Here is a 117,498-nt window from a genome sequence, read left to right on the forward strand (position 1 = left end):
TGAGCCTCTCTTCTCATCCGTAAGATGGGGCTGGGTCTTTCCTTTCAAGAGGTTATTTTTAGGGAAGAAAAAAGGCAAATGTAAAACACCTAGGTTGGTTTCTGGTACCTAGTAGATAGATAACAAAACTTTTGCTAAGTTTCAATTTTTAGTTAGCCTTATTCCTCTTCTGGGTATGTACCCAAAGGAAATGACATCAGTACCTTCAAGAGATATCTGTACTCTCATGTTCACTGCAGCGCTATTCACAACAGCCAAGATGCGGAACAACCTGTGTCCATCGACAGACGAATAAATTGTGATATAGGTGTGTATATATAAAACGTGTGTGTGTGTGTACACATAGATACAATGGAATATTTTTCATCCTGAAAAAAAGGAGATCCTGACATTTACAACAACATGGACGAACCTGGAGGGCATTATGCTAAGAATAATCCAGACACAGAGAAGAAAAAACTGCATTTCACTTATATGTGGAACTAAGAGAGTCAAATACATAAAAAGCAGAGAGCAGACTGCTGGTTACCAGGGGCAGGGTCGGGGAAATAGGGGAGACATTGGTTAAAGTGTACAAACTTCATTATAAGATGAATAAATCTCATGATCTAATGTACAACATAATGACTATAGTTAATAATACTGCATTGAATACCAGAAGTTTGCTAAGAGTTTAGGTGCTCTCATCACACACACACACACACACACACACACACACACACACAAAGGTAGCTATGTGAATGATACATTAACTAGCTTGACTATAGTAATCATTTTACTATGTATATGTATATCAAATCACCATATTGTAAACCTTAAGTATGTACAGTTCTTATTAAAAATAAAATAGTTCAACCAGTCTTGGTACTGTTTGTTGGACAGCTGGAACGGGCTGGGGTAAGGACCTGCAGGAGCCGATTCCTCCCCACTTTTTCTTGGCTAAGTGTGATATGTATCTAGAGTTCAGAACATGCTATTTAGAAGGCTGTAGTAGACTATTTTGTATGCCAAAGACTTCCTTGTAATAAAATATATGTATGCATACACTTTTTAAGTCATTCCACAAATTGAGATTCTCTATATTTCTTAAATTAAGGTCACATATCTATTCCATTTCTTAGTAAGTTTGACACCCACCTAACAATATGCAGTTCTTTGGATTTTTCTAACAAATTAAAAACAATTGGAAACCTAAAGTGTATGAAAGTGTGAAACCTGAAGTGTTTCAAATACTATAGTTTTCCATTTATATAGTAGCTACTTGGCTCATCTCAGGAAAGAGAGACATTATGCTTGAAGAACAAAGTCAATTTACAACGTTAACTCAAACCATTTGGCAAATGAAAATTTTAGCAATTATTTGCTGTGAATTGCTTAGAAGCACTAAATATCAATGCCCATGTGCATTACTGGTCCAAGAAAAGCCCAGACTTACCTTTTGCAAGGTTTATGATAGCTGAATGCAAAACCAGTTTGCTTCTAGATGAACTTCACTTTTGGTTCTGGTTATCAACTGACTTGGGAAAAAGTCTGTCCACACATACAGACACATTCACACATGTATATGTACACATGTATCTCTGCTTAAAATACAAGCATATAATTCTTCATGTTTAAAGGAAGTTAATATTTAAACTGATATTTCTCCAATATTCATCATTTTACTGTGACAGAAAAATTGGCTTTTAAGGCATTATAGTTTCAGGTTTTCTATCAACTATACTTAATCATCATTGATAAGAAAAATTCAGCTAAATTTTGATTATTACCAACAGTGGTTTGCTGTTAAGTATTAAAAAGATGGTTTGTTGTTAAGTATTAAATGGCAAAAATAATTATCACAGATTTTTTGTTCAACATATAGTACACTAAGGACTGTTTGGACACAAGTTAAAGTAATTGTTTTTTTTTTTTTTTTAATAAACAGCGTGATGTTACAGACTGCAAAGTTAAAGCAGACATTGACAGTTTCTGATGAGCACAAACAGTAAGTGCAGTCACAGGCCAAACTTCTTGCCAGGAAGAGCACGACTGGGACGAGGTCTTAAATTTAGTGACACTGTTATTGTTCTATATTCTCAGTACAGTAACACATGCACTTGCTGTGTCAAATACTTTATAGGGCCATCACTGAAAGAACACTTAAAGACATTTTCCTCCTAACGAATGTGGTATACTACAGGACTCTTAACTCAATGAAAGACAAATATAGATAAATAGATTTGTGACAATAAATGGGGCTAAAGAGGGTGATGGGAGCTCCTTTTTGAAGCTTCCAAAGTCAACACTGGAGGTGTCAGTAGTCTATGGTAGTGTCACATTCCCAAGATACTGAAGTGTTATGTTCTAAAAGGATACATTCTTTTAGATTTTATTCAACTGAAATAAAGTCTTAGGACTGAACCACACTGAAAACATTAACTGCATTTGAAACTTTGGTTCCATAGCCAAAAACATTTCTAGAAATCATGAAGGCCAAGCTTTCCAATAGGAATATAAATCTGATAAGAGTTTTTATCTTATGAAATCAATGGCTAGTGACCACATTTGGAAATCTGCACTAGAATTAAAGAGGTTAGTCTTATTAAAGATTCTGAGAAAATAATAGAACAGTGAAGGTTCTGCCTCCTTGCTATCTTAGAAGGATTAACAAAAGAAAGAATCACCAGAAATATACATGGCTCTTAGCATAACCACAGAATTATTATAGTGAGAGATTAAATAATATTTTAGATAGATTCATAAACTTAATGCTTACAAAATGCATTATCCTTCCCATACGTACCAACAGGAGGACTGGAGTCAACTGTTGGTAGTAAAAACCAGCTACCCACCTATGCTAATATGTACAGTGGACTGATCTTTTTTCTTTGTTGCTAAAACTCTTAAATGTAGTTGTAAAAATTAAGTCATAAGATTTTCTTATGGCTCATAACTATCTCTTTATGCTAACTAGCATGGCTGAAATATAAACATAACTAAAACCAAGCAAAAGGAATGGCGCTGCATTGACAGAAAGTGCAAACCCTTACTCAAGTGAAGTCCTTGGACGAAATAAGCTTGTAAAAACTAACATCCCAACTTGGGAAACTCCTAATCGATTCTAAACTCTTCTGAATTTTAGAACCTTGATGTTTACACCTTTTATAAATGATGTCTCTTGACTAGGGTTAGCAAGTACTGTGTATACAAATATAAATGTCTGCAAATATACACACATCAATTTCAATAACAATAAAAAAAATTTTAAATGCTAAATTCAGGAATCTAGTACCATGAACCTCCTAGCACTACTGCCTTTTCCAAATGGCTGGAGCAATGATTAAATTTTAACCCAAATTTTTTCTAAATGTATCCAATGCCATTAAAATCAAGACATGCCAACTCTGACTTTATAAATCTAAAATACAGTGCTCTGCAAATTTCTGTAATATCAGAGCCAAAAGTATTGAATTGTGACTCATCTACTTTTTTTCCTTGTTAACCTTCTGAGGTAGAATTACCCATCCAATTTTATCAGGACCATAGTTATCTTGAGCTGAACCCTATATTCTTTTCAGAAAGTGAAAATAACTCATAAGAGAAAAGAAAAAAGGCTTCCCAGGCCATGATACATAAGATACATTTACAATTTTTAATGTGATAATTAAAAAATAAAAATGGTCTTTATATTTTAAAAAACAGCCCAGCTGCATTTTTCTCTATCACCAAGAATTATTATCTGAAGATTCTGTCAGTGCCGATTTGTATAGTTCAGCCTTCACAATCCCATCCTTGATGAAGAATTAACTCCCTCATGGTGTGCACAATATATTCTCACAGCTTTCAGCCTTCTCTTAGTGCCCGATCCGAGCAGGACGGATATGAAGAATGTAACTCATTCAAGCAACTCCTCCCTGTTCTGCCCCCTCCCTTCACATTCCCCTCTTCTCAAAAATATCTGAAGTATGAAAGTTGTTTTTAAATAGTAGAAGCACCACAATCCATTAACACCACATACAGTCTTTAAACTGAAATATTTTAGTGATGTCTTGGACATCAAAATCAATTTTTAAGATGGATTCTGAATGTGTGGGTCCAGCCCAGGTCTGCAGTTTGTGCAGATATAGAAACAAAAGGAATTTATAATGTTCAGAAAAAGTTAACTTGCTATGTTTAAAATAATGCTAGAAACTATATTTCTTCAAAAGGTGGCAAACATGAACTACTGATCAGGATATGAATTAAATGGATTTACAAATCATTAAGAAACAAATCCAAGTTTATGTACTGTGAAATTTCCATGGTGCCTTTAAAATAGATAAGCTGCTCGTAAATTTTTTTTAATAAATGCCAAATCACTAGATTTTTGATGGAAAAAGAATACAGATGGACTGTGTTTTACCTATGTGAAAATCACCAATCCATTTAAAATAAAATCCAAGAGGATATATACATTCTAATCAAGTATTTGATTATTTTCCTGATTAATAAGAACTACACTTTACACAAAATACTTTATCAGCAGCTGTTTTCTTCAAAAAAACCAATAGTCATAGTTTCACAGTTGAAAAAGTTACACATTAAAATATTTTACAATTCATTATATATTCACCAGGTTCCCATTTCCTAAAGGGCTTATAATATAAAGCAGATTAGAAGGGAAAACCTCAAAAGTTGATTACTTTGACACTAAGTTTTACAGAGGACACTAAGAACCACAAAAAGCTTAGGTTCTATCATAAAATAGTGACCAAATTCCATTCCTCTTTAAAAAATCCAATTAGAAACATCTTTTTTAAAAAACCAAATTCTACAACATGATTAACAGATTTCAAATTAACAGCATTCTGAAAGTCTTCAAAATAAATGATTTTATATAGCTGAAAATATGATAAAAAGTTAAAGCATGATTTTCAAATAGTTGATTATTTCTTGCGAGAATGTGTTTAAATTAAGTTTTATTTTCTTTAAACCTATTTTTCTTTTCTCCAAAATAGTCATTAAAGGAAATATTGCTCAAGTGACCAAATGAACCTGTCAAGTCAATAGTCAGTTAGTTATACCACATTCAATGACAAGGACCGTTGGTCACAGGAACTGGCCAATAGGAACTGATCTCTGATACTGAAGTACCTGGAAGTAGTTATATTATCACTGACTTACTTGAAACATATCCTAGTCATCCCATGTAGCATTTAATTCAATTTTTGGTTCCTTGCTTTCTGAGTACTACTTGTCCCCCTTTTCCTTGTTTTTAATGTTGTTTGCATAAACTCTGCTTGGATATGTTTGAAATATACTTTGTTTTTAGCTAGTTCACTTAATCTATAGTCTTTATGGAATCTGTCTACATTTCATCCAATGGAATTAACTTGGTTGTAATAACTCTTAAAATCTGGGATAAAATAAGCTATGTGGCTTGTCTTTTAGTGGCAGAGAGGTCCTAGGGGAAGGGACTATCTGGACTGATGTGAAAAATGCAAAAATTATATTAACTTTGTACAAGGAAGCTCAAAGCTTTTTTGGCACTCAGTAAAACACAGTTAGTTCTCTGTTAAAATCTCAGTTTCCACCATCAAAACTTCTTTCGAAGTTGCACTATTTCACTGAGCTTTCCTGTAATTAATCCCTAAATCAGAAAATACTGGGATGTTAGTATGTATTAACTGAATAAATCTAAAAGACAAAAAACATTAATCACAAAGTTTTAATAAGCTTGAAATTTCCAATATCTGCAAAAGAATCTATCTGGTCTCCTGCTTAAATCAGTTTAAATTCTCCTTAACTATTCCAAGACAGTTTAGAGAAGTTTCCCTAATTTTCAAATTAATCTTTCTTATTGGCAATATTATGTACACACTTTAGTGAGGTACCTAAGTCTCCAATAATTATGCCCTTTAAGGGTTCTAAAATAGCCAAATATTAAGAGTATCTGTATTAGAGTCCCTGTTTACTATCCAAGACTTCTATATAGGTAACTGATTTCATAAGTGGATATTTTTAAGTGATGCTGTATACAATATGCACTCTTCATAGAGTTGTACTCCAATAATAAACCTAGTCTAGAAAACTGTCAGTAAATTATTGCACTTTTTCTGGTGTGGCACCTGGACATTTGCTAAAGCTATTTTCTAGGGCATTAACCATTCATTTCAAATACTCAGTAAAATATCAGATTGTAGAGTGATGACTAGCTTGAGCCCCTACATCCAGGGTTAACATTTTTCAAAATGTTTAAGGATGTATCTTGTGGTCAAATGCTATTTAATAAAGTTGGAAAGTGAGCCCTGATGTCTCGGAAATGGGACATGATCTTAAAATGGTTTAAGGTCCTAATTTTATCAGGGAGATATTGAGTAAATAGCCTAAAAAGGTAAAATATTCATGATTTCTATTGCCCTTATTATAAAGTATTATTCATGAGCATACCTGGGTAGAGGGGTGAAGCTATTAGGAAGATAGTCTAGACTGTGTTAATTTGGCAACTAATTTCATATGACTGAGGCATTCTCAGCTATAAAAGAGGATGGAAGATGGGCGATTCAAGTGAAAACAGAAGAAAATAAAAGGAAAGAGGAGAACTTTTAAATCTGTTTTCTTTAAGTAGTTATATACTAGTCATTGGTATGAGATAGTGCCTGAACCTTACCCACAGATCAAGAAAAAAGCTGACCATGCTGCTACAAACAATAAAAAATTTGGGGTGCAAAACAATGCATGACTATGGGACAGATCATGTAAATAAAGAATATATATTAATGATAGTTTCTATAATATAAATAGCCTTTAATAAAAAAAATAATCTTTTTAATAACATTAATACTCACTTCTATTTTCTGGAAAACATGCATGAAAAATGTATTCAATTCATTGCAAAAGGAGAAAAAAAGTCAATCTAAGGTGAATACTGTACAATTCTGGAGCAAGAATTATTCCTGCTCATTCTTTCTCTACGATGATTACTTTACTTTATGGGAGCCCAGAATTTCCCTGGGAAATAAGAATCAGATTCTTGTAAATACTGTCCAGGAAAAAAAAAAACAAAATACCACCTTATAACAGGTCTCATTTGTGACTGCTTCCCAAACTTTGCAGATAAGACCCCAAATCATCAAAAGATTTGATTTATTAAAAAAGAAAAGTCTCTGTTGAAATCTCAAGAGTCCCTTACACCCCAAGCATTTGTCTTCATCAAACAAGGAGTCAAAAACCCACTTCAAACTATAAATTGAACAGCAATGGAAAAAGAAGAAATTTTCATTATTTTCCAATCTTAAAAGTAATTTAACATCAAACTCCAGTTTACTTGGACCTAATGCAATGATAAACTTTGTTGTGTCCACATTTCAAAACAGAAAACATTTGCAAGACAAAAAGAGAACATCATCCTTTTTCCTTCTCCATCATTTCTATATATTTTGGGGGTTTTTTTGTTTTGTTTTTTTAAAAAAGATACAAACAATCTTTAAAGTTTACCTTTTTGGACTTAAGGCATAACATGAAATTGCGCATTATTCTAAAGCTTAATTTTGAAATGAACTAGTTTAGTGCTATCAAACCCTGTTTGCGTTTACATTATTTAAATTATATAGTATTTTATTTCTGTTCTTGCTGTAAATTCTAATGCTGTTCATGGATTGTGCAATTCCTATGCAATCAGTCTTTGCCTGTTGACAGTTATTAACAGTGCAGTATAGAATCCAGATACTGAGCTTTTAGTTTCTTAGTTATCATTTCAGTTCAAAGCATGCTGCTTAATTGTGTGGAAGATCCAATCCATTTTTGTTGTCCAGCCACCATGGTGTGCATCATTCATTTGTTTCATGAAATATTCCAAAGCCTCTTGCTCAGTTTTATCTAAAGCTAGGGTCTTTCGAATGTATGCAATATCATCAAAAGATTGTAGTTCTGGCATTCCAGAGCCAAGCATCATTGAGAAAAGATTTATGAAGAGATTGGCATGCTGCCGAATAGCTAGATAAGCCTTGTAACACATCTCCTGAAACCTACAAGTAATAAGAACAGTTTGGTCAGTATGGAGTAAATCCTGTTAATACCTTCAGGTCTCTGCTCAAATGTCACATAGTTATAGAGGCCTTCTTAGACAAAACTATAACATATAGCATTCTTCTCCCTATTCCTCTTAACAACACTTTATATTCCCTGACCTGACACGAGAATGTGAACTCTATGAGTCCATAAGGAGTTTGTTTACTGCTGTCATCAACCCCCAAAATAATGCCTAGCACATTAGGAATAGAATAAGGATTTATTAAATGTATGAACTGGTCTATACTAAAGCCTTTAGGGTTAGGTTAGGGCCAGGACTAAGCTACAGATAAAAGAGAATTTTAGAAAAGGTTTTTAAAAGTACATTAAGGTTTTCAGATAGACTAATGATACTCCCTAAGGTGGTAAGAAAAATTATGAACATGGCATTCATGGCTCACTGAATTCCTCACACTGTATGACTAAAAAGTATTGTATGTAGCACACTATCCATGATTTGTTAATACAGAGAAGGTGGACTCCAATTTTTAAGCAGCGGTAAAGAAAAACTTTTACTGTACAAAAAGTTTAAAGATCACTTCCTTTTTAGGCCTTAACTAATTCAATAAGTTAAACTGGTTTTTCTTTCCATTTCCTTCACAGCATTACACAATAAACACATAAAATATTCAGTTTATACTACAATGTTAATATAACATCTATTATTTTAAATTGCTTGAAAAATATCAATTGCATACTAGCAAGAATTCTTTAGCTTGTGCTTTTGATTTCTTCTGCTTACCTCTCAAATTCTCTTGTCTTTGTGCATTCTTGGGCTCCTTTACTAATCACTATTAAGAAATCTTGTGTCAAAACAAATGGCACACGCTCTCGTTTATAACCAAATTTTTTCTTCTTGTGATCCAAAAAGTGTCCAAAATCTATATGAAACAGCTATCAAAAGTAAGAAATTATGTTAGTTTGACAAATGCAGAAATACAATGTCCGGAATTAGTAAATTTAAGAATGTCAACATATTTAAAAAGAGGAAACTATTACTTGTCCATCATCTTTAACCATGATATTACTATTGTGACGATCTCCAATTCCCAAAATGAAGGTGGCAACACAATATCCAGCACATGATCGTGTAAACAGATCGATGGCTGCATCATATCTACAAAGAAATAAGCATGTGTTAGTATGGAAGTACAGAATGATCCAGTCCAAACTGGAAAACATGGTCAGAGTCGCTAGTGAAGTCTGTATTAAAACAATGAAAACAATCACTGACATTAGGGCAAGGAAGTAATTATGTTAAAAAAATCTGATGAACTTTAGGATTCTGAAGTTATCAAAGGTATCTAAGAAAACTTCTAGATATTCTCTGACCAAAGCATAATTCTTACAGTGAAAAAATACTTAGCGTATCATTAAAATAAAATTTTTTAATCATTTTAACAATGAATAGGGAGTAAAATTTTTCATTTTAATTTTTTTCAATTTAATGTTGATTTAACACTAACTTCTAAAAAAAGAATAAGCATTAAGAAAAACAGATTTTAGATTCCTGGATTTCACCAAATTATAAGCAATTCTGATCATTTAAATGCAGTAACCTCAAACATTTCAAAGGCTGAACATATCTTTTTCCAAAGTAAATACAATTTTTTCTTCTGGTCTAACTCTAAATATACACAACCATTAAAAAACTTATCTGTCAGAAAGTTATATTAACACAGAAGCAAAGGATAATAAGCGCACATTTCTCCCTTGTTCTTGTCTTTGAGCCACTGATGGAGGGTGTGGCTGTTGAACTGCAGAGCACCTTTCAGGCCCCCTTTACACTGAATCTGCATTATAGTGTGAGAATTCCTCACCACCTCAATCAGTCCCACACAGTCACCAATGGACAGACATCCGTAAGGTAACATTCTGAAAAAGGATCAAGACATTTGCAATTAGTTGATGAGATTTTAAAACAGCAAATATTTTATCTTTTTTTTTTAATGTGAAGATCTAATTGGATTCTAATTGGATTCATTAGGAGATTCATGAATCAAGTGGCATTCCATCTAGCAAAGAGTGCTCCCCAAAATAGCAAATATTTTAATGGGCTAATGAAGGAATATTCTATGTGCAAATTTGTTAATTGGGACCTTTACTCCTTTAATCTAGTTTTAATCTTCTTTTATTACAGAAATGACAAACATTCCTAGAAAAATCCTCAAATTATCTGCCATCATTTATTATAACCTTCAACTGTGAAAGCATTTAACTTTACTTGAGAAAAGCATGAAGATCACTGTGCCAACTCAAAGTTTATAAACATTTATGACTTTAAAAATATGGGTGAACTTAAAGGTGTTTAATTGACATCTAAATGATACCTTAAGGTATCAGTTCTTAGGTTTTTAGTTTCAGGACTCCTTTACTCTTAAAAATCATCAAGGATACCAAAGAGCTTTTATTTATGTGGGTTATATCTACTGACACTAGAAATTAAAATTTAAAAATTTCACTATTTGTTAATTCATCTAAAGTAATATTTATATTTCTTTACATAAAAACTTTTACAAAATCTTTTACAAAAGAAAAACCTTAAAAACCAAAAGAAACAAACAAAAAACCCTTAGAAGAGTGATATTGTTTCTCATTTTTTCAAATTTCTTTAATGTCTGACTTAATAGCACCAAGCTGGCTTCTCATGTATGCTTTTGTATTCAATATTATGCAAAGTTTTAACTGAAGCATATGAAGAAAATCTGGCCTCACACAGGTATGTAGTTGGAAAAAGGAGTATCATAGTAGCCTTTTCAGATAATTGTACAGATTTTTCCTTTACACTGTTCCAAAACTTGGTAAGAGAGTTTCTCAAGTTGCAGTATGGAAAGTGAAACCATATCAGTAAACTTTTCATACTCTGTTACATGAAGACCCACCCATTTGTTCATCTTGCCTCTGAATGGAACATACATGACTTAATAATATCCTACATTGGTCATTTGGAAGATATTAGCTCACTCAGATATGGAGATCTTTCAAATTATGGTACTTTTTTTTCATTTTATCAACTAAAAAAAAAAATCACAGTTGCTAACATTACCATTGATCTCATCAGAAAAATCTTTAATTTGGGGGAAGTTTACAGCAGTAGATACAAGGTTCTCAAAATTCTAATTTTTGCTTGAAAGCTCAAATTTGATCCTTGACAACAAATGCTGTCAGTTTTTCTCTCTGAAGAGTCTCATATTGCTCATGCTCAAGAAATTGTTCATGTTCAAGAAAATGTATGCCAAACATCCATGTCTGAATAACCATATTCTGTCTATTAGTTGTTCCTTAGGTCAAAATGATGTTCCAGGATAAAAGCAGTTAGTTTAGCTCACAGCTCAAATAACCAACCAGTGCTTTTTCCTTGATGTAAGCATACTTCGGTGTGAAGCAGAAGTGCTTTAGGGCTACTTCCCATTCACCACACAGAACATAAAAAAGGACAGGGAGTCTCAATGGGGAAGGCGATGGCCCCCCACTCCAGTACTCTTGCCTGGAAAATCCCATGGACAGAGGAGCCTGGTAGGCTACAGTCCATGGGGTCGCAAAGAGTCAAGACACGACTAAGCGACTTCACTTTCACTTTTCACCCTCATGCATTGGAGAAGGAAATGGCAACCCACTTCAGTGTTCTTGCCTGGAGAATCTCAGGGACAGAGGATCCTGGTGGGCTGCCGTCTATGGGGTCACACAGAGTCGGACACGACTGAAGTGACTTAGCAGCAGCAGCATGTAGTCTCAAGCACAGAGATGTGAGGATTTAAAGAGACAATGAAAAAAGTATCTAATATGCCAATTGGCACATAAGTACTAAAGTACGGTTTTTATTGCTCTGTTGTTCTCATAGGCTACTTTTCGTCTTTCCTTTACTTCTTAAATTCCTAAAAAAGTAATAGTTTAAACTTATTTTCACTTTCTCACTTAATTCCTTGTAGCCTAATTTCTGTGACTACCATTTTACTGACTCTTCTTAAAACTAACCATGAATCATCAAATCCAAAAGCTTTTTCACAGTCCTTATGTTCTTAAACTCCTGAAGCAACTGATACTGTAAATTGTTTGTAACTCTCTCCCCTCTCCTAGGATCTGTGAACTACTTACTCTGGTCTTCCTACACTTTTGATCATTTTTCTTTTGTGATCCTTCCTTCCATCTGTTCTGGTAAATGCAGGAATTTCTTAAGGTGGTACTCCTGACCATTTTTCCTTATTTTAATTTTATTATTATTATTGAACATGCTGTTACATAATGGGTTACATAATCCAATAAGGATTTTCTAAAGGGCTACATAATCCTATAAGGCTTATTATTAAAAAATTAAACTTTAAATTTAAATTTACTTAAGTTAAAAGACATAACAACTTTCCAAAGATCCATCTTACTTTTCAATAATATAGCTAGCTTAACTTCAGATGCTTTTTTGCACAGTCACTAATTTGCAACTTGACTCAAGATTAGAGAGTTTATAAAGTTTTAGAATTAGAAAACTAATATCATGAAAGAAATTTTCATTTAAATTCTTAACTTCTGAATGAAAACTGGGCCTTTTGTGTCTCATGTCTCCTATGCACTGTTCCTAAATACAGCTGGCCCTCCACAACTGTGGGTTCTGGATACTTGGCTTCAGCCAACTGCAGATGGAAAATATTTGGGGGGAAAAAAAAATCCAAAAAATTCCAAAAAGTAGAACTTGAATTTGCTGCACACAGGCAACTAAATTTACACAGCCTTTAATGATACTAGGTATGTAAGTAAGCTAGAGATGACAAAGTATACAGGAGGATGTGCATAGCCTTTATGCAAATACTATGCTATTTTATACAGGGAACTGAGCATCTATGGACTCTGAAATCAGTAGGGGTCTGGGAACCAATCCACTGCAGACACCAAGGGAAGACTGTTAGTGACAGTCTGAAGGCAACTGCAGAGTCTTTACCAGCTTAATTGAGACAGTTCTTCCAACCTAGCTGAATCTCATTAGCCATTCTGAGCCAAGGAAGAAGAGGACAAATGGAAAGTACCACAGTGTAATCAACTGGTGTTAGTTATTACTCTATACATTTATTTATAGATATATGACTATATTCTTTCTAATTAATATACCTTACAATTAATATTTACTAATGGTTTACTTTTTCAGGATAACTTTCAACATACATGTCACCTTACTGGTTACCTACCGAAGATCAAGACCTTGATTTTGCCAGATATTTTCCATAATGCGAATAATCTGAAGGGTTAGCATATCTTGCCGTAAATCTGAAATTCAAATAATATGTACAGCACCACTTAATGCCACAAGCACAAATTTGAGTATCACATCATCACAATGTTTTTAAACAGAAAATATATAGAACTATATTTGCTCTTCAAAATAATCTATAAGGAAGCAATAATCTGAGGGTTTTTTTTTCCATTTATTTTTATTAATTGGAGGCTAAAAATCTGAGTTTTTAAACCATTTCTAAAGTATCTGCTTAAACACATCTGTATAACAATGTAGGGTAAGTGGGCATGTATTTCATAAAAAAATTAAACTATATAAATTACTTATTTTTCTGAAACCTTAAATTTGAACATGTTTATATTAAAATATTTGGATTAACAGAATTCAGGGCTGAAAGGTTCATTTCCTAATGAAAACCCATCTAAGATATATTTGTTTAGAATATAAAAATATATTCCCCCACAGCCTATTCTCTAAATGAATTAAGACCATCTTTCATGACTCCTTAGCAGACTACATCTACCAGGTTGTAGTTTTGTTTATGAAGTTATTTGTTCAATGTCTCTCTTTTCCCTGCTAGACTATAAATTCTAAGGCGGCATGGATGAATTCCATTCTGTGTATTCTTACAACCTCAGGGCCTGGCATGTCAAATATTTATGGAGTGAATGGATATACATTTAAGCAAAATGATTTTCAGGCCTTCTGATTCTAAACCTAATACATCTTTTCATTTCAAAAATTATAAATACATATTCTAAAGGTTAAGACATCTGCTTAATATCACATATTTTACCACATGCATATTCCTTAAATGGCTTTCAATAATCTTCATGGTTCATAAATATCCTGTGTATAAAAATATAGCTAAGTTCATGTATCATAAGTCCATTAATACTCTTACCATCCCCATTTTTAAAGATGATCTCATTGTTCTGAAAGAGTAATTCTGACATGATGTCTGGGTTCTCCCAATTCAACCACAGTGGCCTTTTTGCAGAAGACATAATTCGACACTCTTCAAGCCTTTAACAGAGTTGAAAATTTTACTCAGCACCTTAGCTTTGTTATTCTTTATAGTCTCAATTTATTTCAAAATTCATATACTATATAGCTTTTTGAACTGTTATAGCAATTTTAAACTTTCTCCTCAGTTTTATGTATGAAATAATTTCTAAGGGCATATAAAGAAAAAATACATAATAAAAAGCTTAAAAAGTTCTTCTGCACAGAATATGAATTTTCCACAAATACAGGTATATATCATTAGTTTTACAGATATTACATTGTTTTTTATTCAATGATATCACAAATTCTGGCCATAGAAAGTTTTTTTTTTTTTTTTTTCCCCACCCCCCACCCTTATAGAAAGTTTTAAATTCTATTGTTGAAGCAGTAAAAACTCATTCTGAATAAATGCACTCCTGAACTTAGGAAAATATTATTACTCTTATTTTGCAGGGTAGGAAAAGGAAAGAGATGCATATATTATTGAATACAATTATTATGGACATTTTTACTTTTTTCAAGATTTTCTCCAAAGAAAGTATGTGTTTAAATATATGAATAAAACTGCCAATAAAGTTCCTTACCTGAGGTTTCCCAGCTGATGAGCAGGGTTTAGAGGAGACAGAAAGCCCTGGAGAGCATCCATGAAATCTGGTCGCCGCATTTGCTCAACTAAAAACTTCATCTGTACCTGATAGATAAGCATAATCACAGTTAGAAATTGACTTGATAAAAGGTAACACTAATTGCTAGTATCTTTTACCCATTGGAACCTCATTAGTGTGTAGTTTTTGAATCCATATCCTGGACTGGCTGCATTCTAAGTAGAAGGGTCTCTATGACATTCTACAACACAGAGCACACAGCTCAGGCAGAGAGGTGAGAGTTACAGTACTCTCACCTCCTGTAAGAAGGTACTGTATCCTGACAGAGACTATGCTTTGGCTCTAGATCAAGGCACAGTCAACTATGGCTTGTTAGTCAGCTGCCAGTTTTTGTATCAAACTGCATTGGATCATAGTCACATCTATTCACTTTGATAGTTGCTTTTACAGTAGGATAGCAGAGCTGAGTAGTTACAACAGACTGTGTGGCCTGCCAAGTCTAAAATATTTACTATCTAACTTTTTAAGAAAAAGTCTGCAGACCTTTCTTCTAGAGGAAAAACTATGGAGACATCATGTTAGCTTAGCTTAATAGTCTGACTTTTAAGCTTTTCAGAAAACACCACATTCTTTGTTCAGTAAAGAAGGTCTGGGAAAAGTCTCATGCTACTAAGTTCTAGTACATAGCTGGAAAGAAACATCCTTTTTAAATCACTTTTTTAGTCTACTGTAGTAGACTTAGTCTACTTAGTTACGCTAAGTGAGACTGCAGATGACTTGAATGTGTGAACTACTCAATGTGTCACTGAGTCCATTTTAAGCTTAGAAATACAGAAACTAAATTTCTTTTCACTCATTTTCAGGGTCATTACTAATAGAAAAGAAATGACACAGAGCAAGGAAAAATCAATTTCAACACTTAGGGCTAAACAACAAGGTCCTAATGTATAGCATGGGGAACTATATTCAGTATGTTGTGATGAACCATAATGGAAAAGAATATTAAAAAGGGCTATATAAAGGAGAAAGGAATGTAAAGAGGAAGGAACTATATTTACTGGGCACGTTCCATGTTCTAGGGACTATGACAGGTACTTGGTGTATCTGGTTTGATTTAATTCTCACATCAACCTCATGAGGAAAGTATTAGTCCCATTTTATAGATGAGGGAAACGAATCTCAAGAGACTAAATTATGTGTTCAACATTACACTGCTTGGATCAAAATCTAAATCTGCCTAATTCTAAGGCATATATACTGGGCTCTCAAATAACCGTGCTCCACTGCAATGAAGGAGTCTCAAAAACACACTAAAGAGTCACTTACCTTTTGTGTTTCATCCTTCTTCTCTTGTTTGAGAATGTCAGTCAAGTTAATGAGCTTTTCCATAGCCTCAACTTGCCTATTAAGGTGCTTCAGATACATTCCACATGCACGGCAATAGGATTCCAAAAGCAGGCCAAACCTCTGACTAACCGTTTTATTGTGCATCTCAGATCTAAAAGACCAGTGCAAGCGAAGGAGAGAGCAAGAGAGGGAGGGAGGGAGGGAAAGAAGCAGAAAGGCAGGGAGAGAGAACTGTAAATGTACACACAGAACCTTTTGTAGGAAAATAAGAAAACCCGTTTTCTAAATTCAAAACATGTTATAATCATACTAATATTAACTAATATAATCATACTAACTATTATAAAACCTATCATTTAGGAGCAAAACAAAGAGTTTCAGGTAGTTCCTCAAAATATAAATTTAAAAAAATCTAGAATTTTAGATTTATTTCAACTACCTTTCATTTACTAGTCTTAGCACAAAATATATAAACATGAAAAAAGGAAATCAGGCAGAAAAATAATAAAACAAACAGGGAGGGAACGAAGAGCTCAGTGAGTACTATTTGACCCTTCTGACATATATGTCCCTTTTCTGTACTGTGCCTGAATTTAAGTTATTTTAAACCTAGCTTCCAGATTCAATTTTTGATTTAACATTTAAAAAAAACCATGTTAATTATAAATCTGTATCTGAATTTATAAAAACATCATGGTTTATGACCTCTAACTTTGTGTATTACATATATCAATTCTGCAAAATATTTTTGTTGTTAATTATCTTATTTTCTAGTAAGGTTTCATCATTATTGTTCTGAATTCCAAGGGAAGATTTTTTGGGGGGTTAAGGAATATCTTAATCCACACATACAGTGAAATCAATTGCAACATTAATCTAGACCTAGCAAATATTACTTTTCTTAAAGTAGAATCAAAGTCTTTAAAAATATTTCAGCTCTCATTCCTGTATAAAATTTAGTTTTGATTTTACTGCTTATTTAATGTTAAAGAGAAAAAGCTGAGAAAGTTCACTGGTACAATATACTTTCAGTATGGAAACCTCTTCTAGACAAACAAAAATAATAATAGATAAGTAATACAGAAGTATACACTAATACATGTATACATTATACATTAGAATACAAGTAACATTTATGTAAAGAATTAAATGGAAAAATAATTTGACTTACTTTAAATGCCAAAAGAAAAAGTGACCGATCCTTTGATTAGTTAATGCTTTTTTGAGTAAAAATCTCACAAGCAGGTTATCCAAATACTGTTCATATTTTAGTACCTATGTCAGTAAAAACAAACATACATAAAAACAAAGCCACATCAATCAGTATAAGTTTCTTCATGGCCGAATTTAAAGAAAAAATTTCTTAGGAAGAAAATAGATACTCCTGATAATAAAACTGATTTTTACAAAAGTATAAAACCAGCTAATACAGCATTTTCTGGAAATTGCATGGATTTAAAATAAAACATTATTTTTCTATTTTACATTATTTTACCTGTACTAGCTGAATTAGGTACTGAGAAAGTTTGTCATCTGTTAAATATTTTTCTAAGCACCGAACAGCAAAACCTCGAACCATAGGATCTGGGTAATTGCAGTCCAGAAGCTCCATAGCCTGTTCAGGCTTGATTGGAGGCCAATCTTTTACCAAGCAGTACATCTGTGTATGAGTGAGATAATAAATTATATTCAAAAAGCAAAAATAGTTGTGAATGAACCCTCTCAGACATTCTTAATTTCTCGCTGTAAAATTAGATAAAAGCCCCCCTTATGAATTCAGTGCTTAAAATGTTTAATTCTAATTAATTTTATCAGTGAAAGTTATGTAAATGGTATTTTTCTTTACTACCAGATCTTCCTTGACTTACAATGGGTTTATGTCTTGATAAGCTTATCATATGTTGAAAACAGCTCAATGCATTTAGCACATAATCTACTGAACATCATAGCTTAACTCAGACTACCTTAAACATTCTCAGAACACTTATATTAACCCACAGTTGGGCAAAACCATCTAACACAAAGCCTATTTTATAATGGCTGTATGGGTACAGACTAGTTGTAAGGATACTGGTCGTTCACCCTCATGATCACCTGGCTGACTGAAACTGGGGCTCACTGCTGCTGCCCAGTATCAGGAGAGACTATTTTACCACATATTGCTAATCTGAGGAAAGATCAAAATACAAAATTTGAAATAGTTTCCACTGAATGCATATCACTTTCTCACTACTGTAAAGTCAAAAAATCTTAAGTTGAACTAAGTTGAGGACCATCTGTATTATCATTATTAGTTAATTTAAAACACACAGTCTATTTCATCTCTTACACATATGCAGATTTTCTGAGAGAAAACAATTTGTACGACATACCAAATTTGTGCAACAGTTATTCAGTAATTTCAAATATGCATTTACCTGAGCTACTTCATCTCTAGAGTTCCATTTAACAGACAGAAGCAATTTGGGTAGAATTTCGGGGATAGTTACACAATAGTGTCTATGTGGAAAAGACAAAACAAAATAAAAAACCATTCTTACATGTTATCCAAAAGACCTAAATGTCTAAATTTTCAACTATGCAATCTCTAAGAAGTTCCAAACATTTTAAAAATTTCTTACCATGACTAGCCTTCCTTAAAATCAAAACAAATATTTAACACTATAGCTGCACATATATATATTTAGAGACAGTTATAAATGGCATGGAAGACAAAAGGAAAATCCAAATGGAGGACAACTACTTAGGAAAAATTATGAACTTATAACATTCTTTACATAGTTTCTATTATTAATCATGAACCATGCTAAGATTCCCACTTCTACTGTGGTCAGTGGACAAAACTTACATTTAAATGGATTTTCTGCAGAAATGCACTGCAACTGTATTTAAATAAACCAGTGCACACATAACAAGCTGTAGAGTAATTTCTTTAAAAGTAAAAATAGGGCATTGCATTGTTACTTTCAGGAAGCATAAGGAAAAATGAAAAATGAAAGGAACTCTTAAAAATGGAAAATATCTAGCCCAACTAAATCACAATTAAATGGGTCTAAAACTACAGGTATTTTTTGGGGGGTGGATCTTAAATTTTATTTGAAAACAAATAAAAAAACCAATTCTAAGAAAAGGTCATGTTAAGGATTTAGAATTTTAAAAAAGCCTTCCACCTGTAAGCTTAGTACCAATGCATCATGATTTTCTAGAAATACTGATCTACATCCATAGTTTAAAAAAGGATAATGCTTATAATAAAAAATCATGTAAATTATGCTTTATTTACTCTAATAGATAATGGCAGTAACATGGCAAGATCAAGCCAAAGTCAGTTCTTTCTTGTGAAATAGGAGAAACAGAGACTCTATCTTAACACCTACCTGTGGCTCCACAGAAAATCTTTCTCTTGCTCAGTGATTTCAGATAGAGGATCTCGTGTACAAATTGCTCGGAGCTGTTCTTTATCATTTTCTCTTAATTCGTTGTCTCTAGCTAGTCTGTTACTCTGTAAAATAAAGTAGTACCTTATATAATTTTTTCTTTGTCATATTTCCTAACCCTCTCCCTCGATTTATGAGTGATCTGCAAAAAAAGATTAACTTTCAATAAACTTTACATTGTATTAACTGTTGAAAAACAGTTTATTGTCATTATAAGACTTTATTTTCAGCGATAGGGGAGAACAAGTTTAAATTCTTTCATAATCCTTGCCTGAATATATCCTTATAATCACTGCAAGGCTTTCCAATTTCAAAAGTAAAAATAAGGGGAAAACAGGAAAACAAACAAACACAACAACCCACTTTAAAATACTGCATGCTGAATTTTGGAAACTAAAATGAAAATACCATAACTTTTGGTATAATTCCAAGACTCTAAGTAATGTATTTATTCCTTTTAAATATAAATATATTAACCATATAATGAATAACTATGAACACATTAACATATGATGAAAAACACATGCCATTTAGGATGGGTTATACTTATTCCTAATGGCTAAAGATGAAAGCAGACATCCATGCTACTTGGTTTTTATTTAAAAAGTCAAAGTGTCAGTCACTCAGTTGTGTCTGACTCTTTGGATCCTGTGGACTGTAGCCTTCCAGGCTCATCTGTCCACAGAATTCCCCAGGCAAGAATACTGGAGTAGGTAGCCATTTGTTTCTCCAGGGAACCTTCCTGACCCATGGATTAAACCGGGGTCTTGTCTCTTGCACTGCAGGCAGATTCTTTTAGCATCTGAGCCACCAGGGGAGCCCCTGGTTTTTATATATTTAAATAGTTAATTTATCCAGCAGCATAACAAAATATTACTGGCATATATTCACTCAACAAATCTTTAATACATGTATTGTGTAATTTGGTCCTATTCTTACTGCTGGGCTCAGAAAATAGTAAAACACCCTGTATTAACAGAGACTCTATTATAGTGGAAAATTAAAAGAACAAATAAAGCTATTGGAGAGTCAGCACAGACAGATGCTGTGAGTGATGTGACAGAGAAGGACGGGGTGGTTATCTTAGACTGAGTGTTCAGAAATGGCCTCTGAGAACATATTAATTTGTGATCCAAATGCCAAGAAAGAACCATCCACACTAAGACCAGGGAAAAATTACCACAGATGAAGGAAACAGTGAAAAGTGCCCACAGACAGAGTTTGGTGAAGTTCAGTGGCATCTGAAGCCCAGTAGGTGAGGGAGAGGACAGACAGCAGGTCATAGTCACCGCATGTAAAATTTGTAGGTAAGGGTAAAAGGTTTGGGTTTTACTTTTAGTGAAAGTTATGTACAGGATGAATACTGTTATTAATACTTGATTTATCTTTTATAATTTTGTTATTCTGGCTGCTCTGGGATAAGTGGAAGACCAGGTAGGGAGCTACTGTAATAGTCCAGGTAAAAGAATAAAAAAAAAAAAAAAAAAAAAAAAGTAATCATTATCATTAATCATTTGGGTTCCAATGGACTCTTAGTTCTTTTACTTATTTTTGTTTTTAATACAAAATAATTTAGAGAATAAAAAATGGTAAACACAATTTAATAGACATCTTAATAAGAATTTAAACATAGTAAAACCAAATTTATAATCCAAAATGGGCAACATATGTTGAAAGCAACAAACTTGCTAATCAACTGTCCTGTGTGAGCCTGAAACATATCCATCTTGTGAATACTGATTCCAGATTTCAAATACATATCTCATAAGTTCTAGCTTATCATTACTTTTGGTTTTTCTTCTCATACTTGCATTTTCAAAATACAATACTTTTGAAAATTTTGATGACTCATAATTTTGTTGAAGAGAGGATAACCATCTTCTTTGCTTCCTAAGTACAAAACATTTCTACTTTTTATACTTACAGATATCAATCAGAATAATCAATCCAAGGAGTTAAGACTTTTCTACATTATTTTTTTCCTTCCAGTTATTTTTATACACAACTGTCTGTAGCATTTAGCCACTTAAAAAGTATATTTTGGTGCACAACATCATAAAAGATAAAAATAATACTGGAAAAGATGTGGTGTCCAGGTTTTTAATATTTAAAAAACTTTTTTTGTGGTCCAGGTTTTTACTAAGACATATTGTGTGATAAAGTCATTCCTGCAGAATGACTAACTTGTGTTAGTCATTTTTTGTCCTCGGAGATACATTGTTCACTCACTGTCTCTTGAGTTTGAGAAAATTCATCTAGGATAGTGTCATCTGATGTTTCACTTAATATGATCAATTTTAACATCATCATTTAAGTCTGGAGCCATGGCACCCCACTCCAGTACTCTTGTCTGGAAAGTCCCATGGACGGAGGAGCCTGGTAGGCTACAGTCCATAGGGTTGCTAAAAGTCAGACACGACTGAGCGGCTTCACTTTCACTTTTCACTCTCATGCATTAGAGAAGGAAATGGCACCCCACTCCAGTGTTCTTGTCTGGAGAATCCCAGGGACGGGGGAGCCTGGTGGGCTGCCGTCTATGGGGTTGCACAGAGTCGGACACGACTGAGCGACTTAGCAGCAGCAGCAGCAGCAGCAGCAGCAGCAGCGGTTCTCAACTGGGGTGACTTTGCCCCATCTGCCTCCCAGGAACCACTGATGGTGCTGAGACACAGTTTCGATGGTGGTGGTATTACTGGCATCTAGCGTGTAGAGGCCAGGGATGCTGCTAAACATCCTGTAATGAATAGGACAGCCCCTACAGCAAAGGAATTTTTGGCCCCAAATGTCATCAGTGTTAAGGTTGAGAAACTTTGCTTTAAAGCACTATTATCCATTTCTTTGCATTCATACTCTGATTTAATACTTGTGAAATATTTTTCTCTGTCAAGTTTTCTTCTCTTTGTCACTGTGGGTGGAAAGGGAAAAATTCTAAATTATTAACAGTGTTCAATGAAAGCCTAAAAACTAACAAAACAAAAAACTATAAAGATGGTGTTTGCAGACTTCTTTATACATCTGGAAAGATGATGGAAAACATTGAGCATTTAAATAAGACTGAAGGATGATGTAAAAGTGATGATTTACCTCACTATTGTATCATCCTTCTAGTTGTTCTACCCTTCTATGTTTCCATATTATATTAGTCTTTTTTTTTAGCATAGTTGGAATTAATTAATGAATAATGATTAAATAGTAAAATGTCTTAAGATACAAGAAAATTAAGTATCCCATTGTTGTATCTTAGATTTATGAAAGTTTTCAATAGATCCGATGGTAACTGAAAGACAGAATCAGTTTTATTCTATTACAAAAATAAACAGTTTTTCTTTGAAATATAAGAAATTCTTCTAGGAAGAAAATGTCATAAAATATCAATCCTAAAAAACTTAGAACTGCTCAAAAAGGAAACTCAAAAGCTAAAATGGGCTGTGGCAAACTGAGTTCAGTGACTAAAATATGAATAAAATAGGAAATAAATGAGTTGTCAAGTATGTAATCTAATTCTGGTAATTCAGTTAATTTATAGGTATAACTAATTAGATAGAGTTATGGACATTTTACAGAAATGCTTAATTTCAAAATTAAGGAATCAAGGTTTTTATCCTGTTTATCTAAGTTAGAATGGTTAAGAGTAAAAGACTTAATACTTATTTAACAGTGACACTGGATAACTTATTTAAACTCCTTAAACCTTTTCTTTTCTGGTAAAATAGGAGTTAAAATAGCACCCACCCTCATTGAGACTACTTTTAAGATTAAATGAGGTAATATGTGAAAAGTAATTGGCATGGCATTTATAGTACATAGTAAGCACTTAACACATGTTAAATATATTCAAGGAATTAAACTTACAAAGTAGTGGTTACATTTTTCAAGCAAAAGAATCCCTTTTTTAATGTCAAAAAAGCTAATTGTACTTTTAGTAAATGACAGAATTCAGAAATGATTTTAAACTAATTTCTACTTAACAAAACATTTTGTACATAGTTCTGAAAGCACACAGGCAGGAAGATTACTATCACTATTATTATTATTATTCCGTTTACAAAAGTTTGGTAAACTCCTTACTGAGAACACAACTATTAATAATAAAGTTAAACTAATAAAATTTCTAAATGTAGGATTCCAGACTGCCCCTGGGTGCCACTATTACTGGGGGTAGGCATGTTTCAGAACCCACATTCATTGAATGGTCTATCTATAATCTTTAATTAGGCCAAAGAAAAAGGTGAGAAATTAGGAACCTGGGAAAAGAGACAGCAAAGAACAAAAATACTCTCTTCTCTCAGTACTGACACTTCTGCCTTGAAAAATAAGGGAGAGTTTACGATCCTTGAACCCAGTTACACTGTGGTTCTAAAACTACAGCCAAGATCAAACAAACAGATCAATATTTAAACTCCATTTTATATATACTCTTTTCTAGCATAGACTATGTTGTTATTGTTGTTGTTTAGTTGCTAAGTCATGTCCAGCTCCTTTGCAACCCCATGGACTATAGCCCACCAGGCTCCTCTGTCCATGTGATTTCCAAGGCAAGAAAACTGGAGTGAGTTGCCATTTCCTTCTCCAGGGATCTTCCCAACCCAGAGATTGAACCTGCATCTCCTGCATTAGCATTTAAGTGCTTTACCACTGAGCAACCAGGGAAGTCCAGCATAGACTACTGTGATATGCTATTTCCTCTGCTTCCAGGCCCAGTTAACAACACACGTACACCTTGCTTTCAAGTTCAAAGTTATCCCAGAGAGGTCTCTCCTGTGCCAAGACACACTATTCTTTCTCCCCAAACAGTTCATTATTCTTGACACACTACTATTTCCTTCATGGCACTCAGCATAATTTGTAATCTTATATTTCTGCTTTTACCAGTCTCAGGCCTATTTTCACCAGCACACTGAATAAACAGTAGAGGTCTCTTCAGGTCACAACTTTATTACCTGGTACCTATTGTGTCAAGATCAAGTAGAGATGGAAAGAATACATGGAAGAACTGTACAAGAAAGATCTTAATGAACTGGATAAGTACAATGGTGTGATCTGTCCCCCATAGTCAGACATTCTGGAGTGTGAAGTCAAATGGACCTTATGAAGCACTGTGGTCAATAAAACTAGTGAATGCGATGGCCTTACAAATAGCTGTGAAAAGAAGAGAAGCAGAAGGCAAAGGAGAAAAGGAAAGATACAGAGTTCTTTGAATGCAGAGTTCCAAAGAATAGCAAGGAGAGATAAGAAAGCTTTCCTCAGTGATCAGTGCAAAGAAATAGGGGAAAACAACAGAACAGGAAAGACTAGAGATCTCTTCAAGAAAATTAGAGATACCAAAGCAACATGTCATGCAAAGATGGGCACAATAAAGGACAGAAATGGTATGGACCTAACAGAAGCAGAAGATATTAAGAAGAGATGGCAAGAATACACAGAAGAACTATACATAAAAGATCCTCACAGATAATCCAGATAATCACGATGGTGTCATCACTCACCTAGAGCCAGACATCCTGGAATGTGAAGTAAGTGGGCCTTAGGAAGCATTACTACAAACAAAGCTAGTGGAGGTGATGGAATTCCAGTTGAGCTATTTCAAGTCCTAAAAGATGATGCTGTGAAAGTGCTGGAGTCAGTATGCCAGCAAATTTGGAAAACTCATCAGTAGCCACAGGACTGGAAAAGGTCAGTTTTCATTCCAATCCCAAAGAAAGGCAATGACAAAAATGCTCAAACTACTGCACAATTGCACTCATCTCAAACACTAGTAAAACTAAAAGCTCAAAATTCTCCACGCCAGGCTTCAACAGTATGTGAACTGTGAACTTCCAGATGTTCAAGCTGGTTTTAGAAGAGGCAGAGGAACCAGAGATCAAATTGCCAACATCCGTTGGATCAACGAAAAAACAAGAGAGTTCCAGAAAAACATCTACTTCTGCTTTATTGACTATGCCAAAGCCTTTGACTGTGTGGATAACAATAAACTGAAAAATTCTTCAAGAGACGGGAATACCAGACCACCTGACCCACCTCTTGAGAAATCTGTATGCAGGTCAGGAAGCAACAGAAGAACTGGATATGAACAACAAAATGGTTCCAAATAGGGAAAGGAGTATGTCACCTAGTATATTGTCACCCTTTTTATTTAATTTATATGCAGAGTACATCATGAGAAACACTGGGCTGGATGAAGCACAAGCTAGAATCAAGATTGCTGGGAGAAATATCAATAACCTCAGATATCCAGGTGACACCACCCTTATGGCAGAAAGTGAAGAAGAACTAAAGAGACTCTTCATAAAAGTGAAAGAGGAGAGTGAAAAAGTTGGCTTAAAGCTCAACATTCAGAAAACTAAGATCATGGCATCTGGTCCCATCACTTTATGGCAAATAGATAGGGCAACAATAGAAACAGTGACAGATATTATTTTTTTGGGCTCTAAAATCACTGCAGATGGTGACTGCAGCCATGAAACTAAGATGCTTGCTCCTTGGAAGAAAAGTTATGACAAACTTAGACAGTGTGTTGAAAAGCGGAGACATCACTCTGCCGACAAAGTTCGTCTAGTCAAGGCTATGGTCTTCCTAGTGGGCATGTACAGTTGTGAGAGCTGGACCGTAAAGAAGGCAGAGCACCAAAGAACTATGCCTTCAAACTGTGGTTCTGGAAAAGACTCCTGAGAGTCTCTTGGACAGCAAGGTGATCAAACCAGTCAATCTTAAGGAAATCAACCCTGAAAACTCATTGGAAGGACTGATGCTGAAGCTGAAGCTCTAGCATTTTGGTCACCTGATGTGACGCTCCGACTAACTGGAAAAATCCCTGATGATGGGAAAGATTGAGGGCAGAAGAAGAGGGCATCAGAGGATAACATAGCTGGACAGCATCACCGATGCAAGGGACTTCAACTTGGGCAAGCTTCAGGAGAAGGTGAGGGACAGGGAGACCTGGCATGCTGCAGTCTATGAAGTCACAAAGAGTTGGACGTGGTTAGGTGACTGAACAACAACCTATTGTATAGTAAATATATATGTGTAGTCAGTATTAAATAAAATATTTGTTAAATGAGGCAGGCTAAACTAAGAAGCAGACTGCAGAAAAAATATTAGCATACAGAATTTTATTCTATTGTAATACTGTTCTAGAGCCTGTAATATTGATGCCAGTGTAAATAAAACACATGAAACCTTTTCCATTCAAAGAGTAAAAGTAGGTATGCAAATGCACTGATTATGACTGATACTTAAGGAAAACTCTGTGATTTGCCTTACCAGTCCTGCATGGGAATAACTAAATCCTGCTTCACGGGATACAGACCAATTGGCATGCTCTTCAATCACTGACATATCTGGAAACTTTACCACACTGCTGAACCAGTCAAACTCCAACTCTAAACATGGAGTTTCCTAAGAGATGGAACAAAAGTTATTATACATATTATACTTGACTGTCACACACACAAAAAATAAAAAAAAATCTAATTTATGATAATAAAAAGCTTACTTTATTTGGATTTGATCCAGTAACACCAATAGGGTTCAGCAAATCTTCTAGTCCATGAGGTACTGGCCAAAGATTCAAAGCCATTTTTCCAGATACTAGAGTATCTGTGTAATCAAACAAGTTTATATTTCCCCAGGCCAATGGACAGTGTTCCTTAAGAAACAGAAAAATGTTCACTATTCTCTAGATTAAATTATAAAACGCATTTCAAAATACTTATCTTTGCCAGAAAGGAGAATTCAACAACTGCCTTTTAAACTGTATCTATAACAAGTCACATTAATTTTTTTCCAAGTGTAGTTTCATTTTCCCCATTTGAAAGTACACATATTTTTAAAATTATAAATGGGAAATATGAACCAAAGCAAGCAAGACATATTTACGTGTAGTCACTGTGTACATTAAAAGTTTTATCAGTATGAACTGAGGACACATTCATCATAAAATAAATTCTGGAAGCTCTACTAAGTTATTCGTCTTTAAATAAATATATTATTTTAAAATGTTTGATTTACTAATTTTTAAGTAAGGGAAAAAATACCCATTTCTTGAAAAATTCAATCAGCAGTATATTCAGGGGTTTTTAGGAGTGAATATTACTATTCTTTCTGATACTTTACCTCTTTAGCACCCTTTCGGCCTTTAACAGAACAAATGGAAAGGCAAAGTCGAGCAGCACGAGGAAGATCAGGAATGTATATATCATAATTCAGCCATTCATTCCACCTGTGAAAAATTTTAAAGAAAAAAAGAATTTACCAAAAAAGACTTTATCCAGACTATATAAATGATTCCTATAAATCACTAAGAGAAAGATAAATGAAAACCAGGTCAGAGACTGACTGGAACAGAAACTTTACAAGATCAAATCTAAATGTCTAATAGACATGAAAGAGTAGTCAATATCATCTGTCATCCAGAAAATGCAAAAATAAAAAGATAACACTATAAAAGAGAATGGCTAAAATGATAAAGACTGATGATACTAAGGGGTGGTAAAGAGATGCATTAACAGGAAATCTCATACATGCTAGGGGAGGTGTAATTTGTACAACCAATTTGGAAACCATAATCTACTAAAACTGATCACAACTTGGCTCCATTTCTAGGTATATGCAATCCTGAACAGATTTTCATTAATTATAATCAATTCAGAAGGTTTTCTGAACAAAATGTATGCAATCCTGAACAGAATGCTAACAGAATTATATACAGTATCTCTAAACTTCAAAGTAAATAGATAAATGGTAATATGGTCATATAATGGCATACTGTATATCAACGGAAATGAACACTAGTTATTTACAAATAGATGAAATCTTATAAACATAATATTGACTGTAAGAAGCTAGGAACAAAAGAATATCAACTCCTTGAGTCCATTTATATAAAATTTAGAAACAACCGAAACTAATAGCATTAGAACAGCTATCTTTGGGGAGGAGAGGAGATAAATGGATTGGGAAGGAGTATGAGGAGGGGTTTTCAGAATGCCTGTAAACGTTCTAATTCTTGACCAGCATAGTGGTTATATAGGTGGTTATACAGGTATTCATTTTGCGATAATTCACTGAACTATACGATCATGATTTGTATAATTTTATGCATTTGTGCTATACTTTGGTAAAAATAAAAAACAAATTCACTTATAGAAGATGGAATAGAAAAAGGAACCTAAAGATAAAATTAATTTCCTATTATGATTAAAATTATATTTAATTACTCTTATGTATGATGTAGTTTCACTCAGAAGAGCCTGTTAATTTAAATAAGTCACTAGATAAATAAAATAAAAGATACATAAGGAGAAAGTATTCAAATTTCAGAGTAACTACTTCACAGGAAGTAATAAAATGACATAATGAGAGGAAAAAAGTTACTACAAAAACTGATAAAAATTATTCAAATTTTCCTAAGTTCTCTTTAACTTATTGGTTGTTACATGTGAAATTATGTCTATATTTGGTATACAGACTTATAAAGAACCAAATACAATAAGTAATTCTTTTTTTTTTAATTAAAAAACATAGTAATGGCTAAGAATATGAACTTAGGAGTCAGACTGTCTGGAGTAAAATCTTGTTTCTACTATTTTACTAAATGTGTAACCCTTGCTTTGTCTGTTTTCTCATCTGTGAAATGGGACTAATAACAGCACCAACTCTCATACAGTTGTGAAAATTAAATGAGATAGCATACATAAAGAAATTAGAACAGTAACTAGTCCCTATTAAAAGCTCAAGTGTCCATTTATACAGAGAAGACTTACATTTAAAGTGGGGAAACTCAGCTAGAAGGAAATCTAAAGGGAAAGCAAACAACAAATGCAGGAGAAAGAAATACTGTAAGCTTTGTTAAGTGCATAGTAATTCAGGAAAAATTAGATGGTGTACCTCAAATGTACCTAGTACTTTTTACCACATTGAAACCTTCTGAATTCATCATAATTAATGAAAAATTTTCTACACACTTTTTAAGAGAGCTATGTCTTATTAACGCATTATAGTTGTTCAGTACTGTGCTAACCAACTAAAGCGTGTTCTTTTCTTCTTTTAAAGTCCACAAAACACACACACACAAACACGTACAACCCAATTAAGTTCTTTAGTTTTAAGCAATGGTTTTATATATATATTCCAAATTTATTCTGATTTTGGGAGATAACTGGTAACATTTATATGGAAATCATAAAGTATCTAATTTATTTAGCATATAGAAAGCACAGATTTGGAAAAATCATTTAATCTCAGTAAGAATTTTTAAGATTCTATCTTTCTAATAACTTCATATACTTTTATCTCTGATTTTTAAGTACAGAAAAGCTTAAAAATTTACTTAAGTCTTTATACTACTTCCATAGGGATTTTACCTTACAGATATTCTTAAATAAATGATAATAAAACAGAAATCCTTTTTAAATAGTTACTTTAATATATTACATTTTGACATTTTGATCTTATATCATTAAATAAATTTACCTTTTACTTTTCTAAAGTCTGTTTATTTTTGTTACTTGAAAGAACTAGGATAAATCTATCTAACATTATTTTGGGGTCTTTCCTTAAGCTTGTTGAACTCCTTAGGATGTTGGTCTTATAGTTTTCACCAAAATGTGGAAATTTCTGGCTATTATTTCCTCAAATATTGTTTTTATGCTCCTTGCAAAAGCACCCACTTAACCTGTGACAGATATGCTCTAAGAATGGGAAACAAAACTTTCGTTGGTCTAACAAAAATTTTAAACGATTCTGGTGGTGTTTACTGCTGCAGCGTAACTTCTAACCTGAATGATGTGCTTTCTGACCTACAGTGGTTCAGGTAGGATGACAATTATATTCCTTCTTCCTGGCAGAGAAGGCTACCATCTCTCTGAACTTTACCTGTAGCACTTACAAGACCAGAACTTTTTCCTGACTTTTCTAGAACTCAGTCTGAATTCATTATAAAACTTTCTTCTGGAGGATCCATTAGTTAGCTCTACTACTAGTCTAAAAAGTCTACTTTAACATTTAAAACCAATTTGAGTTCTCTTAAGATACTACTATATTCATCAGGAATAAACTTTTATTTCCAAATGATTCTATAAAGAAAGGCAAAGAAATGGCAAGATGGAAAGTTGCTGAATTATACTACCTTTTTTATTTCTTTATTTTATCTAGGCAGTAATCATTTTTAAACATTTCCAGTAACTCCCCCTCCCACTAAGAAATTGGTTTGTTCCCAAAGATTCTTTACTTGAAAGTCATAAACATGTATTCTTGGGAGTGTTGTAAAGGAAACTGCCTCAGAGTAGTACAGCTCTAAAGTTATTCGCCAACTCTCACTTCTTAATGGAAATGGAGTTTAAAAAGGAATACAATGCAAGGCTTTTAGATCTACTGTAAGGAATCATCAGCACAAAACTATAACCACATTCTGTTTTCTCCTAGATACAATGAAAGAGAGAATCAGAAAAACTGTTCCAATAACATTTTAGAGAAAATAAATAAAGTGATCCCAGAATGAGGTACTTATTTGATGGGATGTCCTTATGTTCCATATTAAATGTCTGGGAATTATATATGACTTGCATAAAACTAATAATGTAAAATATGCTACTTTTATTTATTACACTGTTAAATACTAATATGACTTTTGAAACTATAAATTCATATACTTCCTTACCTGGGATTGGAACAAGGTACTCTTTGAGTGTTCACATTATCACATAAGGGTTCTCCTCCATGATAGATACCTGTTCGAACATAAATCTAAGGGAAAAAAAAGTTATGTGTATACACATACATATACGCATGCACACATACATACTAGACAAGGCCAATATTAAACATTATCAAAACAATTTAACTGACATGAATGAGAAAATCAACTAAAAGTTTTTGTTCAGATGTAGTTTTTCTGGTCTCTTTTTCTTGTCATATATAGTAAATTAATAAATGATGTAGATTTTTCACCAATAGGTTGCTGCCTTCAACACTGGCCCACATCCCTTTTTAGGCCAGTTATGTAATTCAGTTTTACAAATTTTAGAATGATAAATTGGTACATATACTAAATATTACTTAGTACTCTTAGCAGTTAGAGCAGCACTTCATAGAGAAATTATTAATATTTCTACAACAAAACATATGGATATTTACACTAAGTGGGATAAATAAAGACTATAAAAAATCTTGCTTCAGATTAGGTCAGGTTTTCCTGCCAAATGAATTCTATAAAAGTTTGGTTTTAAGAGCTTAGTATTATGGATATTAGAATTATTAGAATTACAGAGGACTATAAACTGAAGTAGATGTTTTCTAGCCAACTGAAAACATACTGCAGGTCAACAGATTATGACATAGTTCAATAAAAAAGATTTATATAAAATAATTTATATCAATTATAAACAGCAACACCTGACCTTACCTTGTCAATGTCTCGAATATTTACATTCACATAGGTTGCACAAAGAATTTTTATTCTGAGTGCACTATTTATAACCCAAAGGGATTTTGTAGATGTTTCTCCATTCATATATGGCGTAGCTGTGGAGATGCGTCTGGAATATGATGGCATTGTAAAACAGTCCATTGGCAGTTGAGAGTAGAGGCTTTCTTTAGCCATCAGCATCAAATTGGGCATCCTCCCAAGCATTATACAGCTTCTTATATACTGTAAGAGATTAAGGTGGGAGGGGAGAAGCCATTTCTTGTAAGGTTTTCCTTTTAAAAGCAAAATGCAAGAGTATTATGAGAGAATTTACATACTAATCTGCAAAGGTGATTAAACAAATCAAACATTATAGATTTTTTTTTTTAGCAGTTGCTATATTTTCAACAGTTAAAATACTAACATTTGGGAGTTAGGTTATAGCACAGATAAGCCAAGACCTCCTGGCATATAAATTGTATAAAAGAAAAGAAAAATCAAGGTCAGCTTGTGAGACTATAGTTCTACCCTCAACTGGAATAAAAAAGAAAGAAAGAATTAAAAATAAGGATCAGGACATACTCATTATGAAAACACTGTACTTGTTAAAGGAAAAAGCAAGATATTTAGAAAGCCTATGTCATTCAACATATTAAGTCATACTGATGTAAAATCTAAGAGCTGCTGCCCACTTGTTCTTTCGTCCCAACATTTCTTGAGAAACATTTCTTAAAAAAAATCACACACACACACACACCCAGAGGAGACTAATAATTATGAAATATGTTCTTAAAAATATTAAAATGCATTGGTTTGAACTTTAAAATGATAATCAGGATAGAGATTTTTAATATAAATGCTACTGTACACCCCTAATTGCTCAGTGGGTGAAGAATTTGCCTGCCAATGCAGGAGACACAAGTTTGATCCCCAGGTCTGGAAGATCCCCTGGAGAAGGAAATGAAAACTCACTCCAGTATTCTTGCCTGGGAAATTCCATGGACAGAGGAGCCTGGTGGGGGTCACAGTCCATGGGGTCACACAGAGTTGGACACAACTGAGCGACTAAGTCCATATACACACAGCACTGCTGTACACATATTACAAAAATCTGTTTTCTTACCCACAAGCTCTAGTAGAATGGAAGCAAACTAAAAGCCAAGACCATGTCTTACTCGGTAAATCAGTATTTGACATATACTTGGTACAAATATGGTTGCTTCTTATAGGTATTTATTTAATGAATAGAAAAACAGAATAGAGAAGTATTAACAGTACATCTTAATTAACTGTAGATCATGGATTTTGAAATGTTTAATTCCTTCTGGTGCCACTGTTTGCAAAGGGATGAAAATCATCAAATGCCCCATATTTGGATGTTAGTATAACTGCCAATTTTTTTTTTTTTGACAAAGAACATTTACTTTATTGCTAACACTGCCTATTCAAATACAACAAGCCCTTTTTTGAAAAGTATGGCACATGAAAAGCCTTTTGGGCAAGTTTCAATTTATTTAAAATTCCTATTGGCTGTAAGTATTTCCACTACAGAACTGGAGCTATCCAGAAAAAGCACATAATGCATTTTTTGTAAAACACCTGAAACATTATTATATCTTACCTCATGGCACAATTAAATCTTCACCAAATCAAATGTTTGTATCTGAATAATGACATAACTATTGTTACAACTGTAACCTGTTACTCAGCTTACCCATATACATGGGTCAGGTCCCCAAATATTAATTATATAAAATAAAAAAGAACAGTATTGGTCCTCTCAAATTTGTCTCTCAAATTAAATATAGTGTAAAAAAAACTTAATGCTATTTATTAATACTAATTATTTAGTTTTGGGACTTCCCTGGCAGTTCAGTAATTAGGACTTGGCGTTTTCACTGCCAAAACCAGGGCTCAATCTCTGGTCAAGAAACTAAGATTCTGGAAGTCAAGTAGTGTGGCCAAAAAAAACTAAATTTTCAAAAACTACATCCTAAATACAGATATCAGTTCCCAATGTTATTACCTTTTAAATTTAAAAGTAATATCTTTAAAACTTGTTACTCACCTTATACTGACTCAGAGGATATTTTTCTAGGAAGTATTCATCACATCCACACACTTTTAAAATATACTTGCCCTGATATTCTAAAACACAGAGTTTTAGTTGTTCAGATGATAGCAACATACTTCGAGTTTTTTTCCTGATTGCTTCAGCAATTACTTGTTCTGGCACACAGTCATGGTTGATTTTCAGAGTATACTTCTGTTTGTCATTATTTGGAGAAACTATTACCCAAATCACCACTATTATTTGCCCTATAATAGAAAAATAATATTAGATGCAGTCACCACATATATTTCATTTTTCAAGAGAGAAGTTTCAAAAAGTATGCAGTACCATTACTCTAACCACAAACAGAAACGACTTATAATCAACCATAATTAAATACAGGTAAATGTCAGGTAGAAAGAGCAAATCTTCAAATCGGATAGGGCTGACAAACCATGCCCCAACCTCGTGTTTTAAGGCAAGCATACAAAACTGCGACTACTGTGTGTTGCAAGTATCTGAGACTAAGCTAATTTCTATTCTGAACTGCATGACATGCTTCATAGATACAATCCCTGTGAAGAGTGACTCATGATGGCATCAAAAGTTCAACAGTACTCTAAGTACAACCGTGTCTCGTAACTATGGGAAAGAACCATGGAGACTTAAAGAAAGATGCTGAATCAGAATGAGAGAAAAGATGGGGGAGGGATGGGGAAGAAAATAAATTTTCTATTTCTTTCCTTTTAAGATTAATGAAGTGTAAAGCTAGGGGACCAAGAAAAAGAGGATGAAAATGAAAAGATTAAAACTATGTTGGAGTGGCCAAGGTATACACAGTAAAATTCTTTCAGCTTTTCTATTTGTTGGAAAATTTTCATAAAGAGTATTAGGAAAAAATGAAAAGATCATTCCATTTTAAAAACCATGCTAACGTATAAATGAATTTTAAATGAAGATCTTATGTTATATTAAACTACTTTGAATAATATAGCTGAAACAGTAATAAGATGCCTTAATTTATTCTACTGACAGAATACTATGTTTAATAAGTAAACCTATTCTATAAGTTTCCATTAAAAACCTCACTGTTACCTTGAAAAACACAAATATTTATCTGATAAAATGATATTTTCATTTCTAAAACAACACAGTTTAAATACTCTCATATTCACTTAATTCTAGAAACTGATATACTGTCAATAGTCAAGTCATTATTATCACTCATTATGATCAGAGTTAAACACTGCATCTAACATTTACTTTTTCTCTGTATACAGTAAGAATGTGTTAACCCTCTCCATAATTTCATAAAATATTTCTATTTATAGTTGTTTTTATTTGTAAAAATATAATTAGCTGTAATTCTGTTAACAGTGAATTTGAAATTCAATGTTTTCTTTTCAGTTTTATTCTAAGATGAACAATTCACCAAGGGATCAGCACCACATGCACACATTCATTCACTCAATCAATACTAATTGCATACAAGTTGTGTACGTGGCGGTCAATTATATCAATCAGTTTAAGCAGTCCCTGTTTTCAAGAAACTTATCATTTAGCTAGGGCAAAAAGACTATATAATGACATAGGTACAGACAGAAGTTTTCATTACAGTGGCCATTTAAATAATTTTCTTACCTTTATCCAATTTATTATATATGTGCTTTGGCAGCTCTGGTGAAGATTCCACATTTGGAGGATAAACATACATTGCTCTACTATGAGGTGAATTAAGGTCCCTAAGATCCACAGCTTCTTTACAAACATTGAGAATATTTCTTCGGAAGTCCTGTACTTCTGGATCTTTAACCATATCGAATTCACACACTGGCATGCCAATAGCAAAACCTTAAAGGATATAACATTCTGTTAAACACACAGTAAGACCATGCTTGTTATAAACAAGGAATTTGGCAGCTATAGATGATCACAATAAAGAATTTTCTGTGTTAATAAAATTTTTGATGAATACATATAGTAAGAATTGACAAAATCTCAAATATGTTTAATATATAAAATATGATATGCTCAGTAATTTGGAGCAAAAGTAGCAAAAATTATTCATTATCAATTATTTTTTAGAAAACAAAACAAGACTGGGATATAAAAAATATAAATCATCCCTCATTCCTTCATATGATACTTCTTAAAGAAAAGTTTACAGAATAATACCAAGGTGTTAAAAATAGTCCCTTAGCCTAACAGTCAAAAAATACTTTCAAATTATAATGATTTTTATTTTGAAATCTATTTAATCAGTTCAGACAAAATATTGTATTAATGAGAAAACAGTTAAGCTTCATAGTTATTTGCATTTAGAATGGGATGACAATGCCATTTCAAAATTTTATCATACCAATTTCTCGATTGAGGATCTTTTCTTCACGGTTGCCTACTGGTTCAATTACTTTTAAAAAGGGTTGAAAAAGCCGAAGGTCACAAAGTCGTCTTGTTTCATCAAAAAATTCTTCCCTTTCTGCTTCTTGGGTAACACTTACGAAAATGTAAGAAGATTCATCTTGAAGAAGTTGATGGAGAGGGTATTTTCTTGCTTCTTTAAATAGTTCATGCTTTATAGTTATTAACGTAGCCTCACGGAGGCATTCTAAAGTCACTATCATCCCATTTGGTAATAAACATTCTACTAGGATTCTCGGGGGCATCAAGTGGATGCCCCACAGTTCACCTGATGATGGTCTTGGAGGCATTGTTCTGATCCTTTACAAGTTTTACATATAAAAGTACTTTAAGGAGTTAGATGTGTGGCTGTCCCAAAGCAGAAATCTAAATCAAAGAAAGAAAAAGTACGTTAAAGGAGGAACCATCAAAGAATACACTTATGGCATTACTAAATGTAAAATTTCATTTTCTGTAGTTTGAAATGATTAGAGTAAGTAATTATAGTTCATCTTAGATTATTGTTCCTAATTAAGCTAAAAGATGGCTTCCCTGGTAGCCCAGACAGTAAAGAATCTGTCTGCAATGCAGGAGAGACCTGGGTTTGATCCCTGGTTTGGGAAGATGCCCTGGAGGAGGACATGGAAACCCACTCCAGTGTTCTTGCCTGGAGAATCCCCATGGACAGAAGAGCCTGGTGGGCTACAGTCCATGGGTCGCAAAGAGTCAGACACAACTGAGCGACTAAGCACAGGCTAAAAGAATTGATTCCAAACCAGAAATTAAAAAAAACAATTACTTGCATTTAATCACATTTAATAAATTCATTCAACAAAAAATTCTTATTTGAATGGATTTTTAAGGTCAGATCTTAACAAGACAGAGCTGGAGCTATGGAGAGAATAAATAGTAAGCTGCAATTGAAATAAAAAATCCCATTATATACCATTCTTTTCTATTTTACTCCAACAACAGAATTTGGTTTGGAAAGAACCTTTTAGACCATGGTTCCACTGTTCTTAAAGATGAGTAAAGTAAAGGCTTTTAGGTAAGAATAATGAAATGGCAACCCACTCCAGCATTCTTGCCTGGAAAATCCCATGGACAGAGGAGCCGGGCAGGCTACAGTCCAAGGGGTTGCAAGAGTCAGACATGACTTAGCAACTAAACCAGCACCAGTGGTTTTATTTTAAAGATGAGTAAAGTAAAGGCTAGAGAAGTCAAATCCTTTTCCTTTTACACTACTACCTCTACTCTGTGGTAACTAGAATTTACACAGTTTAGTACTTTTTTCTTTCTTAAGAAAGAAAAATCTTTGTAATTTCCTTTTTTTTTTTTTTGTATTTGTATTGTTTAAGTGATACCTTGATGATTCTCTTTAAGTATAATGTAGTTATATATTAAGTATAATAAAAAGTGTCATCAATGCATTTTCCTTGAGATAGGATGATTAATTTGCAAGGATCCATCCCTTTCACCAAAAAGTAGGAGTGTTAGTTGATCAGTCGTGTCCAACTCTTTGTGACCCCATGGACAGGAGCCTGGAAGGGTCCATGGGATTCTCCAGGCAAGAATACTGGAGTGGGCTGCCATTCCCTTCTCCAGAGCATCTTTCCAACCCAGGGATCAAACCTGAGTCTCCCGCATTGCAGGCATAGTCTTTACTGTATGAACTACAGGAGGTCCCACGTAGCACAAATTTATTTCTTGTGGGTTATATTGTTATTCAGTAAGCTAAACTATAAAACTATAAGAAAAAAAAGTCAGAGATATTAAGAAAATAAAAAAGAAATAAAAGTTAAGCCAGAGGTATGATTCAAAAAACCCCAGACAACCTACTGTATTCAATTACTCTATCAGGCACTATAGACAATAGCTATAAATGACACTATTCACCAACAATGTATTGGTGCTGTCCCCAGGACCATGTTAGGGACCGGGAATATGATGGTAGGACAGGCATGGCCTCTGCCCTCACAAGACAACATCAAGAGTGTGAAGGTTATGTGTATGCTGGTGTGGGGTAAAAAATTCACATGTATAAAACAGGAAAAAAAAAAAAGCTCCCATGAAGAAGTACCAGGTGCTTATAAAAGCACATACAGTGGTCACCTAACTTAATGGAAGTTGGAATGAGACAGTTTTCCATAGAAGGTAACATATAAACTAAATTCTTTAAGGATAAGCAGGAGTGGAACGAACACAGTGAGAAAGAGGTGAAGAGCAGGATATACCTAATCCAGAAACTGTCTCTGACTCCTTTATTTCGTACAAGCCAGTATCTAATTCATCAACAAATTGCATTAATTCTATATCTTGAATTTCTTAATGTCTTGGGTCAGTCCACTACTATTTCCTGTCTGGACCACTGCAAAGGCCTAAATTGTCTTACTACATCTACATTTGCCCCCTACGATTCCTCTTTCTCCACACAGCCTATGAAACCTAGAGAGAGCAAAAGGATCTATTTTGATTAGATGTTTTTGCAGTACCCATTCTCAGTTGTAAATAAGTGTTTATGGTATGCTTCAGTTTTAACACAAGAAGAAGGAGATGAGGAGTAAAACAGCAGGAATTTCAAGCCCTCTCCCTACCTCTGGAAATACAGAGATCAGCTGAAAGACAATAAGGAATGTACAATTTTTTTTAAATACTTGAAAATATCTTCTTCAAATTTATAAGAGACTCACCGAGGTTATAGGATTTAAAATACAATTATCCTACTCTCTATACTTTTAAAAGAAAATTCACTGGCTAGTAAAAACAACCAGATGGATCAATCTGAGAGCATAATTATAGAAATGAGTTAGGCTACACTTTTAAAAAACATACAAAAAAATTTGAAGAATGCAATGGCAAATGCCAAATGATTACTTTTAAGTGATGATCTGCCTGCAGAAAAAAGTTCAAATAAAAACAAAACCAAACCACAAACCATACCAAAACAGCAGCTGTGTTTATAGTTTTCTTTGTTGAATGGCACTAACAGGTCTATGTTATGGAATCATGAGGGCAACTATTTTATATAACAAATAACAACTCCCAAAGTCTCACATATTTCCTAAGAATTAGCAAAAGAGAAGTCTAGTACCCAAGAGATCACTGATTCTAATCCTTACTCTACTTTAGTATATTTATGGGCAATTAACAACTATGAAATACTTAAGACACACCCTTCTCATTAAGAGAATAAATGTGATCATAGCCATAAAATACTGGGAGATCCTGGAAAGCAGGCACTGGTTCACACTGGTAGTACTCTACACGTGGGAGAGGAAGCTAACTTTCTCATTTGTCCTCCTACCCCAGGCTTTATTCTGTTCAAACCATCACCTCAGATCTCACAAGAACAGAAGTGCAGAAGAGACAAATGGTGCTAACACTTACTCTTTAGTATATATCTTGCACTTAGGCGTGCAATAACCCTTTTGGGGTAAGTAATAAACATTTTACATATGAGAAAACTGAAGGTCAGAGAAGTAAAGTTATTTGCCACCAGTAAATATTAAATATTTTGAATCCAGGTTTACATGACTTCAAAGTGTACACTGTAACCATACTGTTATTTGGACTTCAGTTATGGCAGGAATATTCACTGGTGGTGAATAATGGTGAATAAAACAACAGGCTCTGAAGTTACACTGGATTCAGATTCTGTCTGCCTTAGTTAATAGTTGTATGGCCTTAAGCAGTTCACTTCATCTCACCAAACCTTATATCACCACCACCACCCTGGCCCCCGGCCCCAATTTGTTAAGTTGGGATAATAGCATATACTTCATCAGACCATGGTATTGATGAGGTAACATATGAAAAACATGTAACCAAAGAGACTGGCACGCTGTAAGCACTCAAAAAATGTTACATATAATTAACAACCTGTCAAGTATACCCACAGTATCTTTTCAAGGTTTTATGAATTATTCAGGGTTGGCATCAGTTAGTGATAGGAAAAAGAGGACTGGGTTCTTTTACAGAGCGGGGCAAGTAAACAAGGAGTTTCAGCTTCACAAAGCAGTACGAATCAAGTGCTGAAGCCTGAAGGCAGAGCCGGAACTGCAAGATTCAAAGACAAATTTGGAACAGTACTGAGTGGCTCAGATGCTGGGAGTTTTGCAACTGTGGCTTGTTCCCCAGACCCCGTGTGTCCCTATTTAATTGGTACAACTATTTACGGCTTAGGTGTGAGGAATCCCTGGTTGAATTGCCCTTTTTGGAGAAATACTTGTTTATGCCAGGTTCTAGGTTAAACAGTATGAAAACAATGGTAAATAGATGCTTTATCTTTGGTTGTTGAGTTTGTTGGGGAAAGACAAGACCCAGGAACAACTTTAACAATGGAAAATTGTTATAAGGCGAATAGGAACTTTGGAAAAGTCACAAGAAATCTCCAACTGCCTGAGGAGGCTAGGGAAGGCATCAGGGAAGTTTATGTACAGCATTACAGATTAATAGGGATTTTGCAGAGAAGTGGCTTGGACGTGGGACAACTAGGTGAAGAGGGAGCTATAAAAATGTGTGCACAAAGACCATGAAAAAAATGCAGCCTTTACCAGCAATATAAGTTTGATTTTTTTTACTACTTGAGTATGAAATGCATGGGAATAGGTAGAATATGTGATAATGAGAGAGGATTGAGAAATACACAGGGGCAAGAAAAGTGGACAGACTCCATGTTAAGGAGTTTGAATTCTACGTAGTATATACTCTAAGTAAAAGGGAGTCTCTAAGTATTTTGGACAAAAGAATAACATGACATTTTTTCATGATTTTTAAATTCAGATTTCTTATAAGTTTTGTTTTCAAATAAATGATATAATCAAATAAACAGTAAACCAAGGTGTAAAAACACAACTTTAAGGACAAAATATACAGCAGAAATGAACAGCAGATAATAGTCTCAGACTCTCCATTGTCACTTGACTTTTATAGCAAAAGGTTTCTTAATTCAATGGGCAATTCAGTATTTGGAACACCAGACGTGCACTCTTCCAGCCAAAAAGACAATGACATTTTGACAATTTGGTTTTTAACTCCTTAACTGAAAGCCTTTCTCCATTTATATTAGAATGGTATTTCCAGATTTTATCATTTAAGGCAAGAGTTGTCCAACTATGGCTCACAGGCTAAACCCAGCTAACCATCTGCTTTTGTAAATAAAGTTCAACTGAAACACAGCCAAGAAACCATGTTTACGTACCATCAACGATGCTTTCGCACAAAAACAGTAGAGTTGAGCAGGTGCTACAGAGACCATGTGGCCTGCAAAATCTAAAATATTTACTATCTGGCCTTTTACAGAAAAAGTCTGCTACCTCTGAAAACATGTCAGAATTACTTGATATCAACTAGAGAATTTTCTAAATATACACTGGCTAATAAGTCATCCGAACCCTGCCTTTGCAACCTCAATCCCACACTTTCAAGCTAAATATTTTGAAAACAAAGAGATTAATGTTAAGCCAGTCAAGTTAAAATCTTAAAACACTAAAGTACCTTATAAGTCACCTAATTTAAAAAGTTCAGTAGCAATTTTCAGTGTTAGGAGCTAGCTCACCCATCTGATATAGAAGTTTTTGTGAAGTACTTCTAAAGTTAATCCTAAAGGTTGTCATTCTTACACCTCTTTATTCCAACAGTCTGCCTTTTATCTCTTCACATATTGACAAAGACTAAAAATTTTCCCTAGTTCTTTTAACCCCAGTTCCTTTAACCATAATTCAAGAGAGACAGCTTGTTGTCTTCTTTGCCATCACTGGATGTATTCTTTTGCTGATAATATTCACCTCAAAATGCAGCAACTAACATCTAGTACAATACTCTATAGTTAATATCATTAAGGCAGAGTACAGAAAGATGTTAGCTGACTGTGGATTATAAGTCTATCTACACTGGCTGATATAGCAGAGACTTTCTAACCTAAAATATACATAAAGCATATCTTATATATTTTAAATTTTAATTTCAAAAGTATATTATGTTTAAAAATTATTTGTTTCTAAAATATCAATGTTACATCTGCATCAGAAAATCACTAAAAATAAGAAAGCTATTTTGCTGGTAGAGTAACTATGGAGAACAGTATAGAGGTTCCTTAAGAAACTAAAGATAGAGGTACCATATGACCCTGCACTCCCACTCCAGGGCATATATCCGGAGAAAAGCATGATATAAAAGGATACATGCACCCCAATGTTCACTGGAGTGCTGTTAACAATAGCCAATAGCCAAGGCATGGAAGCAACCTAAATGTCCACTGACAGAGAAACGGATAAAGAAGATGTGGTACATATATACAATGGAATATCACTCAGACGTTAAAAAGAATGAAATAATGCCATTCGCAGCAAGATGGATGGGCCGAGAGAGTGTCATACTGCGTGAAGTTAAGTCAGAGAAGGAGAAATATTGTGTGACATCCCTTATATGTGGGATTGAAAAAGAAATGATACAAATGAACTTACAAAACTGAAAGAGACAGACTTCAAGAACAAAATTCTGCTTGCCAGCGGGAAGAGATAGGGATTTTGGGATGGACATGTACACACTGCTATATTTTAAATGGATAACCAACAAGGATCCATAGTATAGCACATGGAACTCTATTCAATGTTATGTGGCCAGCCTAGATGGGAGAAGGGTTTGGGGGAGAATGGACACATGTGTATGTATGGCTGAGTCCCTCTGCTGTTCACCTGAAACTATCCCAACACTGTTAATTGTCTACACCCCAATACAAAATAAAAAGTTCAAAAAAAAAAAAAAAAAAAAGAAAGCTATCTTGAAGTATACACTAGCAAATTTAGGGGATATCTACACTGACTGATTTTCTGGGCTCCAAAATCACTGCAGATGGTGACTGAAGCCATGAAATTAAAAGATGCTTACTCCTTGGAAGAAAAGTTATAACCAACCTAGACAGCATATTAAAAAGCAGAGACATTACTTTGCCAACAAAGGTCTGTCTAGTCAGGGCTATGGTTTTTCCAGTAGTCATGTATGGATGTGAGAGTTGGACCATAAAGAAAGCTGAGTGCTGAAGAATTGATGCTTTTGAACTGTGATGTTGGAGAAGACTCTTGAGAGTCCTTTGGACTTATGGAGAGCCAACCAGTCCATCCTAAAGGAGATCAGTCCTGGGTGTTCATTGGAAGGACTGATGTTGAAGCTGAAACTCCAATACTCTGGCCACCTGATGCAAAGAGCTGACTCATTTGAAAAGACCCTGATGCTGGGAAAGATTGAGGGCAGGAGGAGACGGGGACAGAGAATGAGATGGTTGGATGGCATCACCGACTGAATGGACATGAGTTTGAGTAAACTCCAGGAGTTGGTGATGGGCAGGGAAGCCTGGCGTGCTGCAGTTCATGGGGTCACAAAAAGTCGGACACAACTGAGCGACTGAACTGAACTGAACCTGACTCTACTGTAGCTTAATCACCTTTTGTTTGCTCGGTCGCTCAGTTGTGTCTGATTCTTTGTAACCCCCTGGATTGTGGCCTGCCAGGCTCCTCTGTCCATGGGATTTCCCAGGCAAGAATACTGGAGTGGGTTGCCATTTTCTTCTTCAGGTGATCTTTCTGACCCAGGGACTGAACCCACATCTCCTGTGGCTCCGGCAGATTGGCAGGTGGATTCTTTAGCACTGATCCACTTGATAAGCCCAAACACCCACAATTTGCTACAACAGGCACCTTGTATTTTACAGATACATATACATGTGCCACAAATACAGAAGCTCCATAAATGCTGAATGACCAAAGGTTTTACATTTTTTATAACTGATACATTTAACATGTTATCTGATTTAACTAACACATTAACAAATGTGTATCTACTCAGACATATACTGACAATATATTTTCCACCCCATTCTCAGACAAGTTGACAGAAAAACATTAGTTTCGTGGCTAACTCAGTTGCCAAAGTTGCATCTCAGCTGCATCTATTTGTCCATAAACTGGAAAATAAGCTTTTCTGTTTTTAAAAAATTACAAATGAATCTTTAATTAATTTAGAACAAGAGAACAAAAACTTGCCTCTACACTTGCTACAGAAACAACATGACTAAAATCTCAATAATTCCATGGTCTGATTACTCTCTTTAATATTTACTTCCAGAGTTAACTACTTCCTTTCTTAATGTTAGTCAGCTCTTTACATGTATTTCTGTAATTGTACCTTAATATGTTATTATTAAAATTATCTACATCCATGTTAGACTTCAGACCGTGAACTTTTCCAGGATAAGGTTTTTATTTGGGTCACTATAATCCTAGAGCATAAATGAGTAAGTAGGAAAACTAATATGTTGAAATTATCCCAGGGAAAGTGTAACAAGGGCCTGAACAAAAAAGTGGTAGCAATTAGTAAAAAGCAAGAAAGAGATAAATGAAGATACCTTGTAAAGGAAAATCAAAGAGAACAATTGGATTTGAGGGATAAGAAGAGTAATTTTAAAGATTTCACTGCAGAGACTACACAGGCATGGGAGGCAAGAATCTTTTAGTACAATTATTCTGAGTCCCAGCTAGGGCCTCTAAAATTCTCTTCCTCTAAGAGTCACTGAACTGTTGTTGAAGTGAGTCCAAAGGCAGAGCTGTAATATACACTAGCTCTGGAAAGATGCATATAATTCATTTCTTTCAAAATGCTGTCCTTCATTGATCTTTATATGCAGATCATGAGAAAACAGATCTAACATTCTTTTAGTGATTAAGAGAAAATCAGGTTGGAAAATCAAGTGCTCATGACTAGGATACAGAAAATTTAAATTCCTTTAGAAGAGAATGCAATTTATTTTCACTATTAAATGTGTAGTGCTTTAAAAAGGTGCTATAACACTACATTTCAGAGATTTAATGCATTATATAAGATGTGCTTAGTCGCTCAGTTGTGTCCAACTCTGTGACCCCATGGACTGCAGCCTGCTAGGCTCCTCTGTCCATGGGCATTCTCCAGGCCAGAATACTGGAGTGGGTTGCCATGCCCTTCTCCAGGGTATCTTCTCAATCCAGGGATTGAACCCAGGTCTCCTACATTGCAGGTGGATTTTTTACTGTCTGAGCTACCAGGGAATTCTCCAGGCCAGTATACTGGAGTGGTATCTGTTTCCTTCTCCAGGGGGATCTTTCCAACCCGGGGGGAAGATCCCAGGTCTTCCTGGGATCGAACCTAGGTCTCCCACACTGCAGGTAAATTCCTTACCGACTGAGCCACCAGGGGAGTCCATTATATAAGATAAGCATTCCCTAACATGAGGTCCACAAACAGGTTTAGGAAGGGTTTTGCTAATGAATTTTTAAAATAATGACAAAATCTAGGTCAAGAATATCTATACTGATATAGACTTTTGATTATCAATAAAAATGAACAAGAACTTTAAAGTAGTTAAAAGAATCCAGTGTGAGAGGCAGAATAAAATGTGATAAACAAACATAAAAGACATTTATAAGATGAAATATAGATTAATAAATCTTGAAGTCTAATAACTTGATCTCAGATTATTGAATTATGAATTTTCAAATTTTATATAGATAAATGAAGAAAACATAACAAATCTCAAAATACAGTACTAATTTCCCTAATCTGAACTTATAAAAATTCAAATTTTAGTGTAACAGGATAAATTTAAATTGTTTAAAATTTAAGCTCAAAAGGAGCTAAATATTAACTAACTGAGGTGAATATCAGGACAAGATTATGAAGTAAACATAGTTAAATAATGTGGAAAATACAATAAGAGATATTTCATAGTAACACACAGTTTAATAGAACAAATGATTCCATAGTGACGTAGCTTTCCAGGAAATATTTTTCTTATCTTTGTGAGGGAGTCAAAACAGATTATCATAGCTTCACATAGAACAAGCAGCAGACAGTCAGAAGTAAACTGCAAATCAGGTAACTCTATAAATCCCACTTACATTTCAGATGGAGATAGCCGTATTTGGTTAAATTACGATTTTGAAATATAGAACTAAAAGAATGACTAATATTTAAAATAAAAAATACATTAATAGTTTGCCTAGTTATTCTAGTCGTAGAAAATAGTAAATTCGAATTCGTTGATTCCTCTTTATTAACCAGGTTACCTTGTGACTAACAGCAAGACTGGTAAGACCAGTGGACAGTGTTAAGGGTACCTCCTTCTGCCCAAAGGCAAGAGCAAAGCTAACCCTTCCATAGAGAGAATCTAACCAGGACTTAAGCCTTAACGTCTTAACACCTGTAGCAAATGAGTAACGAAGGGACCAGAAACGTTTTAGAAACCTCTACATTTTTTCAATTATGCTATTATTCAGTATTTAGTAGCAAAGAGAACATATATGAAACCAGTCTTGTTCTAACAGCAGAGCAGAAATGGTCTAAACTGAGGGTTTTGCTTTGGTTCAGATCACTACTCCATCACCCTCAGCATTACTGACCTTATGGAGAACTCTGCAATTACTAAGACTTCCTCAGGAAATTTTGGGCAGTACCTTATTAGCACCAAGTGAAAAAAAAATGGTTACTACCTCATAGTGATGTTGTAATAATTAAATAAGATAATACATATTAAAAAATCCTTAGCGTAGTGCTTGGAACACAAAAATTCAATAAAGTTCCCCTCTCTCTTATCTATAAGATCAATGCTATCTAGGTCCATATCCAGAAAGGGACAGAACTTTATTGTGTTAGGACTAGTGTAACAAGATGATAGATATTTTGAAAAATATTTTTTGATGCAGAATAATTTTATTGATATATTTGATATCTGAACAGATGTCTCTGTCCCCATCTTTATATTTGTCTCTGTATTCTTATTCAAACATGAAATCCCTAAAGGATGAAACCTATATCTGTTTAACTCAGTCTGTACACTCTCAGCAGCGCATAAGCATCAAGTGGTCATTCGATACATTCCAACAATAATAAAACACAAGAGATTATTCTAAAAAAGCAGGTGGAAATAGAAAAAACTGTTATTTTAGAATTATGCTATACATTATTTATAAAATCTATTTCTTTAAGTTTATACATGAAGTTACATTGGTTTTGTTATATAAAGAAAAGGGAAAATTTGCAATGAGTAATAGAAATAAAAATGCAAACTCATGGTAACAAATATTTTTGGCTTTTTGGACTGAAAAAAAATAATGACCAGTGAGGAAAAGCAAGTAGTAAAGAGGAATGAAATAGACTATATATATCAAATTTCTCTTCATGCTAAAATAAATGCCTTTCAATCATAACTGAATTGACTGGAAATACTACTAGTGGTAGTATATGACTATATATATATATAAACCACAAAGGACGAACAAAGCATATATTTATATATCATTGCTATAACTGGCTGTTGCAAGGACAATATTTTCAAAATCAAATGACGAGGTCTAGCATGCACTGCAACGATCATGGTGGTGATTCTCGAGTACTCACAGGCTAAGGAGAAAGTACAAATGGACTCTGCCAATTTCCTTTATGGCAGGAAAAGAGACTGCTGGTAAGTGAATCAAATAAAAACATTAACGTAAAACTATGGAGTATTTCTTGAATATGTGTATCAATCTTACACAGGGATTAGGACTAGTCTTCTGCGGTCATTTTAGTTTTAGTATACTGTGGAAATAAGTATAATTTAATGAACTTTTACTAAAAATACTAGGAAGACCTTACCTTTAGCTTCATTCATCTCAAGGCATACTCCCCAATGTCTGTATTACAAAATTAAGCATCAGTACAACCCAGTGTCATGAAAACGTATTTTAGTTTTTAATTTAGATTTAATTTAGATTACACTGGGAAAATCTGAGGAAGATGTACTGCACAATCTTGGTTGTCATATCAGTACACAGGTCCCTGCCATTTTTGTCTAGCTATTTATCTATGCTAGCTATTATCCTTTTGTTCCAGTATCACAATCCCACCCTTTGTCCTTGAACTGATTACCTTTCCTGGAGGCCACTACTACAATCTCTTCAAGTATTCTTACTTTTATACCATACTTATTGATATATTACTGGCATTCTTACAAATAGATACAGAGCATAGAATGCAAAGGGCACTGACTTTTATTTCCTTAAATCTCACTTAAGATGATCATATAATGTCTAGTTTTAATCTGCTTATTCCACATGCCAAATTTATTGGCCAAAATAAAAAGTCCCTCATTTTACCAAACTTAATCAAATAAATCCAGAGAGAGCTACTTGCAAATATGTTCCATTTTCTTTAAAGTAAACTCTAAAAAAACATAAAGTGAAGTGAAGTTGCTCAGTCATGTCCGACTCTTTGCGACCCCATGGACACCAGGCTATTCTGTCCGTGGGATTTTCTAGGCAAGAGTACTGGAGTGGGTTGCCATTTCCTTCTCCAGGGAATCTTCCCCACCCAGGGATCGAACCCAGGTCTCCCGCATTGTAGATAGACGCTTTACCATCTGAGCCACCAGGGAAGTCCAAAAAAAAAAAAAAAGTAAGATAGGTATTATTTGTTTAGTGAATACTACCCGTCTATCTACAGATAACAATACAGTTCAAGAGATGCTACAGCACTGGATGGAAGACATGAAATACAGTAGAAACTTGATTTAAAAAATGTCCTTTTTCAATGATAAAGACCAAACAATAATACTATACTCTGGTGTAACTGCTTGCCATCTGGTCCATTTTCTGGCAATAACAGAATACTTCAGTGTTACACTAGTAATGCAGAGAAACTCCCCTGCAAGCAATTATTAACTAAGTTAGTAGTGATTTATCAGACTTCAGTATTTGCTCTCTAGCATAAATGTTACTTCACGAAAGCAAGATTTGGAGTAATGCAGGAGAGCTGTCTGGCAAGCAAAGGAATACAGATCTTTCAGAGTGCAATCAGAGAGAAAGTAGCTTAATTTCAGCACAAGCATCCCCTAGTCAAGATGGAAAGACAAGCAGTCTTATGAATGACAGCAACAACAATGTGGAGTCAGGTAAGCACAGATTCGCTTTTTAAAACCTCGATTTTTCAGCCAATACAATATAGGTAAGATATCTTAGAATTCATTTGATGATGGATTATATTAGTAGACACGTTTCATTTTGCTCTTTCAAACGTATACTATTCACTTATACTTGGTACAATACAATGTACTAAGTAGCTGGAGATCATAGTTACTATACTTTAAAATGAGAGCAATGAGAATGACGAACTGAAGTGGGTGTGACTGTATAAACGGCAACCTAAGGGATCAGTAAGTAGAATATTTTCATTTTATTCATTGCTGCTTAGTTTGTCACCAGTCAACTGCCTGACACATAAAGTTAAACAATAAATTATCATATAATTCAAAAAGTTAAAGCACTTTTAAAATCTGTATCAACTGACGAAACCTTTAAAACTATTTCACCTAAGTCATTAAACTACTATCAAACAACTGCTTCCCACCTTATGATTCATTAGTTAATTTTGCTGAAATTAAAATAAAAGCAGAGAGGGAGATAAAAGAAAGTTTGAACAAGGGAACTTAGCTAAAATTCTAAACCTTCACTACTACTATCTCAAGAAAAGGAATGATTGCAAAGTTTACAGTGAAGCAATAAGGGAAAGTTCCCAGGTGAAAGAGAGCCACTACAGGAGATGTTAACAGAGACTTAAGCATTTGTGCCCATAACACTTATTAGAATGGATACACTGATGGAGAATCCTGATGTGGGGAAAATTCAGCATAACAGCATCTATTATGGAACATAAATAGCACATTTAAACCTCTATTTCTTAAACTGCAAGATTAAGGTTAAACTGGAACATAAACTTTAACTTCATCTTGTTGTTGTTCAGTTGCTAGTTCAGTTTAGTTCAGTTCAGCCACTCAGTCATGTCTGACTCTTTGCAACCCCATGGACTGCAGCACGCCAGGCTTTCTGGTCCGTCACCGACTCCTGGAGTTTTCTCAAATTCATGCCCACTGAGTCGGTGATGCCATCCAATCATCTCATCCTCTGTCGTTCCCTTCTCTCCCGCCTTCAATCTTTCCCAGCATCAGGGTCTTTTCAAATGAGTCAGTTCTTCGAATCAGGTGGCCAAAATATTGGAGTTTCAGCTTCAACAATCAATCTTTCCAATGAATATTCAGGACTGATTTCCTTTAGGATGGACTGGTTGGATCTCCTTGCAATTCAAGGGACTCTCAAGAGTCTTCTCCAAAAACACAGTTCAAAAGCATCAATTCTTCAGTGCTCAGCTTTCTTTATAGTCCACTCTCACATCCATACATGACTACTGGAAAAACCATAGCCCTGACTAGACAGACCTTTGTTGGCAAAGTAATGTCTCTGCTTTTTAATATGCTGTCTAGGTTGGTCATAACTTTTCTTCCAAGGAGCAAGTGTCTTTTAATTTCATGGCTGCAGTCACCATCTGCAGTGATTTTGGAGCCCCAAAAAATAAAGTCTGTCACTGTTTCCCAATCTATTTGCCATGAAGTGATGGGACCAGATGCCATGATCTTAATTTTCTGAATGATGAGCTTTAAGCCAACTTTTTCACTCTCCTCTTTCACTTTTGTCAAGAGGCTCTTTAGTTCTTCTTCGCTTTCTGCCATAAAGGTGGTGTCATCTGCATATCTGAAGTTACTGTTATTTCTCACGGCAATCTTGATTCCAGCTCGTGCTTCTTCCAGCCCAGCGTTTCTCATGATGTACTCTGCATATAAGTTAAATAAGCAGGGTGACAATATACAGCCTTGACATACTCCTTTTCCAATTTGGAACCATTCCCAATTTGGAACCATTCTGTTATTCCACGTCCAGTTCTAACTGTTGCTTCCTGACCTGCATACAGGTTTCTCAAGAGGCAGGTCAGGTGGTCTGGTATTCCCATCTCTTGAAGAATTTTCCACAGTTTATTGTGATCCACATAGTCAAAGGCTTTGGCATAGTCAATAAAGCAGAAATAGATGTTTTTCTGGAACTCTCTTGCTTTTTCAGTGATCCAGTGGATGTTGGCAATTTGATCTCTGGTTCCTCTGCCTTTTCTAAAACCAGCTTGAACATCTGGAAGTTCACGGTTCACGTATTGTTGAAGCCTGGTTTGGAGAATTTACTAAAATTTACACTTTACTAGTGTGTGAGGTGAGTGCAATTGTGTGGTAGTTTGAGGATTCTTTGACATTGCCTTTCTTTGGGATTGGAATGAAAACTGACCTTTTCCAGTCTTGCGGCCACTGCTGAGTTTCCCAAATTTGCTGCCATATTGAGTCCAGCACTTTCATAGCATCATCTTTTAGGATCTGAAATAGCTCAACTGGAATTCCATCACCTCCACTAGCTTTGTTCATAGTGATGCTTCCTAAGGGCCACTTGACTTCTCACTTCAGGAGGTCTGGTTCTAGGTGAGTGATCACATCATCGTGATTTCTGTGTCGTGAAGATCTTTTTTGTATAGTTCTTCTGTGTATTGTTGCCACCTCTTCTTAATATCTTCTGCTTCTGTTAGGTCCATACCATTTCTGCCCTTATTGTGCCCATCTTTACATGAAATGTCCCCTTGGTATCTCTAATTTTCTTGAAGAGATCTCTATTCTTTCCCATTCTATTGTTTTCCTCTATTTCTTTGCATTGATCACTGAGGAAGGCTCTCTTATCTCTCCTTGCTATTCTCTGGAACTTTGAATTCAAATGGGTATATCTTTCCTTTTCTCCTTTGCTTTTTGCTTCTCTTCTTTTCACAGCTATTTGTAAGGCCTCCTGAGACAGTCATTTTGCTTTTTTGCATTTCCTTTTCTTGGGGATGGTCTTGATCCCTGTCACCTGTACAATGTCACGAACCTCCATCCATAGTTCATCAGGCACTCTGTTCATCAGGCACTCAGATCTAATTCCTTGAATCTATTTCTCACTTCCACTGTATAATTGTAAGGGATTTGATTTAGGTCATACCTGAATGGTCTAGTGGTTTTCCCTACTTTCTTCAATTTAAGTCTGAATTTGGCAATTGCTAAGTCGTGTCCAACTCTTTGTGACACCATGGACTGCATCTAGTCAGGCTCTCCTGTCTTTCAGTATCTCCCGTAGTGTGCTCAAACTCACGTCCAATGAATCAGGGATGCCATCCAACCATCTGATCCTCTGTTGCCCCCTTCTTGTGCCCTTAATTTTTCCCAGCATCAAAGTCTTTTCCAATGAGTTGGCCATTTGCATCAGGTAGCCAAAGTATTAGAGCGTCAGATTCAGCATCAGTCGTTCCAATGAATATTCAGGATTGATTTCCTTTAGGACTGACTAGTTTGGTCTCCTTGCTGTCCAAGGGATTCTCAAGTGTCATCTCCAGCAACACCAAGAATCTCTATTATTGGAGAGTTGCTTTATGGTCTATATGATTATAACTTGATAGTCTCATATCAATTTTGAGTGGTATACGAAAAAATGCACAGAAAAAAATTCTTGAAAGTATCTCTACTGTCACTATTGGAAGTCAAAAATTTACTTGTCTGTCACAAAGTCCTCAAAACAATGAAGTACTTTAAAAAAAAGAAAAAGATAAATGTATGTTCTATTTTTATAGCATAATCAACAAAATCACAGTAACTATCTTATCAGTTTTTTAAAAAATATCTAAATACTTTTGTATCTCTAGGAATCAGCTAATTAAAACCTGTCTGTGGTTCCTTTGTTACAATCAACCTTACAATACTAGTATTCTCACCCATCACTAGTCTACTCACAATAGTATCATTAGCACTAAGATCCAAATAACAGTGCTATATTTATGACTGCACTTCAGTTTCCACAAAAGCAAAATTCTGAGCAGAGGATGAGTCATTATCCCCAGGGTAAAAAAAATAATGTTTCTTTGGTCACAATATGAAACTTATTACTGAAACTTGTAAGTTAGCCTAGAAATTCAATTTCTGAATAAAAGGAACAGAAAGTTTCTTTTCTCTACTAGAACACTCCAAAACTAGCTTAACTGTCCATCTGTCTGCTTCTACTATTCTTCATATCTGCTGTGTGGTGACACAAAAAAACAACCTTTACTCTAGCTATTTTCAATACTGTTCTTTTGTTCTTCTGTACCGCCAGGATGTCATTTCCTAGGACAAAATACAGACACATACACTCAGGTGCTCACTCATACATCCTCTACCTCTCTCACTATTTGACCTATCTATCTGTAGAAACTCTGTAATAGATCTCACTATCAATTACAAAGTTACTACAAGACAGTATATTTAGAGAACATTCTAAAAGTGGCTATTTCTACAATGGTAATTGTCAAAAAGTTCCAAGGATCATATGTTACATTTTATTTTGAAATACCTTCAAAATTAGAAGATTAAAATTACAAAGGTAAGAAGCTATTAATACTATAAGTGGTTTAAAGTTTTCTCCCCAAATTTCCCCAATAAAAAGTAAAAATAATCTTTCTGTGATATTATTCTGGTCTCTTTATTTGCTTCTTTTATTGGTAACTTATTCAGCTTACTATGCAAACGTGGAGACTTTTCATGACTTTACCACTCTATCAATCTCCAAGGTCAGAAACTTTGGAGATGTTTCTTGCATGATGCCACTTCCACCCACTAAACTGTCCTTAATCCCATCTTTTGTGTTTTTCTGGCCATCTTCTCTGTCACTGGTCAGTCACTTTGACTGACTCTTTGAGACCCCATGGACTGTAGCCAGCCAGGCTCCTCTGTCCATGGGATTTTTTTTCTATCACTATTAGTTTTCACATGGAACAATGACTTATTTATAATTCAATGAGCATTCATAAGCAAGTGCTTTTTCTAAGATGAAATGAAAAGAATGTCTGACAGGTACAGAGGGCACAGCAGGTTAAGCGGGCAGTAGGAACTAAGGCAAAAAGCCCTGAAAGCAAACACTATTTAATCTCTCCCCTCCCCAGTTCATCACCCAGTGTCACTAGCTACCTAAAACACACCTAATCATACAATTACTCAGTTACAATGACATGATGAATCCCTAGTATCTACAGAATATAGCTCAAACTTAAAGTCTCACAAATCATTACAACAATGCTCTGTCTCGACTCTCCCACTCTCTAACCACCCTCCCAACTCTAACCTTACTGGATCAATCTTTTCTCTTCTGTTTTCTTTGCATTTGTAAATAAAGTCCAGGATCTTTCTTCTGTGTCTATTTATTGCCATTTCAATTATTCCTTAAATTCAACCCAAATGCCTTCTTTCTAGTTCCTTACAGTCTCACTAAACTTGGCTTTCAATCCCAAATGGATTTGAGAATCACTTTGTTAAGTTCAAAAACAAAGCTCAAAGCAAAAATTGGTCATATTTTGATTATGAATATTTGATTTATGCTTAGACAATACTGACATTTTTACAAAATAATCTTCCTATACAAGTATGTATCTCCACTTAAATTATTGTTCAGTGTTCCTCAGTAATTACATTTAAAATTGAATTACATTGTTGTTTAGTCACTAAGTCGTGACTGACTCTTTCGTGACACCATGGACTGCAGCTCACCAGGCTCCTCTGTCTACGATGTTCTCCAGGCAAGAATACTGTAGTGGGTTGCCATTTCCTTCTCCAGGGGATCTCCCTGACTCAGGGATCAAACTCTAATCTCCTGCACTGGCAGGGAGATTCCTTACCACCGAGCCACCAGGGAAGCCTAAACTGAATTATAACTAACATACAATGAACTGCTTATATCTTAAATGTTAAGTTTGATGATTTTTAACTTTTTACATCTATGCAACCACCACACAAGATATAGACTATTTCTATAACCCCAGAAAGTCTCTTCATGCTCTTTTCCAATTAACTTCTCTCTGTCCCAATCACATTTTGATTTTTAATCAATTAATTGATTACTAATCTAATTACAGATTAGTATTTCTGGTTCTTCATATAAACTGAATCACATGGTATATACTCTTTTGTATTTGGCTTCTTTCACTTAACATATTATTTTTGAGATTTAGACATGCTGTTAGTGTATCACTAGTCAGTTCTTTTAAATCACCAAGTAGTACTCCAAAATATACTACAACTTGTTTATTCATTCTCTAGTTGTTGAATATATGAGCTTTTTCCAATTTTGGCTATGGACATTTTTACATCAGTTTTTATTATTTTTGTTTTAGTGGCCATATAATTTTATTTCTCTTGGTAAATACTTAGAAGTGAAATGCTGGGTTCTACGAGACTGTTTATCCCTAAAAAGGCCTGCTTACAAAGTTGGCCTGTAGTTAGCATCTGGGAAAGTGGATCTTAGATACTGAGAGGATTATTCTCAACCCCTAAATGGTAAGAGTGGCTCACTGTGTCTGAGCTGTTTATGGAAACAATATGGTTTGCATCTAATAACCTGCTTTCTGTCTGGAATTTGGGTATGTGCCGGGCAGAGGGATGAACCTCTAAGGCTATACCTGTGCACTGAATCTCTAACAAGCTTTCCTGGTTGGATACACTTCAGTGTTGTCACAACTCTTCACTGGGGAAATTAATGTACCTTGCATGACTCCACTGAGAGAGGTCCCTTGTAAGCTTTACCTGCTCTCCCCTGGATTTCTCCCCACGTACCTTTTTCATTTGCTGACTGAGCTTTGCATCCTTTGCTATAATAAATTGCAGTAATGAGTATGACCACATGTTGAGTCCTGTGAGTCCTCTAAGCAAAACCACTGAACCTGGTCTTAGTGAACTCCTGACACAGGAGGTAAACGTTATGTTTAACTTTATAAGAAACTGCCAACCAGTTCTCCAAAGGAGTTGATCACTTTGCATTCCCACCAGCAATAAAAGAGAGTTCCAGCTTTTTCCATTTTTGCCTCCTCAGTAGAGTTTTAAAAGATTTCTTTATGTAAGTTCTGTTATGGCTTATTAAGTTTATTTGTAGATAAACGATCTTTTTGTTAGTTTTGTGAATGAGTTCTTCTTTTCCATTATATGGTTCATTTATATATTAATGTTATGATACCAAAAAATCATAAAGAAAAAAATGGACAGAATGACTAAAAAGTCAAAGATTTTTTGGTCAAAGTTCTTCCATAAACCAAACTGTAAGACCACTGGCAAACTGGGAGGATGTGTTTGCAACATATATGACAAACGGCTAATTTTTTTTTTTTTTTTTTTTTGTAATTTACAAATAGCTCAGAAGGGGAAAAAAGAATGATAAGTGAGGTGAGGAATATTAAATTTAAGTGCCTATAGATAAGAAACAAGTCAATTCTCATAGAACCTCAGAAAGGTTCAGGATAGGAAATACCTGGAACTATTAGAATTTCAGGTCTCCAACTTTATTTAATGTAGTCAATGACTTGCCAATCTTCCAGAAATCAGAAGGCACGGTTTCTGGAAAAAATAAACCCAAAAGACTATGGACTGAAACAGATACAGAAATAGCTAAGAGTAAAGTTGTGAATAAAACCAGAGGATAATGTGAAAGTTTAAATGAGATTCAAAGTTATTTTCTTCAGTAAAAGTAGAACATAAGTAGTCCCACGTAAGACATGGTAGATTTTTCTCCAAAAAACTATCCCAAACTGACTAACCTAGAGAAAGATAATGACATTTAAGTATTCCCTAAAGCACAGTCCACCAACAAACGAGAGCCCTGCCTCAAACTCAGAGCTTTTTATCAGCTTTTAATGCTTTTTAAATACAAATGACAGCCAAGGGTCTTTAAGTATTTGAGGAAAGTCTCCAAATATTAAATACAGGGACCAAGATAAAACAGGAGTGCTGAGAAACACTGAGAATGATGGGACAGAAGAAAATGATGAAGAAACTAATTAAAATATCCTCATCAAAGAGAAAATATTGCATCATTTAACAAGAAGAGGAACCAGTAAGAAAAAAAGAGAGAGAATACGAACTGAAAAGAAAATTCAATAGGCATTTAAAGTCAAGGCAATTTTCCAGAAGGCAGAATACAAAGAAAGACGAGTAATAGGGGGAAACGTAAAAAACTAGAAAAAGCAATTCAGGAAGTCTAATATCTGACTTGAAGGAATTCCAGAAACAACAATGAAAATGAAGATAAAATATGCAAAAAGTACGGCAAGAAAATTTCCAAGAACTTAAGGATGTAAGTCTGCAGAAAGCAAGGACCTACTGAGCGCACCACACGATAAAGGAAGAGACCCATTACCAAGAGACAGTGCCATAAAATTTCATAACACCAGACCTGAACGGAACATAATAACAACTTTTAAAGACAAAAACAACCGCCTTCAAGCCAAATAAATGATCAGGAGCCAGAATGGCACCTGATCACACAATAGCAAAACTGGATGCCAGAAGACAGTAGAGCAGCAATATTTTTAAAATTCTGAGTAAAATGATTTTCATTCTATAGAGTTGTACACTCATCTAAAATATCACATAATTGCAGGAATAGATATGACATATTCAAGTATGTAAAATCTCAGAAAATTTACCCCTAAGTTATCCCTTTTCAACATTCAAAAAACAAAGATCATGACATCTGGTCCCATTACTTCATGGCAAATAGATGGGGAAACAATGGAAACTGACAGACTTTATTTTCTAGGGCTCCAACATCACTGCAGATGGTGACTGCAGCCATGAACTTAAAATTCACTTTTTCCTTGAAAGAAAAGCTATGACAAACCTAGACAGCATATTAAAAAGCACAGGTATCACTTTACCGACAAAGAAACATCCAGTCAAAGATATGGTTTCTCCAGTAATCATGTATGGATGTGAGAGTTGGACCATGAAGAAAGCTGAGTGCCAAATAATTGATGCTTTTGAACTGCAGTGCTGGAGAAGACTCTTAAGAGTCCCCTGCAAGGAGATCCAATTAGTCCATCCTAAAGGAAATCAGTCCTGAATATTCATTGGAAGGACTGATGCTGAAGCTGAAACTCCAATACTTTGGCCACCTGATGTGAACAACTGACTCACTGGAAAAGACCCTGATGCTGGGAAAGACTGAAGGCAGGAGGCTAAGAGGACAACAGAGGGTGAGATGGTTGGATGGGATCACCAACTCAATGGACATGAGTCTGAGGGAGCTCGGGGAGTTGGTGATAGACAGGGTAGCCTGGTGTGCTGCAGTCCATGGGGTCACGAAGAGTCAGACACAATTGAGCAACTGAACAGAACTATCCCTTTTCAAGAAACCACTAGAGAATATGCTCTTATAAATGAGAGAGTACGCCATGAAGGTATGGGACATGGGAAATCAATGCTTCAACACAGGAAGCAGATGAAGGGAATTTCCAGGATAAGAGCAATAAGTCATAAGGTAACAGCTGTGAAACAGACCTAGGGGGTAGTCACGATTAAATCAGAAAAACTGAAGGCTCTAGGAACATTTCCCAGGTGGGACAACTGGTAAACAACCCATCTGACAATGCAGGAGACATAGGAGATGCAGGTTTGATCTCTGGGTTGGGACGCTCTCCTGGAGGAGGGCATGGCAACCCACTCCAGTACTCTTGCCTGGGAATCCCATGGACAGAGGAGCCTGGAAGACACAGACCATGGTGTTGCAGAGTTGGACATGGTTGAAGTGACTTAGTATGCACAGGAAAGTATCTTACAAAAGTAATCAAACTAATTACCCTATGGGTGAAAGTTATTATTACAAAGATGGTTTGATGCCTCTGGGAAAACAGACTCAGATGCAACCTTAACTAAACAAAATTTTTAAATAAGTTAATTATTTAATTAAAACAGCAACAAGAACAAAAACTGTACCAGAAAAGACATAATCATATGCATTTACTGAGGCATGATTTTGGTTGTGTTTTCACAGATATTCTTTATCAGACTGGAAAAGCTGCCTGCAATTCCCAGCCTGCTGACCTTGTGCTGCACTTGTGTTGAATTTTTGTCAAATACTTTTTTTGTATCCATTGAGATCATCATACAATTTTTCAATTTTATTTTATTAGCACTGTGTATTACATGGAATTGATTTCTAGAAGCTAAACCAGTCTTTCATTGTTGGGATAAATCCCACATGGCCATGATACATTTTCCTTTTCATATCAATATACTGTTAGATTTAATATGCTAATATTTTGTTATATATTTCTGGGTATATATTTGTGAGGAATGTTCACTGCTAGTTTTCTTGTGATGTCTGTTTGACTTTGATATCTGAGTAATACTGGCCTCATAAAATGAGTTGTGATGTTCTCCTTACATCTATACTTTCTTAAAATCTGGGTAGGAATTACAATTTTTCTTTCTTCAGTGTTGGTCAGAATTACCAGTTATGGCATTAGGGCCTGAATATGGTTACTGTTGGAAGGTTTTTAATTACTAACTGAAATTCCTTATTCTATATAAGGGTATTTAGATTTTCTATTTCTTCTTGAGTCAGTTTTAGTCATTTGTATTTTTCAGGGAACTTGTCCATTTCACCCAAGCTGTCAAACTGATTGGCATAAAGTTGTTCATAATATTCTTTCATTATCTTTTTAAGTAGCTATAGATATGTAATGATATCTATTCTTTCATTCCTAATATTATTAATTTACTTCTTTTTTATTGATTATTCTAGTTAAAGGTTTATCAATTTTACTGACCCTTTTAAAGAATGAGATTTTCATCTCATTGTTTTTCTGTTTTCTATTTACTTTAGTTACTAGTTAAAGGTTTATCAATTTTACTGACCCTTTTAAAGAATGAGATTTTCATCTCATTGTTTTTCTGTTTTCTATTTACTTTAGTTCCTCTCTGATCTTTATTTTCTTTCTTCTGTTTACTTTGATCTTAACTTACTATTTCTTTTTGAGCTCTTTAAAGCAGAAGCTTAGATAACTGATTTTAGAACTTTCTTCTTTTCTAGTATTAAGCATTTAAAGCTATAAATTAACTTCTTAGCAATGCTTTAGCTATATACCCCAAATTTTATATACTGTATTTTTATTTTCATGCAGCTAATAATATTTTCTTCATTCAGTTAAAAATACTCTCCAATTTTCCCTGTGAATTCTTTCACCCACAGATTACTTAGAAATATGTGATTCAATGTCCACATATTGGGAATTGTCCTTATTTCTTTCTGCATTGACTTTTAATTCCTTTAAATTGAGTGAGTGAGTGAAGTTGCTCAGTCGTGTCTGACTCTTTGTGACCCCATGGACTATAGCCCGCCAGGCTCCTCTGTCCATGGGATTCTCCAGGCAAGAATACTGGAGTGGGTTGCCATTTCCTTCTCCAGGGGATCTTCCCAAGCCAGGGATCCAAACCAGGTCTCCCGCACTGCAGGCAGATGCTTTATCCTCTGAGCCACCAGGGAAGCCCTCCTTTAAATTAAATTGCCACTATGTAATTTCAACACATTGCATAATTTCAATCTTTTTATATTTATTAACAAACTTTATGTTTGTGGGCCATTATATGGCTCATCCTGATGAATGTTTCAAATGCACTTGGAATGTGCTGTTGGGTATGGTATTCTGCAGATGTCAGGTCAAAGTGGTTGACGCCTTACTCAAGTCTTCTATATCCTGCTTTTCTGTCTACTTATTCTACCAATTGTTGAAAGAAGAATACAGAAAATTGCAACTCTAAATGTTTAACTGCCTATTTCTACTTTCAATTCTGGCAGTGTTACTTCATGTATTTTGTGTCTCCGTTGTAAGTGCACGTGTATTTAGAATTTCACATTTCCCTGCTATGTTCATTCCTTTATAATTTAGTATTATTCTTTGCTTTAAAATATATTGGGTGATATTAATATAGTTACTTCAGCATTCTTACACTTGTTTTCGACCAAGGGGAATCACCCAAACTCCTCACACTGTCATTACTAAAGGATACATTTATTTTGATGATGAAAATTAAAAATTTAAAGGGGAATACAACGACAAACTCAGAAGATATTTGAACAAGAAAATGTTGATTATAATTCTATACTAATAAGACTAAAACTCTGGCTTAAAAAGTATCTTACATAAATATATATTCCTGTATTCCCTCCTATTTCCCCCTTAAAATTAATCATGTTACTAACAATGGCTACACTTTGGAGAGCAGGATACGAGTGGGTGGTTAGGACAGAAATGAATACAGAAAGTAAAATTTGCAAATAATAATTTACATCCTCTTTTATCATACTTGTCTCCTTTCCCTCATTTAACTGTACCAGTATTGTATACCAATACAAAAAAAAGTGAGAAAATAGCTGATTGTTCCTTATGTTATTCATAACATGAATAGAATGTGAATCCTTTGTAATTAAGCCTGTGTGAAGCTTCTGGCTTAGGATAGCTACTATTTAATATACCAAGGAACTGCTTTCTATTACTATTTTCCTAAGGTTTGTGGAGTGGAGGGAAAGAGGGAGTGAAAACTAGGCAGCAATTAAAATCCGTTGGAAAATGTTCTGACCAGGAATTTTATACCCAGCAAATTATCATATGTAAAGAAAATATCAAGTATTTCCATGGATTTTACCTCCCATGACCCAGTCCTAAAGCACATGAGTTATTACTCAAGCCAACCAAAAATGGAGGCCAAAAAAGAGGAAGATACATGCTAGAGATGATAGAACTGACTTAGAGGCTGAATCACATAAATAATCTTATTTATATTAAGAAAAAGCAATCCCAGGAAAAGTTTTACACCAATCATAAGATAGTAATAAGCCCAAACTAGAATGAAATCTATGTGGCCAAAGTAAAAAGTATTCAGAAAAAAGAATCTCACAGCTTTTAAACAGCAGATATAAGAAATGAGGCGTCATAAAGTATTAATGGCATGTTGAAGAATATATATGCTTATTTTCACAATAGGAAATAAAAGGCAATCTGAAACTTTAGGGAGGAAAAAAACAACAAAAATGTATAATAAAATCAGGCTCAAAATATGAAGGAAAACAGCACAATTTTGAGCAACCTGTGGCGTGTATAAAAAGAGTAACCAGGTGATCTAAGTACTAAGGATATTCTTTGTGTGGTTCATGATGCTGAACATATAAAAAAATCTATTATTTGGTTGTAGAGTGACACATTTTTATATAAACATACCAGGTGGTGCAAGTGGTAGAGAATCTGCCTGCCAATGCAGGAGAGATAAAGAAACTGGGGTTTGATTCCTGAGTCAGGAAGATCCTCTGAGAAGAGAATGGCAGCCCATTCCAGTATTCTTGCCTGGCGAATCCTATGGATAGATAAGCCCAGTGGGCTATAGTCCACAGGGTTGCAAAGAGTCAGACACGACTGAAGTGACTTAGCACACATGCAAATTAATGTAAATACTACTAATATCAGCTATTACAATCTACCTAGAGTCAAAACATAAGAAGTTTTAAGTATGGTCATAGAATAGAATGTAAAAGTTACCATTACTTGACAATGTACTAAGTAGCTGCAGATATAGTGTGTTAGGGAAGGTGAGACAGGAATTCAAAGGAAAGATAGGATACTATTATGACTGTATAACAGTGAGTTATCAGGAATATTATTAAAAGTTGATACGATAGAAAATGGACATTTGACTGTATTAAAAGCAGAAAGTAACAACAAAAGCTAAAGAAAGGGAGAACAAAAGGATAGTGAGATGCTGGTTAAACACGGTTATTGTTAAAAATTAACAGTAACAGGAAATTTTTAAAATTAAATGCTCAAATTTAATAATCTCCATGTCCAGTGACTATTAAAAAAGGGAACTGTTCAAGTTCTCAAATGCTAATATTTACTAATGGATTTCAGCTTAATATTGGAGGTTAATTTAGATATTTGCTTTTTACAAAATCTTTTGAGACACTGACTAAAGAACTCTACTTGGAAATCTTTATAAGATGTAACAGTTTGTCAAGTGTTTAGTGTACTTCAAAGTGTGGTACCCTAATTTCCATTTTCTTGATTTTAGTTCCAGAAATATTGGCAGAAAAAGTAAAAAGCTGACAGCTGGGTGCAAGGATATTACAAGATGACTCTAATTATCTAAAATGTTTCTTTTAAAAAAACAGTTGCTACTAAATATTTCATTGCTAACATTTGGTTTAAGCCATAGCTAGATGTATTCTATGGCACACTGGATCTGAACTTTGCAGCTGGTCGTTGATTTCCATCAACACATCAAGACTGAAGTACCAACACTGAACACAACCAAACTCTGGAAATTGAACTTGAAAAAAATACAATGCAAAACCACTTGAATATTCATATATGTAATATACATGTATATATATTTTTATATGTAATTTTTGTCTTAATTACTGCAGAATAAATGGTAAGTACATAAGTGTTGGCTGAATTTAATTACACAAGTATTTGTGGGTACCCCACTAGGTACTATATTATGGTTTCTGAAAGGGATACAAATAGCATCACAAAGCAGAGGGTAACACCAAGCAATAACAGCTTAATATCCAGTAATCAGTTCTTGCCCTAGAGGAATATATTTTTATAAATCGTGAATACAATAAAAAAGTTTATTAAAACACCCCCCCAAAACATGACAAATACATAAACAGGAAAAAAATGCTTAAAAGGCTGTGTGTGTGTGTGTGTGTGTGTGTGTGTGTAATTTTACAGTGATAGTCTGTCTACCTTTCCTGTAGACTAAAACAGGAAAAAAATGCTTAAAAGGCTGTGTGTGTGTGTGTGTGTGTGTGTAATTTTACAGTGATAGTCAGTCTACCTTTCCTGTAGACTAAAACCAGAAAAGCAGCCAGGTATCTTAGGGGCAAATCTCAAGTCTATGGTACTTACAAGCTGCGTAATTGTAAGCAAATACTTAACTTTTTAAGACCTCATCTTCCTCACTGAAAAGTGGGACTAACCACTCCTTCCCTGCCTTCTTTATTGAGCTGTTATCGATATTACAAACATTTATTAAGCAATTATGTGCCAGGCTTATGCTAAAGGTATAAGGAAAGTAAAATGGCATCTCTGGCCTCGAGGCTCACCGCGCACTGGGGAAGACAGATACGTAGATAAGTAAGCACAGCTTAGTCTGTGTGTGTTGCAATAAGTAGAGGCTGTGCTGTGCTCACTTGTGTCTGACTCTTTGGACTGCAGCCCCCCAGGCGCCTCTGTCCAGGAGATTCCCAGGCAAAAATACTGGAGTGGGGTGCATTTCTTACTCCAGGGGATATTCCCAACCCAGGGACTAAACTCATGCCCCTTGCGTCTCCTTCACTGGCAGGTGGATTCTTTACCACTGCATCACCTGGGAAGCCCTACGTAGAGGCTATAGAGAAGGGAGAGCTCTCCTCTGTCTAGGAGAGTTGAGACCAGGAATACTTCATGGAGAAGCTGAAGAGAGTGTGCCAGGTCAACAAGTTACTGGGCAGGAGCAGCCGTAGCAAAAGAGGCTCTCAGCAGCAGAAACAGCGTGAGCACCAGCACAGGAGTCCAGAAGGGTCTAGGTGACCCTGAGGCAGTTCTAGACGGCTAGACTGCAAGGTGTTCATGAGGGATAGCGTAGAAAATGTACAGAAAAGTGTGCTGCTGCCAAATTGTGAGAATTACAGTAAATGAATGAGAGCCCTTTAAGGTCAGTGTTCCTCAATATCTAGTTCTTGGGATCACATGGATGAGGCTCAAGAGCAGGAAGCCTTGTTAAAAAGCATGTTCCAGGCCCAAAGAACCATCTAACCAGAATTTCTAAGCTTGGGTAATTCATATTTTAACAAGTTCCCCCTGGTGATTCTAATACACCTAAAGTTTGAAAAGCAACAATGTAGGTCACAAGGAATAAGTTTTAAGCAGATCAATTTTGTATTTTATGGTGTATTTGACAGTGTTAATCTCCCCTGCTTTTCCCCCATAGAACTATTTTATACCACATACACAGAGTTCTGCTGATTATTTACATATCTGATAATTCTGGCAGCAGTGTGGTAAAAGAGGAGTAGTAAAGTGGAGAGACTTGTTGGTAGACTTCAGTAGTAAAGGAAAGGACTAAACTAAGGCAGTGACTATGAGAACAGATGGAGATGAAACCAGGAGGCATTTCTAAAAAAAAAATTCAAGATTTTGGTGATCAGTTGGATTTAACAGGTCAGAGATTATCGGTAAGAGTCCAAAATGAATAGAAATTCCTAATTTGGGCAGTAGTGATGTAATTAACAGAAAAGGATCACACAAAATAGAGCCAAGTTCCTTTCTAAAACACTTTCCACATTCTCCTTAACTTAGATGTGGATTGTATTCATGTTTCTGTCAAAGTAAAAGTAACCCATGCATATTAGAGATATTCATTCACTTAAATACTGACAGAAATGTCTGTTAAGACCATGGGAATGTACTCTGTATCCATGTAAAATACAGTGGTACATGAATCAAGGAGGAAAACAAAACAGTGTAAAATGCACCTGAGACCACCATTATTACCATTTCTCAATGCAATCTCTTACAGATTTTTTAATATGCATATTTTGTAGTTCACTTCATGGCTTATACAGTTGTGCTCAAATTGCCTAATAATTTTGTATCTTGCCTTTTTTCCCACTTTGAAAATGTTCCTTCAAATTACTGTAAATTCTTCATGAACAACAGCCTTCTTCTCACTGCCTATTTCTTTGGAAGGTATAGCACAGCTTACTTGAATACTTCAACTGTTTTAAAATTGACATTACTGTCATAATGCCACAAATGGAATCAAGGGATCAAAAGGTATGTTAATTTTAATGGGAAAAAAAATCGCCGACTTCCTTTCAGAAAGGGTTGAATCAATTTAGGCTGCCAACAGAAATACATGAGCAAGCACATTTCCCAGCACCTTCACCAGCAACGTCGTTTGAAGAAACTTCTTGCTAATTCAAAAAGTAAAAGTATATCACTGTATCTTACAGCTTCACTTCTTTATCTTTCTGGGAAAAAAATTTTCCCATGTTTTTATTTTCTCTTTAGTAAACAAACCTGTTTTCTCAAGTTCTTTTCTCATTCATTTATATGGATCTTGGTATTTTTGAAAGTATTTGTATGAATACCTTAAAGTTTAAACATCTGTATATTACATTTTTGGAAATTTCAAATCCTAGTTTGTACATCTTTTAGTTTGTTTGTTTATATCGGCAAGTGGAATAGGAGGCGGGGTGGGAGATAAAGACAGAATAAATGCCAATGTTTTACATGAGAGTCAAATGTAATAAACTTTCTCTTTGAGAGTCTCTCATTCTTGTATGTTTGGAAGTTACTTCCCCACCCAGATAAATATCTTTCTTAAATGAGATTTGTTATTGTTCAGTCGCTCAGTGGTGTCCAACTCTGCGATCCCATGGACTGCAGCACGCCAGGCTTCCCTGTCCACCTTCTGGAACTTGCTCAAACTCATGTTCATTGAATTGGTGATACTATCCAGCCATCTCATCCATCCTCTGTCATCCCCTTCTCCTCCTGCCTTCGATCTTTCCCAGCACCAGGGTCTTTTCCAATGAGTTGACTCTTTGCATCAGGTGGTCAAAGTATCAGAGCTTCAGTTTCAGCATCAGTCCTTCCAATGAATATTCAGGACTGAAACTGGCTTGATCTCCTTGCAGTTCAAGGAACTCTTGAGTGTTCTCCAACACCACAGTTCAAAAGCATCAATTCTCCGGCACTCAGCCTTCTTTATGATCCTACTCTCACTTCCATACATGACTACTGGAATAGCCATAGCTTTGACTATACAGACCTTGGTCGGCAAAGTAATGTCTCTGCTTTTTAATATGCTGTCTAGGTTTGTCACAGCTTTTCTTCCAAGGAGCAAGTGTCTTTTAATTTCATGGCTGCAATCACCATGAGCAGTGATTTTGAAGCCCAAGAAAATAAAAGTTTGTCACTATTTGAATTGTTTCCCCATCTATTTGCCATGAAGTGATGGGACTAGATGCCATGATCTCAGTTTTCTGAATGCTGAATTTTAAGCCAGCTTTTTCATTCTCTTCATCAAAAGGCTCTTTAGTTCCTCTCCATTTTCTGCCATAAGGGTGGTGTCATCTGCAAATCTGAAGCTACTGATATTACTCTTGGCAATATTGATTCCAGCTTGTGATTCATCCAGCCTTAGCATTTTGCATGATGTACTTTTCACAGAAGTTAAATAAGGAGGGTGACATATACATACAGCTCTAATGTACTCCTTTCCCAATTATGAACCAGTCTATTGTCCATGTCCAGTTCTACATACAGATTTCTCACGAGGCAGGTCAGGTGGTCTAGTATTCCCATCTCTTGAAGAATTTTCCACAGTTTGTGGTGAGCCACACAGTCAAAGGCTTTGGCATGATCAATAAAACAGAAGTAGATGTTTTTCTGGAACTCTCTTGTTTTTTCAATGCTCCAACGGATGTTGGCAATTTGATCTCTGGTTCCTCTGCCTTTTCTAAAACCAGCTTGAACATCTGGAAGTTCACGGTTCACATACTGTTGAAGCCTGGTTGAAGAATTTTGAGCATTACTCTACTAGCATGCATTTGTGTAGGTAGTTTGAACATTCTTTGGCATTGCCTTTCTTTGGGATTGGAATGAAAACTGACCTTTTCCAGTCCTGTGGCCACTGCTGAGTTTCCCAAATTTGCTGGCATACTGAGTGCAGCACTTTCACAGCATCATCTTTTAGGATTTGAAATAGCTCAACTGGAATTCCATCACCTCCACTAGCTTTGTTCGTAGCGATGCTTCCTAAAGCCCACTTGACTTCACACTCCAGGATGTCTGGCTCTAGATGAGTGATCACACCATCATGGTTATCTGGGTCATTAAGATCTTGGCATAAAAATATTTATTTCACTTAACTGTTCAATTAATCCAGAATTTAGTCAGTTATAGAAGATGAGATAAAGATTAAGTTGATTTTGTTTTTCTAACTATTTAATGCTCTCAAAAATAATTATTGAATATCTTCCTTTTTCTACTGATTTCTGAACTTCCTTTTTACATTCAGAATGTCTGTTTCTGGGATCTTTATTTCCTTTACCAACTTTACTGTCAATGATTATACCACTATCCAAGTCCTTGATTTACCATTAGCATTTTATAGTATACTTTCATATCTAATAGGGTGATAGGATTAGCTCTCTGACATTGTACTTCATTTTTCACTTAGAATTTATTTCATTTTACTTGTTTAGTCTCTTGTTAATTTCTCACATTTTGAAAAATTAGGATTATGTTAAATCCATAGGTATGTTTGAGACAAACTGGTACTTGAAACAGTTGCAATGATACTCTCCTCATTGTACCCATACTCTGTCTATATTTCATTCATTTTTAGGCTTCTTCATATGAGTTCATATATTTCTTATGAACATAATTTAACCCTCTTCTGTATATTGTTAAAATGTTCTTTTATATAAATATATTTTCTAAACAATTATTGCTACCATAAAGGAGAACCACTAATTTTAAACTATTTGTCTTAAATCTAGTTACTCTATATTCTTTTGTTATTAAGTCTAGTAATTTCTCAATTAGTTTGCCTACAAATGCAACTACATCATACTGAAAATTGGACTGTGTGGCTTCTTTTTTGGTATTTACTCCTCCTGTTTCTATTTCAAGTCTTAACTGTATTGGTCAGAACTTCCAGAACAATGTTATATAATAATATAGTGATAATGGGTTTCCAAATTTTAAAAAACGGTTACTCCTCTAGTGTTTCACCATTAACCATTATTTCAGCTTTCAGTTTGACATAGTTTGTTAAAATTTCTCTTTGTTCCTGGTTTTTAAAGAAACAAAAGGAAATTACTTTCTTTTCCATATTTATTGATATGATCTTTACTTCCCTTATTGGATTTATTGATCTATGAATTATAAAATTATTAAGCCACCTCTGCATTTTTAGAATAATTTCTATTTGGTAATCATAAAATAGACTTAATATATTGTTGACTTATTTTCCCTCCTATTTTATTTAGAGTTACTATTTCATTTGAGTTCTACATCCTTGGGGCTTCCCTGGTGGCTCAAATGTCTGCCTGCAATGCAGGAGACCCAGGTTTGATCCCTGGGTTGGGAAGATCCCCTGGAGAAGGAAATGGAAACCCACTTGGACGGAGGAGCCTGGTAGGCAACAGTCTATGAGACTGCAAAGAGTTGGACATGACTGAGCTACTTCTACATCCTTAAAGTTTGTTTGCATAAGCTCGCTTCTGGAACATTAGTGTGTGGTGTGTGTGAGTTGCTTAGTCGTGTCTGACTCTCTGCAACCCCATAGACCACAGCCCACCAGGCCCCTCCGTCCATGGGATTCTGCAGGCAAGAACACTGGAGTGGGCTGCCATTTTTTTCTCCAAAAGAAACTACAGAAAGAAAGGGAAGTCACTCAGTCGTGTCTGACTCTTCATGACCCCATGGACTGCAGCCTACCAGGCTCCTCCATCCATGGAATTTTCCAGGCAAGAGTACTGGAGTGGGTTGCCATCTCCTTCTCTGTCTGGAAAATAGTACCACCCTGAAAACATCTCTTTCAGTCACTAGCCACACAGCATCAACTTTTCAGGCTTATGAAACATTAGTGGCTTATTCAATGTCACGCAATTAGCAGGCAGGTTAGGTATTCTGGTTCTGATCTAGAATTACAAGAAAATGTTCTATTTCACTGTATCAAGCCTTTCCTCCCCTGCCAATGTAAGAAAGAGATCATGTCTTCATGGCCCAGGAGACATGTCTTCTGGACCAGCTAAAAAGAATAATATCTGGCAGCTCAGCTCTTTCAAGGGGCTAAGGGGAAGTTCTTCTTCCCTTCACAAACCAGATGGGAATTCATGAAGGGGTTGTACAAAGGGAATAAATATTACATAAGGAGGTAAGAATAACACATAGATTTGTCACCTTATTTATATTTTCTATCCTCTGGTCTTTCCATTTTTCTAGGTGAAAGAGCAGAAACCCACCTAGGTTTTCATAAATTAAATTCTGTCTAATATGGTTGTACTTCCTTCAGCAAATTCATATGCATATAAAAGAACAGATGGGAGAAAGGAAAGAAACATAAATAACAGTAAGTTTAGTGGTCATATTAGGACCAGATGTTGTGAGACAGTTGTAATTTCTAATATTCTATTTTCTTATTGTTCTAATATGATTTAAGGCTAATTCATCTGGGGGATAAAGCAGATTTTTCTAAAGTGCCTTCAAAATCTGGGCTGAGAAAATGTGATCACCATATGTATATTTGTATTTAAAAAAACGTAAGTTGCTGAATGATTAAACATTTTTTCTCCATTTATTCAATAAACCTTGTACTTGGTAACATGCTAAGTCCTGGGTGTATAGCAGCAAACATCAAATACATAGTCTGTGGATTTACAGAGTCAACATTTTCCTGAAAAAAAGTCTCTTAAATCCCACATAAATTACAATGGACGTTTTTTGTATACCACCTTGTACAAAAATATGTTTTGTGTAAAGATAATAATATATTAGTATATACAACAATTTAGAACACAAAATTACATACAGAATATATAAAATATATCTAGTATTTAAAATGGTGTGGATTTCCGCATGTCCATGCATGTAACCAGAGAGATGGTAGTTTTTTGTGGTCATGTCTATAGGCTACCTTAGAAATCAACACAATTGCTCAGCAAGTCTAAAACAATAGTTTCTCTTTCAACACTGGAACATATTGCTGTTTCTTTAGTTCTGCACTAGAGAACTGGTAGTAGAGGCCATACCGCATGAACATCACACATGTCTGAATAACAGAATCACACTCAATACAGTGAGTCCATACCTACACACTGAAACCAGTCTGAGGTAACAGCAAATTCACATCTTTAATTTCATGTCTACTTTAAGCAAAAGCTCAGTAGTGGAATGTGATTACAATATTTAAATTATTGCTTTCATCATGCTTTTACTTTTGGCTGAGTATTAATATGTATAACTGAATTCTTGTAAATTGAACGTGATGCAACTCCACTGTACTGATTAGATGTAGAACTTCAGTTTCCTAACCCGTGAAACAAAGAGAGGATGTGTATTGAAGTGCTACTGTGAAGATTAAGGGAGATAACATGCATAAAGTCCATAACATTCCCCTTTCCCAGATTCATGATATTAAAGTTTGCTGCTGCTGGGTTTGAGGTAACTCAAAAAATTTATATATTAAAAGGTACATTTGGAAAATCAAGGAAATTTTCTCCCACAGAATGTCAATTAATTCTTTGTCAGTACAAGGGCAGTCCACTGCCTTTTTTTTTTTTTTAAACTTTTCATTATGCGTATCATTCCCCCCTCCCCAAAGACACAAAATTCTATACAGTTTTACATGCATAAAAAATGCTTGGGAGTATGCTAACAATTCTTTATGAACAAGTAATAATGAAAAATGTTGAACAATTATGCCAAAAATGATAGACACTTTCTAAAGCAATCTCCATATAAATTAATTACAATAATATATGAAGTTTTTTTAAGTGTGTGGGTTTTACTACTATTATTTTCCTGTTATATGAGAGATAGACTATGGGATCATCAACTTGAGAAAAATAAATTACCTTGTATGACCATCAAGAGCGGTCTAGTGAAAACTGAGAAAAATAAATTACCTTGTATGACCATCAAGAGCGGTCTAGTGAAAACTGTTAAAAGCTAAGAGGTAAGAAAACAAATTCACACAGAGTTACCAAAAACATAAATACTAACTAACAGTCTCATTTATGTAAGGTGCCAACCATGGTACTGAAACCAGGTAGGTGATGCCACATAAACTTCCATCCATGATGCCAGGTAACTAGTTACCTTAGTGATTAAGGCAAAGACTTAAAAGATAAACTGATGAAAATGTTCAGAACACATGACTGCTTTCCTTATTTTCATGTAAATGACTTGTAAGGTTTACACAATGTCCAGTCAGTATAAACTAGGTAATGAACAGAATGATTCACAAGAGTTAAATCTGTATTCATTAAGACTTCACAGCAAGTATAATGGAGAAGCTTTAAAACACGACGTGAGAGTTCTACAGAAGCCATGTAACACAACAGCTATGTGACAGTATGACACCATCACCATCCAGCGCATGAAGAAAGGCAGGGAAAGGAAATACCCATTAGCATGAAACAATTACTGCTTCAATTTGTTGTTTATTTACTAAGTCATGTCCGACTGTTTGCGACTCCACGGACCGCAGCCCGCCAGACTCCTCTGTCCATGGAATTTCCCAGGCCAAAACACTAGAGTGGGTTGCCATTTTCTTCTCCAGGGCATCTTCCTGACCCAGAGATCAAACCCACGTCTCCTGCACTGGCAGGCAAATTCTTTACTTCTGAACACCAGGAAGTCCCATGGTAAGAGTGCTATTAAGATGGTTGCTGGGGGGCAAACAAAAGTCCAGGACCTGTGGGCTTCAGAGGAATTCTATCAATTATATAAAGAAGAGCTAATATGTATACTTCTCAAACTATTCCAAAAAAACTGAAGAGGAGGGAACACTCTCAAACTCATTCTATGAGGCCACCATTACCCTGAAACCAAAACAAATAATATTGCAAAAAAAGAAAATTACAGGTCAATATCTCTGATGAATAGAGATGCAAAAATCCTTGACAAAATATTAGCAAACAGAATTCACAAATATATCAAAGGATCATATACCATGATCAAATGCATTTTATTCCAGGGATGCAAGGATAATTAATATCTGCAAATCAATGTTATATCCCACATTAACAAAAGAAAGGATAAAACCATATGATCATCTCAGTAGATGGAGAAAAAGCATCTGACAAAATTCGACATCCATTCATGATAAAAACTCAGCAAAGTTGGTATAGTGGGAGCATATCTCAACATAATAAAGGCCATCTACGACAAACCCAGGGCTTCCCAGGTGGTTCAGTTGTAAAGGATCCACCTGCCAAGCAGCAGACATGGGTTTAAACCCTGGTTTGGGAAGATCCCATGGAGAAGGAAATGCCAACCCACCCCAGTATCCTTGCCTGGCAAGCTACAGTCCATGAGATCACAACGAACTGGACACGACTTAGTAACAAAACAGCAGCAGCAGCTGCAAGATAAACCCACAGCAAATATCACACTCAATGGTGAAAGGCTTTGAGCTTTTCCTCTAAAACCAGGAGCAAGACAAGGACACGCACTCTTCCACTTCTATTTAACACAGTACTGGAAGTCCTAGCCACAGAAATCGGACAAGAGAAAGAAGTAGAAGCCAAGGAAAGAAGTAAAACTCACTATTTGTAGATGATATGATACTATATATAGAAAACCCTAAACTTTCTACACAAAAATTATTAGAACATGAATTCAGTAAAGTTGCAGGATACAAGATTAGTTTATATGAGTTGATTGCTTTTTTAATACACTAATAATGAGCTACTAGAAAGTAAGCAAACCACCTCACTTAAAATCATATCAAAAAGAATAAAGTATCAAGGAATATACTTAACCAAGGAGATGAAAGACCTATTTTCTGAAAACTATAAAACACTGATGGAGGATACTGAAGAAAAAATCCTGTGTTCATGGACTAGAAGAACTACTGTTGTTAAAATGTCCATACTACCGAAAGCAATCTACAGGTTTAATGCAATTCCTGTCCAAGACATCTACAGAACTAGAACAATCTTAAAATTTATACTGAACCACAAAAGATCCAAAATAACCAATGCCACCTTGAAAAAAAAGAACAGAACTGGAGTTATCACATTCCCTGACTTAAGATTACACTACAAAGTTACAGTTATCAAATCACCAAGGTATTGGCACAAAAACAGATTCATGAAAGAAAATAAAGAGCTCAGAAATAAATTCATGCACCTATGGTTAATTAATCTACAACAAAGGAGACAAGAATATTGTCTCCTTATTGGAGAGAAAAGACAGTCTCTTCAATAAGTGGTGCTGGGAAAAATGAACAGCAAAATAATGAAATTAGAACATTTTCTCACACCATAAGCAAAAATAAACTTAAGATGAATTAAAGACCTAAGTGTAAGACTGGAAAACATAAAACTCCTAGAGGAACACATAGGCAGAATGGTCTCTGACATAAATTGTAACAGTGTTTTCCAGATGTGTCTCCTAAGTCAAAGGAAACAAAAGCAAAAGTAAGTGAAACCTAATTAAGCTTTAAAGCTTTTGCATAGCAAAGCAAACCATCAACAAAACAAAAAGACAACCTAAAGAATAGGAGAAAATATACATCTGCAAATGATATGACCGATAAGGGTAATATCCAAAACATATAAAGAGCTCATACAACTCAACACCAAAAAAAACCCCCCAAAACCAAACAACCCATTAATAAGTGTGCAGAAGACCGGGACAGACATTTTCTCAAAGACGATATACAGACAGCCAACAGGCACACAGAAAGATTCTCAAGCTTGTTAACCATTAGAGAAATGCAAATTAAAACCACAACTGAGATATTACTTCACACCTGTGAGAATGGCTATCATCAAAAACACCACAAATAACAAATGTTTGTGCAAATGTGGAATAAAGGGAAGCTTGGTACACTGTTGGTGGGACTGTTAATTGGTGCAGCCACTGTGGAAAACAGTATGGAGATTTCTCAAAAAACTAAAAATAGAATTGCTATATGATCCAGCAATTCCTTTTCTCCTGGGTATATATCCAAAGGAAACAAAACTATAATTCAAAAATATACACATATCCTAATGTTCATGAATATTGCATGCTTAGTCACTCAGTCACATCTGACTCTTTGCGACCCTTTGGATGGTAGCCTGCCAGTATCCTCTGTCCATGGGACTTTTCATGCAAGAATACTGGAGTGCGTTGCCATTTTCCTCCTCCAGGAGATCTTTCCGACGCAGGGATTGAACCCACATTTCCTGTGTCTCCTGCATTGCAGGTGGATTCTTTACCGGCTGAGCCATCAGGGTCATACCAGCATTATTTAATAACTGCCAAGAGACGGAAGCAACTTAAGTGTCCACCAACAGATGAATGGATGAAGACGTGGTATGTAGGCATACAATGGAATATTATTCAGCCATAGAAAGAATGAAATTTTGCCATCTGCAACAACATGGATGGACCTCAAGAGTATTATGCTTGGTGAAATAAGTCAGAAAGAAAAAGATAAATATTGTATGTTATCACTTACACATGGAATCTAAAAAATAAATGTCAGAATATAACAGAACAGAAACAGATTCACGAATATTGAGAACTAGTGGCTACCAGTGGGGAAGAGGGAAGTGGAGGAGAAATATAGGGGTAGGAAGTCAAGAGCTACAAATTAAAAAATATAAAATAAATAGGCTATGAGGACATACTGTTCAGCCTATGAAGACAGCCAATATTTTATAAAAACTTTAAATGGGGTATAATCTAGAAAAACATTGAATTTCTATGTTGTTCACCTGAAACTAATTTGATATTATAAATCAGTCATACTTCAATAAAAAAGGAAAAAAGATATCTGTTGGGGATTCTGAGATTCTAAAAATGGACAGGGAAAATTAATCCATAGGAAGCTCAGATTAGATGTGGAAAATATACATCCATTTACTTAATTCCTTTCTGTCCACATATCTCCCATTCCAATCACGCTAAATCTCTATATGCTAACTTCTCTTAGGTATGAAATAGAATTCAAATTCTCAGAGTGAGTATGAAACTTTAAAAAACTGTAATAGAACAAAAAGCAAGCAGTAATGTCAAGTAGTTTGTTAGACACAAACCTTATCATTCATTCTTCAGAGATAGGATCCATTAGTAAATTCTCAAAATGGACAGGATTCAATTCACTACAAAATGTTAAAGCCCCAAAACGAACCAATGAACATGACATGGTTAGTGCTCTCAAGTAGCATACAGATATTTGCTGAGTGCTTACTATGTACTAGGGATTGTTCTAAATGCTTTCATGTATTTGGCATTTTACCTTCATTATAATATTATGATGTAGGTACTGTAATTATCCCTCTTCTACAAATAAGGAATTATGTATTAACCCAGAGAGGCCTGGAATGTTGCAGTCCATGAAGTTGCAAAGAGTCAGGCACAACTTGGTGAATGAACAACAGAATACTTAACCTAGACAGGTAAATAATTTTGCTCTTAATTACAAAACTAGTAATATTGATAGTCTGGCTTCAGAGCACATGCTTTTAGCCACTGTGAAATATATTTAGGAAAAGAAAAATTAAAGAAGCCTACACACATTGACCATATTTTATGGATTTTCTAAGACTGTTCTGACGTTAAATATTCTGTACAGTTGCTAAGACTACTTGACCCCATTTTGACTGGGGAAAAATATTATCTGCAAGAGGAATGTACTCAACAGACTTATGTATCTGATATTTAAACTCAACAAAACACCATCACATGACACATTTAGCTGTGCTTTACTCATTGCACATCGGTAGATCATTTAGCTGCATATTAGTAGTGTCTGTGAACAACACAAGGCTTTAGGCTCTCATTGCATAGAAACAGTCAAAATTATTTACAGTGATTTTGAGTAAATCTTAAGTCCTACAATATCACTAAGAAAGTTGAAAGTTGGTCCCTTATACTGAAGAGAAATCAAACTACCAGTCTCTGAACCATAACATTACTAATATTATAAACTGTTTTGAATTTTACTACCACTGTTAATTATCAAGTACAGAAACTGCTTTGATAAAGTCATGTCCAACTTTTACAATTGGTATATAGAAAAAGAATACAAATATCACTTTCATAAATACTTTAAGATAAAAAAATAAAATAAAATAAATAAATACTTTAAGATGCTGCCTATCCAGGTATCAATTGCAAAAACAAAAAAAAAAGAAGCCACTAGATTTTAAGGAAATCTTCATATGGAAAATAAAATGATGTTACTATTAATCTTTACAATAAGTATAAAATGACAATGTGAAAATATAATTTTTCCTTTCTTTGCTGTCATATGTAGTTTGATTTCACACTGACTTTACAATAGTGCCTAATTTCAATCTTTTTCCCAATAATTTTTCCCCTTAATGCTGATTTCCTCTTGATGACATGTTCCATAAATCTATATTCCAGAATAGTAGCTCATTTGGCAGAAAACTCGAAGGATTCTGTACCTGTCAAGAGGTTAACCTCCTAAGCAAAAACCCCAAACACACACAATTCACGTGCTTTCAGGCTAAAGGCAATCAACTGTTTAAAAATGCAGCAGTACTCTTAGGTCTAGACCTGCAGAAAGTCCATCAGAAAAGCACTTGGAAAAGCATGATCTGTCAAAGAAGAGCGACAGAAATCTGCTTAGCTGGCTGAAAAATGAAGTACATAATCAAAATAATTCTACATAATATCTCATTACCTGAACAGTTTGCTGGTTAAAACCTATTCAAAAGTTGAAAGTGAGTAATTTGAACATTTATAGAAACAACAAATTAATAGCATACACATCACTGTTTCCTGATTAAGGACAATTAGTTTTATCATCATTTCATATATTTTTACGCACAACAGAGGACACATCTAGAAAAAAGAGCCTTACTATTGCCCCTGGAATTATGTTTCTAAGATTAGAACATATTTTCTGAAAACCAACTAGCGGGATGGGTTACCAAAGGAAATTATGCGACATATTTTCCTAGAAGTCTTTAACTAAAGTAAGGAAGATTGCCAATGGCTATTAAGGGTGCTGAGACAGGTTTGTGAGCCTTCAAAACCCTGGCAACTGGAGTGCAACAGATGACCTGTTCTCAGTGTCTGTCAGAAACTTTAACTGCTCTCAGTGCCAGTGACAAAAAGGACACGCCTGCTCTAAGTCTGATCCTTCCAAGTCCCTGACAGTTTTGGAGGGAAAGAAAAAAATCTTTCCAGTCCATTTTTTTCTGATGGCAGTTTTTTTCTGTCACAGAATTTCACAGAAGGGCCTTCAAATATGTGCAAATTTATAAACAGGTAGATAAAAGAGATTTTCTCTTCTGAAGATAACAATAAACTGAGATAGGCCATCTTCCCTCTAGGGAATGGCTTACTTACTCTTCCTTGAAATCAAAAATAAGCTTTTAAAATGCTAGAAATCAAACGAGTGCTAAAAGGTCAAGATCTAAGGCCAAAGAGCTACATAGAACCTAGATTCTCAGACCCCTGATTCAGTGTTCTTCTAGGAAATAGCTATTGCTAACCTATCAATCTCTGTTAAAAACGTCTACAAACATCAACAGAAATATGCAACTAATTTACTTATAGAAAAACGTCTCCTATAATTTGAATCTATACACAGTAAATGATCAACCCACATTGGCACACAGCAATTTATTAATTTTCAGATAGTTTATAAAGTATACAGCTACTAACTGATAGAAAGATAAATGTTTTGATCCCCAATTATGATTCTACTGCAAAAATATCACTTACTGATCACCTACTTTTGGGTACTATGCTAGGTGCTTAGGATACAAGAATGAACACAGTCTCCTCCTGTTAAAAAAATTTATGCTTAAAATTATCCTCATAATATTGCTTTAAATCTCTATAGTGCTTTATAAGATGCATCTCTCTACAGAATCTTACTAAATCCTGGTGAGTTTGGCAAGAGAATTATGATCAGAACAGAATGCTTCTATCCTAATGCAGCTATTTTTACATCACAACACTGACTTCCTTAGTTTCCACTACACAAATATTTAAAATCTAAAGTATACCAAATAAACATGGTCTGTAAGAATACTTAACTTCTAACTTTTTAAAAATCCCACACTTATTTTAAATGGCAATGCTGGCGCTAACACAGTGATTCCTTTGTAACAATTCCAATTAATATTAATACTAAAAGATACTTAAACTTAACCTCTTATAAATGAGTGTTATTTAGATAAACTATTAAGCTAACTAGCAAAATGATACGAAGAGATGAGTGTTTAATTGTCAGACCAAATGCTGAAGTGTGTTATTCCTATACTAGGTATAAATTTAAAATAATTAGTATGTATACATTTTCTTTTAAATAATTGTATAGAACTTGGAATTACTTAAATTATCTCATTAATTATATGAGTTACTAGCAAGTAGCATATTAAAGAGAGGCAAAGATGTGATAAGGCCTGCCTCCTTTCCCCTATAGACAAATACAAAGTAGCAGTTTGGAATTGGAATTTGGTCTTTCAGCCATCCAAACCAGAGCACTATAATCCATACTAAAAACAGTTTCATTGTATAAGAAACATTAAACTTAAAGAAAAAGCTCTAAGCCACCACTTTTACTATAAACTCAGAAACTTTTTATTGAAGTATTTTAACATTAAACTCCCCAAATTGTATAGTTGAGGAGAGAGAGAGAGAACATATAAAAATTTCTTAACCAGTATCAACTGATTCATATTAATAAAGGATTAAATACGAATAACATAAGTGGCTATAAAAATTATCGGTTTATCTAAGGCTGAATAACCTTTCTGAACAACGGAAACCACAAGCCTTTAAGTCGAATCCTTAGACTTCACTGTGTGTTGCCTCATGCTTCTTTTTGATACCTTTAAGACTTCAGTTTCTCCTAACCACTATTTTTAATTTTTATTACAGTATCATTTCTTAAAAGATAATTAATAAAGTTCACTTTAAACATAAGCTTAAGGGACTTCCCTGGTGGTCCAGTGATTAAGACTCCATCTATTGCAGGGCGTGTGGATTTGATCCCTGATTGGGGTACTGAGATCCCACATGCTCTGAGGTGTGGCCAACAAATAAAAATAAACTTCAGTTCGCTAACTGATACCTGTAACTACTAACCTGAAATCGAGAACAATCTTCTACAATTAGTCCTGACCAGAGGTATACTTCCTGTATCTCCTGGAAATTACTAAATAAATTTACTATTTACTAAATAATTTTTACTAAAATTTACTAAATAAAAAAACTCCCTGAATTCTAAGGTCTGGCAAACAGAGACTTCACCAAAATCTCTGCATCTTTTTTGTAAGTCAGCCTTAGTTTTAATCTGCTCCATTCTTCTGGAATGGTGGTCTGATTTTACTGATCTTTGGCGACAGTCCAGAGTCCCCTTCCTCCATGCTATGCATTATGATGTATAAACAGCTTGACACTTGCTATCCTGTCATGGTGGCTTAATCGCTAAGTCGTGTCTGACTCTTGGGACCCATGGACTATAGCCCGCCAGGCTCCTCTGTCCATGGGATTTTTCCAGGCAAGAATACTGGAGTGGTTTATCATTTCCTTCTCCAGGGGATCTTCTCCACCCAGGGATTGAACCTGGGTCTCCTGAACTACAGAGAGATTCTTTACCGACTGTGCTACCAGGGAAGCTCCTGTCATGGTTCAAACTTCAAGGCATAATTATTTCCCAGGCAGGTTAACTAACACCTGGGTGTCTGACAGTGGAATAGGGTTCTAAGAAAATGAAACTAAAAGCCACGTGGGTCTTGGTCCCTAGTCACACCTGTAAAGTTAGCCGTCAGCAAAGTGGAAAACAGGATGTATTACATAAACTGTCTTTTTTCTTATTTCAGATAAGTCCACTCATAAGATCTAACACTTTCAAAGGGGAAAGGAAATGAACATGTCTTAGACATCTGATCCTGGCCAAAACTTTCCTGGATCTACACTCATTTAATTCAACAAAACAAAAACAATAACAACTTTGTTGAGTAGTAATTACTCTCCTTATACATATGAAGAAATCTGTCCAAAGTAACTCTGCCAGTAAGTATAGAAGCCAGGGTTTGAACCAAGGAGGTTCAGATTTTACAAAGTCAGTATTTTTAGTACTCATAGGATTTTAAGGCTAAAGCACTGAGTAGTACCATGTAGAGCATTCAGTACAATTCCTCTATTGCAGATAAGGAAACTGAGGCCCCAAAAGACTGAGGCTCGCCCAAGGACACACTCTTGTGGTGAGGTTAGGATCTGAATTCACATCTCCCGATTTCTAGCACAGTTCTGTGCTTAATTATTTGTGTGTGTGTGTGTTGAGGGGGAGTTTGAGTGTCACTCTTGAAATAATTTATATGTAATTTAGAACATCCCAAACGTCTCCAAATAAGATACACATGTGTGGCAGGTTAGGGATGTATATTTTTAGTGAACAAATATAGTATAAAAACTCAATAGGCATTTGTAAATTATTAATGTTGTAAAGAAGTCTGTTGTCAATATATTTATTTATTCAGTGAATAACTCTATTATGTACTGGCTGCTGTGCTTGGCAATGAGAACATAACTATATAAGATAAAACCCCCAGTGTTCTCATGAAATTTACATCTTGGTGGAAGATACAGACAAATAAATAGGCAATCGCCAGTGCACCGAGTCAATGCTCCGACAGCAGGGGCACAAGATGTTACGGGAACAGGAAGCAAGGGCACCTGACCCAGACTAGACTTTTCAAAGGAATGATATGAAAAATGAGTAGGAGTCAGCCAGCTAAACAAGGGGTATAGAGTGTGCAAATGTCTCATGAAGGGCAAACAGCACTGGCACATGAAGCAGGAAAAGGCCAAGGGAGCTGTAGGAAGAAAGAGGAGAGATGAACTTAGAAGAAAAGAGACAAATCATACAGGTCTTAGAAAGCAAGGGCTTTACAATCGTGTCTATTAGAATTACCTGGGGAACTTAAACAGCTGTCTGGGCTCCATCTCAGACCAATTAAACCAGAATCTCCAGGAATGAGACTCTGGCACTGATATTTTTAAAAAGCTAACTAGATGATTCTAGTATGTGGCCAGGATCAAAAACCACTGTTTAAGTTATAGGGGAATTAAACACATCCATTTATTACTACAAATAAGGGAAAAAGGTCATCTATGGGCTCTAGTTTCTTTATCCATTAAAAAGCAGGCTGGAAAAAAAAAAAAGCAGGCTGGAGCAAGTTAGAGGTAGCATAATAAAACGAAAGGAGTCACAAAGCATTCATTTTGTCAATGAGTCTGTCACCTGATACTTGCCTGACCTTAAATTAAAATGTCATTTCTCAGAGACAGTAATACTGCCTTCTCTACAGGATTGTTTTGTAGCTCAAGACAAACATACTTAAAAAAAACAGCTCAATAACTATACTAATATAAACCTTGATTTCCCAAGATTTATGCTTCTAAACTTGCACAAATTTAAAGACCATAAATATTTTCAGAGATAAAATCTTTTATGATGCTTAAGAAACACATTTCATTCACAGAATCACCCCTCCCTTGAAATTCAAGATATTTAAATAATAAAATAGAGAAGTGATCCTTTTAATGCTATTTTTGTTGCTAAAGAGATCAAACGGGATTAAGTTAGCCCTTTTCAAATAAACAGATCAACAGAGCAAATGCCTTTTAAATGGTAATAGTAAATGTTAAAAATTCTTAATTCAATAAAGGAAATAAGCGAGCTCTTTTAGGAAAGAGTATGACCTATCTTATCATTTAAGTATTTTACTTGTAAATTTACTTTTTTTTTAAGGCAATACTTATTTGGGATGGAGAGGCTCTTATCCTGACAGGAAGGAAGCTCTGCTTTAAGAAGGTTTGTTCCATCCAAAACCAGGCAAAGCTATTGCTCTTTTACAGTCCTCCTTTCACATATATCTAGCCCATGAGAAGATACACTTTCACGCAGTAATTTTTGGGTTTACAGCATTTGTATTTAGTGACATCTCCTTAATGCCATATCTAATTTACTTAAAATTGAAGGGAAAAAAATTTAGACATATAAAAACACTGTTCTGCATTTATATGTGGTTCATTTTTAATTCCTGAACTAAAACTGATAGGAATGTCTTTCAAACTTTATATTCATAAAGTCAATGATAAAATATTAAGTTAATATTCATTCATTTTCTTTTTATTTCCCCCATGATGCTATGACTGTTACCATGTGCTATCACTTCTTTCAATCATCTATTTCGTGATTTTAATAGGAAAGCACTCTATTTTACAATGATGGAAAAACCTGTAAGAAACTTTTGAAAAAAGTTACGGATGAAATTTAATTTTATCCAAAAAGGTGAGATGAGAAAACTCAGAAAGCCAAACAAAATACCCCTCCTCCCCCCCACACACCCCCACTGGGCCCTCTTCAGATAATTTTGGCTGATGACACTGCAGAACAGTTAATCTGATAATTAAAATTTTCCAGAACATGTGATGTTTAGATAGAGATCTATGCTGTCAACCAGAATTCAATGATTCAGTCTTAAAAAATGTTAAAACTTAAATACAGACATATTAACAAATTCTTACACTACAGTTGCTTCTAGGATCCATTAATAAGGACGTGCTGTGATTTACACAAATTAAATTAGTAACGTGGTATCTTAAGCATTTTGTAGGTATTTCCTTAACAACACGCAATCCAGTACATAAACAAATTTTGTACAGTGCAATGTAAGCAAATACCCAGAGAACCCAGCTTCTGAGCAGGAAAACATGCGACCGGTATTGCCCACAGTGGTTCAAATGCGGCCATAGTAATTACCCGATGACTTGAGTTAACAGAAGTTTACCTACCCAAGTTTTCCAAGTGGTTCTCCCAGGCCTCACAAACTACGATCAAAACATCATCTCGCAAACCCATGTCCTGCATGTGCCCAAAGGCGCAGTGCTGGAATGAGGAAGCGTCACCAAACGGAATCACAACTCTACTTCATTAAAGAATATGCAGGCTCTTCTCACAGAAGCCCCTCTTATGGCGCTCCCCTTACCCTTTATGACTACGTAAACAGCTTCCCAATTACTGTCAGCCAAAACAGCTTTCGATTTCTAAGTCTGGTAACTAGCCACCATCACCACTATTCCTTTAGCATCCTAAAATAAACCCCTCAAGCCGCGATCAAAACACACTGGCTGAACGTCTGGTGTTTACACAGTCCAATTCTGGGCGCTACCCTACCTTTCCGAGCCACTTAGGAGCTATGAAGCAGGCATCACATATTAGACTTACTAAAGATACAATCGCGAGACAATGTCTCAGGTCTATGAATGAAAGATTCAATACGTTTGATTGTCTCGGTTAAAAGGAAAAAAACAACTTCGAGAGGAAGGGTGGGAGAGGAATCGCGCTAGCCTTCCAAGCCCCAGCCGGGCGATTTAAACCCAGTATGAGGCAAACCGCAGGGTGGCCGGGCTGGCGCGGTCGGAGTCCTCGGGCGTGACAGCCCCTCAGGAAGAGCTCGCGGTTTGGCACTCGCGATCGCTCACGCCGCGGTGCTCGCGGGTCGGGTGGATGTGCAAGGGCGCGGGGGACCGAGCCACCGCGGCCGGGGCGGCGGCCCTGGGCGCACTTCCTCAGTCTCTAGCCGCCCCATCCCCAAAAATGGGAGAGGAAGGAAACGAGGAGCGAGGCGGCGGCCAGAGGGAGAAAAGAGGGAGCGGCGAGCCCTCGCCTCTGCATCTGGGTGAGGCCAGCGGCAGGCGGAGAGCGGGGATCGCAGGCGAACTCTGCTGCGGGCCGAAGCTGGGAGAAACGACCGGCGGGCAGCCCCCGCCCAAGACGGCGGGCGCGCCCGAGAGTCCCCGGCACCCACCCGGCCCCATCCCGACCGCTCCCGCTCCCGGCCTGTCCGCGTTCTACTCACGCTCGGGGCTCCTCGAGGCTCCGTGGCTCTAACCGCATCGGGTCCCAGCCCCGCGGGCGGCGGCGGCGGCGGCGCCGAGGGAGAGGAGAGCGGGCGGCACAGCCCCCGCCTCCCGGCCCCTCTCCCCCGCCGCTCCGGAGCTGCCCGGCCGGGCCCGAGCCCTGCCTCGCCGGCGGCCCCAGCCCCAGCGGCCGCGGCGGCAGCAGCCCGAGACCTCAGCGGCCGCAGCGGCGGCACCGGAACTGCCGCTTTCTCCTTCTCGCTGCCTCTCCTAGCTAGCCCCCGCCACACGCCCCCGCCCCCGTCTCCTTTCTCTGTCACCCCTGTTTTTTTTTTTCTTTTGTTTCCAGAATAAACTTTATTGGTCTCTTTTTCCGCTCACATCGTGTAAACAAACAACGAACTCTTCCCCACCCCCTCGACTCCCCCCTCCTCGGGCAGAGGAGGGTAAGAGCTGAGGAGGGGCCGAGCCTACTATGCCCCGGAAGCAGAGGGACAAACGAGAGGAAGTGAAACTGCGGAGACCAGAAGGGGGAAGTGGGCAAATCGGGTGACAGTGTGCCAGTGCGCCTGCGCCTTGGTTTTGTGCCCTAAGTTTGAGTGGCTTTGTGGCTCATTTTCCTGCCGCGCTGGTATTTAACGCTGTTGTCTTTTGCAGTGGTGAGGCTGTTTTGTCATCCTGTGGCGGCATAGGTGTCGTACGAGCAGCAGGGATGCGCCTATGTGTCTCTACGAGCTGTAGGGCTGGGTTGAGGTATAGAAAGGCCTATCGGGAGCTAGCGGGTCCATTCACTTTTACGCCCATAGAGGAAATAAGATTTATTCTAGTATAGGGGCGAGGGGAGGGGATGTAGTGGCTAACCGCCTCTCTCAGTGGCTAACCAGAAATGGATATCGATACTAGAAAGAAGGCCTTTTACAAAACGTTGCTTCGCGTCCTTTTGCCAACGTAAGGTTAAGTTGTAGCCCATCCCGAAAGAGGAATGCACTGCCACAGCCCTCTGCAATACTTTGACTCACTCAGGGAGACCTTTTGCAATGTCCTTTTTTTCAGATCTGAATCAGCTTGTAGGATTCCATTCTGACTATTCAGAACACGTGCTTTTTTCGCGTAGTGCCCACGGAGACTTTAGAAAAACCATTTTGGTTCCAGAGTAGACGCAGGGTGGTGGTTTGATACTGCGTACCACAGAAGCTTCTTTTTGCTGGAGAGTAATAGGATCTGTTAGGTTTTGAGATCACTGCTAAGGGTCAGGTTTTCGGCGTGTTTCTCCCCCTAGTGGCCTTTCATTGTATTAAAAAAGACGTAGGAACAGTGATTAGCAGAAATCTGCAATACAAGTCCTCAACGTAGGGCCCTCTCTTGCATTTTAAGGAGTAGAGGACTTGAAAGTGACCCGCCCTGGAGATGTTACAGTTCAGCTTGTCATTCAGTGCTGAAAGCTGACCAATAACCAGTTTTGCTCAAACACCACACATCCTTAACCAATCCTAAAAAAGAACCATTCCTTTATGTGGTCATAGTTTCATTTGACTGTGTTTCTGTATTTCCTGTGCTTTCTCTCTTTTCTTAAGCTCTGGTTTTCATCTCATATTTCAGGGGTCTAAGTTTCTAAATATTTTTCTTGAACCAGTGTTTTTCAGCACTTTCAGAACACTCTGTTACTCAAGAGAAAGGAATTTAAACAAACAACAAAAAAAGCAATGATATTGATTTACTGGTCAAAGGAAATCTTAAGGCAGCTTTTCCCAAATTTGTGTTCCCAGGCCCAGAGTTTAGTGAGATCTTAATAGGTGGTCCTTAGTAGGGAAAAATTATGGTAAATACATGTTTTTCTAAAATTTATTTTAATAGGTGGTACATGCATTATATGATTTTTGTTATGTGATAATCTGCCTTTTGGGCTTCCCTGATACCTCAGTTGGTAAAGAATCCGCCTGCCATGCAGGAGACATTGGTTAGATTCCTTGGTCAGGAAAATCCACTTGAGAAGGGATAGGCAACCCACTCCAGTATTCTTGGGCTTCCCTGTGGCTCAACTGGTGAAGAATCTACTTGCAATGCGGGAAACCTGGGTTCGATCCCTGGGTTAGGAAGATCCCCTGGAGACCGGAAAGGCTACCCTCTCCAGTATTCTGGCCTAGAGAATTCCATGGACTGTATAGTGCATGGGGTCACAAAGAGTCTGACATGACTGAGTGACTTTCACTTTCTTCAGCTTTTCAATCTGCCTTTAAGAAATTACGTGCCACAACATGTGCCATGCTTCCCCAGGTGGCGCTAGTGGTAAAGAACCTGCCTGCCAGTGCAGGAGACTTAAGAGACTCAGGTTCCATCCCCGAGTAGGGGAGATCCCCTGGAGGAAGGCATGGCAATCCAGTCCAGTATTCTTGCCTGAAGAATCACAAGGACAGAGGAGCCTGGTGGACTGCAGTCCATGGGGTCGCAAAGAGTCAGACGCGACTAAAGCAACTTAGAACGCACACAGGTTACAACAGAAAATGTCATACCTGGTACTTGTGTGATTACTCAGTGGTACAGGATTAACATTTACTGCTGAATTCACAATTGCTGCATTTGGTTTATATGGTGACCATTGATATGTTGTCTGCTTTATCTTGCTTCTGAAGGTATCTGCACTGTTCTTCAGTGTTTATTTTAGGCCTCTATATGATGAAATGTGTTGCTTAAGGTCCTGAGACTTAAAGAAGAATGTTTTACAGGAAAAATTGAAATTGTGATACTCAGACTGTAAGACAAACAAAAAATGGAATACTTTAGAATTAAAGAGCTGTTTTCTAAAGTCAAGAGGTAGAATGTCCAAGGTGACACAGTTGTTCCATTCTAACACATTGGAGGTATTTAATAATAGTTACTTGCCTTTTGGTTTTATTTCCATTGAAAATAAAGATAACTGATACTCAAATGTGTATTGTGCACTGAAACATACTTTGTAACAAACACTGAAATTACAACTAAGCTTTGAAGTCATTTGGAAACAAGAATCAACTTGATTATGAAGCAGTATACTCTGGATTTATAAAATTGCCAAGTCAAACAATAAAAACACACCAAAGGAAGACAAAAATGAACTGCCATGTAGCACTTACTAGTTTGGTTATGACCAGAAAACATACTTTTAAGATTTCAGTTCTTTTCTATTTGTTAAGGTTTATTTTGCCTGAGTATCTTAGTAAGCGTCCTTTTGTTGCTTACTCACTAAGTTGTGTCTGACTCTGGGACTCCATGGACTGCAGTATGTCAGGCTTCCCTGTCTTTAACTGTCTGGGAATTTGCTCAAATTCATGTCCATTGAGTCAGTGATACTATTCAGCCATCTCATCCTCCATTGCCCCTTTCTCCTCCTGCCCTCAATCTTTCCCAGCATCAGGGTCTTTTTCAGTGAGGCAGTTCTTTGCACCAGGTTGCCAAAGTATGGGAGCTTCAGCTTTAGCATCTGTCCTTCCAGTGAATATTAAGGGTTTGATTTCATTTAGCATTGACTGGTTTGATCTCCTTGCTGTCCAAGGGATTCTCAAGAACCTTCTCCAGCACTGCAGTTCAAAGGCATCAATTCTTCAACCACCTTCTTTATGGTACAATTCTCAAATCTGTACATGACTACTGGAAAAACCATAGTTTTGACTATATGGACTTTGTTGGCAAAGTGATGGCTGTGGTGTTTTTTTTTTTATATAGTAGTTTATTTTATTTTATTTTTTTAAATTAGTTAGAGGCTAATTACTTCACAACATTTCAGTGGGTTTTGTCATACATTGGTATGAATCAGCCATAGAGTTACACATATTCCCCATCCCGATCCCCCCTCCCATCTCTCTCTCCACCCGATTCCTCTGGGTCTTCCCAGTGCACCAGGCCCAAGCACTTGTCTCATGCATCCCACCTGGGCTGGTGATCTGTTTCACCCTTGATAATATACATGCTGGTCTTTCGAAACATCCCACCCTCACCTTCTCTCACAGGGTTCAAAAGTCTGTTCTGTACTTCTGTGTCTCTTTTTCTGTTTTGCATATAGGGTTATCGTTACCATCTTTCTAAATTCCATATATATGTGTTAGTATGCTGTAATGTTCTTTATCTTTCTGGCTTACTTCACTCTGTATAATGGGCTCCAGTTTCATCCATCTCATTAGAACTGATTCAAATGAATTCTTTTTAATGGCTGAGTAATATTCCATGGTGTATATGTACCACAGCTTCCTTATCCATTCATCTGCTGATGGGCATCTAGGTTGCTTCCATGTCCTGGCTATTATAAACAGTGCTGCGATGAACATTGGGGTGCACGTGTCTCTTTCAGATCTGGTTTCCTCAGTGTGTATGCTCAGAAGTGGGATTGCTGGGTCATATGGCAGTTCTATTTCCAGTTTTTAAAGAAATTTCCACACTGTTTTCCATAGTGGCTGTACTAGTTTGCATTCCCACCAACAGTGTAAGAGGGTTCCCTTTTCTCCACACCCTCTCCAGCATTTATTGCTTGTAGACTTTTGGATAGCAGCCATCCTGACTGACGTGTAATGGTACCTCATTGTGGTTTTGATTTGCATTTCTCTGATAATGAGTGATGTGGAGCATCTTTTCATGTGTTTGTTAGCCATCTGTATGTCTTCTTTGGAGAAATGTTTGTTTAGTTCTTTGGCCCATTTTTTGGTTGGGTCATTTATTTTTCTGGAATTGAGCTTCAGGAGTTGCTTGTATATTTTTGAGATTAATTCTTTGTCTGTTTCTTCATTTGCTATTATTTTCTTCCAGTCTGAGGGCTGTCTTTTCACCTTACTTATAGTTTCCTTTGTAGTTCAAAAGCTTTTAAGTTTCATTAGGTCCCATTTGTTTAGTTTTGCTTTTATTTCCAATATTCTGGGAGGTGGGTCATAGAGGATCTTGCTGTGATTTATGTCAGAGAGTGTTTTGCCTATGTTCTCCTCTAGGAGTTTTATAGTTTCTGGTCTTACATTTAGATCTTTAATCCATTTTGAGTTTATTTTTGTGTATGGTGTTAGAAAATGTTCTAGTTTCATTCTTTTACAAGTGGTTGACCAGTTTTCCCAGCACCACTTGTTAAAGAGGTTGTCTTTTTTCCATTGTATATCCTTGCCTCCTTTGTCAAAGATAAGGTGTCCATAGGTTCGTGGATTTATCTCTGGGCTTTCTATTCTGTTCCATTGATCTGTATTTCTGTCTTTGTGTCACTACCATACTGTCTTGATGACTGTGGCTTTGTAGTAGAGTCTGAAGTCAGGCAGGTTGATTCCTCCAGTTCCATTCTTCTTTCTCAAGATTACTTTGGCTATTCGAGGTTTTTTGGCTGTGTTTTTTAATATGATGTCTAGGTTTGTCATAGCTTTTCATCCAAGAAACAAGTATCTTTTAATTTCATGGCTGCAGGCACCATCCACAGTGATTTTGGAGCCCAAGAAAATAAAGTCTGCCACTGTTTCCATTTTTTCCCCATCGATTTGCCATGAAGTGATGGGATCAGATGCCATGATCTTAGTTTTTTTGAATGTTTTTAAGCCAGTTTTTTTGCTTTCCTCTTTCAGTTTCATCAAGAGGCTCTTTAGTTCCTCTTCTCTTTCTGCCATTATGGTGGTGTCATTTGCATATCTGAGGCCGCTGATATTTCCCCTGGCATTCTTGATTCCTGCTTGTGATTCGTCTAGCCTGGCATTTCACATGATGTACTCTACATCTAAGTTAAATAAGAAGGGTGACAATGTACAGTCTTGACATACTTCTTTCCCAATTTTGTACCAGTCAGTTATTCCATGTCTGGTTCTAACTGTTGTTTCTTGATCTGCACACGTTTGAACCCCTATGATAGAACATTTTATGTGTGTTATTGGGTGCAATGTGCTGTCAATCATGGCAAGTTGGTTGATGTTAGTTCTTCTATATCCTTACTGGATTTCTGCAGTAGTTCTATCAGTTTCTGGGAGAAGAGCATTGATGTCTCCGGCTATAATTGTGGCTTTGTCTATTTCTCCTTTCGCTTCTGTGTATTTTTGCTTTACATATCTTAAAGCTCTGTTGTTGGCTGTACACTCATTTAGACTTATGTGTTTTTGATGAATTGACTCTTTTTATCATTATGTACTATCCTAACCCCTTGTAATATCCCTGATCTGAGATCTATTTTTTTCTAATATTAATGTAATCACTCCACCTTCTTTGGCTAGTATTTGCATGATATATATATTTCCTATCTTTTATTTATCTATATTGTTATATTTAAAATGAATTACTTGTAGACAACACATCAGTCTCTCTTTTTAATCCAATCTGACAATCACTGTAATTTCTGTATTTAGATTATTTACATTTAATATTAATATAATTGTTGAGAAGATTGCATTTAGGCCTACTATTTTGTTGTTTATTTTCTGTTTGTTCTCTGTTTTTTTCTATTCCTACTTTCCTACCTTTTTATGGATTATTTGCATATTTTTAATAGTACATTTTAATTAATTGGTATATTGCCTTTTTGGATATATCTCTTTGTATTTTTTTAAGAGTTGCTCTATGGCTTACAATATATATACATAAGCTTTCACAGTCTAGTGAGTGTATTACATCACTTCAAATAAAATGTGGAAAGACGCCTTGTAGTCACATAGGTCCCTCTTTGCCCCACTCACTGATTTTTAAGGTAAAGTTGGTATATTTATAAATTTCTATATGTGGAAACCCCATTAGATAATTTTAAAATTTTGCTTTCAACAGTTAGACAGGCATACTGTATTTTATCACGTTTCATTTTATTGTACTTTGCCAATATTTCCTTTTTTTTTTTTTTTACAAATAGAAGGTTTGTGATAACCATGAATGAACAAGTATGTTGGTGTCATTTTTACAATAGCATTTGTTTACTCCATATCTCTGTGTCACATTTTGGTAATTCTCATGATATTTCAAACTTTTTCAATATTATTATTTTGTGATCTGTGTGATCACAATATATTGTGATCTTTGTTGTTACTGCTCTCATGGAAGGCTCAGATGATGGTTAGCATATTTTAGTAATAAAGTATTTTAAAATTAAGGTGTGCATTAGTACATTTTTGATATACTATTGCACATTTAATAAACTATAGTATTTCATGTAAACAGAACTTGAATATGCAGTGGGAAACCAAAAAATTCATTTGACTTGCTTTATTGTGATATTTGCTTTATTGAGGTGGTTTAGAACTGAACCTGTAATATCTCTAAGACATTCCTGTACATATTTTAGAGAGCCTACATGGAAAAAAAATAATCTTTTTGACTTACCCATCCATTTCCATTTCTCTTCTTTTGTTCCTGAAAACCCATGTTTCCTTCTGATAGTATTTGCTTTTCAGTCAATTCAGTCGCTTAGTTGTGTCCGACTCTTTCCAACCCCACGGACTGCAGCACACCAGGCCTCCTTGTCCATCACCAACTCCCAGAGTTTACTCAAACTCATGTCCATTGAGTCGGTGATACCATCCAACCATCTCGTCCTCTGTTGTCCCCTTATCCTCCTGCCTGCAATCTTTCCCAGCACCACGGTCTTTTCAAATGAGTCAGTTCTTCGCATCAGGTAGCCAAAGTATTGGAGTTTCAGCTTCAGCATCAGTCCTTCCAAAGAATGTTCAGTACTGATTTCCTTTGAGATTAACTGGTTTGATCTCCTTGCAGTCCAAGGGACTCTCAAGAGTCTTCTCCAAAACCACAGTTCAAAAGCATCAATTCTTTGGCACTCAGCTTTCTTTATAGTCCACCCCTCACATCCATACATAGCTACTGGAAAAACCATAGCTTTGACTAGATGGACCTTTTTTGGCAAAGTAATGTCTCTACTTTTTAATATGCTGTCTAGGTTGGTCATAACTTTCCTTCCAAGGAACAAGCATCTTTTCATTTCATGGCTGCAGGCACCATCTGCAGTGATTTTGGAGCCCCCAAAAATAAAGCCTGTCACTGTTTCCACATCTATTTGCCATGAAGTGATGGGACTAGATGCCAAGATCTTAGTTTTCTGAATGTTGAGTTTTAAGCCAACTTTTTCACTCTCCTCTTTCACTTTCATCAGGAGGCTCTTTAGTTCTACTTCACTTTCTGCCATAAAGGTGGTGTCATCTGCATATCTGAGGTTATTGATATTTCTCCCGGCAATCTTGATTCCAGCTTGTGTTTCATCCAGCCCAGCGTTTCTCATGATGTACTCTGCATATAAGTCAAATAAGCAGGGTGACAATATAGAGCCTTGACGTACTCCTTTTCCTATTTAGAACCAGTCTGTTGTTCCATGCCTGGTTCTAACTGTTGCTTCCTGACCTGCATACAGATTTCTCAAGAGGCAGGTCAGGTGGCCTGGTATTCCCATCTCTCAGAATTTTCCACAGTTTGTCGTGGTCCACACAATCAAAGGCTTTGTCATAGTCAACAAAACAGAAGTAGATGTTTTTCTGGGACTCTTTGGATTTTTTGATGATCCAACAGATGTTGGCAGTTTGGTCTCTGGTTCTTCTCCCTTTTTAAAATCCAGCTTGAACATCTGGAAGTTCATGGTTCACTTACTGTTGAAGCCTGCCTTGGAGAATTTTGAGCATTACTCTGCTAGCGTATGAGATGAGTGCAATTGTGTGGTAGTTTGAGCATTCTTTGGCATTGCCTTTCTTTGGGATTGGAATTTTTACTTTTATTTTTAGCTTGAAGAATTTACTTTAGTATTTCTTTTAGAGCAGGCCTGCTGTTTGACACACTGTCTTAGTTTTCCTTCACTAGAGAATATTTTTACTTTGTTTTTATCCCTACTCATTGGTTATAGAATTCTGATTTAACAGGATTTTTCCTCTTATGACTGTGGTCATTCAGATATCAATTGTTTCCCCCTTATATGTAATTTGTCTAGAAAATTTTCTCTAGATTATTTTAAGATTTTACTTTGTTTTGGTCCAGCGGTTTGATTATGACGTGCTGAAGCGTATTTTTGTTTGTTTGTTTTGTTTTGTTTGAGGTTATTCTATTTGGCTTTACTGAGATCTTGAGTTTGAAAATTTATGTATGTCACTAAATTTGGAATGTTTTCAGCAGCTATTTCTTCACGTATTTTCCTGCCAATTTCCTTCTCCTTTTCTGGGAATCCAGTGATGAGAATGTTAGACATTTTGAAGTTGTCCTCCATCTCTCTAAGACTCTGTTCCTTGTTTCAATCTTTTTTCTCTCTCTTGTCCATACAGGATAATTTCTATTGATTTGTCTTTCAGTTCACTTACTTTTGTCTCTTTTATATTCATTTCTGCTTTTGAGCCCACCAAGGAAATTTTAAAATTTCCGATATTATATTTTTCAATTTTTAGTTTTCTAATTGGCTCCTTTTTATGGTTTCTCTTTCTCTGCTAAGAACCTGTATTTTTTCATTCATTTCAAATTTTTGTCTATAGCTTAAGGAGCATAGTTACTAATATGCCTTGCAGGTATTTTTATGAAGTTCAATGGCAAGAAACAGCTCTTCAGAGAAAAATAATCAGTTTCACTGCATTAAAAAATTAAACATTATTAGAAAGATGAATTTTGCATATAGACCACAAAGAATAACAATTTTATTATACTCTATAGCTATGATTAAAATTAATTCTGCAGCTGCCAAAGATACTTTCAGTGCCATTGTGCTGCTGCTGCTGCTAAGTCATTTCAGTTGTGTCCAACCCTGTGTGACCCCATAGACGGTAGCCCATTAGGGTCCCCCATCCCTGAGATTCTCCAGGCAAGAACACTGGAGTGGGTTGCCATTTCCTTCTCCAACGCATGAAAGTGAAAAAGTGAGAGTGCAGTCACTCAGTCGTGTCTGACTCTCAGTGACCCCATGGGCTACAACCCACCAGGCTCCTCCATCCATGGGACTCTCCAGGCAAGAGTACTGGAGTGGGGTGCCATTGCCTTCTCCATCAGTGACATTGCAGAATCTACTAAATAGTTAGTTTAGTGGAAACTAAACAAACACAAACTAAACAAACAAACACACTACTTTGTTAAAGTGTTTCTACCTAAGAGACAACAGGAATATTTGTATTGACTATCCTTTATATTAGTTAAACCAGTTGTATTAGAAGGGTAATATCATGAGGTTCTAACAGAAGGGACGTTAAAATATTGAGTAAGACAAATCTTTTAATATAGCTAAGTGATTTTCAGTGCACCCTAACTCAGGAATACCTGAATGTTGAAAAACATGCAGTTCATTTTCTTCTTCACTTTGGTGTGCCATTCTCATGTGAAACAATATTTTTACATCGTGCCACAATAAAAACAAATTATAGAAATAGATTCGATTTTGCTGTAAGAGCATCCATTTCAATGACATCATTCCTGATAGTTCATGGGTGCTATATGATAATAAGGCAAAAACCACTGTTCTCACTTAAATGTTGGCAATTGTAATTTTTGAAAGGCTGCTTCACTCAAATATATTTTTACTCTTTAAAACTAATACAAAACAATAGAACTTCCCTGGCAGTCCAGTGGTTAAGACTCCATATTTCTACTGGAGGGGGCCACACATGGATCAGTCCCTGGTGGGGGACCTAAGATCCCACATGCCTGCCATGTGACGTGGCCAAAAACAAGCAAAAAACAAAAAATGACGATAAAGAAATGTGTAAAGGAAAAAAATTAAGTCTCCCTAAAAGGTTTAAAAAGGTCATTTTTACTTTGGTATACCTCCCAGCAATTTGTCTTTTAGTCTTTTTTTTTTTCATGATATATTTATACACAAAACTTGTTTTACAAAATAAATAGTCAAAAATCACAATATCATAGATGTCCTTCAATAAATGCATAGCTAAAGAAACAGATACACCCATGACATGTAATATGAATCAGCAATAAAAAGAAACAAGCTGCTGATACATGCAACTTGAATGAAGATTGAGATTCATGTTCTTTGTCAAATGACTTATTCTACTTCTTGGCCATTTTTCTAGTCTCTTCACTTATTTGAAATGCTGTATTTATCATATAAAAAATTCCTATATACCTCTGAATCTATTTCTGAACTTTACTCTGTTCCATTAATCTCTCTGTCTATGCTAGTATGGCAGTATTTGAATCATGGTAGCTTTATTGTTCACTTTGTTATCTGAAAGATCAATTTCGCTCTCATTATTCTCTCCAAAAATGTATTGGCTAATCTTTTTGAGAAATTTTAAATTCAGAACAGTCCAAAAAAATTTATATAACACCCATTTTCCTTCTACCCAGAATTAACAATTATTTAGCAGTCTGTTTTATCTGAGTGAAATTTATTGTTTCACATCAAATAAATAAAATACTACAATAAAGATAAGTATTATTGATCCTCTATCCAAGCCTAGTTCTTTCATCCCTAGAACCAACCACTGTTTTTTTTTTAAACTGGAAAATAATTATATATTTCAGAATATTTTAAATGAACAATGGGAAAGACCATATGATTACTGGAAAGTCATTCTTTTTTAATTTAAATTTATTTTTTATTGGAGGATAATTGCTTTACAATATTGTGTTGGTTTCTGTCATATATCAACATGAATCACTCATAGATAGACATATATTTCCTCCCTCTTGAACCTCCCTTCCACCTCCCACCCCAACCCACCCCTCTAGGTTATCACAGAGCACCAGATTTGAGCTTCCTGTGTCATACAACAAATTTCTACCATCTGTCTAGTTTTACATATGGAAATGTATGTGTTTCAATACTGTTCATGGGGTTCTCCAGGCAAGAATACTGGAGTGCTTTACCATTCCCTCGTCCAATGGATCACATTTTATCAGAAGTCTCCACAATGACCCGTCTGCCTTGGGTGGCCCTGCCCAGCATGGCTCATAGCTTTATTGAGTTACTCAAGTTCCTTCACCATGACAAGGCTGTGGTCCATAAAGGCATGAAACATATTGCTGACAAAGATCTGTTTGGTCAAAGCTATGGTTTTTCCAGTAGTCATGTACAGATGTGAGAGTTGGACCATAAAAAAGGCTGAGCACCAAAGAACTGATGCTTTCAAATTGTGGTGCTTGAGAAGACTCTTGAGAGTCCCCTAGACTGCAAGGAGATCAACCCAGTCAATACTGAAGGAAATCAACCTGAATAGTCATGGCAAGGACTGATTCCAAAACTGCAGCTCCAATACTTTGGCCACCTGATGTGAAGAACTGACTCCTTAGAAAAGACGCTGATGCCGGGAAAGATTGAAGACAGGAGGATGAGATGTGGCAAGAGGCAAGAGGGTGACAGAGGATGAGATGGTTGGATGGCATCATTGACTTGATGGACATGAGTTTGAGCAAGCTTCGGGAGTTGGTGATGGACAAGGAAGCCTGGCGTGCTGCAGTCTGTGGAGTCGCAAAGAGTCAGATATGACTTAGTTACTGAACAACAACAACAAATATATGTTTCAGTGCTGCTCTCTCAATTCATCCCACCTCTCCTTCCCCACCTGTGTCCACAAATCTGTTCTCTGTCTATGTCTCCATTCCTGTCCTGCAGATGTGTTCATCAGTATCATCTTTCTAGATTCTATATATATGCATTAATAATTAAAAAAAAACAAAATTGTTTTTTTCTTTCTGACTTACTTCACTCTGTATAATAGGCTCTAGGTTCAGCAGCATTGCAAATAATGCTGCAATAAACACTGGGGTGCATCCATGCTAAGTCGCTTAAGTTGTGTCTGACTTTTTGTGACCCTATGGACTGTAGCCTGATAGGTTCCTCTGTCCATGAGATCCTCCGTTTAAGAATACTGGAGTGGGTTGCCATGGCCTTCCGCAGGGGATCTTCCCAACCCAGGATTGAACCCATGTCTCTTATGTCTGTTGCATTGGCAGGTGGATTATTTACCACTAGTGCCACCTGGGAAACCTCAAACACTGGGGTACATGTATCTTTTTCAGTTATGGTTTCCATAGGATATATGCTCCGTAGTGGGATTGTTGGGTCGTATGGTAGTTTTATTCCTAGCTTTTAAAGGAATCTCCATACTGTTCCCTGATAGTTCAGTTGGTAAAGAATCCCCCTGCAATGTGGGAGACCCGAGTTTGATCCCTGGATTAGGAAGATCCCCTGGAGAAGGAAAAGGCTACCCACTCCAGTATTCTGCCCTGGAGAATTCCATGGACTGTATAGACCATGGGGTCACAGAGTTGGACACTACTGAGCGACTTTCACTTTCACTTTCCACACTGTTCTCCATGGTGGCTGTATCATTTTGAATTCCCACCAACAGCACAAGGAGGGTTCTCTTTTCTCCACATTCTCTCCAGCATTTATTGTTTGTAGATTTTTTTTGCTGATGGCCATTCTGACTGGTGTGATGTGATACCTCATTATAGTTTTGATTTGCATTTCTCTAACATGGAGCAATGTTGAGCATCTTTCGTGTGTTTATTAGCCATCTGTACGTCTTCTTCGGAGAAATGTCTGTTTGGTTTTCTGCCCACTTTTTGATTGGGTTGTTTGTTTTTCTGCCAACTGCTATTTTTAAATTGGTATTTTTTTCTTCTTAGTTTTATTCCAAAATTCTATGTTTTTATACTTTACTTACCTATATCTGGGAACAAGGAATAGTATTATCATCTTAAAATTATTTTGATGAATAGTGTTTTGGTACATTTATAGCCATTTTTACTCAACTTTATCTTTTTGAAATCTGTCTTGGTATATAGCGACCTAGCTTATTTGTTTTAAAGGGCTGACACACTCCCAACTCCTGTATTCATTTGACTTGCTCGATCACTTTCAAGTCTTTATTCAAAAATCGATTTCCTTGAGCACCTTTTTAAAAGTCAAACACACACCCCTTCCCAGGGCTTCTGTTACCCGTCCCAGCTTTGTTTTTTTCCATAGCTGTTATTGCCATCCAACAAATTATGTACTTCTTTGTTTATTACATGCCTCCTTCTACTAGAATGTAAACTATTTTAGTCTGTATCCACTACTGCTATGTCTCTAGCTTTAAGAACAGTGCTTGGCACACGGCAGCCACTTCACAAAGTATGTGCTGGATGAACCAATGAATTTTAGTGATATGTCAATAAATGGTCAAGTTATTTTCAATTTTTCCAAATTACAAGAAATACTGCATGGATATTTTTCTAAGGTTCATGCATGAATGTAAATTTCTAGGTAGTAGTGTGCCTGTGTTTTCAATTTTGCTGAACTGCTAAATTGCTTTCCCCAGTTGCTATACCAATTTACCATCCTAACAGTTACAAATTACCCTTTACCTTTTGTAACAACTTTTCACGTAAGAAGTTTTTTCATGTAAGAATTTTTAACTTTTGCTAATCTATTTAGTAAAAACTGAGTAAAAAATTGAATAAAATTATCAATTTATTTTCTTTTAACATTATTACTCATGAGCTTCCTTTTGCTCCTATTTTTTAACATGTAGCAATTTAAACATGCACATAGTTTAAAAAATATAATATTGAAAAGATTATGTATAAAACAGTAGTTCCCCATTCTTTCTATCTTGTAATTAGTACTATAGCTCTATTTTGCAATTTCTTTTTTAAAAAAATTTTCAATTTATTGATTTAGCTCTTTTATATAGATATACATACACCCTTTCTTCCCCTATTTTTATACACTTGAGGTAATTATAAATTTAACTTAAGATCAATATTTACATTATGGCCACATTAATATTGTTAACTGCATTGCCAAGTAGTACATACTTTTCTGTCTTGAAACACTTATAATTTTTCTTGAAGAAAATAGTTACATCATTTATCAAATGTATAAATTTTCTTTGCACTTATTTTTACAATTTTTTCCAATTATATATCAGTTCTGTCATATGCCTAACACTAGTTCTCTTTATCTAGTGATCAGAAACATCTGATGATTGGGACTTCCTTGGTAGTCCAGTGGTTAGGGCTTGGCTTTCCAAGGCAGAAGATGCAGGTTCAATCCCCGTTTGGGAGCTAAGATCCTACATACTGCTGCTGCTAAGTCACTTCAGCCGTGGCCGCCTCTGTGCGACCCCATAGACAGCAGCCCACCAGGCTCCCCCATCCCTGGGATTCTCCAGGCAAGAATACTGGAGTGGGTTGCCATTTCCTTCTCCAATGTATGAAAGCGAAAAGTGAAAGTGAAGCTGCTCAGTCCTGTCTGACTCTTAGCAACCCCATGGACTGCAGCCTACCAGGCTCCTCCGTCCATGGGATTTTCCAGGCAAGAGTACTGGAGTGGGTTGCCATTGCCTTCTCCGATCCTACATGACTCAAGGCCAAAAAACCAAAACATAAAACACAAGTAATACTGTAACAAATTCAGTAAAGCTTTTAAATGGTCCACATTTTAGAAATCTTAAAAAAAAAATCTGGATAATCTACTAACTCCACTTGTTTTTCTGAGACCTCATCCTGGAGCCCTTCATCCTCCTTTTCCAGTTCAGACTGGTCACTTCCTAGGCTCCTGCAGTCTGTCATCCGGGGACTTCCCTCTGTTATTTCCTGGTTTAGAGTCCTTATTTCCTGGATCCTGTGCTTCCCTTTATTACAGCCTCATTTCAGAGCTTCCTGAAAAAGAGCAAATGGGAAGTAAATTCTTTGAGATCTTAGATATCTGAAAAGGTTTTCATTCTACCATAGTGGTTTTCATCCCTGGTTGCATATTGGAATTACATGGGAGAGCCTTAAAAACAAAAGCAATATCTCTTCTGATTGTGCCTCAGACCAACCAAATGAGAATTCTGATACTAAGATTGACTATTTCTTAGGAGATTCTATTGTGATGCTAGGGTTGAAAGCCCTCAAACTCCAGATGAAGGTGGTTTAGGTGGATGTGACAGGCTGAATTCTAAGGAGGTCCTCAAAATTTCCCTCCCCTGATGCATAATACCCTTCTGTTGAGTGTGGATGGTACTAGTACATATGATGGGCTATTATTGCCATGAATAACTTACTAATAAGTTGACTTTGAGTGAATAAAAAGAAGGATTATCCTGACTGAGTCTTACCTAATTAGGTGAGTCCTTTAAGAGAACGTTCAGAGAGATGCTTTCCTATTGGCCTTGAAGATGAAGCAAATTGTTATACTGTAAGTGGAGGGAGCCATATAGCATGACATGGGGGAAAGCTATTAGGAGCTAAGGGCCATCCCAGGCTGACAGCTAGTAACAAAACAAGGACTTTGGTCCTACAAAGTCAAGGAACTGACTTCTGCCTATTGCTCAAATGAGATTGGAAGAGGAATTTTAAGTTTCAGGTGATAGCAGAGCTTCTGCTGACTCTTTCATTATAGATTTGTAAGACCCTGAACAAGAAACCCAACTACTCTGTGCTCAGATTTTTCACCTACAGAAACAATGAGATAATAAATGGGTGACTGAGATTATGGCAATTTTCTCTGCAGCAATAGAAAACTGATGATACAGCTGCGTATAGTATTCTGGGAGGGAAATCATGTTCCCTGCGAATTTTAGCAGGATGCTCCATTCGGTTCTAACTACATTGCTGTCATGAAATTAGATACCATTCTAGTCTCCATTCTTTTGGAATCATGTGTGAGTATATTTCACAGAATACATCCCTTTACCATTAAATACTGAAGTGCGTGTGTCATAAAAACAAAGACATTCACTTAAATAGCAGCAGTGAATTTATGAAAATCTGGAACTTTCACGTTGTCACAATACTTTTATCTACAGATTTTATTAAAATTTCACCAATTATCCTATTAATGTCCTTTGTAACATTTTAAAAAATGACCAGGATCCAATCCAGGGTCACGTATTGCATTTGGTTTTCAAGTTTTTAATGTCTCTTTAGTAATGAACAATTCCTTAGCATTTCTTTTTATTTTATGACATTGAAATTGACATTGTATTTTATGACATTTTTGAAAACAACAAGTCAGTTGTTCTGTAGAATGTCCCTCAATTTGGGGTTGTCTGACGTTTCATCATACTTTGATTCAGGTTATACAATTTTGTCAGAAATACTGTTAGTTTGATGCAAACATAGTTGTGGTTTCTAACCTTGAATTTTAAATCATTATAACTAGGCTCAAACACAACTTTATTAATCAAAATAGCAACGGTTATAATGAATACATTTCTGCTAATGAGAAATAGGTTTGTTTATTCCTGTAGCATAAAAATCCATGCTTTGGGTTTCAGTGAACTCTTGGAAGGCATTTTCTGGCTCCTGCTGGTTGTGGAAGCATTTTCCCTGCAAAAAGTTGTTGAGATGCCTGAAGAAGTGGTAGTCTGTTGGCAAGAGGTCAGGTAAATATGGTGGATGAGGCAAAACTTAGTGGTCCAATTCATTCAACTTTTGAAGTGTTGGCTGTGCAATTTGCAGTTGGATGTTGTTGTGGAGAAGAATTCTGTTGATCAAAGCCAGCTGCAGGTGTTGTAGTTTTCGGTGTATCTCATTGATTTGTTGAGCATACTTCTCAGATGTAATGGTTTCACCAAGATTCAGAAAACTATAGTGAATTAGACTGACAACCAGTGACTGACCACAGCAGACCCCCAAACAGTGACCATGATCTTTTTTTGGAGCAAGTTTGCCTTTGGGAAGTACTTTGGATCTTCTTCTCTGTCCAACCACTGAACTGGTTATCGATGGTTGTCATATGAAACCTACTTTTCATTGCACATTACAATCCAATTGAGAAATAGTTCATTGTTTTTGCATACAATAAAAGAAGATGACATTTCAAAATGACTTTTTTTGATTTGCAGTCAGCTCGTGAGGCACCTACTTATTGATCTTTTTCACCTTTCCAATTTGCTTCAAATGCTGAATGACCATAGTAGACTCGTCAACATTGAGTTCTTCAAGTTTTCGTTTAGTTGTAAGAGAATCAGCTTCAATGATCATCTCAATTGGTCATTGTCAACTTCCAATGGCTGGCCACTAGACTCTTTATTTTCAAGGTTCTTGTCTTCTTTGCAAAACTTCTTGAACCACTAAACTGTATGTAGGTTAGCAGTTTCTGGGCCAAATACATTGCTGATGTTGCAACTTGTCTGTGCTATTTTATGACCCATTTTGAATTCAAATAAGAAAATCACTTGAATTTGCATTTTGTCTAGCATCATTTCCATAGTCTCAAATAAATATAAAATAAATAGCAAGTAATAAGTCATTAGCAAAAAAAATATAAAGTGGTAAATGTGCATTAAAATGATGTGTGACAGCCACATTTAAGAATTTATTCCAATATCAAACAGCAAATTTCAACAGTGCAAAACCACAATTACTTCTGTACCAACCTAACACATAAATGTTCTTTTTAATACATTTCATCAGGAGGTACATGTTGTCAATTTGCCCTATTATTTCTGATATTAACATTTTAAAGTTGAAGTATAGTTGGTTTACAATGTTGTGTTAATTACTGCTGTAAAACAATGTGATTCAGTTATACACACACACACACACACACACACACACACACAGAGTCATGGTGGCTTAGTTGCTAAGTCGTGTCTGACTCTCGTGCACCATGGACTGTAGCCCACCAGGCTCCTCTGTCCATGGGATTTCTCAGGCGAGAACACCAGAGTGAGTTGCCATTTCCTTCTCCAGGGGATCTTCCTGACTCAGGGGTCGAACCCGAGTCTCCTGTGCTGCAGGAGGATTCTTTACCACTGGGGTACCTCTGGCATACACACACACACACACACACACACACATTTTTAAATATCCTTTCCCATTATGGTTTACCATAGGACACTGCAGGTAGTTCTCTGTGTTATGCAGAAGTACCTTTGTTTGCCCAGTCTCTCTATAAAAGCTTACATCTGCTAACCCCAACCTCCCACTCCATCCTTTTCCCAACCCCCTCCTGCTTGGCAACTACCACATGATATTAACTTTGATTGCTTGGTTAAAATGGTATCTTCCAAATCTCTCCACTAAAACTTATTATTTTTCCTTTTATAATCAATAAACAATATATGTGGAAATTTTTGACTATATAATTATTCTGTTCTCAAATTACTTAACCTACTAGCTTTAGAATTTTTGTCAATTCTTGCCTGATTCAATTGTCACCATTTTAAAATATGATCTAAATTAACAGTTTCATTTTCTTTTAAGTGATCTGTTTTTTTTTCCTCTGAGAGCCTCTAAACTCTCTATTTTAAATGTACCATAAGTTACGATTTTTGGCGCTAGAGTTTAATGATACTGGGGTCATCTTCCTTTATTCATACTCCTCGATACTCAGTAGCTTCTTTTAATCTGAGAATTCTTGTCCATTGGAAAATTTATTTTGATTATTTTCTTTCTTCCATTTTCTTCCTCTGGAATTCTTTTTCAGTCAAATATTTATACCTCCTGTATCATTTTACTGTTTTGGTTTTGTTAATATTTCTTATTGTTGTTCAGTCGCTCAGTCATGTTTGACTCTTTGTGACACTATGGACTGCAGCACTCCAGGCTTCCCTGTCTTTCACCATTTCCCAGAGCTTGCTCAAACTCTTGCCTATGAAGTCGATGATGCCATCCAACCGTCTTGTCCTATGTTGCCCCCTTCTCCTCCTGCCTTCTACATTTCCCTACATCAGGGTCTTTCCCAGTGAGTCAGTTCTTTGCATCAAGTGGCCAAACTATTGGAGTTTCAGTTCAGCATCAGTCCTCCCAGTGAATATTCAGGACTGATTTCCTTTAGGATTGACTGTATTGATCTTGCTGTCCAAGGGACTCTCAAGAGCCTTCTCCAATACCACAGTTCAAAAGCATCAATTCTTTGGTGCTCAGCTTTCTTTACGTCCAACTCTCACATCCATACATGACTACTGGAAAAAATATAGCTTTGAAAATACAGACTTTTGTTGGTAAAGTAATGTCTCTGATTTTTGTTGATATTATCTATATTTTTAATATTATCTGTACTATAGTCTGACTCTTTAATCTTTGCTTTGTTGCACCATCTGGAATGTATCAATATGATCCCTTTAATGAATTTTTAGTTTTTATAATTAAGTTTAAAATTTCAGAGTTATTTCTTGTCCTCTGATTGTTACTTAAAAACAACAACAATAACAAAAACAAAAAACCTGTTCATAAATTTCTGGTTATCAGGGAGCAAGTAAGGAGGAGGGAGGGATAAATTGGAAGGTTGGGATTGACATATACACATTACTATATATAAAATAGATAACTAATAAAGGCCTACTATGTAGCACAGGCAACTCTACTCAATACTCTAATGGCCTCTATGGGAAAAGAAGCTAAAAAAGAGTGAATATATGTATATGCATAACTGATTCACTTTGTTGTACACCTGAAGTTAACACAACATTGTAAATCAACTGTACTCCAATAAAAAAGTTTTTTTTAAATCACACACACACACACACACACACACACACACACAGTGCTGTTCCTTTACCCATCAATGATCATAACAAATTGCCTGAATGTTTTCATTTGTATGTTTTCTTGCATCTAGATTGGGGTTCCTTCCCCCTACACTCACTCCCTGCCTCTATGTATTGTTCATTTCAGAATTTATTATGTGTTAGAAAGTATCCTTTTGAGAGTCCCTTGGACTGCAAGGAGATCCAACCAGTCCATCTTAAAGGAGATTCAACCACCCATCCTGGGTGTTCACTGGAAGGACTGATGTTGAAGCTGAAACTCCAATATTTTGGCCACCTGATGTGAAGAGCTGACTCATTGGAAAAGACCCTGAGGCTGGAAACAACTGAGGGCAGGAGGAGAAGGGGACAACAGAGGATGAGGTGGTTGGATGGCATCACCGACTTAATGGACATGAGTTTGAGCAAGCTCTGGGAGTTGGTGATGGACAGAGAGGCCTGGTGTGCTGCGGTTCATGGGGTTGCAAAGAGTTGGACATGACTGAGCGACTGAACTGAACTGAACTGAAAAAGTATCCTCAAATGTTTAGTGACCCAGAGCATCCATTTATATTTTAATTAAAAATTATTTATTTATTTATTTACTTGGCTGTGTTGAGTCTTAGTTGCAGCACTTGGGATCTTTGTTGCGTCCTGCAGGCTCTTTTCTTGCAGACTGTGGACTCTCTAATTGTGGCACATTGGGTCAGTAGTTGTGGCTTGCAGACTGAGTTGCTCTGTAGCATGTCAGATCTTAGTTTCCTGGCCAGGGATTGAACCCATGTCCCTTGCATTGCAAGGTGGATTCTTAACCTCTGTACTACCAGGGAAGTGCCTATGTTTTAATTTTTTTGATGTGGATTATTTTTAAAGTCTTTATTGAAACTGCCACAATACTGCTTCTGCACCATGCCTTGATTCCCTGACTGTAAGGCATGTGGGATCTTAGCTGCCTGACTAGGGCCTGAACCCATACACCACACACCCAGGAGGCGAAGTCCCAACCGCTGGACCACCAGGAAAGTCCTCTCATATATTTATGTATAAATATATAAGATTTATATTTTAGAATGAAATGCCAAAAAAACTGACTGACAGGCTTCAGAGTAGGGTGATTCAGCTATTCGAATTCCTAGATATTAGCATTAATATCAGTAAGTGATTGTCCCCAGAGCTATTTAGTTTCTTAAAAAAAAAAAAAAGGATCCTTTAATCTTCTGCTTGTGAGATATGTGTCTGATTCTTGGAATTCCTATGTTGAAGGAAAGATCCTGGCTCCTCACTACTCAGAACTGAGGTTTTTACAATGTACTTCTTTCCTACACTGCGATGTACCTGCTTTGTTTAAGCATAGAGATTTCTGATTTCAATTTCTTCTGAGACGATAGTGATCTGGCTGTGCTGAATTGAGGACATAACCTTTTTTTAAAAAAAATTTTTTATTGGAGTATAGTTGTTTTACAATGTTGTGCTATAATTTCTACTGTATAGCAAAGTGAATCAGCTATACATACACATACATCCCCTCTTTTTTATTTTGGATTTTCTTCCCATTTAGGTCATTGCAAAACATTGAGTACAGTTCTCTGTCCTATACAGTGGGTTCTCATTAGTTACCTATTTTATGCATAGTATCATTAGCATATATACATCAATCCTACTCTCCCAGTTCATCCCATACTTCTCTTCCCCCTGAAATCTACAATAATAAATGCGGGAGAGGTTGTGGAGCAAAGGGAACCCTCTTGCACTGTTAGCGGGAATATAAATTGGTGCAACCACTATGAGGAACAGTATGGAAGTTTCTTAAAAAACTAAAAATAGAACTACTATATGACTCAACAATCCCACTACTGGGCTTGTTCAAAATGACACACGCGTACCAGTATTCATTGCAGAACAATTTACAATAGCCAGGACAGGGAAATAACCTAAACGTCCATCAGCAGAGAAATGAATAGAAAAGATTTGGTACATATATACAATGGAATATTACTCAGCCATAAAAGGAGTGAAACTGGGTCATTTGTAAAGGTGTGGATGGAACTTAAGACTGTCATACCGGGTGAAGTAAATCAGAATGAGAAAAAACAAATACTGTATATTAATGCATATATATTAAATCCAGAAAATTGGTATAGAAAATCCTACTTACAAAGCAGAAGTAGAGACACAGACATAGAGAACCTGCTATTCTAGTTATTCTGTGTACAAACTTTTGGCCAGTTTCTCTGTTTTCATCCCTGACTCTCATCCCCATAACCAGTGTCTGATTCATCTGTATTTTGAGCCTGTCAGTAATTCAGTAAGGTAAATTGACATGCTTCTCTTTGAGAGGCATCTTAGGTTATGGTATCCTCTTCTCTGTTATGATCTCTGTTTTCCATCTTCCAAAAATTTGCTGGTATCATTTGCCACTGTCCTTTTCCCTATTGCCCTCCTTTTCCCTGTAATTTTATTTATGATCTTTTTCAAGAATTCATTTAATGTTATTTTTAGGTGGGACTTTGGAAGAAGAGAACTTTAACTTCTATGATCAATGTGTCATCCATTTCTGTTTATTTTGATGCATTTATTCTTCTTGATGAACTTATAATCAGTTTTCCATATTGTAAAAAGTCACCTGCTCATCCATATGCAATAAAATTGCACTGAATTTATAGGTTAAATTGAGAGGAACTGATATTTTACAATACTGGAACTTCCATTGTCCATTTGTCAAAGTGATCAGTACAAGATATATTTCTAACTGGTTATAGAAAACATCAGATTTGTATATTTATCTTATACTGATCACATTGATCAATTGCAAGTTCTGAAAGAGTATAGTTGATAATTTTATGTAAATGTAATTTATAAATGTGTATCATTTTATAATAAGAATCTGAAATGAAAGCTGTTTTAAGCTTGGTTAATTTTGTGAATAAATATTATTTTTTATTTTCTTGCAGCAATTAATCTGTGAGATTCTTTTTTTGTTTTCTTTTTATACAAATAAGCATTATATATTAGAAGTTACTCTTTGTGGAGATCTATTTGCACATTTTCATTGGATTATTCTATGATCAAATAAATTTGAAACATGCTATCTTAAAAATACCCCTCAACATTTAGCATAGTATCAGACACTTAGCGGTAGTTCAACAAGAACTTACTGAGTAAACAAATTTATTTAGTCTTCCTGGCCATCTTCTTCTCTTCAGGCTTATCCTCTAAACTCAGACTGTTGGGAAGCATTTTCTAAAAACTCTCCAAGGTGAATATTTCATAACATCCCTAGAAACCCATGTTAGTGTTTGACAAATCTCAATGTCAGGAAACTTCCTTACTCTAAAGGCTATTCTGCTGTAGTTTAGTTTAAGTCATTTCCTTTTACTCTTTTTTTAATGCTGTTAGAAAAGAGGTTTCCTTTCCTAGTGTGTAAATCTAAAAAGGTTACATGGAACTAAAATTTAGTTGTAGGTGTGCTTTAGAAATTTTCCCCCCCTCTTTCCACCATGATGCTATAAAATGAGGATAATTCTACCACCCACAAAAAACTGGATTCATTTATAGAAGAATAATGGGAAAATATATTCAACTACTTTAGAGAAAAGTGATACTTCGATATGAAAATATTTATCTCACTCTCCTCAAAATGCTTTAAACCAATGATTTCCAAACTTGACTAATTTTAAAAAATGATTTACTTATTATTGTTAATTTTTTGGGCTCTGCTGAGTCTTCGTTGCTGTGGGGGCTTTCCTCTAGTTGCAGAGGGCAGGGTGGGGAGGCTACTCTCTTTGTGGTATGCAGGCTTCTCACTGCAGTGTCTCCTCTTGCGGCTGAGCACAGACTCTAGGGCATGCAGGCTTCAGTAGCTGTGGTTCCCAGGCTCTAGAGCACAGACTCAATAGCTGTAGCGCATGGGTTTAGTTGCTCTGAGGCTTGTGGAATCTTCCATGATGAAGGATTGAATCCATGTCTTATGCATTGGCAGGCAGACTCTTCACCCCTGATCCACCAGGGAAGCCCGAAATTTGACTAATATTTAAAAAACATTTAGATACATTAGATACAAAGACTTGGTCCTATGCAAATAATCAAAACTGAAATTTGATTACCACATGGGTGGTGCTTGGAAACTTGTAACTTAAAAAAAAAAAATCCACTGTGGGAGCTTTTAGAATCTTCTCTTTATTTCTAGTGTTATCATCTGTTGCTTTGGTCATTTTTCATGTTTGTGCTCGACAATGGGGAAGTTCTTTCATAAAGTTAGAGATGTGTGTCCTTCAATTCTGGGAAAAAATTTTTATTATCCACCCTTTTACTTTTTTTGTTTTCTTTTTATACAAATTAGTATTCCAATTAGTTGGGAATTTGAGCATCTGGATTAAAGCTTTATTAGCTTTTTTCCCTTTTTTTTTTTTTTTTTTTGAGAGTAACCATCCTTGACTTTTTGTCAACTATTCTCAACTTAACCTTTTAACTTGGATATTAAATTTTTATTGTGATGGTCATGCTTTGATCATGTTTATAATTTCCTAGAGTTATTTTTCCTCTTTTGTGGTGGGTTAAAGTATTTCTACAAATTCTTTGATGCAGCCATCTAAAAGTAATGTGTAACAATCCTCCCTTTGAGTGTGTGCGCGGGACTTTGTGACATGCTTCTAATGAATAGGAAAAAAGGTGCAGGTGAAAAATGCGTGACTTTTGGATGCCAGTTGATAAAGGGCAGTGTGGCTTTCTTATTGCTCTTTCTTTGGATTACTTGCTCTAGGGGAAGCCAGTTGCCATTTGTGAGAGCACACAATAGTGTTATGGAGAATTCTATGGACTGAGAAACTAAAGGCTCCTGCCAACAGCTGTGTAATAAATCATATGAAAGAGGACCCTCTCGCCCAGTCAAGTCTTCAGAAAACTGCAACCCTAGCTGATAGCCAGACTACAATCTCCTGAGAGACCCTGAGCCAGAACTGATGCCAAAAGCTCAGCTTCTCTGTCTACCAGTGCCACACTGAATCTTGGGAGAGTTTTGGGTGAAGTAGAAAAGGATAGCTTTATTACTTTGCCAGGGAAAGGGGGCCACAGCAGGCTAATGCCTTCCAAACTGTGTGTCCCAACTCGGAGAAGATTGTGAGAAGTTTTATAGTAAATGTTCAAAGAGGGTGTGATCAGCTCATGGACATTCTTCTGATGGGTTGGTGGTGAGGAAGTAAGAGTCAACATCATCAACCTTCAGTTCCAACTGGTCTGGGGTCTACATGCTTGTGGGCACACCATTTCAACTTCTGCCACCTGCAAGGGGTTTCAGTATCTGCAAAACAGCTCAAAGACATTTTTGTGTGTATTTGTTGATGGGGAAACAGGTCTTCCTCCCAGGGCTGCTCTTGACTGTTTTTCCCTGGTCTCATATCCCCTCCCTTAATTAACCTCATTGTCTCTAATGCCTTTGAATTTTATTTTCTGGATTCAGCATAGGCGACAAAGTGCCAAAAAGAATGAGGAGGATACAGATTCTGTACACGAGGTCAGGGGAGACGAGGTAAACAAGTGGCTAATGTTCTTGTAGCTCAGTTGGTAAAAGAATCTGCCTGCAATTCAGGAGATCCGGGTTTGATTCCTGGGTTGGGTGGATCCCCTGGAGAAGGAAATGGCAACCCACTCCAGTATTCTTGCCTGGAAAATCCCATGGACAGAGGAGCCTGGCAGGCTACAGTCTATGGGGTCACAAGAGTCAGATATGACTTAGTGACTAAACCACCACCACAATGTCTGCTGTAGGAATCAAAAGTAAAGAAAAAGGAAAAAAACTAAATAGCCTATAAGAGAAAAAGATGTATGAATATATTTTAGAGAAGTTTGTTTTGCTCATCATATTATCAATTATCATCAGTACACAAGTTCCTTAATCCATACCATCTTTCACAAAGATTTCTAATATAGTATCTTAGAAGTACTCAGTGGTGCCTTTATGTTATTTCACATGAATTGAATTCTTCTGTTCCTAAAGCTGCATGATAGACAAACCAGGGTGTTAGACAGCTGTGTTAAGGACACCTACATGTTGCTTGTGTAACTAGTGGATATGTGTAACTTCTATCTGACGGTAGTTTTCAGACAAAGCTAAAGGTCAATGGAATCATTGTAGACTCCATCATCTTGTCTACTGTTTGTTATTTTGAGTATGCTTTTCAAATGGTAAGAGGATATTTTGTAAAATGGGAATAATAACAGACTCTGGCCTTTTCAAATGATGCCTGTGTTAAGGAATCTCCCTGCCAATGCAGGAAATGCAAGAGACACCATTTCAATCCCTGGGTCAGGAAGATCACCTCAAAGAGGAGATGGAAGCCCACTCCAGTGTTCTTGCCAGGAAAATTCCATGGACAGAGGATCATAGCCGTCCATAGCGTCACAAGGAGTTGGGCATGAATGAGTGACTGAGCATGCACACACACACACACAATAAACCCTACCTTGGGATTGTTGGAGAAGGGAATGGCAACCCACTCCAGTATTCTTGCCTGGAGAATCCCATGGACAGAAGAACCTGGCGGGCTTCAGTCCATGGGGTCACAAAGAGTCGGACATGAGTGTGTGACTACCGTTTTCCATTTGGGGTTGTTATAAAGGTTTAATGAGATAAATTGCTTAGAATAATGCCTGGCACTGTGTTCCCTTTTCTTGGGGAGGGGGCAGGGAGGGTCATACCACAAGGCATGCGGAATCTTAGCTCCCAGACCAGGGATTAAACCTGCCCACTTTGCATTGGAAGTGCAGTCTTAACCACTGGACCACCAAGCGAAGTTCCTCCCTGTCTTTCATCCTTTTCTTCTCCATCTGCTTCCCCTACTTCTCCTCTTTAGTCTCATTCTTTTTTTTCCCTTCTCTGCTTCTCCTTCTCCACTTTATATTTCTCTTTTTACAGGCATATCTCATTTTATTGCACTTTTCAGACATTATTTTTTTTGTTTGTTTGTTTTGCAAACTGAAGGTTTGTGATACCCTGTGTTGAGCAAGTCTCTTAGCACTGTTCTTCCAACAGCAGTGGTCCACTCTGTGTCTCTCTGTTATTTTGGTAATCCTCACAGTATTTGAAATTTTATTTTTATTGTTATTATATTTTTTTCATTGATCTGTAATCTGTGATCTTTGATGTTATTATAATTGCTTTGGAGGACCACAAACCAAATTGCCTGTATAAGATGGCAAATTTAATGGATAAATATTGTGTGTATTCTGACTGTTCCATGCACTGACCATATCCTAGCCACTCTCTCTTACTCCTTAGGCATCTCAATTCTCTGAGACAAAATAATATTGAAATTAAGCCAATTAATAATCCTACCAAGGTCTCTAAGTGTTCAAATGAAAGGAAGAGTTTCACATCCCTCATGCTAAGTCAAAAGTTAGAAATGATTAAGCTCAGTTAAAGAGGCATGTTGACAGCCAGGATAGGTCAAAAGCTAGACCTCTTGGGCCAGTTAGCCAAGTTGCAAAAAGGTTCTTGAAGGAAATTAAAAGTGCTACTCCAGTGAACACATGAATAATTAGAAAGGAAAACAGTCTTATTGCTGATATGGGGAAAGTTTGAGCAGTATGGACTGAAGATCAAAACAGCCACAGCATTCCCTTAAGTCAAAGGTTAATCCAGAGCAAGGCCCTGACCCTCTTCAATTCCATGAAGGCTGAGAGAGGTGAGGAAGCTGCAGAAGAAAAGTCTGAAGCTAGAAGAGGTTGGTTCATAGATAAGACAGTCTTATATTGAAAGATGATGCCAGCTAGGACTTTCGAGGCATAAGAGGAGAAGTCAGTGCTGGGCTTCAAAGCGTCAAATGACAGGGTGACTCTCTTGTTAGGGACTATGTAGTTGATAACTTTAAATTGAAGCTAATGCTCATTTACCATTCCCAAAATCGCAGGGCTCTTAAAAATTATGCTAAATCTACTCTGCCTGTGCTCTATAAGTAGAACAACAAAGCCTGAATGACTGCAGATCTGTTTATGATACGGTTTGCTGAATATTTTAAACCTACTTCTTAGAAATGCTGTTCAGGAAAAAAAAAATTCTTTCAAAATATTGCTGCTCATTAGCAAGGCACCTGATTACCCAAGCATTCCAGCGGAGATATACAACAGAGTAGTGCTTCCATGCCTGTTAACACATCTGTTCTGCAGCTCTTGGATCAAGGAGTAATTTCAGCTTTCAAATCCTATTATTTAAGAAATATATTTTTTAAAGGCTATAGCTGCCATAGATAGTGGTTCCTCTGATGGATCTGAACAAAATAAATGGAAAATCTTCTGGGAAAGATTCATCATTCTAGATGCCATTAAGAAAATTTGTGATTCATCAGAAGAGATAAAAATATCAACGTTAGTAGGAGTTTGGAAAAAGTTGATTCCAATTCTTATGGATGAATTTGAGGGGTCCAGGAGGAACCCTGGACCTCAGAGGAGGAATTAATTACAGATGTGATGAAAATAGCAAGAGAACTGAATTGGAGGTAGAGCCTAAACATGTGACTGCATTGCTGCAATGTTATGATAAAACTTACAGGATGAGGAGCTGCCTTTTATGGATAAGCAAAGAAAGTGACTTCTTGAGATGGAGTCTACTCCTTAGTGAAAATGCTGTGAAGACTGTTGAAATAACAACAAAAGATTTAGGATATTGCATAACTTTAGTTGATAAAGCGATGGCAGGGTTTGAAAGGATTGTCCAATTTTTAAAGAAGTTCTACTGTGGGAAAAATGCTATCAAATAGCATTGTCTGCTGAAGAGAGATTATTTGTGAAAGGAAGAGTCAATAGATGTGGCAAACTTCAATGTTGCCTTATTTTAAGAAATTGCCACAACCATAGAAACTTTCAGCTATCACCACCCTGATCAGGCAGCAGCCATCAAAACATCAGGACAAGGGGCTTCCCTGGTGGCTCAGTGGTAAAAGAATCCCCCTGCCAGTGTCAGAGACATGAGTTCGATCCCCGGTCTGAGAAGCTCCCACATGCTGCAGAACAACTAAGCCCCTGCACCACAAATATTGAGCCTGTGCTCTAGAAACTAGTGGTGTAAAATGCCACTACTGAACTCACGGCCCACAAATACTGGATCCCAAGTGCCCTAGAGCCTGTGCTCCACTGCAAGAGAAGCCACTGCTGCAAGAAAGCGGTGCATTGTAGCTAGAGAGTGGCCCCTGCACGCTGCAACTAGAGAAAGTCCAGGCACAGCAATGAAGACCCAGGACAGCCATAAATTTAAAAAAAAAAAAAAATCAGGGCAAGACCCTCCACTGGCAAAATATTACTACTCATTGAAGGATCAGATGATGGTTAGCAATTTTTAGGAATAAATAATTTGAAAATTAAGTTATGAATATTACTTAAAAATATTTTCTTATATATCTGGCTGCACCAGGTATTAACTGTGGGATCTTCTATCTTTGGTGAGGCATGCAGGATCTTTAGTTGCAACAAGAGGGATATTTTTATTGCAGCATGTGGAATCTTTATGTGGAACCCTTAGTTGTGACATGCTAAACTCTTAATTGCAGCATGTGGGATTTAGTTCCCTGACCAGGGATTGAACCCGGGCCCCCTCCACTGAGAGTGTGGAGTCTTAGCCGCTAGACCACCAGGGAAGTCCCAAGATATGCATATTGCTTTTTTAGGCATAATGCTATTGCCCTCATAATATTGCATTATGTGTAAACTAAATTTCACACGTGCTGGGAAACTAGAAATTTCAGGTGACTCATTTTATTGTGATCCTTGCTTTATTGCACTGGTCTAGAACTGAAGCCACAATATCTCAGACATGTGCCTGTATTAGGATTATATAACAATGTGTCATCATGAAACTTGAATCTATTTTGGAGGGAATTCTGGTGTATAGACCACTTTTACAAAGACTTATCCATATGCTACCACACTGAATTTTAAGATATTGGCATCTACATTTGTAAGTCATAAGCAGACCTGTAACACAGAAGTTTGATTTCCTGTAACACTGCTAAATCACTCAACAAAATTTTACAGAAGTCTGAGAGAAGTTGTGCTGGATAGTGAGAGACAGACAATATAAAACTGACACACAGCTCAGTCTAGTGGTGGAGACGGTCAAATATAACACAGAACTCCCCACTATTGTAGACCTCCTCAGAATGCTGGGGGGACTTAGAAGAGTGAACTCTGATACGTGTATGATGGTCACTGAAGGTTAGGAAAAGAAAAGACACTTCAAAGGGGTGTGTGTGTGTATGTGTGGTGGAGCTGGGCATCATTCCGGATGTAGAGAACAATCTATGAAAGAGGACAGCCCTATGAAAGCGGTGTGACTGGAAGCTAGCAAGTAACTGAAGCAAAATCTGAGAACATACTATGTATCAAAGTTGTAGTACACAGGGAGTCTTCAAACACCAAAAACATAGCTCTCTGTGCAAGAGCAACAAAGTAAATCCTCTTTGGTTTCTAAGAATTATAAAAGCAGCAGAGGGCAAGTACTCCCACAGTCCTTTGTTGTAGTGTAAGTATTTGTTTAAAAATTTGTTAATGTTTTTCGAATGAAGGAATAAGTAGATGATAAATCTTGAAAAATGTTTATGAGTCAGCCAGGTTTTGTTTTTCTTTCTCAAATATTACCATTATGTCTCCACTCACTCCGGGGCTTCAATATTTGTGTGTTACTCAAATGTTTTTTATTTGGCCCTTCTAATTATTTGCTGCCATCTAGTGTAATAAGGGTGATGTTGTAATGTTTCTTTTCCCCAAATTATTGAAAAAATAATTGACATACATCAGTGTATAAGTTTAAGACATACAGCATGACGGTTTATTCTACATATATTGTAAAATAATTACCACAATAGGTTCAGTTAACCATTTTCTCGTATAGAATCAATAAAGAGGAAAGAAAGAAGAAAAGAAAAAAGGAAAAAAAGTTTGCTTGTGATGAGGACTCTTAGGATTTACTACCTAAACAACTGTCATATATTTAACAGCAATGTTAGCTAAAGTCACCCTGTTGTATAATATATTACACGGTGAGTACTTATTTCTAACTGGAAGTTTGTACACTTTGACCACCTTCTTCCAATTTCCCCTCCCCATTAACCTCCACCTATGGTTATTAAAGTCTGATCTCTTTTTCTAGGAGTTTGGATTTTTATTTGTTTTTTGAAGATACCACATGTAAGTAAGATTGTACAATATTTGTCTTTGTCTGGCTTATTTTACTTAGTATAGCACTTTCACGGTCCATCCATTTTGTCACAAATTGGACAATCACCCCTCCATCTCCCCCTTATGGCTGGATAACATTCCATAGTGTATATATGCAAAACAGCCATTCATCTGTCAGGACACAGAGGTTGTTTCCATGTCTTGGCTATTGTTAATGATGCTCCTATGAAGGTGGGGTTGCAGATATCATTTTGAGTTACTGTTTTTGTTTTCTTTGGACATATTCCCAGAAGGGGAATTGCTGGATCATACAGTGGTTCTATTTTTAATTTTTTGAAGGTCCTCCATACTGTTTGGTGTAGTGACTGTCCCAGTGTACAATCCCACCAATAGTGGGATTAAAGCTAAGTCAGCGAAAGAACTTGATACAAAATTCAAGAAATTGTGGGTGTAAAAGGTAGCATAATTTTAAAACTTCAGAACACTATAAGGTAGTGCAATAGAATGTGGTGCAAATTGGAATACTCTCTGTCCCATGTTGCTCTCTCCTGGGTTCAAGTACTCTAGCTGCTTAAAAGTCATTAATGCTTTCCTAGTGATGATTTTTAAGGTTTAAAATTATATAGGCCTTATTTCTTAATAATAAAATAAGACTAAGTCAATTAAGGTCAGAAAATGCCATTTAATTTATTCATTGACTTTGTCATATGCCTATCATGGTGTCATTCTCTCTCCCTCCACCCCTCCCCTTTCTTTTTCTTTCTGTGCAAAGGAAAATACTGCTTTGGTTTTTATTTCACTTTTAGAAAACTTATGGCCCTGAAGGAAAAGTTGGCTGGGTAGGTCAGTCATGACATCATTTTTAGATTTTCAAGCCAAATGTAAAATTAAGTTGTTTTTGAAGCCAGCGCTTGCTCTGATGGAAGAGACTCCGGAAGGAGGACTTCCTGCCCTTCCAGGCTTAGGGCCCCTTGGAGTTTCCTCTGAGAGGTACCAAATTAGAATGGAATGATTTATTAGAATATTTTATCGCTCTTCCTTTCCCCAGTTCTCTATCCAATTGTACCATCAACACCATGAATTCCTATACAGAAGAAACTC

The 117,498-nt window shown here is 36.1% G+C and overlaps 1 protein-coding gene across 1 annotated transcript; it reads right to left on the reverse strand.

Moving 5' to 3' along the window:
- Window positions 1-7,258: 7,258 nt before the first annotated feature.
- Window positions 7,259-85,035, reverse strand: PIK3CA (phosphatidylinositol-4,5-bisphosphate 3-kinase catalytic subunit alpha). The gene is made up of 21 exons (XM_065943668.1): window positions 84,886-85,035; window positions 36,465-36,892; window positions 35,747-35,956; window positions 34,121-34,371; window positions 32,050-32,295; window positions 31,306-31,391; window positions 27,762-27,867; window positions 27,142-27,294; window positions 26,910-27,044; window positions 19,590-19,714; window positions 18,630-18,711; window positions 17,708-17,872; window positions 17,384-17,487; window positions 16,192-16,363; window positions 14,845-14,951; window positions 14,157-14,278; window positions 13,206-13,284; window positions 9,736-9,906; window positions 9,031-9,148; window positions 8,774-8,925; window positions 7,259-7,988 (listed from the first exon to the last, which is right to left on the reverse strand). Exons 2-21 carry the CDS (start codon window positions 36,814-36,816, stop codon window positions 7,718-7,720), a joined length of 3,207 nt encoding a protein of 1,068 aa, XP_065799740.1. The 5' UTR covers window positions 36,817-36,892; window positions 84,886-85,035; the 3' UTR covers window positions 7,259-7,717.
- Between the last annotated feature and the right edge of the window lie 32,463 nt (window positions 85,036-117,498).

The sequence above is a fragment of the Muntiacus reevesi genome, chromosome 8 (genome assembly GCF_963930625.1).
Source record: "Muntiacus reevesi chromosome 8, mMunRee1.1, whole genome shotgun sequence".
In the NCBI taxonomy this organism is placed as follows: Eukaryota; Metazoa; Chordata; class Mammalia; order Artiodactyla; family Cervidae; genus Muntiacus; species Muntiacus reevesi.

Coding starts and splice junctions, on each gene's coding strand:
- PIK3CA (XM_065943668.1), bottom strand. CDS start 36,816: ATGCCTCCAAGACCATCATCAGGTGAACTGTGGGGCATCCACTTGATG. Junction 19,715..26,909: donor GTTATTCCCATGCAGGACTG/GTAAGGCAAATC, acceptor TTTATTTTACAG/AGTAACAGACTAGCTAGAGA. Junction 17,873..18,629: donor CTAGAGATGAAGTAGCTCAG/GTAAATGCATAT, acceptor ACTCATACACAG/ATGTACTGCTTGGTAAAAGA.